We start from the raw sequence: 107823 nt of genomic DNA, 5'->3' as shown, positions 1-107823 counted from the left end.
GCTTGCTGATTCAGGAGCTCCTAAGCTGAACAGCAACACCACAAACAGCACACATCACACATATTAATAGAGGATTTGAGGAGTCGGTTCAGGGCCATAAAACGTAAAAGCAAGAGAGATTTTGATACCAAACTGAACATTTTTTGAATTAATTGGCCGGTACGAATGGGGGTATCAAGCAAGATCGATACAGAGATTTTGCTGAAGTTTATATTTTCATCTAGAACACAAATGAAACCAATGTATCACCACGTTTGTTAAAAAATAGTGAAGATGAATAAAGCATACCTGGAATGTCTGGAACACAATTTGTGTCATATTTGTACTTTTATACATTATGCGCGTGTATACTGTATGTGAAGAAATATTTATCGATTCAAATACAGCCTGACACAGTTTCAGTAAATTCCATTTTACAAAGTACATAAGAAACGTAACAGGAACACAGCTGCAGCTCATCACAGTAGTACCTTTGATGTAATTGAATTATTACTCTTCCTTTATAAACATTCTAAATTTCAGCATATTTTTCTTCAGCAGAATACAAATACAGTGTAGGTTCATGCTCACACACACTCAATATGTGCATGTATAAAAGCAACAATAGGTCTATAAGCCTCACATCCCACGTACAATCTGCTGCTTATTTCAGTGTTTCAGGTGTGTTTGTTTTGCGTATTAGCTAATAACGCTCCATATCTGAAGAGTCAGGAGGGGAAGGAATCATGTAGTCCCCAAGGAACTGAGGCAGAGCGATTGGAGGTCTGGAAAGCTCATCATTATGCTGTTCCTGTCTCTTTAAATCCAGGCAGGCGGGGGTGAGTGCTGTGGAACAGTCCTCATTTAATAAGCAGGTTTTATAAACACCAGAAAGAAGAGACCCCAGATAGGGAAGAAAGCAGGAGGAAGAAAGACAGACAAGAGCCTAAATTGTTCTCTTGTCAGGACCTCTGGATCTGTGACAGCTTTGGCAGTAGGCTTGGGCATTAGATAACAAGGAAAAGGGAGAGAGAGAGAGAAGAAAATCAGATCAGTTGTTTGGTGTTGAGGTGTGTGTATGCGTGAGCGTGTGTGTGTGTGTGTGCGAGCGCGCGTGTGTGTGGAGAGAGAGAGACACTGCATTGCTGTCTCCAGCGTAGGCATTAGAGCCCTACTGGAGTCTCCCTCTCTCTCCGTTTCTTTCTCTCTCTCTCTCAATTGCTTTTTCACGGCTGAAGCCTTAGCCACAGTGCGCTAGGGCGTTCCGATGGACACTGCAGCAGATACCTGGACCACCAGATGGATTTTTTTAATGGATTCTGATCCTCCGATCGGCTTGTTGCTGCCTGGGATTCGAGCAATCTAGGTGGAGCCTGCTGCCTCTCCTGGCTTGGGAGAGAGAGAGGAAAGGGGGGTTGGAGGGGGAAAGAGTTCTGATTGTCGATGAACTGTAAGGCGCATGGCTTGTGGTATGTTGCTCAGTCCTAGCCACTCTCGGAAGAGACCCAGAAAGGAATAATATCAGAAATGGTCTGAGGCTCTTGTTTTTGCGGAGGGATCCTTCTGCTTCGGCCATCTGTTTTGGCTTGGACATTGTTTTCAATTTTACTTTTTTTTCTACCTTGGGGTGGGGGGGGGTGTTGTTGTTTTTTTTTTTCCTTTTGAGTTCTTTTCTTTTCCATTTCCTTTTTTTTTTGAGGGGGGGATTTGCAAGACCTATTTCATGCATGTCCAGTGGGGGCAGGTTCAACTTTGATGATGGGGGGTCATACTGCGGAGGGTGGGAGGATGGCAAAGCGCACGGCCACGGGATCTGCACGGGCCCCAAGGGACAGGGGGAGTACTCGGGGTCGTGGAGCCACGGGTTCGAGGTGGTGGGTGTCTACACCTGGCCCAGTGGCAACACTTACCAAGGGACTTGGGCACAGGGCAAAAGGCACGGCATCGGGGTGGAGAGCAAAGGCAAATGGGTATATAAAGGCGAATGGACTCATGGATTTAAGGGACGTTACGGGATCCGGGAGAGCACGGGCAGCAACGCCAAGTATGAGGGCACCTGGAGCAACGGCCTGCAGGATGGCTATGGCACGGAGACCTACTCCGACGGAGGTAAGCCAAGCTGCATGACTTCCTGTGTGTGCCGGGGCCAGACTCGTGTCAGGCAGGCAGGGGCTGTTGTCTGAATGCTGACTAGGCGGCCGGGGGCTTCTTCTAAAGAGCCTGCTAAGTTCATTGATGAATTACTTTTTTGGAGCGTCGAGAGGCGAGCTCCTGTTTGCGTGGGGAAGTTTTGGGTTTGTCCTTTGCCCCAGCCTGTGCCTCGCCCCCCTGTCTTGCCCTCCTGTTTCCCCTCTATCCACAAGCACAGCCAGCCCCTTCTCTCTCTCCTGCTGCAGCCTGGAGAAGACGGGAGGCCTGAAATAAGGCCATCTGGGCTGCAACTACAATTCCAGGTCACCTGCAGTGCCTTATGCAAACTGGGTAAATAACAGTTGGATTGAAAAAGAAAGAATCCCAATCGCAGCAGCCTTCCTGTAAGGAATAGTAATTGGAATGAGATAGGGCAGATCCGTCACGTCCAGACTTGAAAATCATGCCAAAATGATCCCTTTTCACTCTTCTGAGCCCTGTTGGCTTCTGACCAGACCTTAAATGACACCCGTGTAAGATGGGGAGTGGAGTGGGACAAAGGAAAGCAAGAATTCACCTCGTGCCTGAGGGGCGATGTCCCCGATTTCCTCAATTAAGGCCGCGATCACTCCGCGAGCATGGGGACCCCTGAGACAACAACCTACCGAGTCAGGTTCCGCAACAGCAATGCGTAGGCCAGGCTGACGAGTGGATAAAAGAGAGGTGGGAGCTCCGCAAAGACTGCCGGTGTGGTGGAAGTGGGGGAAAAAAGACAAATTCTAGCAGCTTGTGTCCGGGGATCAGACCTTCCTGCCTTTGGCCTGAACACACGTGCTTGCCGAATTGATACTGCGATGGGTTTTCAGTGTCAGGGAGGCAGAAAAGGTGGGTAGGTCTGTTTGGTTTTTTTGGGGGGATGAGCCCTGTTTTGTGCTAAAACTGGGGTCTGTTGGAGTAGTAGGAGGGGGGCAACAGACCGCTGCTCAGGCCTCAGGCTAAGTGCCCTCCCTGCTGGATGATGGCTCAGATGCCCCAGTCAGAAAGTGCTAGCAGCTTCCACATCTCAGCAGTTGTCAAACTGCACATGTCCATCCAGCGTGTGCTGGATTATTAGAATGGAAAAATGCTGCAAACGGCAGATGTCTTACTGGTCGTATTTGCAGACTTGAGATGCATTCCCAAGCAGGTGCGTATGATCGGGGAATCTCACTTCAGCAAGCAGGCGGATATATAGGCCAGTAGCGTTTTTAATTCAACTCCCAGCCTTTGCTGGAAGCTGATCGGCAGTATTACTGTCATGGGAGGAGCAAGAGAGATAACAGCAGCAGAGAGGTAGTTTTCATATAAAAAAAAGCTACCGTTCTTTTTCTGGTGTGTTGTACTGTGTTTTTGTACAGTAGTTCTAATATGCAAGTTATAATCTGTTGTGATTGATGTAATTTGTGTGGTTATCAGCCACACATGTATACAGTTTATATTTGTGTGCATATGCTTAAAATTATGTGAGACTGTGTGAAACAAGATATTTTATGAATGGAGCATTTAGTATATAGATTACTATATTTATTACAGTAATAATACAAAGCAGTGGACAACTTATGTGATTTTGAAGCCAGTTAGTATATCAACTGTGTATTATAGATTACATTCTCTGGAGACATGATCACTTGGAATTCTTAACATTTATTGTTGCTTCAAAGTTTCTATAGTTTACTGTTTAAGCAAAAAGAATATTTCAGTTATTTGGTTATGTCAGTAAAATTGCTTGATTACTGCCAGATTTAAATGAGATGGATTGCCTCTTGCACTGCAGCACAGCAGTAGCAACTTTGTACAGTAAGTTACCTTGGAAACAGATGCAGATACATCTATTGGGTCAGCAGGTCAATCAGACTCAGTGCTCCACGCTGTGATTGGCTCCCTGATTTGTCTAGTTTCAGTGTTGACTTAGTTTGGCGCAGATCTGTAGTACTTCGTCAGGAGAACTCAAGAGATGAAGCATCACTGCGCTGTCACCACAAGGCCAAACACTTTCTTTTCACTTCAAAGACGGAGATATGGAATGGCTGGCCTCCACAGATGAAATAAGACACAACATCAGTGCAAAGCACAGACATTTTCATTGTTTTGCAAAACGATCCCTTTAACGAAGGACAGTATATAAAGTCAGGCGAATGTTTGAAAATAAAATACCATATACTTTATTTTCAAATATATAATATATTTGTATTTGTATACAATGTGTACAAATGTATTGCACCCCTTCTGACTTCACACCTCTTGATTGGCCTCTCTTTCTGTCCCCTGCTCCCGCCTCTCACTCCTCCTCCCTCTCAACCTTTGTTCTCCCGCTACTTTACCTTTGCCTACTGCCCTGTCTCTCTCACACCTGAAGAAGGCTCCACGGCCGAAACGTTGTGTTCTCTTTCTTCTTTTTTTCAGCATGGAATAAACCTATTACTTGTTCCTTATCATATATATTGTATACTGTATAGTCTACAAAGAGAGACACTGACTACCGCTCTACAAGAATAACCTCATCCCTAACAAAGACTGAACAACACCCTTTTTTTCCCAACATTCACATAATTAAACATGGAAATGAGGAATTAAAACCTTTCAGATATGTACATGAAAAAAATGTACCTGCAATTCAGAGCTCTGTTGTTAAGCACTGTGCACAGCAGAGAGACTGAACATATTCTATGCATTTATATATCCAACGCTTTGTTGGCTTTTTAAATTGCTTCCCAACATTGTCCAGAAGATGTACATGCTGTGTCAAACATAAGCACCTCACTCTTTTTCACAAAGTAGCCTCTTCCAGCTCACCAGTTCTCATTTAGAATTTATAGTTTGTTTTTACATCCTGCACCAAAACCCCACACTTGTCTACATTAAACCTCACCTGCCTGGTATTTGCCTAGTCTTGAATTTTATTGAATCTTTTTGAATTGCATTTAACTGCTTCTATAGAGTTTTCCTAATTAAATATCGCCTGCAAATTTGACAAGTTTAATAACGCGCCAGAATAGATAATTGATCTAAATTAGCACGTGCAGTGGTCTTATTACAGATCCCTGTGTTACTCCATGAATTACATTGCCCCAGTCTACATACAGTATTCAACCCTTATCTGTACCCACTGCAGGTGTAATATAGTGCCTTGTTGGAAGTCTATCGGCTAGGGACTTGCATGGGTGAGCATAATCATATGTCCCTTTGTTGAAAAGGACACCAGTTACAAACCTTTTGAAGCAAATTTACACCCCAACATTTGGCCTAATAAATCACAGTCACACATGTACCCTCTTCAAAACCAGTAATACCAAAGTACAGTGATATTCACAGTCGCATGTCATTTCTGGATGATATTTCATTATCCGGAAGTGGGGATTACATAGAATTACAGAAAGACTGTCAAACAATTGAATCAAACAAAAGGTTTTCAAATTCCGAAGGAAGAGGGAAAACACCCACTGGCTCTGCAAATGTTTTCCTTGCAAAGCATTCTAAAGTGAATATAAAGGAGGTAGCAACAATTACCAGAAAACACAGTGTGCACTGGCTCAACAGTTAAAGCCCAGCTGTAGGACCTGTGGTGACGCAGCAGTTTCTGACTCAACACTCCTAGCTGCTGTTATGGCATGGAGAGTGTGTGTGTGCTTTTCACTACCGCACAGGTGATGTGAACCTAGCTAATTCATAGCACCATGGGGCGATTAAACATCCATAGCATGTCAACAGAGAGCAGGAAGAGAAGGAGTTGGAGGGCGATGAGCCTGAAGTGGACTATCTGTCCAGTTAGGGGGTGCTGTAGCACTCTGACAGAAATATCTGCTTTATGGGAAAATACAGAGCTAGGTTTCAAATGACTTTTGCAGCTCATTTAACATGCATTAAGGTTATTTTCTATGATATTCAATGATTTTTTTAAATGAAGTATAAAGGCTTTCACTCCACCTCCCCAGTAAATCACAGAGGCGGTACAAAGTCTCCAGTACTATAGGAACCTTGTTACCTTAAGGGCAGGTTCAGTACCTCTGCTTGTGAGTCAGCTGTGCACAAAGCAACCTTATCCCCGAAGCTAACCGTTTTATTCTGCCCTGCGGAGGGTGGAATACAGAATTCAGTTTTCAATGCAAAAGCACTGAAAAGCACTGACAAGCATTACAAAGTTTGTTGGCAAGCAGCTTTTTGCTTTAAGAGCATTCTGCAAGGCACAGAAATATGAAGACATAAAGTATAGTGCAAAGTAAAATGCACTCTCACTATTTGCCTATGTATATTTCTCCTTCCTGTGGTACAGCATGGTTACTGTGCAGCTCTTGGAGTAAAGGAGAGTATTCCTGAATCTGCTTGCACTGGTTTTCCTTTCTTTGTGCTCTGGTCCTGGTGTCTGTGGGAATGGAGAGTTGAGCTTTGAGCTTAAAGTAGTTGGTCTGGTTATGAGCATGACCATCTAACCCACTGGTGACCCAGGGCTCTGTGCCGTTCTGAAATGCTTTTATTTACAGAAGACCTTCAAGAGATCTGAGCAGGGAGACACAGTCATCCTCTCAGAGATCAATTCTGAAGCACGTGCCATTTCTATGAGCTTTTAGAATCTTTTACTTTTATATTCAGAAACAGCATGAACAGACTGGTTGTTACCATACATTTGGTGCTACTGTAGAAAAAAAACATTCTGAATCAGCTGTCAAGCATTCCTTAGCCTAATAAAAGACATGTCCTTCCAGTGTTACATGACAAACACACTGCCTGTTTTATTAGAATAAAAGGATTATGTTTAAATCAATTATCCAGGCCAATACATCAACTTTCAATCTGGTGGATCTCAAGCGGCTCTACCATCTACCATGAAAAGTGTGCAACATTGTGACCAGTTATTACCAGAATTAACTTAAATTCATTTCCAATATATCAAGAGAGCAGCGAGGAAACAATTACACAAACAAGACTTTCCTGACCATACACATTTCCTTTTCAATTGTGACTCTGGTATACTTTTAGAATTGTGTATGGTTGCTGATCCAGTTTACTTGAAGAGATCAAATGGCATCATTTACAGTAATTTAACAGATATTGTTAAATATGTATATATTTTAATAAGTCCTTCTTACCGTCAGTGCAGTTTCACAGGTATCCAACCTGTCCATCATAGAAGCTAGCCTGACATACAGCGAGGAGTGCAATCGGATGATTCAGATGGGTAGAAACATCAGAGAGAGCTTGGATGTGGAATGATGTTGCTTCAGTCAATATACGAACATTTTTCCAGGAGTCTGGTTTGTCACTGTGGGGAAACAGTCTGACCACTTCATTTACAATGGTGAAGACAGTGTGCCAACAGGGAAAATAAGAGCCTGAGCCCTGCAAGTATCAGATAATAGTGATTACTTTTCCCTGTTGTTATGGATGGCTTTTAGCTGGCCTCAGAATACATAATAATCAGGTACTGGTTGCCTGCATTGAGCATCCTTAATGCATTGTGACGTTTGAGAAAAGCTTCATTCATGGGCAACAGTAAATTAAACATACTGAACAAGAGGCTAAGAGAATGTTTTGGGAAATCTCATTTACTCTGACTGGTTATACAGTATACTGTATAACAGACAAGAAGTGTCTAGGTTAGTGCTTTTATCCCTTCACAATGCACTACATCAGAGCAATAATGCTTTACCATTCACTGGACATCCTGTGCTCTGCAGAGAGTCTAGTTTTTGTCCTGGAGAGCTCAACTTTTTATAATTGTATACTGTAAGTGCATTTTATTAGGAACTAGAAGCTTTTTTCTGGACCTGTTGTGATGTGTCTAACGTTTGTGGTGGTTTTGATGTAACCTACATTTTCGACATGCTCCCAACATCGGAATTAACAAGAAACTGCAAAGCTGTCTGGATTAATGAAGAAAGTAAAGTCATTGAGAGCTGGAACTGGAATCAAAACCAGAACATCCTGTAGCTCTTCAGGACCAGGTTCAGCCTCCTTGCTCTGAGCTACTTTCCTCTTATGCTGTTGAGCGATTTTTCTCCATGAACAAAAGAAAGAAAAGAAATCTATTCTGTGGTGCAAGTGCTGAGTTGGTGAAAAAGGGTATTAATAACTCATGGAGGAAACCATCCAAAGGCACTTTTTTGGACACAGCAGAGATGCACAGGAGTCCCAGAGAGCCATGAGTATAAAGTGAACCCACTGAAGCTTTGCTCTAAACTGACCACAGAAGAAAAGGCTGAGTATGTGGAGAAGCTAGAGGTATTGAATTAAGAAGACAGAACACATATGTGCTTGTGTTCTTGTGGAGCTATAAGAACACAAGAACAAAACAAGGGCTGCAAACAGGATTAGGTCATCTAGCCCATCTTGCTCATTTAGAAATGTAATAGGTAATTGAATATGAAATTGGATCTAATTTCAATTGCTTCTGAGAGAAAAAACACTGAGAGTTTAGGACTTTCAGGAGAGTTTCAGATTTCTTTGAAAAAATAAATTCCCATTTATTTTCCAATTGAGACTCCTGGTCTGACTGAGAGTGAAGTAGTCTTCCTGGTCCTAAACATTCTATGAATAACATCCCTAGTTTCCTAAAGGACAATAAAAAACACTTTTATTAGTGATTTATTATTTTTAAGCCATTTTAATCCTTGTAATATCTAAGTGTTGGTTATTGCTAAAATTATTCAATGTTGATGGTGCTCATTCTATAACATGGGAGCTCCTTCTATAAAACCCTACTGGAAATATTCATTTAGCACATTTGCATCTTTTTATTTTTCATCTCTCCGTGTTACCTTACATACCATTTACATGAACTTTTCTTTTACTGTTACAGCGTGAAAAGTTGTATTTTCCGTCTCTCCCTGGAGATCTGTCTTTCAGTTGCTCCTGTAGCTCAATGTACTGGACTCTTTGTCAGGCGTTGCTGCGAAGCGGCTGGCTTGGACCCCATGAGGGGCGGTAGCAGGTCCATCCCCAGAAGGGTTCCGTTAGGTACAAATGTCCGAAAAACGATAAGCGAAGCCGTAGCCGAGGGGTGGAGTGAGAGGTTCAAGAGCCAAAGAGTCGATCCGAAGAAGAGCGTCTTTCCGAAAAGGCAGGACGCAGGTTGAGCTCGGGAGAGGGACCCTCAACAGCAAGTGGAGACTGAGTGGAGTGAGGGGGTATAAATAGGGAAGATCGCGTGGAATGCTAATTGATTAATTAGTGCGTGACTAATACGGTGAGAGGTGCTTGTGGGTATGCAGTGATGTCTAAGTGCTCACGTGCGGTTCGTGACACTGTTCTTCGGTTGTTAAGTCTTTTTAAACAACCTGAGTGCTCTCTTAACTTTCAATCATGTCTTCATTTCAGCATTATTTAGGCCATATATTGCAGATCTGAATGTATGTGTATTACAGACAAGTTTCGTTTGAACCTTAATCATTACAGTATGTGTTTCACCCTTTTTACAGTATAGTGACTCTTTATCCATCTGTACCCAGTTTACTGCTTGTAAGTACTGACTCATCCCTTAATAGTCTGCTTTCGTAATACAGTGAACAATAATTTTAGACATTCAGATTCTTTTCGATAACTCCATAATAATGTCCAGATTGCCTTCATCACCTGATATGAGATTTTTCCAAAGTAGCGTCCCTTCAGTGTGGTATTGTAAAATGAACTGGTTTGGAAGGTTTCTAAATTTCTTTAAATATTCCTTAGTTTGGATATAGTCTTCGAATGCTTCAGATGATGTATGAATTAGACCAAACTGCAATTTTCATACTGTATACGTTGTGAACAGGTCTAACTTAAGGACTGAACTTCAGCACCATGGACAGCTCTGCATGTGCTTTTGCAGTCTGTAGCAGGAAGAAAAATGTAATACTCTCCCTAACTGAGCTACACACATTGTGGTTTTTGTTTCTGAGCTTTAGAGAGTTTTTCTGGAGGGAATGCAGGTAACAGAAATGAATTAGCCTATATTGCAGTGCAGTTCACCATTCAGCTCTTGGCAGTTCTTTCTTCCAGCTTGCTATTAAGATCCTTTTTTCTAAATGCAAACAACTTTTCTGCACATTAGACTTGCTTGAGGGCAAAGACACTGAAAGAAGCTCTATTCCTAGAAGCAAAGGCCTCAAGGTTCACTGGGGCAATTCCTTTTCATGGTCCATTTTCTGCAATGCTCAGAGCTGTCGTTCTGTAGCACATAATGTAATAACAGCAGGACTCAACTGGGCGGCAAGGGCTCACAAATAAGTCATTTAACCACAATAGTGTGCTAAAAAAGACTGTTTTGTGTTTTTAAGAGTAACCCATTTGTTTATTAGATTTTAAATAACCTCGGAATGATTTTGTTTTTAGAACTACAGTAGCGTTTCTATGGGTTTTGTTGAGGAACGTGATCTCAAGTGAAAAACATGTTCTTCCGCACAATACTGAGCCGGGTGCCAGTTTCATGACAGGCTGTGGCAAAGTGATGATCAGGAGAGAAGTGAAGCTGCAGCCTGGCTGCGTGGTCTGTGGGATTACTGCGCAGCTGAGCCCGAGGAAGTGACTCATGAAAAGGATTAAGGTGTTTTGTGGGCTCCTCGGTGTCCTCATCCAGGCTCTAGCATAGTCCAGCAAGAGGTGAGGATGCCGTTACTCCATTTGAGGTGGCACAGTGTCACGAGCTCTGTAAGTTGGCAGGGGATCGGTACATGTACACAAGGAGACTAAAGGTGCAAAACAGTGAATGGTTCTCTTTGTGCCGACACAGGAAAATTAAGCTTAGCTCTACCCAGGTTCTAACTAGGCTTCTTCAAAGTTCTTAAACGGGGCATCAGTATCAAAACGATAGTCCCAGATTCTTTAGTATTTTATTAATCCTTTCTTTTTTGTTCCACTTATTGACTCCTTTTCACTATTGCTCTCCTACAGTGCCCGGAGGCAGGCAGCAGATGTAGAAAACCCCTTCTGCAGCCTTTGTTTCCTGTTTATTTGTCATCACTTGATCAATCCCTGTTCCTTGACTGGTCAGGTGACTGTCAGCAATAGGTCATCCCCCAAAGGCTTCTGGGGAATGTATTAGGAACAAGACCCTCCATCTTGCCCTGCTATTGCTCTGTCACAACATAATGTAGAAAAGTGTAGAATTCAAGTTAAGGTAAGCTAAAAAATACTGTACATTAAAACTATAATATGTAAAAGTATGACCTCATTTAGAATACAGTGTACAGCTCTAGTCACCATGATGTAGAAGAACATTGCTACTATGGAATCATTTGGAAGGACAATGAGGTTAATTTCTGATTTTAAAGGAGTGTCAGACAGGCTGAACCAACCAAACCTCTTTAATCTTGGACAGAGAGAGGAGCCTGTGAAAAGACTTGATAAAAATGTGAAAGATATTGATAAAGTCGACCTCGAGTACTACTCCAAGACCACTCATCAACCTAAGAGCTGAGGACATGAGTGTAAATTAAAAAGGAGAGCATTTGAAAAAACTAAGATGGGGGGAAATGGTTTCCTGTCTTTTGTAATCTTTCTCGTGTAAAGAAGGTGATGGTATAGCATTGGGCATGTTTATACTATATTTATCTCTTATGCAGCTGTAACTTATTGATTGCTTGGGGTAATTGTTAATTTAATGAATGAGAAAACTGTAAATCTATAAGAGATATATCCCTGCTGTATAGACAGACATTCTGCATTACAGTATACTTTTAGTCTATGTCATCATTTTCAATAGATTATACTGTAAATGCTAGATACTCAGAAGGTGCCTGAATATATAAAATAACTCAATGCTCAGGTCATTTGGGTCAATAAACATTTAGCAGCTAAACAAGCAGGAGCTGCAGCTACTAAGTTAAGGTCTTACAAGCTATTATAATAAGTCGAGACCTTGTGGGATAAGTGGGTGTCAGGATTTTCTGTAATTCTTTTCAGTCCTTAGTCTTTGCCCCCTATTGACAAATATTTCTGCAGATAGACTTATTTCCTGTGATTCGAATTCCATTGTACAAAAAATAAAATCACAAATAAAACATTGCACAGTGAGGCTGCCAATGCAGGCCGACGTGCGAGAGGAATCAGCTGTCAAGCTCCATGAACAGCCGGGTGTATATTCAAGGTCTTGCAGAGTTTAGTTAGATAGAGTCTGAGCATGTGCAGTACGAGCAGACTGAGCTGCTGTGTGTGAGTGACGTGCACGTACTGTACATGTTTTCAAATTAAATAGCATGTGTGAAGACAACTGAACGGATTATCAAGGTGTGGACTTGCCTGGAGCTGCAGTATCATGCTGGCTGTTCTGTCACGGCTGCTGTCTGACTTCAGAAACACCCTTGATAACGTCCACCTCTCTGATGAGACTTCTCAGCTAGAGGCACATCTGTCACATAAAGATCTGGAGGGAAAGGACATTTCTCATGCAGGAAAGAGCTGAACTCCTAAAAATAAGTGCAACCTACAGGTTTTAAAATTTCCGTAAGGTGAAAAATGACTGTCACCTTAGATTGTGGTAACAACACACTGGGGTATACTGTACAACAATATATTTTCACAAGCCTGCTTTCTCTTGGGCATATAGAAGTCTTCAGTGCACTGAATGGCAAAAATACAAAGAGTCTTAACCCCAGTCTAGCTCTTGCAACCTCCTTTCAAAAGACTAAAAATAAAAACACTGATAGCCAGACGCCCAGCACGGTCATGTTGGAATCAAGGGAGATCTGTCAGAATTTCGCCAGGAAACTCTAAAGGTGTCTTTCTGGACTTCCTGGATCTAGAATATTAAGCATCACCATCTCTCACGTTTTTTGTGACAATTCCACTCTAAGACTACAGAAATATATAGCCAAAAAAATCAGTGTAAAACACAATCAAATATAATAATTCAAAACTTCACACAGTATCTGCCAGTCTGATATTAATACCTGCAACATGATTAAGGAAATGGAGATCTGGAAAAATGCTCTTTTTACACTGATGCAATATCGTCAAGCAATACATTTGTGTAATGTAATTTCTGCTTCCTCTCTGAAGACCCCTGGCGCAAATGGCATGTTTCAATTAGTTTACCCTCACATCTGTTGAGCTTATTAACTTGTGCAGAGGAAACTGCAAAGGCTGATAAATAAATTACCTGCTCAAGTGCATTATAGAATCTGTTTTCCCTGTCTGGTGAAAGATTGTGACTGCAGGCTAAATTGCTAAGGAAAAGAATTCATTGTTCACTGAAAGCTGAAAAACAGGTGGAGCTGGAGGAGAGCCCTCTACCTTGCTAATAATATTCCTACTGATTGAATATTCTTATTTCAGCCTGTATTATATCACTCCACTGCTCTCGAGCTGCATGAATAATAACCTTATTTTGTCTTTTTTAAAAAGGCTGTCAAAAGGGATGGATTACAGTGCCTAGCCATGCTGCAACTATTGATTATTGGGATCTTTTAGAGCTCCAGCTAGATGGCAGCCTCAGATCAATATGATCCCCAGCTATCAAATGAGCAGGCTTGTCTAAGTAGAATCCATTTATTTGCAACATTCCTTCAGTTCCTCAGACGAGAAGGAAAACAGCGGTCCTCTTCTGCAGCAGGAATTGGCAATTCACGAACCGCCCCAGACTAAGTCACTTTGGAAATAAAGCATCAGCTCAATGACTTATCACTAAACTACATACAGAGGTAAATGTAAGCTTTAATGAGTTAAATCGCTCCAGTTCTGAAATTTGTACAATAACTACATAGAAGCTGCATAGGAAAGGCATGATGCTTAAAAGTTCTGTAGGAGCAGATGCAACGAAGGAATCCCTGAATTCCACTGCATTTTCCCTAGCAAACAGACATGCTTTACAACATGTTCTTTCATCTTCCGCTGCTGGTGTCTCTGTGCTGCCCATTCATAACTCCGTGCTGTGGAAGAACTGGGACTCTTTACTGCCGATACTAATAGATCCCAGAGCACGAGAGTAAAAGCATGTCTACACGCCTCCACAAGGCCACTCAGCCGAGTTAAACCATAATGACATGATGGGATTACAGTATAATTCGGCCCCTGGCATCGCAGATACACTTTCAATATGGAAGTCAATTACTCACAGCCCACGTGAGGCCAACATCATCTATCCACAGAGGGGCTGTCAGGCCCGGTTGGGCTCCTACGTCAGAGCGCTAGATTTCACACGAAAGAGCTTCACGGCGTGTTTGCAGCGACATGGCCCGATTCCAAACCTGCGAGCGCACAAGCGAGCTGGAAGGACAGCAGCCAGGCGCCCCAGACTTCTCAGGCTCCGTCACCAGCAGAAGCGTCGTTATTCTCTCGGTGCAGGTCTGCTCTGCGCTGGTGTTGTTTCTCCCAGAACGCCAGTTCGTTCTTCACCTTGACTTGCGTTCCACTGCGTCTGCCATGAGAATGAGAGCACCCCATAATCAGTGTAATGATGAGGCACGAGAGGGCGAAACAGAAACTCCTGAGTTTTTTTGGAGGATGAGAGAGACTGCTGCAGTGGCCTGAGCTGTGGTTAAATGGGATTTTACACTGACAAGTGCAGAGACAAAAAGTCAAAATATGTAGAATTGAAATATACCAGAAAAAGCACTGTGTACTCTGACAGCCGTATGGAGACAATTAACTCTCTGCCTAAAAAACTGCCCTTTTACAATATGCATATCTTCTTCAATTGTGTTTAAGAATTTATTTAGCTGATGGATGCAAAGTATAGCTAAGATGTCATTAAGATATATAAGGAATAATATGACAGCTCATCAAGATCTGGTAATGTAGTGCTTAGATAATGTGCGCTTCTGCTTAATAAGAATAGTTTTTACAACTGCTTACATCTTCTCTACATCGCCTACAGAAACCTTTAAGTATCATCTTGCAAAACCTGAAGTGGATCAATGTGATGTTCAACAGTAGTTTCGTAGTCTTACATCCTCCCTTTTCTATACACTGTTTTTCAATGTTTAATCACAGGATCAGAGGGATCAATTTTCTCTCCAGCAGAAGTAAAGTAGCAGAAAGTACAATAAACTTCACTTGTATCTAAGAGGAAAGACTACTTGTGTAACTTTCATTACGTTTCTCATATTGTGTGTGTATTGTACATGCTCAATTAGACAGCTTTTTGTGTACATTTTGGCTTGATTAGAAGAAAAGCCTGGCACAAAGTCACATGACACTGTTCAGGCATGGCTATTGCTGTTTGTGTAGCAGTTCATTCCCACAACTCTTACATGTTGTTTTAATAGGTATGTTAACTTCCTGAACAATTGTAGTTTTTCTCAATGGAAAAATCACAATATCTCTGAGTGTGTCATTTTGATCTACTTCCCTGTCACTAGTTTAGAAATATTCTGCATGCATAAGAATGAGTCAATACTAAATCTAAATTTAGTAAAGGCTCACTAGGAGCTGGTAGTTGCTTGTGTAATTTTAACTAATAGATTTGAAACATTCTGTTAAAGTTGCTTAGAAAAATTGCACAGCTAACATGCCAATGAATGGAGTGTTATTATGTATATAGGCCCTTCTTCTTCTACATTTGCCTAGTATTGCTCATTGGGCTGCTTACAGTAAAAAGAAAAATCCAAGAATCCCATCAAATCATTTCTCGCATGGCCCAATTGAGTGGGTCTTAGTAAGATAACTAGAGAGCTTGTTCAAGAACTCCACAAATCCTGTTTCCACACTGAATCACATTTCCACATCTGTGCCAGGGTCCTTTATATCAGAAAGCATGGAACTGCAAGTACTGAGCCCTGGTCATGTTGCCTGGAGGCTGATGTGATCACAGTTGCCCCAGCAGAAGTCCACAGCTGGCAAAGGGCCATCAGGCAAGGGTGGGAATTAGGAAGCTTGCAATGAGTCAAAAGATGAAGAGGTGGGCAAGGCAGAACTCCATCATGCAGCAAACACACTTCTGACCCGACTAGAGATAGGCTCCTCCAACCTCTCCTATTGATGTTGCTGACGCAACGCCCACAGCTCATCTGTAGATGTAGCTGAATCTCTTGCCGTGTGGATGGACAGTGTAGATGTGCACACACATTGATCCTCCCAAGATTTCAATAGCATTCACATAAAAACATGGAATTGTCACGTCTTTCCATGTTTCTCTGATAGTTGCATGACCATCTACATCAGGCCCTGCAACACACCAGACCTGGAAACACTGGATATGTTTGTGTCCGGAGTTTTGCTATTGTTGTATTAAAGTGCCAAGGCAACTTGTTTTCATAAGGTGAAACTGTATTAAAAAAAAAGATTTTATATCAAGACAAAGGTCTGACAAGCATTAGTGAAGTTACAAATAAGAAGAGGCTAATAGGCCTGTCCTGCTCATTTGGTTGTGCACAGCTTATTGATCCCAGGATTTCATCCAGACATTTCTCAAGGGATGCAATTGAATCCACTTCTTGCATAAAGAAGTGCTTTCTGTTTCCAGGCCTAAACTCATTCTGTCTCAGGGTTCATTTGCATCCCCTGGTCTTTGGTCACTATGAGTCCTGAAGTACTCCTACCCAGTCAATAGGCAAAGCTAGAGATCAGTTAACCAGAAAGAGCCTAGACAAACCAAGAAGAAAATCCAAAAAGCAAAATCCAAGAGACAAGATCAAGAGGGAAAAGTTAAGTCCAAAAACCAAGAAATCCAACAAGAAAATAACACACACCAAAAAGCACTAAAGGAAGCTTTTCAGTAGTAAGCAAGGGCTGGTGTGTGAGGGAGCTTTAAATAGTGGAGGGAGAGGAACGTGGTTGGATAATTGGTTCAGGAGTGAGAATCTGTGGAATCTGGTACTTGTGAGAATGTGATCGGTTCAGTTAGCAATGAGAGCGTGAAACAGTGGGTTTGGGAATGTAATGCCGGACGTGACAATTTGGCTTTTTGAGACCCATTGACACTTTAAATACTTGTTCTCTCCTCTATTCAAGATTGAAGATTTCCATTTACCATGCTATGTAACCCATTCCTTTACAGCCTGGGAATTTACCTTGTTGCCTCCTTTAAATTGATCCCACAGTAGATACATTGTTTAATGCAACATAACATGTTTACATTCCTGTTAACAAATTATCATTGAAAACCCAGACATGTGTTTCAATTCATTGCCCCTTACTTGAGCATACCAAGAAATAATTTTCCCTTCACATATATAATTGTGACATTAACATCTTGATCTACAGGTCTTCATCAGTGAACTTCTCTCTAGACTTTCCCTTAGATGTAGTCAAACTTTACGCCAATCAAACATGAGGAGCTGTCTGCCTGTGTCTGTTTTCTGTGTGCTCAATTAGTATGGTTGTGTCTCAATGATTCACCTTTTTCTTCCAGACCTATCCCACAGACATCTTAATTGACCATAATTTAGTTAATTAAATGACTGAGGGTCTTTTAAAAAGAGAACATAACAAGGAATCTACAGGTGAAGTTGCCTTACTGAGACCCACCGCTGCTGGTTGTTGAGAACTAGTTTATAGCCCCCTGTGTGCAGCTGAGCACTGAAGAGGGAGACTTCTCAGTTGAAGCTGAGGTACTCTTTAGAGTTCACAGTATTTGGAATGCAAAGCATTACCTTGCTCCATGTTTCTCTGCTTTGCCTTTAAATATTACAAGCAACGGTGTTGTAAACATGGAATTTGAACTAGATATTTAATTGAAAAGCTCTCTAGGGGACCATTAATTTGGAATTTTAGAATTAGCCAACTGGGATTATGGAGTCGGATTCTAAACTCTCCAAAACTCTCTATTTCAATTGAAGAGCTTGTTGGCTTTTTAGAGCACACCGGTTCTGTATAGTTTCAATGTGGCCTGTATATAAAATCAAATCTTCCTGGCTGAAAAATCTGAAAGGCAAAAGATTTGCTTATTGATGACTTTGCTCTTCCCCTCCTGCAGTTATTTCAAAACAGTGAATGGAAAACGGCACAAAACATCACATATTAACATTCGCATGTGGCTAGAAATGGCTTCCATGGAGGAGAAGAGGATTGGTAGGGAATTTTATACGACAGACAACATGTACAGTATAACAGATGAGTGGTTCTGTATTGGTACATACAGAATATAAAAGTGGTAAAAGTGACCATGATTTTTCACAATGTTGAAACAACTGTTGAAACGCTAAATACTGAATGAATGAGATTACGTTTCTACATTTTTGGTGTGTTTTACTCCTCTTGCACCTGACTTTACATCTGTAAGCAGCTGTCATTAACACATCTGTATTATCTTAGTTATGCCTAATGGGGGTGAAGAGAGTTATTTCTGCTACATAACTTCATCTGGAGATTTTCCCCATTGTATAGCACCTGTCTGTTAAAATGTAATAATTGTCTCTTCAAAGCTTTAGCATCATCTTTTAGAATCAGGCGCAATTACTTTGTTCATACCAGCAGGGTTTCTGTGCATCAATAATTGAAAGCTTATGAAGAGCAAATAAGAACGCATGAAAGGTTACAAACGAGAGGAGGCCATTCAGTCTGTCTTGCTCATTTGATTGCTAGTTCATTCCTCCTAAAGCAGTGGAAGAGTGCAAGGCATTGGGTATGCCCCAGACATGCTGTACTGTCTGAAGCTACTTGAGAAGACTGGTGTATGTATACTGCGCCTGGCAGTGGCTTTGAGCAAAAGGAAGGGACCCACCATTTCAGAATGATGACATTGCCACCAACTGAAAAGCTTAAATAGCTACTAGAGAAAGTCTGAGATTTCCATATAAACGTTTGGACAGTTTTGGAAGGATTCGAGGGAGTTATCTCCAAGCAGGCAGGAATAACATTGCTGATTTGCTTATTAAGCTGCAGTAAGCACCTATGGGACAGCCACCCAACAGGAGCTGCCTCTCAGAGCAGGAGAATGGGGGAGAAATGACATGTTCTAAGCTGGGAGTGTGGCTGAGGGACAGCGATCAAATCTAGGCTGTGGGCAGTGCATGTGTCACACTGACCAGGCTGTCCGAACTCCAGTGGCACCTTCATCCTTACATTTGCTATGTACAAAGTGTCCACTCAACAGAACATCAGCTTGATGCGCAATCTGCCCATCAATGTTGGCCAAAAGGAAAAGAAGGACCTTACAGTCCTAGATGATCCTCTGGTCTTTGTTCTGTGGGTGAGCATAAAGGAGACCAATGTGCTGAATTTGTCAGTCCCTTTCATGACTTGCACCAGAATGGAAGGAGGTGGCAAGTACCTTCAGCTTTTCTCCTCCTGTGACTGGGTGGCGATTGTGGTATTCACATATTCCCGATTGTGCTCAGTCCAGAAAACAGGAGACACTTTCGTACATGAATATTGTGAGGGTCTTGCAAGCTACGTTCCCTGGGCTGTTAGTAGAGCCCAATCAGGAATGCATTGTAAGAGTATCAGTCCTCTTGGCTTACTCAGGCTTGAATAGACAATCCCTTTCCACCAGGGAGTGAAGATCTCTTCCAAATGATACAAGCACGTCAGTGATGGGGTTCAGGCAATTGGCACAAGCTGACAGGAGTGTTAGAAAAGGCAGTCCGGGCTTGTGCTCTACCTCTGGGCTGCGTGTTCGCCTGTTGACCTGTCTTCTTCTCGTCCCCAGGAACCTACCAGGGCCAGTGGGTGGGCGGTATGCGCCACGGCTACGGCGTGCGGCAGAGCGTCCCCTACGGGATGGCGGCGGTCATCCGCTCGCCGCTGCGCACCTCCATAAACTCCTTGCGCAGCGAGCACAGCAACGGCACGGCGCTGCACCCTGACGGCGCCGGGGCCTCGGCGGCCGGCAGCCCCGCGGTGTCCCGGGGCGGCTTCGTCCTCAGCATGCACAGCGACGCCGAGCTGCTCAAGGGCAAGAAGAAGGGCCTGTTCCGCCGCTCGTTGCTCAGCGGCCTGAAGCTGCGGAAGTCGGAGTCCAAGAGCTCCCTGGCCAGCCAGCGCAGCAAGCAGAGCTCCTTCCGCAGCGAGGCGGGCATGAGCACGGTCAGCTCCGCCGCCAGCGACATCAACTCCACCATCAGCCTGGGCGAGGGCGAGGCCGACCTGTCGGTGATTGAGGACGACGTGGACGCCACCACCACCGAGACCTACGTGGGCGAGTGGAAGAACGACAAGCGGGCCGGCTTCGGGGTGAGCCGGCGCTCCGACGGGCTGCACTACGAGGGCGAGTGGGTCGGGAACAAGCGGCACGGCTACGGCTGCACCACCTTCCCGGACGGCACCAAGGAGGAGGGGAAGTACAAGCAGAACGTCCTGGTCAGCGGCAAGCGCAAGAACCTCATCCCCCTGCGGGCCAGCAAGATCCGGGAGAAGGTGGACCGGGCCGTGGAGGCGGCCGAGAGAGCCTGCGACATCGCCAAGCAGAAGGCCGAGATCGCTCTGTCCAGGTAAGGCGGCCCGGGGCGGCCAGTCACGGGCGTGTCAAGACCCGTGTGAGCTGAGCCTGAGCTCACCAGGGTTGTGAACACGGCCTCGGAAGGAAGGAAGGAAGGAAGGGAGGGCAACTTCCAACTCTGCTTTAGATAGTAGCTTCAAGCTTCTGCCAACACCTTTAGATAATCTTGGTTTTGCTGGCAAAACCTTCGGCCCTGTTTCACTTCCAGTCAGCTGTCAATCAGAAGGGCATGTGGCTAATCAACAGAGTGGGATGTAATAGAAACAGTGTCAATGGTTTCTCCAAAAAGATGATATCTCATGTGAAAGAATCGAAAAGTCTTTATTTTGATAGTGATACAGCTTCTTTGTTTCGAACAATACATTTTATGAAAAACCTTCTTTGCACAGCAGAACCTAAATGCCAATTATAGGAAACTCATTGCCTGAAAAGAAACTCCGACTTGTGCAGGGTATCACAAACTTCCTGAGAAAGGACCTTTTTAAGAAACAGAACCTGTCTCTGGCATGTCGGACTGAGTGTCACCATGGTTATAGGTTGTTTACCCCGATGTGCAAATGTCTGTGTGATGACATCCTAAACTGGGCTCAGTGGGCTCATTCAGATCTGGGTGATGGTGTCACATAAATGCAGAAGCTCTTGGCCCAATTTATTGTGACAGTGGGAAATTATAGAGAAACGTTTGGCTGTAATTGTTAGTAGGTATTCTTCCTTACTTATTCCTGTTAATTGAGAACTAAGTAACCCACAGCACTGTCTCTGTTGTTCGCACATACACAGCAATCCATCAGGACCAAGTCAAATATTACCCTACAGGTGCTGCCTCAGTGACTTTACTGTTCAGTTGTGTAAGCAATCTCCACCACCTCAGAAATTTAACAGCTGGTACAGTGAAGTCAGATATTTCCGTCTGAGCTCAGAAACAACTTCTCAAAATGCTACATTGCAGCAGAACAGAGAGAAAGTGAAGTGAGGAGTTTAGAGACAAAAGATTCTAAGAGAGGGGACAAAGAGCTCATATTTGGCCCAAAAATAGGGCACAATTAATGACTTTTTGGTGAGACAACATTTACTCCTTCAGCAGAAATACCAAGTGTTTGTGATTATCATAGGTTGCATACTACAGCATACAGTATGTTATGCTTACATGATGTGAAATGTATACATATCATGAAGTAGGGATTTCCTGTTCTTAAGAAGAATGGTCAGTGGATGTAGTTGTGGGTCCCACTGTAATGTGTGCAGCTGTGTATTTAATTTTTGTAGACTGCCACTAATGTAGATTTGCACAGCTTTACCATGACCAGAATTACAGGGGATTGATGTGAATGAACATTTTCAATAAAAAATGGATTTGTTAATTAATTACACTGACCACATTTCCAAACTGGAATCATATTTTAAAAAACTGCTTTTTGGTATGTTTCCATGTCCATGGTGTTCTGAAAATTGATTTTTTTTCTTTTTCTGTAAAACTACTATGGTTAAATAATCACAGAATCCGGACAGTTAGAGCAAATGACTTGTAATCTGAAGTTTTAAGCATTGCATGTACTGTATATGAGCATTATATTCAATCGATATTATTTAATTTTACACAAGACTAATGAGCCTCGGATATCAAGACCAACCTGGGACAAATGAATATCAAAACTGTAAAATCCTGACTGATCTCCTCACAGTATGAGGCTGCAGCACAGCTTGGTGTGTGTGACATTCCAAGGCTTGTCACAGATGAGCCCTTGGGGAGATCTGGCTAGCTCCGCTACTTTCAACTCACATGTCCTCAGACATGACCTTAGCAAATCCACACTTCTCCAGCTCGTTTTTTAAAACTCTGAATTTGAAATTCTTTGTAAGATGACTTTAAACCAAATGAAAGAGTCCAGTGAAAGGCCTGCACAACAACATGTTAAACAGGCTCGAGGAGTCTGAGGAGATGACCACATCCGATTGTAATTAAGATGTGGTCATCGCTGTGCTCTGACACCAGCTGCAGTGTCACAAAAGGAAAGGCTGGAGAACTTTAAAATGGTGTCCAAATGATTTGATGCATGGGGCTCCTTGTCTTGCCAGTTTGCTGCAGAAAGCTGAGAGATTGCCACCTGCAAATACAGAACTGGTCTGGATGAATTAAGATGAGGGATGAGATCGCATAGGAGCTCTCTCTGCCTTGTGGTTGCAGCTTCTGGCTGACATTTTCAAGAGAGGATAATCAATAAGTGTATTTTTCTGAGCAGAGAACAAAAACGCAAAGGGGCTCAGTTACACTTTGAAGCAGACTAAAATCACACTTTGGGCTACAGTGGTCCCTCTAGGTCAGGGAGCCCTTCTTGATACAGTTCTGGCATGAAGGTTTGATGGGCCAAAGGGTTGACGGGTTAAAAATGGAGCCAGGTTCACAGTGAAGATGAGCAAACAAGGCTGGGATTTTTAGACACCTCTGAGGAAATCCATTGCAAGGAAACAGGGCCACATTCTGCGACACAAAAGTGCTGAGCTGTTATAAAACCCAGCTTGCAAATTTGTTTGGGGGACCTGTTTCTTTAAGTGAATCCAGCATTTTAAAAGAACTTATCCATGTTCTTTTCTGGGTGTCCACTGAAATGGGAAGCAGATTGTTACTACCCTGTTCATTTTGTGGTGCGAATGGTGATAACAAAATGCATGGCTCCTCGTGGAGGCTAATTAGGTCTGAGAATATGAACAGCTGACAAAGGGCAGCAGTCTCTATAGCTCGCCAGCCACAGTGCTCCGAGGCAGACAGAGGGAGATTAATAACAGAGTCGAGGTAAAAAATTGGCAGCTGCTAGATAAGCCTGATGTGGGATCCTCTTATTAAAGCAGTGCACACTATTCTACAGACAATATTGCACCAAGAAGGAGAGTGACCAGCTTTCTTAGAAAGCCAATTGAGACATAATTGAAAATAATTTCTACGATGGGGTTTCCTTGCTTATTTCATTTGGGGTGTGAGAGGAGTGACAGGATGCTACAGTGGGAAAGCATTTTTTTTTTTTTAAATCCCCAAGAGTAAGGACATTAGGAGTAGGAAGGTTGTGCTGTGGAACCAGCAGAGGTTAACGCCAGGTTGAGAATTCAAAAGAAAGATGAAAAAAGCAGAACAAACATTATTTCGGCTATGGAGCCCCAACAGGAGTGTGATAGACAGGGAGGCTCCACAGCGAAAACAACTTTTTGTCTATTTTTTTTAACTCCTTGCATGAAAAAATATAATTGTCTCCAAACATGTGTAAGTACGAATCTGATTAACACTTTCTTATGATTTTGCAGGCTTTATCTCGTTTCTGTGTGTGGCTCCCTCTGTCATGTGTATTGTGCTGAGCAGGCTTTGCTCGTAAGGATGAAGGAGACTGGAAACAGCAGCTCTGTACAGGGTCAATAGCTATAGCTAATGTTAAGTTTCCTGCTGTTTCCTGCTCTGCATTACTCCCTTTTCCTGTGCCTTGTTTTGGAAAGAGACAGATGGGACACAGGAAAAAAAAAAAGGAATTAACATTTCTCCTAACAAAGCAAAATGACAGCAAAGTCAGTTTGATCCTTAGAGGCTGAATGAGCTAATGAAGCCGTCGCTCATTCCTGCTCGTCTATGAATCTGAGACATTTGGCAGAGAATTCTCTCTGACAACCTGCCTGGGCAGTTTGTTCCCAGCCCCCAGGACTCTCCGTGTAAAGACATGCCTGAAATTCACCTGTCCTCTGTTTCTCATTGTGGCCCCAGGGCCTCCTTTCATTACCGCTGAGCTCGAAGTACTTCCCTGACATGTCGTTTAACACCATTGGAGGTTGGATTGACAAAGCCTGAATGGCATCCTTTCACAATCCACTCTTCATATTCCTGTTGTGATTAATGTTGGCTGCTAATGTTAACAAGAAAAACAGACTCTTCGGGTGGTGAGCATTAGGAAAACCGGTAGCAGGGAAGCTTATGTGGTGTTGCAGTCTTCCTCTGTGCAAATTCCTCACAGGTTACTTGCAGCTACAGGTTACACACAATTACTCGTGTAACTGCGTGAACCGTTTCTACAGAAATCATAACTGAGATCCGCTGTTTCGCCATATTTTCTTGGGGTGCTGTTGGCATGGGGTAAGCACGTGCATGTTCTTCCCGTGTTTGCCTGGGTTTCAGAGTCATGCTGGCAGGATAACTGGCTGCAGTAACAGCTGGCCCTGTTGTGTGTGTGTGTGTGCTGAATGAGAGTGGTTCTCTCTGTGTGTGTGCCCTGTGATGGACTGGTGTCCTATCCAGGGTGTAGCCTTTTCAGTAATTTGGTAATGGTGTACGCAATACAATCTTCGTTTAACAGCTGCTCTGCAGAATTAAGAATCACATACCACGCTGATATGAGAGGGAAACCTAATATATTTAAGGCAGTCTGTTTAACCACACATCTCGGTTATTCTCTTTCCTTCCTCCTGTTACTGGAAGTGAAAATGAAAGTCTGACCTTTTGTCATGTCAGACTCCTCTGGGTTCGAGGTCAAATCTGTGCAGGCAGCCAGGCTGTGGCAGCATTGTTTTTCTATTACTGCACATTACATGTACACGCAAAAGAGCACGCACATACCTGCTGTGAATCGAGGAGAATAATGCGACAGTCCCAGATTTCATTTTCCATACGTGGATGGGAAAATTTGAGAAACTGTTTTTTTATATCGTTTGAGTGGGTGAGGAACTCCTTTTCATCATTTGTACTGGATGTTTCGTGATTTTTGACTGGTTGGCAAGAGCCTGGGAGGAGAGCCAGAGTGGTTTAACACCGGACTCTATTCCCATCCAGTGAATCAGAGAGAGAGCTGGAGAGCAGCGGGAAAGTTAGCTGAATAAGCAAAAGCCATAAGGCAATTATTAATAAGGAAATTAATGGTGTTCTTGTATCTGATTGATTGCTGGGTTTTAACAAGAGGAAGAAGATGATAGATGGAAAAACAAAAAACAGAACTGAAGGCTTTGTTTTCTTTTTGTACTTAATGAGGAAAGGATTTACAGGTAGATCATCTACAAAATAAAATAATGTATTACTTTCATCTTTCATTTTATAATTATATTTTGTTTTTTATATAATTAAGTATTTACTTTATGCCAGCACAGATAGGAGGTTACATATGGAAATACACTCAGCAAAAACACACAACCAACAACCAACAAGCCACACAAAAATTTACAGAACATAATCAGGTCTCAATGGGGTTACAACTCCAATCCAGGCTTGCCAGTATTTGATAAACCTCTGTGTCTGTAACCTAAGAGAAAAGGTGATCTTTTCCTTCATAACACTGTTCTTTTGTTCCATTGCATTGGGTTTTTTACTAAACCATTTCCTTGTCACTGTTTTCTTATTGGCAGCTAAAAAAAATCCTAGTATATCTGCCCTTTACTTCCATGTAATTAAAAGTATACATAACGAAGAATTCAAATGGTATGTCTGAGTTTACCATGCCATAGAACTGAAGGGTTTAAGCTACATAAAATGCTTCGGTTTCAGTTTCTTGCATGAAAAGCACATGATGAAAACTGAGCACCTCAACACCTGAGTAATAGACATTACTGCAGCAAAAGGAAAAAGTTCTGAAAGCGTGTGCCATTGCGTTTATGTTGAAGAAACCTATCTGCCTACAACACAGCTGACACCACAAACTTTAATTTTAGAAACAACAGTTAGGAATATTGCTACATCATTTTCTCAATAAAAACAGTTGGAAATGTTCATCTTGGAAGCCTACTTCTGAAATTATGTCCAGGACCTCACTTCTTCTGTCATATTTAATTGTTTGATGTATAGTACCTGGAAAACAAATAATTGACACACATTCTTCCTAGAAAGAGGTAGTTAAGATACTGTGGTGAAATAATTCATTTGAGATGCAGAGTACCATTACTTTTGTCAGTAACTGTGAAAGTAGGTTTAATATAAGGTTGAATGTCACTTTGAGTGTGTTTTTCATTCTGATTGCGATTACTCATCCATATATTATTCACCAACAGCAATGTGGCAATCCGAATGAAGTTGGAAGTTGTTACAGGAGAAAGTAAAGGCAGACTGACTGTAGAGATGTAAAATGCACTGGGTCCGTGTGATACATTGGAGAGGCGAGCGAGGAGCTCTTATTAAAGTCCCAGTGTGGCTTCTAGCAAAAAGCTCTATTAAATGCACACGGTTAGGATTTTTCAAGATGCTTGGCACCGATGAAATTCACTGTTTATATACTATAGCTGCCATTCTTTCTTTTGCAACCATCTCCGTCATCCTGCTATAGTTTCAATCATGTCTCTGAATGACTTGTGCCAGCCCTTGTCCTCTACTCTGCACTTTAGAAACATGCTTTGAGTAACTTCTTCTCAGACGTGGTATATACTTGCACGGTGCTTCACTGGGCTGGATTGCACAAACTAATTCTCAAAGTCAAAGCCACAAACAGCTATCAAACCACACACTCTACTACATAAGAACAATTTGCAATACGCATTGATTGTGCAATACAATAAAAAAAAATCAAAGAAGAACACAGAAGCCAGGCATATAAATAATTATTTGCATAGGGAAAGCATCTCAGAGTGATTTCAAGAATGCTAATGTGCTGCACAGTATAACAAGGGCAAGCTCTTTTGGTGGTGCTGATTCATAAGTAGGTCCTACCGTTGCGGTATTTTGGGCTGCACACAGCATTATCCTATTGCTTTAATTGCCTCTCCTGGAAGTGGAGGAGGCATATGACACTGCAGGGTTTGAAACAGCTAAGCTCATTACAAACCAGAGCAAGTGCTGTAGGTCATCTTTAACCAGAACGCACACGGGAGGTAAATGTGTCAAAGCCATCATCTTCTCCACTGTGAAGGTGGCAGTGGTGCTGAGGGCTTCCTCCTAGCTACTGCACCCTATCCACTGTGCCTAACCCACATCTCTGCCCTCTCAAGCCTGTAAGGCTTAACGTGCCATAAACATGCATCCTTAGACGTTGGCTGACCTGCTTGTGGACTCTGACCTGTATTCAGGAAAGCACTCCCGTCAAGAACACTCAACAACATTTGCCTCTCTCATAAGGTTTGGTCATTCCCGGTATCATCATAAATTTCCACTTTTCCCATTGAGAATTTCTCTTTCCAGTAACATCAGTTAAAGGAAATTAAATCTGGATGTCCTGATGTCCTTTTCTTCCTTGCAAAAAATGCCCATGACTCCCTTAGGGGAATCAGCACTTTGCCTTCATTGAGGTAACATGATTATTGTGCATCTTGTTTTTTTTTTTTGCATTATAGTTACTTCCTGCCTTGTTCTCAGGTTAAAAAGGAGACAATATGTCTCCGTTAGCTTCCTAGTAATGTGGCAGGTTAAAGGATTAGGTTAAATTGATTTCAGAATAATAGAAGAAGCGTTGTTGGGGCAGTTAGCGTTATTACATCACAACTCTAAGGTCCTGGGTGTGATTCCAGACTGTGCCTTCCGTGTTCTCTCCTTGTTTGTGTGAATTTTCTCCAGATACACCAGTTGCCTCCCACCTTCCCAGAATCTGAGGTTAATTGATGTCACAAAATTAATCTCTGTGTGCCCAGTGATAGACTGGCACCCTTTCCAGGGTGTAGTCTTGCTTTGTGTCCTATGCTTCTGGGGATGGGCTCCAGGCTTCCATCAGGCTTACCAGGAATACAAGATAAGAGATTGATCAAATAATCATGAAAAGCTCTCAGCTTACATGCTACTAATATGAAAGACGTTCGTGGGCTGTCATTGTCCATGTTTCTAAAATGTTATCCCACTGCTGTCGATATAGAAATGGTGGCTCTGGAACAGACAGGCACAGTGACGAGGAAAGATACAAGTGCGCTCTGCAGCTCAGTGGTCACGCTAGACCTTCACAGTGATACCTCTCTTGTTTAAAACATACTGTAGCAAGCTCACTGGCACAGATCTGCAGAGTCACTGTTGTGTGACGAGCTGAGGATATTGTGACCGATCGAAGTCACCCAACCCTGCCAGCCAATGACAGAACCCAGGCTCAAACCAGAAAGGCCTCAGCCCCTGTTCTAGGTCAGGACCTGTGCCCTTGTTTTAACCTTGGTTTTCTTCATTCATTGCCCCCATGATGATAACGGACTATAACTACTAGAACCAAAGTATTTGTTTATATTATCTACTTACCATTTTGCTCAAAGGGATTATACCTGGGGAGACACTATGACCCAGTGGTTAGCACTGCTGCCTTGCAGCACTGGGGCCCTGGGTTCAATTCCAGACCTGGGGTGCTGTCTGTGTGGAGTTTGTATGGTCTCCCCGTGTTCATGTAGATTTCCTCCAGGTGTCCTGGTTCCCTCCTAAACTCCAAAAACATGTTGGTAGGTTAATCAGCTTCTGGGATAATGGGCCCTGTTGTGAGTATGAGCGTATACGTCTGCCCTGCGATGGACAGGGGTCTTGTCCAGGGTGTATCCCATCTTGCTTCTGTTGCTTGCTGGCTCCTGTCTTTATCCTGTATTGGATAAAGGGATTAGAAAATGGATGGATGGATTATAACTGTGTTGTGTGGCCTGGATCCCCATCATGCAAACACCTCCCTTCACTTTTCCTTCCCTCCAGTGCTGTCCTGACTTGTCCCAGCTCCATGGGGCTTCACACAGCCTTCATTAACCATGCAGCATGTTCAGCCAACCAGTGGCCACCTATCGTGTCATCTTCCCATATGACACGGTCTTACTCACATTGTCTTCATTTGTTGCCATTCTCTTTTATCTTTAGCAAAACAAATGGATTAAATAGGTCTCAGTGTGAGCCCATTTCCTTCACATTGTCTAATGCTTTTTTTTTTTAACGTTCAACCTGGATGGAGGTCCAGATGCAGGACCTGTTCCCAGCTTGTGGATTGAGATTTGACTGCAAAATGTAAAGACGTCAAAACAAATTTATTTTATGTGAAATTTTGAAAGGTGTACTTAACTTCATCCATTCATTCAAAAAAGTAAAAGAGAAGAAGGCTCTCAGTGTAATTTGCTCTGGTATTTGTTCACCCCCTGTTTTTTTCCTTGTGTTCTCGAAGGGTTAAAGTGGAAAGGTTATGGCATATTATTGAACCATGGGGAGGTTGTTGTTTTCCGATACAATTTTCTACTCTAACCTTAATTAGAGTGCACAGTTTGATGTGAGCTGTCCGAGGTTTTTTCTCTTTTAATTAAAGGTGACATTTAGAAAAGGGGGAAGGAGGAGGATGTGATGATAGAGGTTATCTGGCTATCCCATCGAGCATCTAATTAATTACGTCTGTGATGCTCACAGCATCATCTTCCTTGCTTTCAACAGAGGCTTTTCTTTGCTTGGCTAGAGCCGTGACTACGACAAAGACTAGTCCAGTCCTCCCACCTGGATGGAAAGGGTTTTGTCCAGAGCAGCCTCTCCACTGGAGGGGCTCACTGCTCTAGAGTCTAGGTGTCCTGGGTTCAAATCTGAGTCCTGACCTTAGCCGGATGTGGGGGGTCAAGCTGGGATTCGGCAGCTAAGGCTCTCTCGGCTTCTGAAAAAAGAGTGACTTCTCGGCCTCCCGCTGTGAGGGATGCACCCCTCTTCAGATCGGGGACCTCCTACAGTATATGTCACTAACAAGCCTGTGATGTGTCAGAACTCAACTCGTTCGGGCTGCGTTCATTTCCATGTTCTCCCCAGTATCAGATTAAGTAAATATATACTGTAATACAATCTGTGATAGGCAATCTTCCATTTATAACCAATGAGAAAATAAAGAAATGCAATAACGCAGTTGATCAGAAGGATTCGGGATTAAGAGCCCTGCAATCTGCTCTAATGATACTGTGCTGCTTCCTCTTGTTGTTTCCAGTTTTACTCATGGGCTGCGGTATTTCCTATCGGAGATTTTCAGTGTGATGTTGCAGCAAGATTTCACTTCGGGTGGGTTGCACTTGTCTTTTGCCTTAGATTCCAGATCCAGCTCTGAATTAGTTTTAACGGATGGTGGCTTAACTGGTGACACTGAATGTTTTTCGCTGCAAAGCTGGAGATTTAAAAGATTAAGGTGATTCAAAGTGTAGGAGCTGTAAGGTTCCTGGACCGAATACATTTCTTGTTAAACCAGTTGGGAGAAATGAGACTTGGACCTTCTCCTGGAGCACAGCTTGAAATCTCTTATCTGTGACATTTGTGCACAAAGTAAAACATGTCCTGGTATTTTACTGCACTGTCACAGGATTAAACTCATCCACTGGAACCCCACTCCCATTACAAAGTAAATTTGATTTCCCCCATCTCGCTTCTATCGTTTTTGGCTTCACATAGAACTCTGGGGTGTACTTCTGAATGACTTATAACTACTGTACTCAAATGTCTTGTGAGCTACAAGTCAAGCAGTGATGCAATTGAGAGACGTTTTTTTTATGCTTCTTCAAATGATGCTGAAGACCAATCTCAATATATATCTGTATCTATTGTGTCAGATGGCACAATGCTGATTTTTTATGTTCTGCATCTACTAAAGTGTGCCAACTACAGAACAGGAAAATATAATAATTCATTAATAATTGCTTTCACTTACAGTATATAGCACTTTTCTGGACACTCCACTCAAAGCTATTTACAGGTAATGGGGACTCCTCTCCACCACCACCAGTGTGTCCCCCCACCTGGATGATGTGACGGCAGCCATAGTGCACCAGTACTCTCCCCACACACCAGCTATCGGAGGAGAGCAGAGTAAAGAAGCCAGTTCTTAGATGGGGATCATTAGGAGGCCATGATTGCTAAAGGCCAGGGGGAAATCTCTACAGGACATTGGAGTTAAACCTTTACCATTTTCCAGAAACACTTTTAATGACCACAGAGAGTCAGGACTTCGGTTTCACGTCTCATACGAAGGATGGCACCTTTTTTTACTGTATAGTGTCCCTTTCACTATACTGGGGCATTAGGACCCACATAGACCACAGGGTCCCCTGCAGGCCCCTCTTCCAACAGTAACCTTAGTTTTTCCCAGGAGGTCTCCCATCCAGGTACTGGCCAGGATCTCACCTGCGGAGCTTCAGTGGGTTGCCGTTTGTGAGTTGCAGAGTGATATGGCTGCTGGCACAGGAGTAAAGCAATACAGACTATTGCGATTCTTAACTTGGGCTGGGACTGTGGAATTGAAAGCAGGGTATTGGCTTTAACAACATGTCTGGGCAGCTTGTTTTAGCAATCACATAGCTGAAATGGTGATGATCTTTGGCATCCGGCCATGAGTACAAGGATCTCGGAAAAATCCCCACTAGGTGGAATCAGCCAAGGAGCTGCTGCCAGGGCAATAACTGGGATGTAAGGGACGAATTCCCAGGAAACAGGGAAGGAGGATGTTACAATTCAGCTATAGGGCTGAGTGCTGCTGACATGGCATGTGAGGGCCAAAGTCTTCTTTCTCCAAAATGAGAAAGTTTTGTTGCAAATGAGTAAGATGGTGTGAATGGTATCCTCACTTCTAACTGTACTAATGTTCTTGTGACTATATTATGAGTTTGAGAAAACGTTTCCTTTTCTATAGCTAACATGCCTGAATAAAATGCACACCTAGAAAGCATAGGATTGAAAAGGAATGTAAAACCAACTGTGAAGATTGATGACAGCCCAGAGCTCTTCTGGTTACTTCAACAAGCCTTCTGCTTTGGAAAAACCTAGTTGGCTTTGGATTGGATAGGAGCAATTTCATCTTCTTTCCTCAATTCTATCTTACCAGAAGGAATTCGATTCGTGAATCATTTTGGAAACACCTTTCAAAATAATATAAATTACAAATGCCGTGTTATTCATATTAAACATCTGTAAACCAATGTTGCATTGTTCTGTGAATAAAACTCCACATCAGTAGAGTAGCATTGTTTCAATGCAATAAACGAAAAATTAAACAAGTCTAGAGAAAGCCATAGTATTTCAAAACGTTTATGCAACATTTATTTACACCACTGTTCACTCCAGTAGCTGAAGGCCAACTTGCCAGATAGTGTAGTCTGTCCTCTCTCCACACCAGATACCTCTACCTCACCACCCAAGACTGGATTGACAACATCCACATCAGCAGTTCTCAGGAATCCAGGCAAAAGATGGAATTATGCAAGGACCATTATCCCAGTCACTTAATAAGACATTTACAGCCCATTTTAAAACATAAGAATGGTTACAAAGGAGTGGAGCCCATCTACTCCATTAGGCAGGTAAAAGCAAATCAATCCAAGGATCTCACCCAGCTGTTTCTTGAAAGAAGGCAGGGTATTGGCTTCAACAACATGTCTGGGCAGCTTGTTTCAGCTCCCACAAGCTTCTCATTTTTGCCATCATTTTTTGTGAATAAGCCAAATTAAAACACTCCCAAGTCCCACACAAAATTTCCCTTCACCACACAAGTGGCTTCCTTTAATGGGCTTCCTTTAATGGTGGGGCTTACACTGCTGCGGTGGGCCCCTCCTGCTAGGCGTGGGATCACAGGTGAGATCAGGTGGTCTTAGACAGAGATAGAGACCTTGGTACTGGTGCCGTAGAGTGAGACTCTTCCCATCCGCTCAGGTGTTGAATACTGCTGCAGTTCCTAGAATCAGACAGATGGGAAACGGCCCTATTAGTGTAAGACTCACAGAGGAGGAAGATGCAGATTAAAGGCAAACAGAGTATCTGCAGTGGAGCACACAGGGGGAGGAATGAGCCTGCTTTATCAATTACTACTCGATACGATGAGCAGGGGCCTCATGACACAGAACAGGCGCTCCTGGAATCAGACAATTAGCACTGCCCCCTCCCCCAGAGAGCAAAGCCAGAGAGGGGGGGAGCCCAGGCTGATGTCATGGAATAATTAGTGATCACATTTTGCTCGTCAATTAAATTTTGTTCTTCAAAATCCAGCCCGTGTTATAAATAGAGATAAAAAATCACTATAGCTCAGCACTGGCGATTGCGGGGTCACAGCGACAATTGATTCTCTTCCCAGGCAGGGACAGGGTACAAGCAGTGGTACAGTACGTAATGAATCTCAGCAGCTTTTTAATCAGACTGCACACCGCCCTGATTAGGTCAGTGAGAAAAGAGACAGGCTGATGCAGAAGTGTGGCTGAGCTTTGCTCTTTAACTGCACACCATGACAGTTTAAAAACACAAGTTTTTTGTGTGTCAAATATTAAAACAAAGCAATGGTATGCAACAGGAATTCCAATAGAAGCTCTGTTTCCTAGCAGTCTAATTTCTGGGAGTTTTCCCAGGATTTCTTTCACTGGTCAGTGTTGCACAGCTTAGGACGAACACTCTCCGTCCTGACAATCTCAAGACTGCTCTACCCTAAGACCTCTCTCCCTGGCCGACTCCAAACCACTCTGCTCTGTACAGCCTCAGATCTCTCTCCCTGATCAACTCACTATTTTTATTTTAAAAAAGAAGATGGTACTGTGCACGTGTGCTCATTAGATTTTAATTAGAAACCAGTAAAGACGTCTGTGTATGTTTAGCTTCACAGGAATGTGTTCAGGTTAAATAGCGTTGAAGAAAGCCTGTCACATTTGCTCATCCCGTTGTGCAATCCTTCAAGTCTTCCTTTCGTTTATCAGCAAGCCAGCAAGAGCCCCAGAGAAAATCTGTGCTCTGCACAGCCCCCTGCTCACTGGCCTCCATCACAGCAACCGGAGTCTGTCTGCTGTTTGAGGCAGTGATGGCCAATCCCTCCTCTCTTCCCAGTCTGTGATGGAAGGGACACAGAGAGAAAAGCAGACCACACTCAAAGCCCCAGGTCTGTAGAGCTTGCTCCCATCTCTAATTGCCTCTTCAAAAAGATTGTGACATTAATATGAATGGTGTTTTAAACACAGATAATGTGAGGTTATTCAAGTGAGGAGATCAAAAGAACTGCCTGAGGCCAGGAACACTTCCCAGAGAGGACAATCTCCTGTGTGGCTGTAGCCAAGGGTAGCCAAGGGTTTTTGGGAGGATACTAGCGTGTTAGCCTGATATGTGGGGTGGTTCATTGTGTCCTTGATCCCGGGAACAGGGATTATAAATTAATCAGAGCACAATGTTACAATCTTACAAATATACTGTATACATTTGTAGGATATCCCCTATTTTCATTTTATAGATTTTTCTCCATTGCCATTAACAGAGCGTGCTTTGAGTTGTTTTATCATCATTGGGAACAATGTGTACCTACATGCAGCGGAGCACTGACGTTCCAACAAGACTGAGATATTGTGTGGTCATAACAGCGTTACAGAAAGTCCTGGCAACAATCTGGATGCCTGTAGTGGGGCTGTTAATAGATAGGCGGGCAGGTAAGAAGCCAAGAATAGTTAGATGTTTCTTCTAAGAGCCACAAAGAAATGACACAATAATCTTTGATATTCATCTTGAAAATGAATTTCATATTCTTGAATACCTTTCTAATGAGCACAACAACACAATCATATGGAGAAAAGCACAACCCCTGAGTTGAGAGATTCATCTAAAGTGCTCTCCTGAGTATGTACCGATCTGAACTTGTTTTGTGACTTAATCTGGAAACATGAAGAAGAAACTAACCCTGATTTCACACTCACAAAAAATAGAGAGCCAACTGTGCAATGAGCCAGGTTTAAAACTGCTCTTAGGCTTTTTTAATACTTGTAGTGTCATGTTTTATGCATTTGCCCCACAGTCTAATTTGACAAGTCTTCATTTGCACTGTGATGACTACCTCACTGCCGATGCTGTTTCTGACCTAAATTAACTTGCTTGTTCTCCATCAATATCCAATCTTGCTGCGCCTGTACCTTCATTAAGGGAAGGCGCTGAACAAATGCCTTCACTCCACTATAAATTCTAACCTTTGCCACATCCTGATCTTTTTCTCCCAAAGGCCCACTGTAGAAAATAGAACCCAATTCACTTGGACAAAATACGTGGAATTAATCTGCCTCAATTCCAGGTTTCAGCAGCCCTATCACAGCAGCTTGTGCTTCTGAAATTGATCTGGCAAATTGGTCTCCACAAGTTGTGTCATCTGGACTACCGGGACAAGAGAAGGGCACCCTGGAACTTTCTGTCATTCGAAAATATAAGGAAATGACCACATCCTGATTTTCCAGGAGGAACATTTTTCAAATGAAAAACTCACTGAAAAAAATTAAAAAGAAACAGACCTTCCAGGATGCAGTCGACTTGGGCTTGCCAGGTTGGAGCGGCCCGAAGTCAGTCGGGGTAGCACAGTCTGGAGTCAGACATGGCAGAGCTGTCCTGAGCTGTCCAGGCTAGAAGGGTTTGGAGTCTTGTGGTGTCCAGACTAGAGCTGTTTGCAATAGGCCAAGGAGAGCGGTCTAGCTCCAATGCTGTGCAAAGCTGAGCAGTGAAAGAAATCCTGGTTAAAACCCCAAGTTAATAATCTCATGAAATTTACCCATTTCATATCCGGTAGCTCTATCCCAGTATAATCTGATGCAACACCTTTCCTCACCAAGGTAGAATTCCAGACAGATGGACACCTCATTTCCCCCATCCTCAATGATCTTTTCAGCCTGTTGCAGTTCAAACTGGGGCCGTGTTCCACAGCAGCACACAGCTGTTAGGTCACCCAGCACGTTTGCAAGATGTGTGCATTCACTCGAATGCCAAGAATGTTGGGTACTTTCAGTTATGAGCCTCCCCTCTTTCCCTTTCTTTACTTGGCTTTTCTGTAGATACTGTACTAATTTAAACAGATAATTTCACAGTGTGAGATGCCTTCCTGTCAGTCAGATCTGTGGAAGAAACGTCCGCTTTGATCTCTCTTTTCCTTTCACTGAATACCTGACGAGGTCTCCCACTGTGCTGTGGTAAAACGGTCATTCTGACATGCCCAAATGGCTTTTAACCTGTGTTTCAGCATCTTAGTTTCCTGTTAAAGGTTGCATTCGGGAGCAGTATGGCCACAGTAATAGCCTTAGTATGGTACTATGTGTTTTACAGGATTTGTTTAAATTTGTTTCAGTGAAACGGTGCCATATTTTAGGAACCTTACTGAAGGAGAAACACTATTGAAAACAACACATTATAGTTCATGCCCTGTGAGGTTTTGTTTTCTTTACATCACAAACTGCCCTTTGAATTGTCTGGCATGCATTGTACTGCTATAACAACATGTCTCTTATCGGTGCGCACATGTGGCTCTAAATGATCTGTTAATAACCCTTTCATTCAGATGTATAGAAATAACAGCCTGTCTCTGATGTTTTAAAACCCTGCAACATGGTAGTACTACTGCTTCTACTGCTATTGCTAATTCCACTACTGCTATTCTACTGATAAATCCCAGAACCAGACTGAGCAGAGTGATGAGCAGTAATTAACTGGGTATGAAAGACACCTAGATGAAGGGGCCCAGTGTATCTGGGTGAGGGTTATTGCTGTTTGCTTATTAAATTATTAAACTAGCGGCCAAGGGGAGAACAATTACCAAGGCAATGCAGAAATGAATGGAAGCTGATTTTCTTGTGGTTGCCAGGACAACAGGAGGGAGGAGGGGCTGTTCCAGCATCCTCCCACTGGAGACTGTACAGGAAGCCAAGCTTGTGAGCTCCATGGGCTGCCCAGCCTACAGGCTTCAAGCCAGGCACGTTTGGCTCTCTGGCCTCCACAGCATAACCTCTTCAAGGCTTGTCGGGTTGTGTTATAAAAAGGCACGTTTCATCTTTGATTTTTTAAAGCCGTATTCGGGCTCTTTAAATGCCAGCTGCAGATATTCTCTCCTTTATTTGTTAAGCAAAACTATGACCGGTCTAGCTTAGAATATTAGGAATAAGCAACCCAGAATGTTTACAATGGGTCTTCACAAATCATCAAATTAGCGCTCCAATATTCTGAGGTCCCAGAATTTGCGACCATTCTTGTCTTTGAAGGATGGAAGTCTGAAGTCTGCGCTTCATGTCAAACAGCGGTTTTCTGCTGTTGATGCTGTAATTGCATGACAGATTGAAGTCCCTGTCATCGAGGTCAGATAATGGGAATGTGATAGTGCAATGAATGATAATAAGACTGTGATAAAAAATGCTATTGATTGCATAAGAATTCAGACCCATGAACTCTATTTAGTGTGAATCCCTTAGGCACCAATGACAGCCACAGGCCTTTTTGTGTGAGTCTCCATCAGCTTTGCACAATAGCTTGGTGCAATTTTTGCCCATTCATCTTCCATATTTGCTTAAGCTCTCTCCTGTTGCTTGGGGTTGCTTTGCGGACAGTACTTTATCCCTCAGGTGTTTTTAGAAGCTCCTAGGTCTTCATGGTTGAATCTTTGCTTGAAATTCACTACCCGACTGAGAGACTGTGTCTGCTGGGTTTTGTTCCAACTGGGCCCTTAACCACCAGTGCTCATTGGTGCTTACAACCAATCTGTTTGCTGGTGTAGATTGTTTTGCACCCTGTCCTTGGTTTAAAAATGCCCCAATTAAAGTCCCTATTTCAAATATGTTCAGCATGTAAAACTTGCATTTGCAGTCTCTTCTCAACCATATTTCTGACTAAATAGCTTTTAATAGGTGATCAATTGATGATGAACAGAGGCCCACAGTGAGTCAGTGTTTTTCCTTCTGTTCAAGTCCAAATGGTTGTCCATCTGTTTTCTAAGTGCTTTATCCAGACGTTGCAGGCACAGGGCAGGATATACCCTGGACTGGATGCCAGTCCATCACAGGACACACACCGACACAAACACTGACATTGCACACACTCTTTTCCCAGAAGCTAATGAATCTACCAGTATGTCTTTGGACAGTGGGTGAAAACCTGGGCACCTGGAGGAAACCCACTCAAACAGGGGAATAACAGACCGAAAGCACACAGGGTCAGCCACTGAACCCAGAACCCCAGCACTGCAAGGCACTGCACCACCATGCTGCCCCCAAATGATTATATTTCAGCAGGTACACCTGCACGAGGACAGCCCTGAAACCTAGCACGGGGTTCAATCCAATTACAAAAAAAACTGAAAGCAACTTAAAATAGGCCTCTAAAATCAGAATTATTCAAAAGAGCTCAAGCATCAGGATTACTGTACTAGATAACTATTGTACTGGAGAAATTTTAATTCAGCCCCTTGATTGCAGAACAATAGCCTAAACAAGCAAGCAGATTACTGCCAGCAGTCAGCACAAGTGACTAAGGGCCCAGTTGGAACAAAACCCAGCAGACTAAGGATCCCCCAGGACCACAACTGAGAGCCCCTGAGATAAAAGAAAGCATGTGAAATATCAGGATTTGGACTAGTAAAAATGAGAGCACTTTCCAAAGACATCAGCCATTTGCTTCCACCATCTGCACCTTGCCTGTATGGTGTTTCTGTCTGCTCTGTTTTGGGCCTGGTGTTCTGATGCGTTATTCCCTTGTCATAGCATTTATATTTAATTTTATGATGAAATACAAATTCTATATAATAAGGGTGCTGGGTGAGTAGAGAGAGACACTTTGGCAAAATGATTATTGAAATGGAAAGATCATCCTCTCTACTGGTATTCTGCTCTTACTTCAAGCACCACGGACAGTGCGTAAAGCCTACCAATTTTTTTTTCGTGTGTCGGTGAGGTAACAAAAGCGAATGAAGCAGGGAGAAAAATCAATATCAATCCATTGAGATGCAATACTGCACCAAGACAGAAACAGCAAGACGGAAGGAGAGAGAGAGAAGTAGTGAAACGTCGCATCTAGATGCAGGAGTTTAAAACCCACAGGGCCTGTGGTGTATCTGTTGCTGCTGAACTGAGACACTGTGTCTAATAAAGCATCTACTCAGGGCAAGACAGGGGAATTACGAACGTGGACTCTAACACACGTACACAGCAGGGTGTTTACTGCAGGAACCGGAGGCTGCCTGCCTGAACACAGACACTCCTGAGCTGAAGAAGGCCTCATGGGGCCGGGCCAGAGAAGAGTGGGCAGGACAGTGGGGGCTGCTACAGCTCTCAGCTCCTTCCCATCTGTCAGTGGTTTTCCGCTGTCATTTTTTAAACGGCAACAAGCACGCTTCCCGAAACTGTAGCCCTCATGATGCCTTGAGGGGAAAAAAAATTGCAGAGAGCTCCATGCGTTTTGCCCTTATGTGGAGCATATCACATAACTGCAGACCGAGGTCTCTCTTCCGGATTGTGCCAGTTGTGTGCAATCAGGAACATGAGTGGATTTTTCCCTTCCCCCCTGGGTGTTTCTGGCTCTTTTGCAAATGGGCCTGAGCAGGCTAATAAGGAGGTTTGAGCTTGGCAACGTTTATTAATAATTCAGTTTGAATCTACCTCCCTCTTGTGCTCTGGTGGACTGAAAGTGCTGCAGTTATAATAGGCTTGCAGTACCAGCCTCTGAAATTTATCAATAGCCATCAAGCTCATTGTGCTATTCTGCCCAGTGAACAGCACGCCAGACAGAAAGAGGAAGGGAAAGGGGAGAAGTAGTCTCAGCCCAAAGCATAGTCCTTCACCCACTGAGTACCTCGAATTTGCAAAGCACCAAGCTGATTGATGACGGTGTGAAATCCTGGGTGGGACTGGCTGCAGTTTGTGAAGGAATCTTTGAATCGGCAGACTGTCCTGTGTTCAGTTCATGTACTGTGGCTTGCTCTCTCCAGCTGTGCAAACACACTTTAAAACTAGCGTTGTGACACTTGACTGTCACAGGAGCTAGCCTCCATTTTATTTACTGGAAATTCGGCATGATGAGAACTGACCACATGGCTGGGTTCAGGCCAACAAATGAATCCCAGGAAACACCCTTGGTCTGCTTGATTGTGAGGTAGGATTGGATGTGATTCAAATAAATTAAAACTAATGGCAAAACGTTCAGTGTTATCTTTACTAAACAGTAGAGCTAATACTTATCAGTGCTAGATAAAAGGTTTGAATAATAACAAGTCGATAAACCCTTATGAGAGTTTACTATTCTGAATTTATCACAGTATTTACACAAATTTACCATGGTTTCCTATGACTTCACAATGCTGTATTGTGCTGACCAGGAGTAAGAGACTGCATGACCATGCTTCAGTGTTGACACATCATTTTCTGTCTTCTAGATACTGTGTAGAGGCATTTAACATTTTAGTATAACTTGATTTGTACTGTAAATAGTAGTTCAGGTGGGGAGCTGCATCAGCATGCGTAGGCTGCAAAGGAACAAGTAGTAGGTTTATTCCACGTTGAAAAGAGAAGAAAGAAAACACAACGTTTCGGCCATGGAGCCTTCTTCAGGTGTGAGCCTGAAGAAGGCTCCACAGCGGAAATGTTGTGTTTTCTTTTCTTTTCAGCATGGAATAAACCTATTACTTGTTCCTATTGTAAATAGTAGACCTGTAAGACTTGTTTAAGTATTACTGTTTGTACTTTGTACAGTATGATGATAGAATTTCAAAAAGATATTGCTTCTGTGAAATTGGTCCACACTCTAGCCCTTAAGGGAATGTCCTACTCTGACAGGGTAAAATATCTTCTCATTGATGAAGTTGGTTCACTCAGAATCAACAGTGAAACACAAACCAGAGCACAAGAGTGGAAAATACAGAGAAATATTTATAACTGAGAACAGGAAGCCTTAATGCACAAAGGTTTGTAGAAATCTGGAATGAACTAGCCAGTCTGACACCATGTCTTTTTTCCAAGAACTGGATGGATAAGTTCTTTGAATTGGTCAATTAACAAGCTCGATGGGGCATATGGCTCTTGTGAAAACCATTTTCTCACTCTGTGTTCTACAGCAGTAAAGCACTGAGAAGGCAAAGTAATACCACATTTACAGTGCATAGGCATCACACTAAATTCACAGTGGTGAACGTTTGATAAGGGAGAGTTCTTTTCTTAGATAAAATGAATATGATATATTAAGGGATATATGAATATACTTCAGCATGCTTTCACGTTAAAAAGCACACTCGTCTAAAGACTCTTCTGCTGTTTGTGTTAAGTCAAAATAGCCACAGAGATCCCTTTCACCCTTATTAGAATTTATGAACACGGCATAGCCAATTTTGACAAGCTCTGCTCCTCTAGCACTGAGAAAGGGTCAGAGATAATTATCACAGTACTGTATGTCTGTGTATTCCACACTGTTGTATTAGGGATAAGTGTCTATCAGCAGTGCGTATTTCACACTGCTATATTAGGAAGGTGTCTGTGTATTCCACACTGCTATATTAGGAAAGAGTGTATCTACACTATACCACACTACTATACAATATTTGGAGAGTGTGTGTGTATTCCACACACAGCTTGTCCTATCAGTGTTATCAGTTGCTATATTTTGAGTGTATTTTCTCACTGCAGTATTAGATGTGTGTGTGTGTATCCCATACTCCCTTGTTAAGAGTGTGTGTGTATGTATTCCAGTCTGTTGGTGTTTGTGTACTGTATATTCTACTCTGCTGTGTTAGGGGTGTGTGTGTGGATACTCCACGCTGCTGTGTTAGGGGTGTGTGTGGATACTCCACGCTGCTGTGTTAGGGGTGTGTGTGGATACTCCACGCTGCTGTGTTAGGGGTGTGTGTGGATACTCCACGCTGCTGTGTTAGGGGTGTGTGTGGATACTCCACGCTGCTGTGTTAGGGGTGTGTGTGGATACTCCACGCTGCTGTGTTAGGGGTGTGTGTGGATACTCCACGCTGCTGTTAGGAGTGTGTGTGGATACTTCACGCTGCTTTGTTAGGAGTGTGTGTGTGGATACTTCACGCTGCTTTGTTAGGAGTGTGTGTGTGGATACTTCACGCTGCTTTGTTAGGAGTGTGTGTGTGGATACTCCACGCTGCTGTGTTAGGGGTGTGTGTGGATACTCCACGCTGCTCCACGCTGTGTTAGGGGTGTGAAGAGCTGAGCGATGACCCTGCTCCTCTCCCTGTGTCTTGCAGGACAGCTCATGCCCGCGTCAAGGCAGAGGCCGCGGTGAGTGCTGCCCAGAAGGCCCAGGAGGAGGCTCGCCTGGCCAGGATCACTGCCAAAGAGTTTTCCCCATCCTTCCAGCACCGCGGAAACGGTCAGTCACTCCCAGACAGGGGGCTACACACCCGCGCAGCACCACCACCCCAGTGCAAGATTAAGAAAAATAATCATCTCACATGCCACTTCCATCTCTTTCCAGAATCAGCTGTGCTCCTCTTCTTAGTCATGGTGCGAAACAATATTTTAGAGAGTTGTACAGCTGTGAGTGATGACGAATGTCTCAAGGGACCATGTGATCCGAGGCACAGAAAAGGCAGAGCAACATAATTTTCACATTCAGTCAACTGGAAAGGTCAGGAGCTTACAAGAATCGCCCTGGTCAGATATTTGTTTGCCATGTCACACTAATGATCTAAAATATCACAACGCATTTAGGTCTCCCATTATATTGCTTTCTGTTTTCTTTCTGGCGGATGGCGCACTCGGTGAACCATTGCTGATCATAAAAGATAATCCATAAGGTATGCGGACGTAATATGCAACCAGCACTCCTAACAATCACTCCAATCCAGGCCAAATCACTCACAATTGCAAAGAGGCCAGCTGGCGAGAGGCTGGACCGGAGGAGGGGATTCTTCATTGATAGTAGAAGTTATGCCACACAGGATTGACAAACATGCTACTCCAGAATAGTGCACAGTACGGAACATGACGTTAAGTTTAGATATGTTATAGTAAAGCATTATGTGTTGGCTGCCCACTATAAAACAGGGCCCAGGAAAACGAGCAAATATCAGTGATATCACACAATAAAGCTGTACATTTAAGTCGACTAAATGTATTGCCATGTATCAACACTGCCAGTGCACAAGCTTCTTGACCTGAATATGTTTAAGTGAAATCTCTGCAAATATGTCAGGTGGATATACAGTATAGCATATATTTTCTGAACAGCAGGACTTCCTGACTGTCAGGTTTCCCACAAAGTGGTTCTTTTCATACAAACAGATTTGTGCCGGCTGACGCTTACTGTAGAAGATGTCTTGTCCCAGACACTTTGATTTGTGATTACCACTGACAGCCTATCACAATAGCCTAGATTAATAGGTTTCTGAATAGACAACCGTGAAAGTATGTATAACTGGTGGAAAAGACTTTTGTTTTTGGAACAATGAGCAGCCCTAGTTTTTATTTGACCTTTTACCATTCCGCTCCTGTTAGAAACCAGGATGTGTGTTACCAGGATTTGCCAGCTGTACCCAGGTTCTGCTAGGGTGCTGTCAGATCCCCAGTCCGCACTCACATTGCAGTAAGGCCCTGTGGTGTTGAGCTCACAGTGTCCTGACAAGGGGCTGTGAGGGTGGGTTTGTGACTGCAGTGGTTCACTGGTCGTGATCTCCTCATGCACCACAGGGTCATGGTTATCCGAATGGTAACCTAACTCCATTAACACCTGGAAAGCCCAAAATGAGAGGGCAGAAAAACAGCACAATAATTGACTATTAAAAATCATTTAGCTTGTTTGCTGCCGTGTATAATCAGTATCAATATGGAATATTTTTCTTTTCCCAAATGAAATATGAATTTCTATATAAGCTCATTTCAGTGTTCTCAACTTACAGTTGCATTACAGAGTGTCCAGAGGCCAGTACTGTGGTAACAAAAGGTGTGTAGCAGTGACACCTTCCTGTGAAAGTGTCTCAGGTGGACTGGAGATGTGAAGAGACAGCTTTTGATTGTGTTGGCCCTTTAAACTGAGTAGTTGGAGGTCTTAGGAGAGCTTAGCATTTTTAGCGACACAAACTGCTTAAATGCTGCCCACATTCTCCACCAACACATAGGCATTAGTCAGACACTGTCTTTTAGAATATTATTCACCGTGTTGTGTAGTACGAAACAGTGGCACCAGCACAGCAATGGAGTGGGGGAGTGCTGACCTGGACTGAGAATGTTATATCTGAGGATCCCAGATATGGAGATATGGAGAAAAAGCCATTAGTATCAAGAGAAATGACATTTACTACAATTTACCTTAGTTTTGTTTACAACCAAATAACTAGTAGTTGTGTTTCATTAATGCCACACACCAGCAAACTAACAGAACTATTTTATAGTTTCATCCCGTTTAATTTGCACAGCTTAGTTTGTATCGTGACTTAAATGAAGGGTCTTTCACTTGACATGAGGCTTGGCTGAAACCATGAATCCAGCACCATTTTATAATTTCCTAAAGTTAAACAGAAAAGTCAACACTGCCTGCGACATTATTTTACCACAGAAATAGGGATTTTGTATTGCCGTATATGTGGATATTTGTGATACTCTTTTATACTTCCACGGACTTGTACTGTTTTGGTGCTCAATAAGTCTGAATAAAAACCTGAATTCAAGTCAGATCCTTGGATTTAACCACAGGTCAAAGACCAGACAAATGGGTAAATAATAAGTCATGGGTATAAAAAAAAACTCTCTCTTAGTTTTAAGGAGATTGCTGAAAGTTTTGCGTGCCACCACATGAAAATGATAGGTGTGCCTTTTCAACAGCATTTTCAAAATTGTCATCCGCACCATTCACATTCACAGTAGGCTGTTCTCTGCAGCCTGTCTCTAAAAGACCTACAAAGAACGTATGATCAAAAATGCAAATGCATCTTGAGGGACTGGTCTCATGAGGGATAATATTTTCTTTGCCATCCACAAAGCCAAAAATAGCTACCTGCCTGCGCGCCAGCCTTTAAAACCATATTTACCTCCCTTCACCCCAGAAATATTTGATTTTTCAGCGTCTGTGAGGAGGCAAGCTTGTGGTTTGACTGTTTGGAGATCAAGAATGAAAGCCAGAACTGGGCTTCCTCTCCTTCCAGATCACCCTGTTACACTTTATTAACAAGGTGATGCTTTGTCTGAACCACAAGGGAAACAGAGCTAAAGGAAGACGGCAAACTCCAAAGTTAAAAATCAGGTCGTGCGACACTCAGGGAATGGACTCACAGCCTTGGTATGGACAACGGGAAGGGGACACTCTCACCATTCTTGTAAGATCCATCCATTTTATTACTTCCACAACATTGTTATTTTCTTTGTGGGTTGATGTTGGTCCCTCAGCCTGGACCTGCTGTCTGGATTGTGAACTAAGGAGCCTGGGACACATGGTTGGAGACTGAGACTGAGAGAATCTGGGTCCAGGAGAGAACTGGGGGAGTTATTAGTCCTCTGGGTGTAATTACCACTAGGTGGAGCTGTGATGCTGACATCTGGCTTATGTAATAAATACAGCTGTTGAGTATAAATTCCCCCCCTTAACCTTCTGAAACCATCCAAGTCCAAGTGCTTCAGCATTTGAAAAGGCTCCCTTAAAACCTTTTATTTTATTTGGTGCTCAGAAAGTGATCAGGTCTTAAAACATAATCTACTGTATTTCTTACAAACTTTATTTTGAAGCATTTATTACTTAAATTAAAATGTTTGTGTTACCTTATTTTTTCAGAAGCCTTTTGCTTGCCCCACAGTGGAAACACTGATGTGCATGAAAGCCAAAATAATGTGAAAATCGTAAACTGTCACAATTTGGTGTTCAATCATGTATCTGTCATTAAGCAGTCACTTTTAAAATGGGTAACAGCTAAAGGGGTTTGTTGCACCAAGTGCCCTGTGCATCCTACTGTACCTAATCAGCTACAAAGCACAGACTCATTATGAACAGGTGAGCTGTTGTAAAGACATTCAGGCCTCACTACTGCAGTTTAAGAGCAGGACTGAAAACCAGTTTGAATGCTGCAATATCTTACCTTTGGTATCAGTAGCATGAAAAAACACCAAGCAGCCAGGCATTCGGATTTTCTTGTGAAGAGCTGTGATCATGAACGCTGATCTTTCTGAAGAGGACAAAATACAAGCTGGACAAGAATTACCACTCTCTGGCAGCCCCAATTGTGACAGTACGTTTGAGACTGTGGAGGGAAGAGCTGAGAGTTTTGCCATCTGTTTTGTAATTAAGACAAAGGCAGACAGCTATTCATCTCAAGCTTGTTGGAGCTATTCAAGCTTGTGTCTTGCTTGCACTTGAAGAAAAAAGGCACGAAAATGGGTGAAAAAAAATCCAGTTTCCAATCAAACTTTAGCACTAGATCCTTCCCGAAACTGTACGTGGTAATTAATCGGCCTAATATCATTCAAGGAATGGAACAATATCCGCAACAAGGTCCCCAAGAGCCTAATTAAATTCCTGATTTGGCCTACATGCATGAAAGTTTTTTTTCCATAACAGGTTTGCCATTGAAAAGAGGTTTCTCTCACTGATTTCTCAGTCACACAGTCATGCTGCGTGGGAGAAAGACAATCCCAAAGATGGTAACCGCAGGGAATAGACCAAGCAAGGGATCAATTACCTAATCTGTCTAGTGTGCCAAAATCGTCACTTGACCAATGATCCACACTGCTGAAATGCAGATAATTACCTGTCTCAGCATTTAAATGAAATCTGGGGAATGCCAGTTTGCAATAATTAGGGGAGATGACACAATGTTGGGATTAGTACCTTTAGTACCTGTTTGGTACCGACATACTACAGTATATCTGCTCCTAGTATGAGGAAAGCAAAAATCCAGTCACAGTGGTGTCTCACTTTGTGAGCTGCTGGACTTGTACTTGCTGAACTTAGATGAGATGCAATACTCCCCTTCTCCTGTGCTCAAATCGGAAACCTCTTCATACAAGCAAAAGAAATTCTGTAGAAATGTGATCCTTGTCTGCTTTAGTTTGCCTTGCAAAGCTCATCCTGCTGCACAGAGCAGCCAGATGTGCACAGGAACAACATTCAGAAACTGCAAGGGTTCTTCAGTACATGACGGCACATGAGAATTGCATAATGTGACCTCAGGATTTGCCAGTTGGCTATGAGAATCGCAATATAGTTAAAAGAGAGCACTTTGTTATTTTGTAGCTTTCTGGTCCTCCAATTACTGGTTTATGAAAAAAGTACAAAAGCTTTGTCATCCCTGCTAAAAAACTCAACAGGGAAATTCTTTAATTAGGATAGGATTTGCATTTCATATCATTGCTATAAATAGTCATCATTATCATTTCAGAATGCTTGTTTTCAAAGATAATATACAATATAGAACCTTCACTGTATCTGTTGCAATCCTGAAATACTAATTTTCTGCAAGCTCCTTGTTGATCACAAAACTAATGATAAACTGTGGGCTGATGTGCGATATATAAAGTTCATCCAAAAATAATTTTGCTGAGGACATATCAGTGACAAATTCAAGCCAACATTTCAACTGCATTCCATTCTGAAAGCCAACAACACGTTGGAATGTGCACAAATATATTAGACACCCCAACATTTTAAAAACAATTTTATATTTGCACAATAAGAAAGTGTACAGTTCCCTAAGGTAGGCTTTGTTTCATGGGTCTGGAACAATTACCCATGGAGTGTCTATCTTGTTAGCCTTGTAAATGATCCCCAAATGGATAATTATATATGACTTGAATTAGTTTAAGGTGAAGATTGAATTTAAGGGAAGAAAAAATGTGCAAAAAGTGTAGTTCTTCCTGACAATGAGCAGTTCACCTGAAGTTTGTCCTGATTTTGAGATAAGCAAATTGCAGCCGTACAGGGTCACCCTTCTGACTTATTGATCGCTCTCTTACTGCTTTAAACCTCTGAAGTCTCCGTGAGAAGACAAGGGAGTAACGATTCTGTTTCTTTCACCCCGCCCAAGAGGCAGTGGCACAGTGTGAGAATGTCTTGGGAATCTGCAAGCGAAGGCCAGGACGGGCAGAGGGCAGGTTAGCTGGGGACGTGGCCTCAGTCTCATGTTCTCCTCTCCCCCCCCCCTCCAGGAGTGGAGTGCCAAAGGCCAAAGCATCAGAACTCCAGCGAGAACGACATCGAGGTCATCTCCACTGGGACCCCCGACAGCCCCGAGCTGTACATGAAGGGCACCACCCCTCCGGATCTCACGCCCGACCTGAGCCCCGTGCCCAGCCGCCCCTCCACGCCCCCCCCCAGCCCCCACAAGCCCACCCACCGCACCAAGAATGCCCGCTTCCTGCGCCAGTCTGCCGTCGACGACGACCGGGGCACCGGGGAGATCCAGGTGCTGCTGGAAGGGCGGGGCGGGGGCGGAGGGGAGTACCTGCGGCCCAACAGCTGGATTGAGGACAAGCGGCCAGCGGAGGGCGGCGGCGGCAGCCGGGGTGGCAGCCGGGGCAGCAGCCGGTCCAACACGCCCTCCACGCAGGAGGACACAAGGGCTCGCGGCAGCAACGGCCACAAGCACGCCTCCTCGAACCACAAGCCCCGGGAGCGGTGGGCGGACTGCCCCACCACGGTCTCGTGGACTACCCACCGCTCGCTCAGCGAGAGCCTGGCCAACTCGCGCCTCCTGGAGCAGGACGAGGAGAAGCTGAGCAACTACGAGATGGAGATGAAGCCCCTCAAACGGATGGATTCCTATATGCAAGAGACGCACCCCCAAAAACACTACGGCAGCCGCGGCTCGCCCAGCCCTGCCGAGGACTATCACGCGGAGGCCCGTCCGCACGGGCACGGGCTCCAGAGACTGAGGCCTAAGTCCCAGGCCAAGGAGAACTTCCGCCTCGCCTGCACCGCCGAGCCTGCCGTCCAGAAACTGGACAGCCTGGGGATGGGGGAGAAGCTAGACTCCCGGCCCCTGTGGCGAGACTTGACCCTTTCTCCCCCACAGAAATCTCTACCCATTGCACTAGAGCACGACGAGGAGAATTTGACCGAACTCAAATCGAACTCGGTAAGTGAGCGCGTGGGGCGGGGGGGGGGGGCGGACTGTGAGGAGAAAGGGGGGTCTTGGTGTTCACAGCACTGCAGGGCTCTGGCTCTGGACACAACTCAATTCAGTCAACGCTGACTACAAGCAAAGGTAAAGGTAGTCTCTTATCTCCTGTATCACTCGTTGTTATCTGCATATCAGGCATTATCTCGAATGGAGAGTTGGAGAGGCTTGGGAGCTCAGTTAATAAAAACTGCATCTTTTAGTGTTTGCAGGAATACAACGCTGCACAAATACAACAGACCATAAGTGCCTAAACTATACTCAAGGATAAGAGCCTCCACAATGAGAATCTTCTGCATTGATGAGTACAATTAGCACTCAGTATGTCTTACAGGGGCGTGGCACACAAAGGCCATGTAATTCTCACTTCTCATGTTTCCACGTTTTTAGTTTTTGCCAGTTCATCCTTTTCCGCAGCCCAGATCTATAATCAGCTGTTAAGGGACCTCATGATACAACTACTGCTGTGTGTGCCGGTCGCAGTCTCTCCCACTGGTGATGCCTGGACGGCACGACTCACACAGCCCTCCATTTGAGTGCTTTACAGGCTGGGCTACTCAAGAACCCCTTTCCTGCCTGTATACTAGGTCTAATCAATCTCCAGTTATAAAACAATGCGCTCTTCTGGGATGGAGCAAATGGCTTTGCTCACAATAAATGGGAGGTGGCAAAATAAAAAAAAAACCCTATTAAACCACTGTTACTAAAGTGCTAGTCCAAGGCATGGTGTTGATGGATGGCTCTATCAACAGCAGGTCGATACTGAGGCTCCAGAGGCTGTGCACAGGATGAGAGGCACAGCTGAGCCCATCCTCTGGAATGGCCCCTGGGGATGTGACATCAGAAATGTGCTGGAGATGCAGCACATTGTACATCAGATGAGAACCCCAAGACAGTCTGCCCCTTGTGTCTCCCAGCACAGCTGGGCAGTATCTGGAAAATGGGAGTCCATGGGATCAGTGGACGCAAAAGTGCACACTTTCTGAAACATAGGTGCGTACACAGACATGTGGCTCACTCTGTAGGTACTTAATGTCACAATCTAATGGCTGAATTAAATAAAGGAAACATTTACTAAGGTGTTTTTAAGAAAGCGCTATAGTTAAAGATTTCCATTTTCTTTCAATTCAATATATTTCAGTCAAGAGTATTCAAGTACCTGATTATAAATATGTAGGTGAATGAATTCAGGCTTCTGGAATTGAGCCTTAGAATCAGGCTCTCAAGGGAGGCCAGAAACGACCAAATAATATGATGAAATGAGATCCAGTGTCTGGCGAAGTGATTATCACTGAAACATTCCTCATTGATATACTGTACAGGATACCACTGGCATAGAAGGAGCCCCTCACCTGCTCTTCACATGCTCTGAATGCATTTTTCATCAGGGGAAGGGTATGAAAGACATCTAAACAACATTTTCTCGCCCCAGTTTTCAGATGGACACTGCCATTGTGCTTGTGTGCTTGTAGCACACGTTGTACTGATACAGCAAACCAAACAACTCAAACCAATCATTTGAGCAAATTTTTATTACACATTTTCCAAAACCACCTTATGCTGGAATTTTAAACAAACAGACACTACTTTTTTTGAGTCTTGGTAGAATTGGTGATCCTTGAATAATAAACTAAACAGAGGCCACTCCTAAAATGGCTCAGTCCATCCAGACTCCCTCTGGGATTTGGAGGCCTGGAATCTGAAGCTGGGCTATACAATTATCAGCCTCGCCATCACCCTGCTCCTGGGCGGCACCTCGAATCTGGAACCGTGCTGCTAGAGCTCAGAGGGTAGTTGGGTTGCTGTGAAACCCAACTACCTACGGTGGGTGTTCACAATGCATCCTTTGTCCCCCCCTGAAGCATGTGCCACCTGTGGGCAGTTTGGTCACAGAGAACGAACGTACAAGAGTACAAGAGATTACAAGTAAGAGGAAGTGACGCATCTTGTTCCTTTTGCTTTAGTTTATAAACCCTGCTCCGTCTAGAAAAAAGGTGGATAGCCCAGCTCTGCACATTTTAGCGGATACATGTGCCATAACTCCATCCCTGCTGTGCTGGGACAAGACGAGGAATGAGTGCATAAAAAACAGAAGGGTGCCCACGATCGACAGCAAAAGCTCACTCAGCACAGTCCATCCTGAATGGATATCTGCAGCGGGGTGTCGGTCTGCCTCTGATGGCAGCCTACCTAGTAAGAGTTAAGTGTTTAGCCTGGAAGTGCAGCGCCTAACAAACCCACTTGCGCCCACACGATCCCGAACACGGCCTACACTCACGAGTGTGCCCACTCGTGCACGCGCTCTTCGGCTCTCCTCAGCGTGAGGACCTTCAGGAAGCCTGTTAGTCCCGAGAGCGTTTGTTACAAGAAGAAGAGACGGGGTTTTGGAGAGTGACGCCACACAGGGTCTCGCCATTGAGCCAATGAGGCCTTGTTGCAAAAATGCCTAAAGACCTTTGGTTTAAAAGGTCAAGAACTTTCGTAAAAGAACGTGAAAACAGGAACAGTGTCCTTACTCACGTTAGTACTTACAGTCTGCGCATAAGTCTGGCCTGCTGGCATGCTGCAGCTTTAGTCAAATGAGACGAAATCTGTGAGAGGAAGATCAAAAAGAGATAACACTGCACTTCTGCACAAACATCAATACACAGGAGCCGCAGCTGATTGGAATTTGTAGCTTTCTGATCACCTTTCTGAGAAATCTCCCGACTGCACGTCCGAAACAGATTTTTCATCACCAAACAGCACATCGCAGGGTAGGGCGTCACATTCTGTGTCCTCCTGTCTTGAAATGTCTAAAAAACGAACTGTGGTAATAGGTAGTTTTAGAAGAACGTCTGGCAATAGAATGAGTATCCCATATTCATTTGCAGAAAAACAAATTAGGGCCCAATGAGATAATGTAGGTAAAATAAAAAAAGGGATTTGGTTTTGAATTTTTAAAATTAGATGCCAGAAAAAACTTTCTAAAATACCGTAACCGTCAACTACATTTTTGGGCAGAAGAATTCTATTATTTACTATCTATTCAGGACAGCTTATACAGTATGTCTCTGCCTTGATTGGGGTTGCTGTTAAATGGGATCCCCAGACCCCACTGTCTTATAGAAGAAGCCACATTTCTAGCATTATTGTACTGTACTTAGAGAGTATTTTTAAAATAAACTAGATCATTATACATGGTTATAATGTTTTATGAATAAGTAAAATACTCCATATTAGTCTGTCGTTAAGCTTTGGAAAGGTCTTTACATACCCTATATCAAAACACAGTCAATGTATTAAATGCTCCTCTACATTAAGTCCACTTTTGCCGGTAAGCAGTGTGAAGTTTGTAATACATGATCTTTCAGGCAGCCCTGCAGACAGAGCACAAATATCAGATCACCTTGCTGCTCTTCCTGGGATACCTGGGAACCTATTTTCCAGAAACGTGGTCGGAGATTCTGCGCACCTTTTGTACCCAGACTCTAATTTCTTCATCCTGTCATATCTGACTCCCCACTCCAACAACAAGTTTCATTACTTTCAAAGAACCTTTTTTTAATTCACATTTTATGATGGCATTTTGCATAAAACAGCTTCCGGGATGGATTCAGGGATAATCATTTCAAATCTAATGCCTGTCCCTTTTCTAATAAAGGAATCTGTGCTCCTAGCGTTATACATAGAGTAGAAAATGCAGAAACTTAGATGAATAAAAATAGCCTGTAATGAATTGATTTATACTCTGGCTTCTGCATATGGAATTTTAATGTTATGAACTTCCCTTACTGGTAGTGAGGTAGTAGGTAGTAGGCTCTACAGCCAACCTCCCTACTGTAAGATATTAATTCTCTAATGCAGATTCTATGCATTTCAAATAATAGAATCATTTTATTTCCTCTTGTCTTTTTCATTATAGTAGTAAATTGGTACAAGATAAATACCTACTCATTTTCTTAAAGCAAAGCGGTGGGGCAAAGATATTAGTCCTAGTAGATTAAAATCCAAACACAGATCTTGTGTAATAAAGAGCATTATTTATTTGCTGAATTCTAACTGAGCTGGCTGGAGAGCTTTTACAAAGAGGAAAAAAACATTTTGCAGGAGTAAGAAAATAAACAGGAGAAAAACAGCAGTGCAACCCACCTTGTTCATCTGGTTTCTGATATCAAGCCTGAAAATAAGGGATAAAACATCCTTTCATACACAATGTCCTGTAATAAATCCAGTTTTCCATTACCAAGCCAGAGAGTTCATTCCAGGGGTTTACTTGTCCAACATATCTAAACATGGCTTACTGAGTACGGCTGCAGAAACTATTTCAGAAAAAGACAAACCAGTCCTGTTCTACTACTGCAAAACATCAGCTCCACTCGACACTATCAGAGGTGCTTAAAGAAGTCAGTAGTCATTTCTGGAGTGCAGACAAAACATATGACTGAGGCCCTACTACCTGGGGTTACAACCATGTTAAGAGAGGCTACTTTGCTTGATTGTAGCTTTATGATTGAATATGCTTCAAAGATCTCACAGAGTTCAGCTCACTGAATGTGTTCTGACCTGTAAACACATCATCCATTGCACTGGGATTGCAATGGGATTCTCAAATAAATGTCATTCAGTTTGGCAATTCACTTTCACTTTTAATGCAAATGTTTCTGAAATGGGGCTCCTGAGTCTCATCACAAGTTCTCTAGCACACTTTGTGCTCTATCCAGGCTAAACCCTAGAGTTCAGCTACGATACATTACTACAGACCAGGACTCTGTTTCTTGCCAACTGTGACAGGAATTTACAAGGATTTCTTAGCATGGGTTTCCTCTGTTTGTCCAGGAACAGCCACCACAGGGACTCATGAAATTCAATCCAGATTCCAGCAATCAGGCCTGGGCTCTCCTGCAAAGCACCATGGAGATCACAGTGGGAATAAAACAGCAAATGCCTCTGATATGTGTCCTACTTCTCCCTGATGAGGAATGGGACGGAGAGATCTGAATTATTGAAAACGGAAGCTAAGGTTTTCTTGAAAAAACACTTTGGTAATGATGTCTGGTCAAATACAGCACATGCCGCTCTTCCAAATTAGCTCCACAAAAACGTATCTGAAACAGAAGAAAGGGGTTTCGTTTTGACATTTCCATCAGTGCTGGAAAAATGAAAAGCGGCCGATCCCTCCTGGACACAATGTGATTTTGCGGCATGAACGATGCCCCTGGGGGACTCATTTTCTGAACATTCTTCTCAGGACAAGTCTGTGGAGGTCAGGTCACAGGAGCTGAGCTTAATACCCCATATAAAACCAAGAGGTTCTGAGAGGTGAAAAGCAGCAATATTTCTTTTTAAAGAGTTCTCATTAAAAGGAAGTGAGCACTATTAAAAGCACTAGAAAAACAAGCTCCCCAGATACCCATGCTTCATCCCATTACAAGAGAATTAGGTCTTGAGAACAGCTCCTTAGTGGGGATCCAGCTGGGCTCATCACCTCCATAAACAAGGGAAGGAGGTTGTACAATATGAGTCTGACAGTAAGCAGTCACTCATCCAGGGGTCTCTCTGTCTGTCACCCCCAACATACTCATTACATACAAAGATAAGCAACATGTTTGGAGGCAACACATCAAAACAGGGGCTGTAGAGGCATTCTCCCTCAGTCCGCACCGCACATCACTATGATTCCAGCTCCACTGTTAGTGGACAATTAGTCATTGTGTTCAATCGATAACAATTTGGTTTCTTGCCCTGAACCTCACTGGGTCTGGCTCACCTGTTTGCACCAGCTGTGTGGAATAAAAACACTCCTGACGCATGGTTAGACAGATTCCCTTGCGCTGGGTCCTTGGCAGTTGCGTGTTACAAGGTGTGGCTGGAGAAAGGGGCCCAGAGCCCGTGGGGTGCGAGGGAGGCCAGCAGCAGGAGGATGATGGGAAGGCAGGCAGCAGGGAACTGTGGGACAGCCCGACAGAGTGGTCCTCCTGGGTGAGAAACATCCCTTCATCAAACAGCAAGGGAACCGTCTTTTCGCGTTTCTCCCCAGCAATCAAGAGGCAAACCGTGACAACTTAACAGGAGCAAACAGATTTCCTGTCAGAAGGAGCTCAGCTGTGAAAAGAGTTTCACAACTTCTCGGGCTTGAAGAGTAATTTAACTAGCATCTTTCTCTGTCCAGCTGTTCTGCAATTTCCATGCAGCCCGACCCAATGACTGCTACTGTCCAGCTAGTGCAGTATCCACGCAGCATGTTCAAACAGCATTTACTGTCCAGTTACTGCAGCATCCATAAATAAACCTAGGTGATTATGAACCATTACTAAAAAATAGTAGGGATTCATAGTCCACCAACTCAATTTCAGAAATAACTAGAATGTTTATTTGAATGTTGTTATTGTTATTATTATTATTATTATTATAATTATAATGTTGATATAAACTGAAGAAAACGACCCACAGTATGTTTTGTTTAACAATTACACAGTGTTTAAATACCAAGGCCATAGCAGAAGCTATTATCTCCCACCCCCAGCATCTTCACCGCTCCTGAGTTGAGCCGTTGTAGCTCTTGCACAGCCTCTAATGAGAGCGCCTTAGTAACAGGCCACGCTCGCCAGATTAGCCGAGCCGCTCGCTCGCAATCCTGTCCTGGCATTGGCTAGCGCTGCTCTGTTGCTAGGGAACAGTTTATGCCTCTCCAGCAGAAGCTGTCTGCCGAGGCAAGAGCGCCCCGTGTGAACGGAACTATCGGAGGCTCAGGCTGCGAATGCAGCAGTGCGGGAGGGTTAAAGCACAGATCCCCGCGTTAGACGAAGTTTGGGCAGGTCTCACCACTTATCGAATATCCTGCGCATGTCAGGTGCTTGGCAGTGGTCCAGTTGCGAAGATGTACCGTGTTTTGAACTTCTTATCTCATGAATAAATTTTGGTAATAGAAGCAGCAATATGCATAAAATCAGATCTGAAATATATACGCCCTTTATTCTCGATGGCTGTGATTTGTTAGGTGGGGTTTATCACATTTCCATGGAACACAATACATTAGAGCTGGGAATTGTTCATTTTCAGCAACAATGCATACAGACATGCCTCCATGTCCTTAACTGAACTGTTAAGCGATGCAGTCTGAGGTACAGCATAGAAATGAAATGCAGAGACTTGTTTTCCTGTATTTAAAAGCAGGCCGCCTGCTGTGTGTCTCAACCCTCATCTTGATTGACTGGGGCTTTTAAAATATTCTCCTCGTCCTGAAGTTTAAATATACATTTGTTCCAAACACCACTCATGGAGGTAGCTTCCAGCCCCTGTGTCAGCAGTCTCTCTAGTGAAATACTGTTTTTTTTCGGTATTGTTGTGAAGGTGCCAAATCATAAATTTTCCTTAAATCTTACATTTAGGGCATTGTTGGGCTGCAATGGACTTTGTTGGGTTTTCTTTTGTTACTTTTACCCCATGAGTCCAGCTGAGATATTCTAAAGATATAGTGAGATATACTGTGCTACCAAAAGCCTTGCCTGTGAAATAGAAACTAAAACAACACACAAGGGGAATGTCTGAAAACAATTCTGTGCTCCCACACACACATGTTGCAAAACAATTAGGGTCCAGTTCAGGCACACACTGGCCTGATACCTGTGCAATGCTGTACAGTACAAGGAAGCTGATTTGACAAATGGCTTAAAAACATGGTTTCTGCCACCACACAAGGACAGGCAGTTGTGCATGGACTGCTGTAAAACTCAGATTCCATTAGTTTCCATCCCAGGTATGCAGTGGCCAATGTTATGTGTGACAGAAGGCCACCTAGTGTTAACCAGGGGTGTGCAGGCCCTCTCTAGTTCTGCGCAGCTCTCTGTAAAGAGGCAGGTAGGTATAAAGGGCCTACATCAAGAGGCACTGTTTACACAGCCTGACAACCCCCACACTGAGACTGTGTGGGAGGGCGAGTGGGAGGAAGGCAGGATTCCCAATTAATGCTGCTCTCTTCCTTTCTCTCTTCTTTTTGCAGGGCTCAAGCTCTATCCTGGTTGTTATGGTGATCTTGCTGAACATTGGAGTCGCCATTTTGTTTATTCACTTTTTTATTTAATGTAATGCCTATAAATTATGATTATTCTTATCTATATTATTAACGGCCCCTGTTTTGACAAAAAAGTGAAAATTCAAATAAAAAAAAAGTGACAGAAGGAGACGAACTAGCAAACTCCAACTCAACAGAACCTGGGAATGAGATCTGATTTCTACTCTGTTTCCTTTTTTTCCTTCGCTCCTCGCCCAGTTCTCAACGTGATAAGCCGTTTAACAGTTGTTTTTCCAATTCCTGTTTTTTAGCCTTTTTATTTTGTTGGTTTGTTTGTTTCTGGCTTTAGTTTTTTTTTTTGTTCCTGAAAGTAACAACGGGAAAAAAAAACCTGGCTTGTACAACAGTATAGCGTTCTGTGGGCATGGCAACGCAACGAAACTCCATCCCTCTTCCACGTGCTGCGACCCAGAGCAGGAGCGTCGTGGGCCACATCCAGAGAGAGGACAGTACAGTGAGGAGCTGGTCTCTGTCCCCTCAGTGTGAGCTTGGAAGAAGCAGCAAGCACCCCCTTCTTTCAGGAGCCACTCCTATAGGTTTTTCTGTCATGGCAGTCATGTTTTGAGTCAGATACCAAACAAACCAGGGCTAAACGCAATGTATGCAATTAGATGACAGAACCAGGGTTACCCTTCTGCCATGAAAGGGCTTAATGATGATCTGCTGTGACGTGTGGATTGTGAAGCGTTTTCTCAACATAACTTCCGATTCAGGTTCTAGCTAGATATTTTTAATTTGGGGGTGGGGGGGGCACGATGGAGAAGAATTTTCCGACATTAAAATGAGCCACTTCAGACCAATGTCATGTCATTGACCTGCCTTATTGTGCTTTCTATTGACAGGAAACAGTGCTGCATGTTCCTATGCTTTGAACACAATATGCAGGAGGGCTAGTTTCCACTCTCCTTTCGGTCATCTGTTAAGGAAACAAGAAAAGACACCTTTCTTCACCTCACAATGAGAAAACGGCTCACTAACTCCACATCACAAAACGAGGGAAAGCAAAGTCACAGTGGACGAGACACACCACAAATCAGAGAAACAGAAGTGGAAAGTAGGAGCTGACACAAACCGAAAATCACACTTCCCAGAGGAGAGACTGTTAACATTTTAAACAACTGCTTTCAAATTCACAGATTTAAAAGAAAAGTTCATTTTTAGCTTTTTGCAAGACGTCTGAAAAGCCATTTGCCTTGTTTTTTTTAAAAAGTAACAAAAGTAACAAAATATATTGCATGCTCACGTATGTTTTAGTTTTGTATAAAGACAAAAAATATATATCTAAAAAAAAAAATAACTCTTCTAGTTTTGAAAGCAGTTCAGGTTGCAAAGCTGTTTAAGTTCATCCCAAAAGGTTAACCTTTAGATTCGGGCTTAGTCTAGGTGCTGTTATTGGTCATCAGCTACAAGGATTTCTCCCTTTCTGAGGTATTCACACAGCCTGTCTCTTCCACACAAACTGTTACTCCCTTGAACGCAAATGAACTTGTCTCTGCTTTCCATTAACTCCCAATTTTTATTTGTCAATTTTTAAACTGGCTTATGAACAAGACTGTCAATGACACTTTTATAGCATGTGTGTAAGGATCTTTTTCATAGCTGACCTAGCCTGTCTGCCTATGCTCTGTACCTAAGCTGTCTCTACTCTGTTTCTCTATCGAAAGAACCACAGCCTGGTAAGCACACAAGGAGACGTGCTGTGCTGTGACAGTGTCACGGAAATGCTGGACGAGTTCCTTTTCATGAGCACAGGCTCACCAGGCGAGAGTTTCTTTGAGTCATTTTGAAGACTGTAGGGCTTGAGTGCTCAAAATTATGAATGAATCTACCTATTTGCTATTTGGCTTACATCTCCCCTGTGTTCCAATGGCATGCCAGTGCATGCAGGTTTTGTTTTGTCGTTTTTTGCCAATCAAACCTGATTTATGTGTAAAAAAAAATTTAATCTGAACTTCTGTTATATGGACATTCCAGCTTTGCCTTTTAAAAGCAACCAATCTGGTGTAGAAAATGGCCTGGAGGGCAATATGTTTGCTTGACTTTTCATTTTTTTAGATCCATTCACTTTAAGAAATGTCAGAAATCTTTCTTTCTCTCTTTATCTTTTTTTAATCAATAAATCTGTGAACCATTTCACTTTCCATGTTTATTGCCTAGAATTTTCCTGTGGTTGCACACAGATTGTGAACACGGGGAGATTGAATACTCCTGACTGTCTGTTTGGAGGGTTTTCTCCAGCTCATTTGGGGGGGGGGGTGAGGGGGGTGGTGTTGTATGCAGTGGAGAAGGCACGTTTCTCATCTCGAACTGCTTTTCCAGCATGGAGGACAGGTGCTTCAGTCTGTGCACAGGAGGGGGGAGAGACTGCATCTTAGCCTTGCCAGTCAGGGCAGGCTGCTGCCATGACAACGCAGTTCAGGATTCTGTGCTACCATGCAGGGGGCGGGGCCAGACGGTGGGCTGCCCCCCACCCCCACCCCCAGGAACTGTGATGCTCAATGAGCACGTTCAGAGGAAGGGAACCAGCCTGGCTCTCCTGAGCCCCACAGCCCAGAGCGGTGCTTTTTCACTCAGGCAGCTAAAGGCATGACTTGACATCAGCGAGGCTCTGAAAGGTTCCTTTTAGGCCACTAAAAATACTACACAATCCCCACCCCAAAAAAATAAACACCTGCACACAGTTGGAGATTTCAGTCTTCACTGAGGCTAAACCCTTGTCCAGTCGTATTTCCTTTGAAAAGAAATGAGTTAAAAAAAAATCTAAAAAAATCCAAGAATGCCTTCTACCTGCGCATTCATAAAAGCAAGCAAAACAGATATCACACTGGGAGGGGCATTTTAAGCAGGCTTCCCTGGTATAAATCAGAACATTGAGGCAGTTCATTTCTCCCCTACTGATAGCCAGAGTGAGTCACAGCACGGGCACAGTTGTGTGAACTGTGTCATCACGTCGAAGGTGTGAATCAGACATTTTAGTCTAAAATAAGCAGCAGCAGTCTAGAGCACTAGAACAACCCGATTCAGTTTGGGGACTTTTTTTTATTTCCTCTCTGCGAACTGTAAATCCTTGTTTTTGAACCCAACAGCCTCCTAATGAACCTCGAGTTTTGGAGAAGAGACTCCGGGGGTCTGTGGGGCTGGAAGTCTTGATGAACACAGAAGCAGTGGCCGGCAGTCCCCTGAGTCAATCCTGCATTACAGTACAGTAGCAAAGGACACGTCCACTAGCGCATTCACACTGTCCACAGTTTTATTTCAGGGCACAACATATTCTCCCAAGTTCAAAGCGTACTCACTGCTGTTGACTCTCCCTCTGGGCCTCGTGCTTCACTGTAGGACTCCATGTTCTGACCTGGTTTCTTGCCAGATCACCACAACCACGCAGTCTCACTACACTTGTCCAGTGCTCCAGAGCTCTATCAGTCCAGCAACAATGTATTCGGACCTCAACCCACTTAGAACAAAAGCCCCCTTGAGAGACAATCCTTTTCTTCCCACCATTTGAGTGTACTCAGTCCAGGTCTAACACAGTAAGACAGTGGCTCTATTCTAATGAGGTTATAACTGAAAGAAAATTCTGATTCAGTACAGATTGCCTTGCCTATATATATCACATTAGTTTACACACCTGCTGTACCAATACATATAATGACGACCCCAAAGCATTTTATTAATGCATCTTTGAATAAATAAAAATGAGAAAATTCCACTGTTTTCATGTTTCCATGGGCCCGACAGAACAGAATAGGCAGATTAAATAGTATGACGTGTCTTCTGTCATCAGCTCTGGTGAGGCGATAGACAAGACACAACCAGCAAAAATGCCAAATGTTAGCTGCAGTTGATGTACAGATGGGCAAAGCGAGACTACAACAGGATCAAACTGAAAGCCACTCAGGCCTATAGGACTTTATAAGAAACGACGCCCACCACAATTTGAGTAAAGAAGTGCCTCCTGTTCCCTGTTTTAAATTCACTACTTCATAGCTTACACTTCTTTCCCTGATTCATGTTTCACTTTTGGGTCTGAAGAAAACCATTGGACTCACTATGTCAGTGCTTTTGAGGATTCATCTCCTGATACTGTCACTTTCTACACATCCAGAATATCCATGTGTCCGTGTAATGGGTCAGGCTTTCCTCTGCTTCCTGTGTAAAGTTGTATAGCCAAGTTACATGCTCATGGGAAACTACAACATCTGTGATCCAATTCTCTGTACTAGAGCCTAGGTCTCAATTTTGTCAGCCTCGAGGAAGCCTAGCTCATGCATGTCCGCCACTCTGTTCACAGCATGGTTCCACTAACAGAAACCTACTGCCGACAAGCTCTGCAGGCTGCGTGGAACTCAGACAGCAGCTCTGAAAGTTAACCAAACTCACCTGACCAGTAGTCAGGTGGTTTTTACCGAGTTTACAAAGCTGGGTGAGACCACCTGATTATTTGCTTTTCTCTTTGAGAAAAGTCCTAGAAATAAGTAAGACGTGCTCAAAACTGGCCTGACCTAGCAGGCTGGGAAAGAAAATAGACTACTGACCACCAATTCATCCTCGGAAATCTAATTTAGATTGGCATATGCGCAACACACACCTTGACCACGCCGTATACAATAAGGGAAAAGAGAGCACCCAGCTCTGCTCTGAGTGAGACTGGGATGAAGAGAAAAATGAGAAAAAGTGGTATCATTTGTGTAGGATGTAAGTATACATTGGCTTCCTGTATCTGAAAGGTATTTGTCAGTTTGTTAAAACATCTCATCAAGCAGCATTTAAGATACTCTAATGCATTTTTTAAATTAATAGACAGCATACCTTTTGTAGTAATTTTTGTTATTCAGTTGTGATTTTGTCATCAGAATCTCCTCCAAATATCCATTAATATGTCGCACACTTTTCCTTTTGTTTCGGAGATTTTGTTTTCTATATTGAACACCAGGGACTAGGAGGCCTCCTGTGAAAGTGTGGTGTGTAACTGTGTGCGTCAGCTCCCATCAATAAAGCCTTTACCGTGTACAGGAAAAAGCGATCAGATTCCTGCTGGAATAAAGGCCACAGCAACCTAGACCTGTTGCTGGGAAAGTGGGAGCTGTTCAATAGCTGGAAATTATCTGTCAGCTGAAGCCACTGCATGCCCAAAGGCTCCCATGTGACAGAGCAGACCCACAAGGGCAGAGGAGGGCTCAGTATTGAGGCGAACTTTGCATTCACACAGGTGGGGCTGACCAGCTGTTACGTCCATTATCGACAAACACAGCCAGCTGTCTCTGTCTTCTTTTTTCATTTTACACAATCCCGTCTCACAGCGCACCACCTCCTGGTGAGTCATTTTCCCAAAAGGGTACAGAAACAGCACAGCAGAGAAGCTAAAAGTAACAGAGAATTCAGGGTGGAATAAGCTTTCAAAGTAACCCGAACCAGTAAATCTAGTGAAAGGAACCACGCGGAATACTGGAAGCTGTCCTTAATAGTTTACATCCCATTTTGAGGGTTGTGCTTTGGTTTAATAGGGAGTTTATGGACCTTATATTTTATGATAAATCACTTCACGTGCACAGACCATGCCTGGAAGTGCTTGGTTACAGTACATTTACAAGGTAGGGTTCACTTCTGTCTTAAATGTAAATACAGTGAATCAGTAAGTGATGTGTGTTCTCTTGCAAATAACCTGCAAAAAAAGGAAATCAGGACACTGTGTGCCAAACAAGGCAACAAATAATTCTGAGACCATTTTTTATGTGACCATTATAGGGTCACACTCTGAACATTTTTTTTTGCACGTGTTGAATCTCTGAGGATTACGGCATTAGAAACCCACAGCCCAGACTCTCAAAACACCTTTCCCAGTCCTTTTAATTAGTGCACTGCTACGATTTGACCACGATGGCTGAAAATGGCACTATCTCTTTTAAGTGTGTCTTGCAGAAGAGAAGGACACACGAGGAGCTTTATGAAATAATAAGGAATCACAAGCAGGGAGAGGCAGTCTAGCACCAGGCTGGCTGTGGACAAGCCTAAAGGTCACCAAATGTATTTTGTTTTGGTTTTGATCACATCTAATTTTATTCATGATATGATATTGTAGGTTGCCCTTATGAAGGAGTCATAAATAAGTGATGCCTTCTAAGTCTACAAATGTCTCCTAGCTGCATTTTACCCAATTGTACTGTAGTTCTGAGACAGGAGGATGTGCATCTTTAAAAACCACAAGTACTACCCAGATATCTGTAAATACTGAACAATAGTAGAGTATGGAAATAGACCTATTATGACTATTTAAATATTTATGACTAAATATTTATTATGACTATTTAAATATTTCAACTGTTCTGTAACCTTTTTAGCTTCAATACAAGAAGAGACTGTCTTGAACCACACATCTGGACTGAGTGAGACAGTTCCTCGGACCTGGAAACACATTTACAAGCCAGGACTGGAGTGAAATGTCAAGAACTGATCTGTCCTGTTCTGCTCACCTTGTCTACCTGAATATCAACTGGGCCCAGAAGTATCCATCAAGGTTATCAATAATGGAAACAAACATCTCTACAAATCGCCCACAGTCCCTCTGGAGGTCTGTACAAAGTGAAGGCTTATTCCAAAGCTTGTTTATTTAAGTCAAGGTCTGGTCTTCCTAAATAAGAAAACTCATAAAGTTCATATTAACTAGACTGGAACTACAAAACGCTTCCTTAAAAACATCACAAGAGTTTTGTTTGTATAAATTATAAGAAGCCTTAGGACTTTGTAGAAAGAGACAGTCAAAACTATATTTGATATGAGTATCCTTTGTAACCAAACTTCCACACTCTGAAGACATTCTGAAAACCCAAGAGAGAACATCACTCACCACAGGAACAGATCTACATCCTTTTCTTGTTGCAGTCTTAAAGGTCATCCTTAACATTCACTGGAAACCTATCCATTCTCTAACCTTTTCATCCAGTTCAGATCACAGGGGAGCGAGATACAACCTGGACAGGATGTCTGTGCATCGCAGGACACACACAGACACCAACACAACCATGTGCACACTCACACCAGTGTCGACCTACCAGCATGTCTTTTTTTACTGTGGGAGAAAACTGGAACACCAAAAGAAAACCTGCACGAACATCGGGAGGACATACAAACTCCAAGCTGATCCGGAACTGAATGCAGGGCCCCAGCGCTCTGAGGCAGTGGTATTAACCACTGCGCTAGCATGCCACACCACAGTAAGGCATACTGGGAAAATTACTGCATAATGGAACACATCACATATAGCGCTGTTCCTCAGACTACTATAACAAATGCAGCCCTTGTGAAACCTGCTGTAAGAGAGTTATGAGTCTGCACAGTCTGTTCCAACATGCCTTGATTCCATTTTTGGCATGGAGACGAAAAAAAAACTGTCAATACTGTTCCACTGATGTCTGGTAAAAAATGGGAATGTTAATATTTGACTTTTCAGGACTTTTTTTTTTTTTGCTTTAGATTTGTACTTCAAAAATAAGGTTCAAATGGCACCTCTGCTTTGAACACTACTTTTTTCTGAGACATAACTTGAAAAAGTAAAGAAGTGTGTAGAAACTCTTTGTTTTGTTTTAATTTTTTAATTCTCCCTTTGTTTAAAGAAAGGCATCTCATTGGACTGAAAAAAAGAAGTGAGACACTATAAAATGCATTTCCCCTCCCCTTGTAAGTGATATAAAACTCCTTCATATGTCCACTTCTCTCTCATTTAAATACTACGGCTGCAGGCAAACTGATTTTTTTCTAAGTCACAGATATGTACACAGATTGTACTGAAAGGGTTTAAAACATTGAAGGTAGGATTGCGCATACTTCCTGAGCACAGCTGTAACGAGCTGAGATATCACAGAGTGCAGAAAAGTCAAAGTGCCTTGAGGTGTCATTTCCTGCAGTCGACAAAGGTTATGCAAGAAGAAGATGTCACTTCCTCTCAACAGACAACAAAGCACTCAAGGGGAGATGTCTGACAATGGAATCTCAACTTTTTACTGTTAAAAAGACAGCTGTCAGGATCTATATAAGCTATATTTTATATACTGCACTTACTGTATTTTTCTCAGAATCCTGCTACCTGCTCTTTAACATGGTTTTGTTTGATGAATCTAGGCTGGCCTTCACACATTGCACTCCACATTATTCAAGCACAGCTGCTTCAAACATCCGCCTCGAAGCTGGTGACTTTTCCCCTCCTGTCTCTGCACAGCACAGATGGGCCCATGCTTCCTGAAAGTATCTTGGTCGGTATACTTGAGCTGATTTTCTTTAGTCCATAATGCAAGGTTGTGCAAGCAAACCAGAGAAAGCAGTCTGCAGTACTTTTAAAGTCCATAGGAGGATCATTTTTGATGTTAAGCTTTCTCTCCGGCACAAAAATGACCCACAACTAAGAGACGTGTGGAGCCATCAAGTCAATGTGATTTGAGGTCCTCCATGCGTCTCCGGTACATCACACAACACAACATCATAGACGTTTCATAATGAGAAGAGCAGGCAGTTTGACTGCTTGTCAGTAGGCGTTTCATTGAGGGGCTTTTGTCTGTTCTGTTCTAAGGGATCAATCATCAGGCAAAAGCTTTGCGTGGTTACCCAGCTCCAATTCACTCACCCACCTCCAGCTACAAAACGCTCCTGCTTTCTCTCCTAAATCTGTCTCTGTGGCACTTACACATCCATCGTCTGATCCAGTTCTCTTTAGCAAAATGGAGCAAAGGAAGGATTTACCTACACCCTTTATCAGGACAGCTCATCAAAAAGAGACTGCTATCGAACAATCATATTTTTGCTTGTTCACCTGGCTAAATGCATGTGAAGCACAGATTACATTACCAAACCAGGTGGTGACACAGTGGGATAGCATCATGCCTGCCTCCCAGCTCCAGGGTCCTGGGTTTCATTCTGGCTTTGGGTGTCTGTTTCGATTGAGTCTGCATGGTCTCTCCTAGCCCATGCGGATTTTCTCAGAGTGCTGTCAACTGACATCCCAAGCCAGAGATCCTGTGCCTCTCGGACAGGACCCAGCCGGCTGCACCACAAGCCTGAGAACTGTAGGAGTGGGACGTTGAAAAACAGAAGAGAAAGAGTACACATTGTACGAAATAGTCCGTATAGTAGGCCAGACATGGGCCATGCTTTCTACAGCACAGATTCTACTGCAGCTGGTCTCCACGTTTCCCCTGCATTCATCATTCCATTTCACCAGACATTTTTCATGGGATTGAGATCAGGATTTTTCTACACTGCTCCTTGTTGGTTGATGTACAAGTGTGCAAAAGAACACATTACATTCTCACCCTGACAAAACCAACAGGCCTCGTCCAAAACATGAGAAATGCACTCTATCATAATGTCATCACCACACTGAACAATGCAATATACTGTAGGTCACAGAACAGAGAAGGCTCTGTGATTCTTTGTTATATGGTTGCGGGGCGAGCTGGTGATGGTGTCCAGTCCTGTTCAAATCATCATCTCGTCCTGCAGGGGGTCATGTGTTGGAGAGGACTCTGAGGGGACCCATTTTTGAGATTGGCAACATGGCTTTACAAAGATATGGCAGAGCATACGGTTATCATGAAAGGACATTTTCCATTCTGACCTGCACCTTTCTAACCCGTTCAGACCATTCAGGTCCTAATGTCTTCCTTTCAGATTGAAATTGGGCTTTTTCAGGCCTTTCTTTCAACAAATTCCACTTCCACCACTTGAAGAGAACGTGGGCTCTTCTAAACTACAGCTGCACATCCTCCAAAGCCGCAACTTTTCACCAGCCTGTTCCAGCCTTCAGATCAATTCCCTCAGATTACAATCCCATACGGATGCAAGATGATTAAGTGTACGAGGCCTATGGGATACCACAGGATTACAGATGGAGGAAAAATGTGTATGTATCCCTCGGTAATCCTATAATAAAATAGCTGCTAATCCAATAACGTTTGTCTGGAGAAAATCCTGCCGCATTTGGCATAATATTTTGTTGTGTGCAGACTTGTGAGATCTACAACAGTGAAGCATGGAATCCTAAGCCAATCTACGCTACAGCAAAGGATTACTGTAATAAAATTACAATACCACTGCCGCGTAGCCTCATCACTGACCAGGATAAGAGGATTACCCTTCCAAACCTTTCAGTGAGTGGCAGAGGAAAGAGCACCAGCCCAAGACTGATCATCCACTTCCACTGGGACATGCACTCTTGAAGGCACTGGCATTCAACAAATGGTAAAAATAAGTGCTTGAATTTCTATGGCACTTCTCAATCGCTTTATGCACAGGGATAGCACCTTGCACACACTTCATCCATCACAAAAATGCAGCCCCGCCTGGATTTCACGCAGCTGCACTGTGCACTCTGCACCAGCAGCTTCACTAAAAAGGAGATCAGGTAAAGGTGAACTAAATGAAGGAGAAACTTTGGGAAGGTCAGATTGTACAGTGGAATTTAGCCAGGACACTGAGATCAGCGCCCCTACTCCATTAAACAGTGCCAAGTAATTTTTAATTACCAAACAGATGAGAATGTGGTTTAGCATTTCATCAGGAGGACATGGCTTCTGTCCTTCCCCTGTCGGCATACTGGGACATTGGTTTGGACATTCTGGTCCAGAGACAAGAGATCCACCTACATTAATGGTCCACCAACACCACATTCCAGTACTAACCGGGAATCTCTTTTGTGCCTCAGTATATTAAATTTATGGAGCTGCTTCATCAATACTACAACCTTCCACCCCCCTACCACAGAGCAGTCTGCACAGCAGGGACCTCACAAACACCGTATTGGAAAGACGGGGCCAAACCGAACGCCATCATCTCAGGCCACACAACTGCCCCAGGTCCTGACAAAGCTCGCCAGGTGATGAGAGCAACAGGGCACACCTATTTTTCTCAACCTCCCTGGCTGGTGTAGGATGCTCCCTTGTGACACTGAGCAACAAGCTGAAATTTGAGCAGAATGACATCCAGCAATCAGTCGAGGGAGTGACATTTTCATTTACAATCTTTCCAAAAGGAACGACAGCAGCCTAGCAAAATCACACTCTGCAGTCTGCAGGCATTGTTCTCACAAGTAGAAGCAGTGGGAGGAAAGCGAGAGAAATGGGAAACGATCAAGCCAGTGGCCCGCAGTGAAGAGGAGCTGTGCATCTTTTAAACCTGTAATTGTTTCATAACAGGAAGGATACTTTCCAACAGATTCAGGAAAAACATTTTTACCAGTATACATAACGGATGCAGTATCCCTGGTCTACATTATAACATCAGCCAAAGAAAAGTCAGTTCAATATAACTGCCCGGTTTGTCATAGGAGGGGCCTGCATTTTCCATCTCCTTCCTCACATGTTTTATTCCCTACACTTATCTGTGATGACAACCGATTTATGGGCTACAGGAAGGAAAATATCTATTACTGGTACTTCAGTTAGAAAATCAGCACCGCTTAGGGAGTTTTCTGCCTTTAAAGACAAACTCGGAGCACTAAGAGACAAACACATATTGTGACTCAAGGCAAAGACTAGGCAACAGAAAGGATACTTGTATGGTCTCTCTTTTTTAGGGACTAATTTCTGGAAAATAAGTCTAGAGCCCAACAGCCCAGAGCAAAGTTTCCCTTGAGGATATAATAAATGCATTTGTCTTACATAACAGAGCACAAGCTCTAAGATAAGAGTCCACAATTTAAAATAACATACATTATCAGATCTTCCCTGAAGAAGATCTATGTTCAATATGGTGATAAATGTACTTTATTGCTCTTTAGACTACAGATTGAAATCACCAAGACACTGGCAATCAGGGAGGCATGAGAACTAAGCTAGTGTCCCATTACTCTAGGATTTCCCATGCTGCCCCTCTTCGTGGGTTGGCCAAAAAACAGTTAGCAATGATGTTTGGCAGTTTAGGTAAGGGCTAAGATTATTCTCAAACCTGAGCTAAAGTTCCTAGCGCTAACATTTAATGTGCAATGTTTACACAGAAGCTGTTCTTTTCAAAATTCTAATGCGCCAGTTACAGAAATGAGATGTGTCTCATTCTGCTTCATTGCTCCTGATACAAATAAATGCCATTAATTTAGGATCTCACCTTCTCTGCTTTGTTGTTTTAAGTTTCATTTTCAAGCCTCAAACTGCAAACTTTTAATACAAACAACTTTTTTTTTACATGCAATTACCATACAATTATACAGTTTAAAAGACTAGTTCAGACAGGGCCCATAACAAAGGTATAGACTCCAAAATTTCCTTGAATTTGTCTTGACCACCTTCAAAACAAAATAAAGTAGCATGACTTATATTGCAGATATCCATGCGATGAAATCTAAGTATCTCCTGTGTAAAATGTTGCATACTTCGGCAAAATATTAAAAGATTATTAAATATTTAGTGATGTCTCATGGACAAGTAGGGGACAGGATCTTAAGCAGCATTGATACCAAGAGTCTGGCTCTAAAAACTCTGCAGATCTCATGTCTGCTCCTGAGCAGGCACAAGAAGAGATGCCTGATGCTACTTGCAAAAGCAAGACTGGGCACTAGACAGCAGTTATTAGTGCTGAACCGTGTGTTCTGGCTGCATTCTCATGCAGACCTTCATACTGGCCCAGGTGCTCCCAGGATCCCATTCTGCACTTCTGGGATTTCTGGACGCTACAACTTTGCATGGAAACCGAAGAGCATGAAGGAACATTGCTGACGTATTGCTGCTCACGGTGGCTTGTGCGCCAAAGACGTCAGCACCACATCCATTAAAAATAGACCGTTGAGTTATTTATAATTTCAGTCTTTTTATAAAATGTTTAAGTTAAAAAATAGTGCAGAAATAATGGGATCTCTGTGGCATCGGAGTAACCTCATTCTTCTTCCCGGCGATCATCAATTATTCATTATTTCAGTTATGTAAAATCTCACTGCAGATGAAAAAAGGTCACTCTAGGACATAAATTAAAATGTAGAAAGAGTGATACCTTCCTTCTTCCACAGATTTAAAACTGCACTCTTATTAACGAGCTTGGGAGCCACAACAATCCAGAGACTGCAATGCATTCAACACAACCACGCGTTCTAACACAGGTAGTTACACTTTGTGCTTTCCCTGCTATAGCGAGCCTATTCGTATCCTGTGCTCACTGCAGAATTACAAGTACGGTCTGACTTCCTTGTCTAGGAACACCGAATGCTGTTCATTAAAAAAAAATCATAAAAAAATTCCAAAGTAGAATGTGTTCCTGTTTTTATGTGGGCGTTAGACACTTTTTTTTCTTTCTGTGAGCCCGCCATCAGTTCGCCTGCATCTCTTCCCTCTCTTCAGAAAACAATATAAAGGCAACAAAAAGAAAAAACTTTTCACTGACTGACCAGACGGATAACTGAGAGGGGCAGAGAGCCATCACTGAGAATTCCCTTGTGTAAATAAAATTTGTTCAGTTTTTAATCCTGATTTTTGCACTTTTCCAAATAACTGAACCCATTTAGAATGAAAAGAAACTGACAGGACAAGTGACATTGTCACATGACTATACTTGGTTTGCAATGACCTCTCTCTCCCCGAGACGCTAAACTAATCTAGTCTTTCAATCCATTAACACAAGCCAAGAATTCCCTTTTGAAGAGTCTCAAATGTTTTCACTCGTGTAACACATTACATCTGATTTTTCTCAATAAGCACAAACCTCCAAACATCAGATTCAAAATACTCAAGCATGAACTACGGCAGCTTATCAGAAGCTGGAACTTCTAGTAGATTCCCAGCCTACAGTATATACTATTCCCTGTACACAGGAACATACTAAAGCATCAGGATCCTTCGCCTGAAACAACATCATTCACTTCATCATTTAGTTTAACAAAACAGTATTTATTATAGTGCGTTTATTATCAATGGCCTTTTCCCCCCAGGAGGGCCGAAGCGATTCACCCTGGCTATCAGGAAGACAGATTCAGGTTCGAGAAGGACGCAGCAGTGCCTATTGTATATAGGGAGTGGATCATGACTTGGAGCTGTGCTATGTTCAAGGTTTAGCAAAGTTCACTCGTCCAAACACAGTCAACATGGGTGAAGGCTTTACATCATCAGGACAGAAAACCATGTTTCCCCAACACCGTTTTTCTCTTCCTTGTGAGAAGACATAAATGGCAACTTTAAAGGAATTGGCTTAAATGATATTAAAATATTTTGAAGGGAAGCATCAGCCACCAACCGGAGGAAACTGCACTTCCTGTTGAGTCATTTCAGACAAATGGCCTTGAATTTTTCAAAACAGAACAGGTTTTACTGTACTAATATTGGGATATGGATTCCATTTATTCGTATTCACTTTGTGTCCGAAACCTGAGCCTCCATCTTCAGAGGAAGAGATCTTGTGGGTTCCTCCTGAAGAGGACCAGCGTTTGAGCATCCCTGAGCTGCCTGATAAAAGCCGCTTGTCTTCAGAGATGGCTCAGCCTGTGCCTACTTGTCCCCAGGGCCCGCAGGCCCCCGATTAAAGCTGACACGGATTTCAGACCCGCTCCTCGTAAAACACCTTTGCCATGGCCTGTGCCACCTTCACCACTTTCTTGTCCTTGGCATCAGGGCCCATGTTCTCCCGGGCAAGTTTCACCCAGTACTGCTCCGTCCGGCGCTGATAGTCGGGACACAACTCTCCTTCCTCAACAGGAGGGTGCTCCTCAGCTGTAAAACATAACAACCTGGGTGAGCCCGCTGCCTGGCACAGGCCACAGCGGTGCAAAATCATAGCCGCATCACGACATGAAATTAGTACCTAAGGAACTCGACGCTTATGTCTTTGATTTTTAATGAGGTTGATGAGAAAGACAATGCCCTACTGAAAATGATGAAAAGGACAACACTCACATAGCCCAGCCTACACAGCTGCAGTGCAAAAGGCACTGCTGTGCCAGGGTGGCCACACAGCAGGGTATGGCTGGAAAAGCACATGTGATGCTTGTTAGCAAGCAGCAAGGAGAGACTGCACATCCCATGTGAACACAAAGTATTTCTGCTACAAGAGATGAGCACCAATGCACCCACTGTCCGCTCTCATTACCTTCATCATCATCATCATCCTCTTCTTCTGAGTCCTCTTCGTCCTCCTCTTCCTCATTCCCTCCGGCCGCCCCCTCAGCCTCCTCATCCTCATCTGACTCCGACTCCTCCAGCCACTCCTGGGTCTCTGAGGAAGAGCCAGTCAGCCAGTCAGCACATGCACTGCTAACCTTGCTTGCAAAGTCTTCCAGTTCTACACTATGGCCTTTAGCCTCACTAATGGAGAGTGACCTGGGCTCAAGCACTAATTCAAGCAGACGAGATACATAAGACATACCACAGTATCTATACTATACTATGTTTTCAGATTTCATGTACAGCGTAGACAAGAAAATGCTGACTAATATTTCTGGTGGTGGAACACATATTTCCATGTATTGCAGGTGATTCAGTTCATTTGATTACCCTTAAATAAAGTGAATAAACTAATTTAAAAGAGTATAAATAAACCCTCCGTTCATGCATGCGTTTCTAAAGATATGGAAGGTGGCAACACTGGCACTTTTCTGTCTGTACTGGTTTCTGATGAGTTATTTTCTGTTGTCAAGTGGTATGAAGCCTGCTTGTGAAGCAGGTTGTTTGTGCATTCAGACCTCGGCCAGAAAAATCATTTGCAGGGATGAGGCCATTTTGATTCACGCCATGCAGAGAGACTGAGTGCACTTACTGGGGTCCATCTCCACAAGAACCTTCCACTTGTCCATCTTGTGGAGGTCAATGGCGTAGAGGTCGCTGAGTGTGAACTGCCGGTCGCCCACTTCAAACATCCCGCCATACAGATACAGAACCCCGTGCTTCACGGTGGTCATGGCGTTGGAGCGGGGACAAGGCTCCACCACAGCGGCCGATGTGCCCTCCTCTTCCTCCTCCTCCTCCTCCTCGCTCTCTGAGGACAGGGGCCCTTCTCCCGGCACGGAGATCACCTGCTTGATGGTCATCAGCGTGCCGTCCTCGGCCACGACCTCTTTCACCACCTCCACCGGCCCCCGGGGAGCCTGGCCGCCCTCCCCCTGCCTCTCGCTGGGCTCGGCCCCATCGCCCTCGGCTGTCTTCCCCCTTCGCCGCTTCTTCTTCTCTGACCGGCGCCCCTGTCAGAGACGAGGACAAACGTACATGGCATCTGGATCTAAGAAAAAACAGACCTCTTCGAACAGAGACGCATGCACTGGAAATCCACGAGTATGAAATGCGTTGAGATAATTTTCCAACAGCTTAAACAGGGATAGATAGGGGAGTTTATCTGCCATAAGTACATGTACAAAGGGATTCTTATTCATGCCGTCCTCTCGAGACACGCACAGTACAGCAGACAACACCTCACAATGTAGACTGTACATTACAAAACACTAGATAATAAATTGTGACAGCACGGACAGGCAGCAAACAAACAGAACAATAAATATGTGGTAGCCAAGTCAAAAGTGTAGAGTGCAGATGGTGCGTTGAATTCTGTGGCGTTGCACAATTAGCTGCTTAGGATGAGAATTGCTTTTTCATGGTTATAGGTGTCTGCCTGTCATGCTTGTGTCACCCTAGAGAGGGTAAGGTAGGTAGGGGGGTCCTTTTAATGGCTGTGCTGCAGATCGTGAAGAAAGCTACTGCTGGGAGTGAGCCTTGTCAGAAGACCTCCAGCTGATTTCACCTAGTCCAGTTCACTGGCTTTAGATAGTTTATGTTCTAATGTTTGTTCTCCTGTTATTTTAACACAGGCTGAGCTATAGCAAATTTCATGTGAAAAGGCCCAGTATTCCCGCTGTGAAAGAGAAGCTTTGCACTGCCACCTGGCTGAAATGACATTATACATCTCCAGTGGCCTTAACAAACAGGTGCTTAAAAAACATAACAGGTTGTTTCTACACAGCTTAGGTCGAAACAAATACTTTTAAAAAATCTACTGTAGAACAGGACTATTCCTTTTTTTACGGAAGCAAAAAAATATGCGCGATAAAATTTCCCGGCACTGGATTGTTTGGGGGCGGCACAGTGGCGCAGTGGTGAGCATTGCTGTCTCACAGCCCTGGGGCCCTGAGAGTTTGTATGTTCTCCCTGTGTTTGTGTGGGTTTCCTCCGACTGCTCCGGTATCCTCCCACAACCCAGAGTCATACTGAAAGGTTAATTGGCTTCTGGGAAAAGTGGCCCTGGTGTGAGTGTGCGTTGGGGTCTGTGTGTGCCCTCTGAAGTTTCTCGCCTCGCTGCTTGCCGGGATAGGCTCTGGCACCAGCGTGACCCAGTACTGGATGAAGCAATTAGAAAATGGATGGATGGACTATCGCTGGAATGGAGGACTCCCAGGAGGCCAGAATCCCCCCAGTGGCTGTGCAGTCAGGGCAAGTGGAGCAGGAAGCTCACTAGAGGAGCCTTAGGAGTGACATGGTGCAGCAGGGATCCCAGTGAGCCTGCAGTGCTGTCCTTGAGAGCCACCCAAAAGTAGAGTATGAAAAAGGGAAAAGAACTAAGAGATACCTTGAGCTGACCGACAAACCAGCGGCTCTTGTTCATGTCGTACAAGTACATGTCGTTGAAGAAATCTCCTTCCAAGGTCTCGTCTTCTTCCTCGTCGCACACACCTCCAAACAGCACCACGCGGCCCCCAGGCCCCACGGCCAGAGAAAATCCGGAGCGAGGGGTGGGCTTCACTCCTGAGGGGCTCACTCTGCTCCACACCCACTTTTCTGAGGATGGAGACAGGACATCTTTACCACACCCATGCAGCACACAGCACAGAGCCTCTTACACAACGAGAACAAGAGCGTCATCATTCTACCACTTTTTTACAAATAGAAGCGCTAAAGTATTCTCCATCTTTGCTTTATAATGAGACTTTTCTCTTTGGCTACTCAGAAATAAAACAACAGGCATTTCATCGGAAGTGTTTTTCTTCAAATGTTCTTTTAAACCCGTTAATGTTCCAGCACACCTGAGCCCCCGCGCTGGTTGGAATTCGCTACAACTGTCCTCCTGCTGAAACTTCCAGCAGGTACACAGAAAGGACTAGGAAACCTGCAAATCAAATCAGCTTACAAAACAAAAACACCCTGAAAGAAGAAACTGTCACAGCACTTGTGAGAAAAAGAAGTAATAACAGAAGAGATCTAAGAAAATAACTATTGCAAAGCTAACTTATAAACACCACCCTGCTTCCACCCTGAAAATGCTCTTCTTTACATTCTCAAAGAAGTAAACAGCTTTACTGATGCTCCTAACAAATGGAATGCTCCATGAAATTCAGGCATATGCGATATGGTGCTTATAAAGTGCACTCAAGTTCAGATCCGCAGAAAACTAAAGGAGCCAGCTGCGTCTCTGCAAGACTATTTTCTTAAAGGATCCAGAACCTATTAATCCCAAGGAGGGTGCTACTTTGGAATCAAAGCCTGTCTGAGCTGAGCAGAATCGGTGTTTGATGAGGGCCATTACAGCACTGCAGTATCACAGAGCATTATTAATGTGTGGAGGGCTGTGTGTCACGCTCCTCTGCAATAAATCATACATCTGGTGCTTTTGGGCACCTCGTGGCACACAGAGAACAAATGACTAGGGCAATAAGAATGAGATGAAATCTTGAGGACAGCTGGCATAATTTACGGAGAATGGGCAAATTACATCACAGGGGGAAAAGCGGTTGAGAGTATGATGGCCGTATCCATACAAGAGCCCGAGAGCACAGGGCCAGCAGTGTCAGCTGTATCAAGGCCACACTGGTTTCTCCTGCTTCTCTGCAATGAGCATTAGCTGATGCTCAGACCATCACTGCTGACAGGAAAGCGAAAAGGACAGATATCAACTAACACACGAGAACTGAGAGGCCTATGTACAGGACAGACAGATTATCATTTAATTAATTCTCTGAGCTGATGTTCTAGTTGTTTGGCTCAGAAAATTAAAAAGGGAATAAAAAAAGTCATTCACTAAGCAGGGACCCTAAACACACCGCTGTATTTGCAGGTTGTGGGAAAGACGTGACAGGTGGTGGACCAGTAACCCTCAACCTTTTCACACTCCGTTAATTGATTAACAAAAAAACAACAACACAGGGCTCTGGCTGAAAACAAATTCAAAAACTGTAACATGCGTGTGACAGAGGCACACGCAGCAAGGTGGCTCTCTTGGAAACCCAGCTTGAGATTCAGCTCGAGTTTCAAATAAATGACATAATGATAACTCAAAGTAACAGACTCTGGGGCTCAGTGAAAGGTCCAATCACATTCTATAAAGACAAGAGACAGCTAGAAGATCCCTAAAATAAGTCCTGTTCCTTGTTTCAAATCTGCGTGAGGGACCTGGTCCACAAAACCAGGCCTGACACCTGCTGGCCTGACGGGCTCAAACCACGACGTACAAAGGTTTCAATCCCACAGGGAGACTCCAGGAATGTAAAACAGAAAGAGGCAGTCTTTCTGAGGGCTCTGGTCCGCTGTAAAAAAAACGTAATTTTACACATTTCCTATAAAAATCAGCTTTAGGTCCAAATTTAATAAATGGCCATATCAGGGTGGGACATCGTGATTTATATATCATGGTTTTCAAATAAGATAAAAAGTAATACTATTAGCAGTACTTCCATTAGCTTTAGACTGAATGTGTACTTGCTGTATTTTCTATTCTTGTGTTCGAGTTAATTCTTCTTACAGGGCCGCTGTAAGCCAGACCTCTCACTTGTTCGTAATCCCAATGAAAAGCAGATGCAGGGTGTTGCTTTAACATTATCATTTCACTCTTAAAGATTTAGCTGATGCTGCTTAATTTGATGTGTTCAAAACAGGAATTGAAAAATCTGTAAGCTATTGCCTTATTTTCTATTAGTTCTTCTTTTTATCATTTGTTTTACCTTTATTGTGATGTTTATAAAGAAAGTATTTTCTGATGTTCCCTGCAACTTGGCATTTTTTTCACTTATCAGACTTATCATTTTTGTTATTCGGGTTTTTACCCTGCAAAAGACAACTGATTGTATACAATATTTTATTCACAAACATCTAAAATGGTTTCTCAAGCTACATATCTTTGCATGTGAAAGAAGGAAAACAAACATTGTCAGATGCATTCCATCATACTCATTAAACTTCCAAGCTGTTTCCGAGTGTGTGTGGTTTCTGGAAAACTCAGAGAAGGGGAAATGAGATCAACAAGGCTGAAATATGGAGGGACCCTTCAGGAATATCAGGAACATCATAAAACTCTGCTTTCAGAGAGCAGGAAATGGGACAGGACTCGCAAAGTGAGAGCTGATGACCTTTTCCCCTGAAAACACGTACCTTGGCCCTCCTTTTTCAGCAGGAACATGTCTGTATGAATTGTGCCCTTGTCCACATCCTTTTTGGCTTTCTGCAAAAGAAAAGAGAATATATTATTTAGTAAGTCTAATTCCATCTCATCTTTGCTAAACCCTATTCTGCCATTCAAATAAAAGCATGTCTTTAAATCTGTTTTAGGCTAATCCAGTTCTATGAATTGCTGTACAAAATAACTTAATTTCTATTACTGCACTTAATCATCCAGAGGTTTGCATCAGAAAAGTTTTACAGAAACAAAAGTCTTCGTGAAAAAGACTTAATTTTTTTTTTGGTATGAGGCTATGAAGCAATTTACCTGGGATGACTGGATAAAACTCTTCAATCAATAAGCTATTACAGACCAAACTAAGGGGACTGGCCAAACGGTTTCTTATTTGCAATCCCCCAAGGATACCTCCACTTCACTACACCTCCACAGTAGAGCACAGTAGATCTCCACAGGGTAGGCATGAGACCTTTAAACATTACATAGCGGCCTCAGGGAGTAAAACCTATCTCAACCTTCCTGCGCTCAATGCTCAACAGCTGATGGGCTCTCTCGGAGACATGCCGAGGATCCTGCTAACCAGATCGTTGTTTGTTACAGGACCCAGAAAAGCCGGTTTCACTTCATCGCTGTAAGCTGCACATTTTTGCTGCTGCAAATATGCTTTTTTATTCTGCGACAGCACTCTCTTAGGCTCAAGTGCCACAGGAGCAATCGATATCAAAAGCTCAAAAGCTAACTAAAGCCCAAAAGCGGTAATGTGTGGGTTGAGCAGAACCAGGATCCCAGAAGTTGCAGCTGGCTCCTGTCCAATTCCTTCTCCAGCATGTTTGTGGTGTCATAGCACAGTTGTTCCTGCAGATGGTGCTTTGATTCTGCCTGCCTCCTGTGCTCCTCATGTATATAAATAATTCACCTGCTATATCATTGGAGGACTTGAGTCACCCCCCACCCCTGCCACACAATCACCACTGAGCTCCTCGCTATCACCTGCCTAGGCCTCCAGTTGCCTAGCAACGGCTGTCTTCTCGTCGACTGAGTCGCCATGGCCGCAGTCTCGGCTCGGCGCGCAGCAGAAGGCTTTATGGGTAAATTTATTGCACGGGGCCCTGGTAGCATCAGAACCCATGAAACCTGTAATGCATCTCCCTCGTTAAGTCGTTGAGCGCCAGTATCAGCAATAGATTACTGCCTAAACTGTTGACTGGCAAGCAAGGAATATTAATAGTGATCAGATAGGACTCAAATACAGCAGAACCAGACATGAAACTTTATTTTGCACTTAGTGACGTGCAGCAGGATTTGCACAGCGGAGAAACGCATTAAGCATTAGGACAGGTGTTTCTGGGTGCATCATTAACACCTCGTAAAATCCCCAGATCCACTCCGGACGGGCACTACAGCAGGATACCAGTCAGATGTGTCTGAACAAAAACAGACCTGCAGCAATCAGCACACCTGGACTATGAAGACTGGCTCTCAAAAAAAAAGAGATGCAATCACATGCATTGGAGTGCTGAGAATGCAAATACAGACAACTGTCTGCAGACACACCAAAGGCACAATTGGTTGGGAAGGAAACACCAGAGTCCAATTCAACCAGTTCTTGGTTGGCTGAGGCTTGGTGGGAAACAGGACACTTATATGTCTTTTGTCTCACAGCACAGCAGTTTTACAATTTTCTGAAGACATGTCGTTGCACGGGGTTTGTTCTTTGGGAGAACTGAAATCTGGTAGTTGGTTCGAGTGGCAAAATCTAACCAGGCTTATGGTTTCTCTCTGCATTCATGACTGTGCCATTCGTTCTAATTTTTACAGTTTTGAATCATGAATGAGGTCAAATAAAATTCTGTCAACTGAGCCATGTCTGCATTACATCTTTAAAGGAGCTGTAATTCACTCGCCTGGTTGTTTAATATGTCTTCGTTTGGATAATCAGTGTTTGTAACCTGGCAGATTTTGAAATGTGTGATATACATACAGTACAACACAGTGCCTATCAATGTTCCAGCTCACAACCTGAACCACACTGTGCAATCCACAAGAATGTAAAAGAAACTTTTCAGTAAGTGACTGTGGAGTACAGTACATCATCTGATGCTGAAAAAGCAATTACAGCAGTCTTTAATGTGACTAGCACTTCAGGATCACACAATGACTTATATCCCACAGTTTCAGAGATACCCTGACACTCTGGGACATTGCTCTTCACTCTCTTCTTCCGATATGCGTGTTTCTAGGCAGACGGGCTGCTACCTGAAGGGGTTTCCTTGGTGGTTAGGTTAGTGAGCTGGGAGTCTCACTGCCCCTTTTCAATGCTGAGTCACAGTGCTGAACACAGAGCAGTCCCAGCTGGCAATACTCACTCAATTCACAGGCACGGCACTCGAGGCAGAGCCAGCGTGGGATCCGCTGTGACAGAGACAGTACCAGCAGAGAAACAGCTACTGACCGGTATCTGCAGGTCAGCATTCATGCTGTCTTCACCGTACTAGGGCAGGTGATTCCTGGCTCCAGACGGATAGATAAGGCCAAATCAGCCCCTGCAGCCCCTTATCACAGTTAGCCACACAAACACAGATGCATGATCCATTTACCCAATCCGCAACACCAGAAAAATCCATGTTATTCTTTACTTAGTCCAAAACCATGTCTGTCTCTGCAAACACAAAAATCCTTTTTTTAAGACAGACTGCATGCCTTGAAGACCAGTGTTGCACTCAGAGCAGGAACGGCCTTTACGCACAGGCTGAGCTCCCCAGTGCAAACATCCTTGACTATGACCTAGTTTCCCCAAGCAGAGGAACTCTTCACCTAAAGCCACTGGGGTGCAGAGGCCCTGAGCCAGCCAGGGTGTCCTCTACTGATCACAACATCGTCTCCGGTCAGCACACCTGAGGGCTGCACCTGCAATACACTCGACACCTCTCTGTTGACATTACTGGGGGTGCCAGTATTACACCTGATCACCAGGGACATGTTCCAGAGGGAGACAGAGCTGGGACTTAGGAATGTAGATGTACCAGTAACGGTCTGGAGTGACAGCTTTGATGCTCAGTGCCTGCGGTCCAGGCTGCATGTCAGGCTAACAAGGTCCTCGGACCCCATGTTTCCAAAAAAATGTATTTCCACACCGAGCTGGCAGAATGACAGCATGCCATGAAGTCCCCACAAAAACAGCACGGCCGTCTGGATGACAGGACTGATGCACAACGTGCCCATAACCAAGGTAGCAACTGACATCTTGAAATCCAGCACCTAGCTTTTCTTTGGTGATGGTTTTCGGTGTAGCACACAGTATAAAACCAAAAAGACACAGAGAAACCCGACTGCGAGACGTTCCAATCAAGCAACTTGTTAGCTGAATTAAGGATTCTATTAAGTAAAGAGCAGGGTTGGAAATAAGGCTGGGATCCCCAAAGTAATTTTTACTAAACGTATATTACAACTGCATAGGCACAGCTGTACTCTCCTGGCTTCGGACACATTCATTACAACAGTAAAGCAGACACCCCAAGAACAACTCACCACTTTGGAATAGCCCCCGTAGATGACGACCCCACCATCAGGCGTGGTGGCCATCTGGCAGCCTGAGCGCGGGCCGGGCCCAGCGCCCGATGGGGCAAGACGGCTCCAGGAGAAGGTGTCCAGGTTGAAGGTGTGGACATCGTTGTAATAAATATAATCCCTTCACGGAAGAAGAGCAGAGGTTGGGCACGGGCCTCCTTCACAAACCGAGCGCCTTATCCTCTTACATATATACGATGTGTAACTGGGGGTTCCGCCCTTGCCACTCCTGCCCTGCCAGTTCGTCCCTCACTGCCTGGGCGCCAACCCGGGTCCCCAGCATCACGCCACAGGGGACTTCAGGCCTTCAGCTCGGGCGGCTGAGATACCCGTTATACGCTGGGGTGTATTCATTACATATACTGTACGAATGTATCCATATTCACATAACAGTGACACAAATCCAACTGAAGCAGAACAGTTAGAACTCGTTAATGCTAAACAAATAACTGATAAGGAGCTTATACCTTTCGATCCATTCTGACAGTTAAGAAGGCAGTTTCCAGGATTTTGCCACTCTTCCATGTTCTCCAGAAGGCCGGGTTAAGTCTGCCCATTTGCTCTCCCAATACTGCTGTTGTTCCCTCACCCACAAACAAGTCATGTGCTACTTACTACCACAATTAATATGTTCTGAACTCTATTTATAAAGAACATTCTTCAAAGCTGAATTTACTGCACTTGTTTGAAACATAGCCAAATGCACCAAGCATACCACATTATAAAATCCAAAAGAAATGTTTTAATGGCCTTTAGGGAATATTAATTAATTATTCTGAAAGACAGGCCAGACATTTTACAGCTTCATAGTGTTGTTCCCTCGTTAGGAAACAAACAGGTGTGACTATAGTGTGGCACAGCTACTGTAGGTCTCCACAGGCCAAAGTATTTTATTTCTGAAATCTGATATCACTTCTTAACACACTGTTAATGCACCGATTCCTTTTAAACATACCAAGGTGATACCAAACACATCACTGAGAAAAGGCCTTTGTGCAGGGTGTGCAGAAGGTATACAATCATCTTAGCAACTCGTGTTCAAAGAGGTGTCATACCCAGATCCCAGCTAACCATTGCTTCAGAAAAATACCAATGAGTTACCCCAGTGTGGAACGGAACAAGGGGCTGTTGCACGGGCAGTGAGGAATGCTGGAAAGGAAGGGTTAAAGGTCTACGGTATGCTGATGGAGGAGTGTCTTAATTTAGAGACAGTTATCAGCATATGGTCTTGAACTCTACAGTAGGGAGTTCTTGTGAACTGGTCAGACTGAAAGTGACTGAAGCCCCCAGCCCCGGTCATGCTGGGATTGAGGGCAGCCCCAGCCCCAGTCACGCTGGGAGTGACTGAAGCCCCCAGCCCCAGTCACACTGGGAGTGACAGAAGCCCCAGCCCCAGTCACGCTGGGAGTGTGGGACCCCGCTCACCTGGCGCTCTCGTGGAAACCGCCGAATACAACCAGCTGCCTCTTACACAGCACCATCCGGTGGCCACTGCGTCCCGACGGCGCGCCTGCCGCTCTGCCAAAACAGGAGGTCAATAGGTCAGGCTCATGGGATCATGGGACCAGTCGGGAGCTACAGGACATGATGATCAGGTCACCCAGAAGATGGACATCAAGACAAAGAAGGTGAATTGCAATCATTTATACTTTGTTTTTCATCCCAAAGAATCTGTAACTACACTCAATCAATAAGGTGATCGGTCATTTAATAGGGTGATCAATACTGAAAATGAAAGACAGCCACAGCATTTCGGACTGATTATACAAATACCATAGAATTAAATTAAAAGAATAACATTCATCAGGTCAGAAGGGGAAAAAGATTATGGTTTATCAGACATATCTTATGCTTTGAGTTAAAAAGGAACTGTTGCTAGATTTCATCACCAGATAACCTGACAAACTACAGGTGCAATGCATTAATGCACAAGCTTGCCCCCGTCAATCTTCTCCAGCCATTCCCTGAACACTTACCCGAATTACTGCATAACTGTTTTGTGCCTCTCTAACAGTGTCCTCCTATATGGTTAATAAAAGAATACTACAGAAATAGTACAAGTTACTTTTCTTATTTATTCTGAACAGCAAGAGGCAGCTGGACTACTGGTGACAGGAAAAGCCCAGCATGGCATGGTGTGTCTATACTGGTGTTGGATATTCACCCAAACGGAGGTCCTTGACTTCAGGGTAAGAAAGAACATCAATTTAACAAAGTGGCATGTCAACAAAGTTGTAGTGGAATCCACTGGGGAGCGTTGCTGAATTTGCTGCACTAGTGGATTTTCCAATTAAATGTTGTTTTGTTGTTTCAGAATGAGTGTGCAGGGACATTAAGCCAGGCCACCACACTGCATTGTTTCTAATGCAAATTTCAGATGTGTCAGTGTCTCCCTGTATATGTGTCACCTACAAATCCAAGGTCACTACAAATAGACGCCACAGTACACACCCAGGCTCTGCCCGGCCTGCCAGGGTGCTCATTGGCTGACGTCACCTGGGGTCCCCTGAGCGGAAGTGCACACTTGACCAAGGGACTGAATTACAAAATAACCACCAGAGATTTTAAAACGATAGCTCCTAAGGAATAAATGATGATACAGGGGTATCATTTACTCATGGTATTACCTATTGGTCAGATTATTTTATTTAATAATTTTCATGATGTAAAGTGCAAAATATTGATCTTAAAAACAGGAATACATGGTGCCATTCCTCTGGCAGCATCTGAGCTGCATGGACTTTTGACCCAAGAGTCATAGACTCGGCCATCAAAAAGCTAATCCAGTCCACAGCATAAACAAAATAAAACATTTTAAAAAATCATCAAAACAGCCCCGTCACCTACATTAAATTAAAAAGCTGCATCTGCAGCATAGCTGCCTGTCACACATGCTAAGACTGCAGACAAAAAACTAAATAAGCTCTGTAAGGCTATGCACCTCCATCCCTGAGGGCACTGAGGTTCATAAGAAACATGTAAAGCATGGAAATCACTGCACTTTGCAGGTTTTAAGCAACAGAATGGTAAAAAATATAAAGAAAACATGCAAACCATTTTGATCATCAAGAAAAAGCCTTGCAAAAAGTAAAACATACAAAGTCTATAAAGAAATTCACCACTACTGTTTAATTTGAATCATTTCTGGAGCTTATGCATGAAACAGGGCGGTGTGTTAATTTTGCTACATTTGCAGAGATACTGCCTTTTTCTCACCTTAAAAGAACACTCAGATTTTTCATGGCCAGAATTAAACCACCTAACATTCAATGGTGGGAGGCTGGTCAGAAAAAAAGGCAAGCAATTCTATTGTCTCAGAAGTAGGTGGAAATATCTCCTTACAGAAATGGTATCCTCTTATGCTGGTTTTGTGATACTTAATTGTTTGAACGGCAAAGAGCTCAGAGGCAAATATTTAAAGACACTTTGGAAAAGATCACCCAGCTGTCTCATCCGGATAAGAATCCTATCGGCTATGACTAATGCAGGGACTGAAATTGACACCTTAAAAAGGATAAAGCCGAGTAAGATTTTCTTTCCCTTCCAAACTAGTTGGATTTATCCCAGTCGGAGCACTCACACTCCCGGTGCGGATCAGAAGGGATCAAGAACAGTGGTGCAATCAGATCAATGCTCTTCTCATACAACAGAAGATGGTAATAAAGAAAAAAAAAGTCCTTTTTCTTTGTTTCCATCCCAGTATCAATCAGCGAGCGCAAGCGATGTGTTTTAACCAGTGATCACTGCGCAACAATCAGAGCCACCTGTGACTCCCAGCCACCCCCAGCCCCCTGCCAACACAGGCCAGCTCCACTCCAGTTGGACAGCTGCCTCCGAAGCCAACTGGCAGGCTCGTCCAGGCAGACGCCCACGCGCCTTCTGGAGCTTTAAATCTCCCTGCACCGCCTGCAAGGGAGGAAACTCCTGCGGATCCTTTTTTTCAAGGAACAGTTAAGGATAAAGAAACTGTTTGCACCAGCGGCACTTGCCTGATACCCACATTCCGGCTAGCTCAGTCGGTAGAGCATGAGACTCTTAATCTCATGGTCGTGGGTTCGAGCCCCACGTTGGGCGGTATTATTTGTGGGCGGAGCGGTGGCTCTGTGGCGAAGGATCTGCGCCTGTGACTGGAAGGTTGCCGGTTCAAATCCCGCGGACGGCAGAGGAATCCTACTCCGTTGGGCCCCTGAGCAAGGATCTTAACCCTAACTGCTCCAGGGGCGCCGTACAATGGCAGACCCTGCGCTCTGACCCCAAGCTTCTCCCTGTCTGTGTGTCTGTGTCTCCGTGGAGAAAAGCTGGGGTATGCGAAAAGACGAATTCCTAATGCAAGAAATTGTATAGGGCAAATAAAGAAACATTATACATTATACATTATTATACATTCTGGGCACGGCCAGCGGGGAGGCCACCTGAGGAATGCAGAGAAAAAAACAACAGCCTACAAAAGAAGAAGCTGTATGTGGTCATGTTTAATCAAGTTCCTTTGTTTTGCCGTCACCCATTTTAGAAACTGGAGCTGGTAACAGGTACAGAGCATAGAAACAGTGGAGAGTGAGTCTGAGTAGAGGAAGTCAGTTAAAACAAATGCAATACTTGGAGAAACAAAGAGTCAGTGTGAGCAGTATGAGAAATTCCTGGTCACACTCCTTCTTGCTGGGTCTACAGGTGCAATTATTTACTTCCTGTAGCATCTCAAACCATGTACTAGCATGCAAAGACTTCCATCAGTCTCGATCAGGTCTCGTGGTGACTATATAATTATGTCCAATAACCATGATAACAACTTGTTCACAATGTGCTGATAACTAAAACCGATTACCAGAACACCCAGAGGACTTAAACTAACAACCCAAATCCAGAGAAATGCAATGAGCCTGGAATAAGGCAGGATCCTCAAACTATGACAAAAATGACAAGCGTTTTCCAAAAAATGAGAGCAAGGATGTCAGTAATTAATTAATGTAATTTAGTAATTAAGTAATTAAGTAATTAATGAGAGCAAGGATGTCACTAATCCCACTTTCAAGGCAAGAACAGCCAAGCAGGAGCTGCCCACAGAGAAAACCGATTCACGCGGGGCGTCAAGCCCCACACACCTGCCTGACTTACTTGATCTGCTCCCAGGTGTGCGTCGCCAGGTGCAGGACCCACAGGTCTTTGTAATGGTAAAACTGCTCTCCGTCTGGTGACGCGAACTCCCCCCCGAACACCCAGAGCTGTCCGCCCGCCTGAGGAACCACCACCGCCTGCAGGGGCAGGAGAAACACAGCCAGGCCGTCAGGCACGGACCAGGAACACGGACCCCCTGAGAGGTTTGACTGATGGACTGCACTGACGGCAGACCCAAATCAAACAAGTCATAAAACTTCCAAAAAATTAATTGACACCAAACACAAGGTACATTTCCAAAGGCCTATTTTGCCTGCAAAAATGTTTCTTTTTAAATATGTGGTGTAACCTGAATAAATCAATCGAATGTGCATAATAAAAGATAACACATTATTGAAGTTTGACAGCTTAAAGCAGGCTGGTGCACTTCATCCCAGTTAGGTTACTCATCAGTGTAGTCTGGCCCCTAGGCAGACATTATAACACTGATGCGGAGCCCATTTATCATAACCGCTATTATCATTAAAATTATTCAAACTGCCTGTGCCACATCACAATCTACCGCATATGAAAGCATTTATACACAGGAGTCTACAAAGGTATTTCAGAGGCAGAGAATATTTTTTTAAAACAGTGTGACTGTGATTTACTTTTAAATTCCAGGAGATCTCCAAGCAAACCCTCGATATCAGCAGTTAAGCAGTTCCTGAAAACAGAGGATCTCTCTAAAATCACGCAGCGCTCAACACAACATTGTACAGGAGTCCAAACCTGTAGCCCCACACAAAAGATCTGTTTTATTATTAAATTGCTATGAGTATGATCCCTCCCCCCGACTAATTGGAAAACCACAGAAACAGAAACAGCGCCATCTGCTGGACAAGAGTGAGAATTCCTTCAGCTCTGGCCCCAAGCCAGCTGTAGTGGGATTTAGTCTGTAGCGTGAACTGGCACAGCAGCACACAGCCTGCTAGGTGTTATTATAAACTAATTCAGCTGATCTACATTCTAGGCACCCTAGAAGGTATTGACAATGTTCTCATTTTTCTAAAAGACCAGTCTCATTTGTTAAGTCCTGGAAAAACACCTGACTAAAAACAGTCCAACAACAAGCTTGTGGGATGTTTAATTGGACAAAAAAGTCACTTTATGCAGAAACCCCCCTTCCTGGGCCCTAAGCTGTCCTGAAAAATAACGTTATAGTTGTTTTTTTTTTTTGCTTTGTAGACACATGGTCGTCTCACAGAAACCCGTAAGATGCTCTGTGACGAAGTGCAGTGTGGCATAGGGTACGACAGCTGACATGACTGACTGATCGAGACTCGGGGACCCTCCCCATCTGAAAATAAAGGGGTGGGGTTACCTGGTGGGCGCATCTCCGCGGCGGTGGATTGGGGACGTCGGTTCTCACCCACGAGTTCTTCTTAATGTTGTAGAAGTAGAGCTCGTTGTACAGGAAGGTCTGAGCGAGGAAACAGGAAGAGAGCCGTGTTATCAAAAAGGTTCCCGCCAGGCTCCATCTCCCCTCCGGGCAGACGGGCTGAAGGCACCTGCAGCTCCTGCGCACTGCAAGACTGCCTGGCAAAGAGGGCCAGGCTGAGGGGCTGCAGTATGACAGTGCAAGGGAACGCGTGCAGGACTATTCCACACTGAGAAGAAATTCTGTGAGGAGAACTGACAGGCTGACAAACACACCTGCAATATCTTTCAAAATAATGCATCATAAATGCAACACCACAATGTCTTTAATAAAGCTGAAAGTGGGATTAATCATATAGAAATTAGTCATCTTGAACCTACTAGATGGCCACTAGAGCAATAAAGTAGGGTAAACAACATGAGCTCATCTTGCCTGCTATTCTCTACCGAATGGCTCTCGACTCAATCTGAATGTGAAATTAGCCTTTCCTCTCCATGCTGCTCTGCTGCTTGTCACTGCTACATCTTCTGTCCCCTCAGCAGAATGAGGTTCACACGTTGAACACAAGAAAAGCGGAAACAAGACAGATGTTTTACTTTCTGGCCGTTGAAGTACTCCCCACCAAAGAGGATCAGCTCATCCTTCTCGGGGTGAGCAGAGAGGGTCGCGTTTAATCTGCGGGGAAACACAAAGCACAGCTTCAGGGTGTTAGGGTTAAAAGACAAAGACTCATACAGATATAGCACAACTGTCACACAATAGAGGAAAGCAAATTTCGGTATGACCAAGCACTAACAGTAGGCTATTCATCTTTCATCTCAGTAGGGGTTGATTATGCTACTGGGTTTGGGTTAGCATTTGGAAAACCATAAGGCTGAGAGAAAAACTTTTGTTATAGTTGTGCGCAAAATGCTTAAAATAAGACAGCGAGATGCCCAGTTTGAATTTATACTAAAGATCTGGTATGAACCTATTTTGGGCTGTATTTCCTGTTAGACATAGTTCTCTTCGCTCCCAGAAATTACAATGATTTTCTTTAACTCTGGTCTCCTTCCATACAGTTTTTTGCCTTATGTCATACTCTGGTATGTTTCAGAGGTCTGCTGGCCTCATTCTTGGCTGGCTTGCATTTCATTTGGATTTTAGCTTAATAACTGAAATTGTAAATTAACTTGCTTCATTTAAAAAAAGCTGTTATGGCCCATATCTAGGCTTCTGTCACTGCGTGTATGTTTGGAATATAAAGCACTCTCTTGTAACTGATGTGTGTGTGACACGGGCTTCAGGGTTCATGCGTCTCCACGGCGACTCGAGTCTTGATCTGGATTTGAAAAAAAAGAGACTTATAATACAACTCCGGAGGTGAAAAGACACCATCGCTACCATACCGGGGCGAGGGAGGGGGGCAGGGTGTCTCCACAACCTGGGTCTTCCTGGCGTCCAAAGACTGGAACTCGGCAATGAGAGCCTCCAGATCCTCCTGGAGAGACAGGAAAGCACCGGTGAGAAAGGGACACGTTTTCACTGAGAGTCCCAGGGAGAGAACTCTCCTCTGGTTCATGCTGTTCCTGTGACAGGAAATCGGTCCACGTGGCTCCTTACCACCTCTTATTCATTAGCCGGCCAGAGGTGATTCTGAATAGGTAATGGGACACTCGAGTCTTAGGGGCTTTCACTAATAACTGACAAGGACCAGAGCTGGAATGAAACCCAGAGGACTGCAGTAGTCCATTCTGTCTCCAGACACTCTTCTGAAGGCTCTCTCTTACAAGCAGCTATAGTTACACATGAGCTCTACAGCCCATGGTTCTGCCAGTTCCTCCAAACTACATTGCACACCCTTGCTTTATAACCGTGATGATGGCACTCAAGATGTCAGGAGTATTGGAATAATATTTCGGACTCTTTGAGCCGTTTCCGAATCATGCAATTCAGGGGTGTGTGTGTGTGTTATCAGCATTTACCAACAACATGAGACCCCGGCGAATGGCTCTTTAAAACGCTTCCAGATGAGTAAACTGATTTCACTGAATCAGTTTCACATCATTGAACGCTCTATAAAGAGAAAGATTCTGTATCCTGTTAGGGGGAGTGGTGAACCCCTACTAAAAGCACTTTCAGTTCAAAAGTAGCTTCAAACAATTTCAGTGTAGGATAAGGCAGCACAGCAACAATTATTGCACACATGATGCATTCGTCAAATGCATGATGCAGTCAAACCAGATTTCGGTCAAAAGGTAAAATTGTCAACTTAATCTTTCTTGGCCCCAATGAATTCTTCAGGTCTACCTATTTACGTTATTGTACAAGACGGGAATTTGTTTTGTAGTCATTAAAAGACATAACACATTACACAATACGATTCACTTGCCGTAAGATAGCCTTTTCTAATATTACTGTGCAATTATAAGAACCTTAGTATTTTAACACAGCACATAAAATTAATAACTTGTTGTTTTTTTTCCGAGTCATTCTGGGTCTTAAGAGAAAATACCGGCGAAGTCTTGAAATATATTGGTGCTCGTGTTGTCGCATTGTGCAGAAGTAGAGTGACATCTGTGCAAGTCTGCAAACTCGGAGCTCAGAAATAAAACACAAAGCGGTTACATCACCTTTTAATAATTGGCTTGGGGTTTGTAATGTTAAACACTTCTCTCTCCCAGTAATAACAACTATCGATCCTAGAGAGATGAGAAGTAATTGAAGTAGACAACCACAGTAACTAATGCCAGCTAACCTCTTCCCTCTTTGACTTCTTGGAGACCTTTTTCTCCATTTTGGCCAACGTCTTCTCCGCTCCCTTCACCTTCTTCTCTTTCTTGCTTTTTTTGCCCATATTCTCTACCCTAGATATTACTGTAACTTAGCGTGCTGCTCCCTCTCTCACTCACATGGAACTCTCCTGCACCGCCACACTTCCGCCCAGCTCGGAACTTTTCCCTCAACAATACAGCGGCCCTGAAAACAAAGAGCGGCTCCTCTGGCCCGCTTCCGTGTGCAACAGCGCCATCTGCTGACTGGGAGGAATCGACTCTACCTCAAAAAGTTGATCAGGGCACAAGAGCTGCTAGACCCGCAGGAAAGCTTCTGTTCCACCAGGGGCGTAGGCCCACCCTGATTGATCCTAGGTCTACCCAATCAGTCCAAAGTAATTTAAGATTTCAACCCTTGTTTACGTTACGTGTTTTGCTTTTTAATGTTACGTGTTTGGATTTTTTTCATCGTATGTGATTTGCTATTGGATCGCTCTATCTTCTGTGACCAATAAGAAAAGTATGTAAATACAGTGGGGCGGTGCATGCGTAGCCGTAGCCTAATTGCCTATCGTTGTCCTCAGACACTCTTAGAGCTGTCTAGCGCTGGGGTTTTGGTTTATTACCCGACATGGCAAAACAAATATATATAATATATACATATAGCATATATCTACGTTTTTCAAAAAGCCGCCTGTAGATGCCCAGACCAGTCCCGAAACAAATACGACACACGAGACGCTACAGGCATCTCTTGTTTTAAGGAGAACAGCCTGGCTTCCCGAATACAAGTGTTTCTGGACCGCAAGCGCCAGTGCACGCTTTTGCTTGTAGCAGCTCGATACATGCTCGACCTGTAGAAGTTAGACACGAAGAGGTTCTCCTGTAAACAAATTACAAGTTTTGGAATGCGTGAATAACATTAAGATAATATTGACGGATAGTGCGCGTGTGCATTTTACAGATAACTATTCAGATCGCCTCTAAATGCCCTGCAGTTTAAGTGAACGACGTTTACAGAGCTAAAATACATCCAAAGTATGTAATACAGAATATTCTTGCAATTAAAGGTACGGTAAACCGGTTAGCGCTGTAATGCGACAATAACAATTCAGTGTTAAAAGTCTTGTGGGAAGTCACGAATTTCCAAATTAGGTGTCTTTTGGCTTGAAAATAGAATACTGATTTCGTGGGTTTCATACAAGTTTAAAAGCATCATGAAGGATCAAACAAGATAATCAGAATTTAATATTTTAATACCTTCGCTGTTTTTATTCTGATGGCGCCTCGCTCGATATTACCCTTGGGGCGATGCATTTACTCCAACCTCTGAAACCCATACGTGCGTGCACGTTCTTCTGGGATGTTATGCTCAAGTCAGTTTTCCTTTACTTTCCCTACCGTGACACATAACTGTGGGATACCATCGCGACAAGACCTCCGCAGCCTGTCATGATAGGGATCCCATGTATATCGCGGCAGTGTATATCACGACTCACGACTGCTTCCATGCCACCCCGGCACCGCTGTCGCAACAAAGGTCTCATATCAGGACATGGTATACCCAAATAGGACGCGTCGGGATATATGGACTTTGTGTCGCGAAATGGGGTGAGAATATCCTGTCAGGTATGTCCTATCACAATATATGAACTCCATGTCGCAACATGGGGGCTGGACATTTTGTCGGGGTATGTCATATCGCGATTTATGGGCTTTATGTCGCGACATGGGGGGTGGGCGTTTTGGCTGGGCATGTCACATCGCGATATAGGACCTATCATGTCGCGACATGGGGTGGGGCATTTTTGCCGGGCGGGTGTCATATCGCGATATGCGGGCTTCATGTCGCGACATGGGCGCGGGGGAGGGTGTCATATCGCGATATGCGGGCTTCATGTCGCGACATGGGCGCAGGGGTGGGTGTCATATCGCGATATGCGGGCTTCATGTCGCGACATGGGGGCGGGGGTGTTTTTTGGGGGTATGTTATATCGCGATATATGGACTTAATGTCGCAACAGTGATACGTCAATCACAATGGGTATCGCGATGTGATCGTGATGCGCAGACTCCTATCGTGACATGCTATCGGAGTCGTGAACGCGCTGTGGATGCTATGACATTCTTTGTCTGCTATTCAGTTTTGACCTCAGTGCGACATCTCTTAGATTGATCAGTAATTGGAAACCAATGGATGTGTAACTGTATATCCAGCGTGCTCATACAGCACACACGGTTAACCGGGGCTACAGTATTTGGACCAGGAAGATCATCCATCACCTGTGTATCTACAGTACATGTTCTCGGAACTTCCGCTGTGGCGCTTTAACCAATCAGAGTGTCGATTCTCACTCTTCACCCAATCGCGACCCGAGCTGTTCGGGGGTTTAGCCAATCACAGGTCTGAGAGCTGTTCAAGCCAGCAGCGCCAGGTGGATCGGATTGAATACCGTCAATGAGAATCTACTTTTAAAATGCTTTACTTATTTGCAAAATAATCGTCTTATTTTTTTAACGTCTTTATTAATTCACAATGTCTCGTACTCTTCGAAATAAAAACATGTTTTATTTGCAATATAACTGTCTCCGCTGCTTTCTGTAATGAATACATGGTATTTGAACAATTTTAATCGTATATTTAAGGTAGGGGAAACACCTTCTGCTTTGTACTTCAAAAAATGAATAGAAATGTAAAGTCTATGATCATTATATTATAATGTTAGTGCTTTCAATTTTGTTTTTTATTGTTAAATTATATCGATCTTGAAACTAATACCTAAAAATGTGAATATGGGCTCTCGTGATGTACTAGCGGTAATTTGGAAACTGGTGTCGTCTCTTCACCAATGAAATGGTTAAAAATTAAAAGAAAGCACCTAACCCAATGAACTAACATAGTAACTCCTTCCTAAATGTAAGTGTTTATTCGTATAAAGGCTGCAAAGTTTGGGGTCAACTGATCAAAAGATCACAACTGAAAGATCTGGTGGTCGTAACTTTGCTGTTTTGAACGTCACAGGGTGACGTCACAGCCAGGGAAAGAAGACGCTATATGGAAATATATTGAACTATCCACCCCCACCCGACCAGAGAGACTCGGAAAACAAATTGCCCCCATTGTTTTCATCACAATCAGGAGTTAGATAGATAGATAATACTTTATTAATCCCGTAGGGAAATACCGGGATTAAATAAATACTCGGTTCAAGTACCGAGTTTGTTGGTACCTGTAAACTTCCTTGTAGATAGTTGCGTGATTACCCGCTCCTAACAGCGACACAAACCGGCACAAACGCAGCACTAACGATTGCGGTGAGTTTCGTCGTTTGTGCTGATCGACGGGCGGGTGGGCAACTTCATGGAGCAGGGCAAGCAATCATGTCTGGGTCCTTACATTGCAGACTGCAGAAGACTTCACTTGAGGATCTAACACAGGCACCCACACCTGTGTCTTCAAAGGGCAGGTGTGCTCTCACGCTGTATTCTACAATGACTGGCCGGAAAGATAATAGGACTGTGAGCTCATCGCATTAGACCCCTGTTTTGTTAATCCGGATTTTGAATCTTGCGTTTTGGGTTGTGTTCATTGTGTTTTGCAATAAAATATTAACTTCAGAGTAATTCGTAACACTACTATACAATCTAAAAGCAGTAATACGAAATACTTAGAACTGTTACAAGCAACAAGTGAAAATGAGCTCTTGCAGCTTTTCTTTAGCTAACGACAAAGTCCTCATATGAGAGACCTTTGCAAACTAGCTGTCATTTGAACGGGAATTTGCCGACTCTCTAGACAGTGACGAGATTATCGCCATATTCAATTCCAAGCCCCGACACCTGCGTCTGGTCTAGAAGGCCAAAACCTCACAACAGAGCTAGACACTGATTGTTTTTTGTGCGTGTCTGCTGGGGCACAACAGCGTTCGGTAGCCTAGGTAATTAATGCTTAACGTGTGTGTGTGTGCGTGTGTGAGAGAGAGAGCCACTCATTTTTGCACAGCCCCACCCAAAAATCAATTCCTGGCCACGCCCCTGTGTTCCATCCTAAGAAACGTGAAGAACGAGCGCGTCTTCAACTGTTTTTCAGTATACCATGTACCTTGGTGATTTACTGTATAAATAACAAGTAATAACAAATACTATTACTTTAAATTAAACTTTGTTTAAAGCAATCTGTTAGTCCTGACAGATCTGCGTTATGCAGTACTGAAGGGAGCTCTTTAGCTTTATTGCTGTGTAAGGTGGAATTAATTTTGTTAATGATGAGAAATAAATACATGTATATTATTCTCATTTAGTTCTTTAACATAATGCCTACCATGTTCAAAACTTGTATTGATGCAGACTGGTGATAACATCAGGAAGAAATGTCTTGTTTTCACTGCCCCAGGAGGATATCCAATAGAGAAGCAGACAGGTCTCAGCACTTACACTGCGCACAGCCTGGCTGTTTAAACACCCCATTAATTCCTACCTCATCAGCAGCCCTGATGGATTACAGCAGAGTCTCTGAACTGCAGTCACCAGTTATATAACTTCATTACTGTCTGGTACTGAACCCCTTCTGTGCTGTGAGAAATGTGCCCCATTTTCTGTCCTGAAAGCACCTAAACATAACTTGTATCACTAGGTTCTTGTGGCCTGAACTGGAGTATTGTTTTGCTCATTTTGAACTGCTAGACTATTTCATACCCTTCGATTTGCCTCAATGCTCCATTGCACTCAACCCTGCTGCCTGACCCCAGTGCTGGAGACTTCCTCTGAAGTGACCCTTTGCTTTTTCCACTCTGGACAGCAACAGGTCTAAGGCCACAGGTGGAAGACTGTGACTGGTCTTGTCATGCCAGTTGCCAGTCACAGGATTATAATAATAATAATAATAATAATAATTGCTTACACTTATATAGCGCTTTTCTGGACACTCCACTCAAAGCGCTTTACAGGTAATGGGGATCCCCTCCACCACCACCAATGTGCAGCATCCACCTGGATTGTGGCTATATCACAAATTGACATTTAGAATTAAGAAAGTAACACATGAGCTGGTGTTAAAATTCTACAATACACTAGTAAGACCTTGTTTAGAATATTTTGTTTAACACGGAACACCATGTTACCGCTGCTCAAGAATCAGTGAAAAGTCACCTTAAAGAAATATCACACACAGTACAAAGCAGTTAAAGGAGCTGAATCTCTTTAGTCTCGAACAGAGGAGGATCTGTGAAGCAGAGGTGAGGAAAGCAATTGGGAATGAAGCGCTGCTGGAAATTCGGCAAGGCCGTGTGAACATCTCCGAGGCCCATTTCGGTATGCTGAGTTAACGGGGTCCCAGGCAGGCGTGAGGACTCCAGAGAGGGCCCCAGCTGGTGCTGGCTTGTCCTACTAAGCAACCCTGCAGCCAGAGACAATGTCAACTCCCCGCCGTGCTGAACGTCCTCATACCCGTGCTCAGCACACCACCCCCTCAGCAAGAGCACATCAAGAACACTGTGGAGCATCGCAGTAAATAATGTTATCTGTAATAAACTGTAGCACACTTCGGCCACTTCTGTCATAATATTATAGTGAATAATCGATAGTACAGCCCACGGCCCAACCATGACTATTAGGCTAGATTTGTCCCATGCTACCTTTGGCAGTATGAATTATCATTATCACCATTATGATCTACTCAGCAAAGATCCCAAGTTTTTTGCTACTCTGGAGCCTTTGTTGACTCCTATTCCTGTACATATTGGAATTGTTAACACTTGAAAAGAACAACTACTCTCTCACATACAGAGACCTCATGAACGGTATTCACAATCCTGATAAATTGACCACCAAATATTTTACATTCTCATCAACCATAGTAGGACAGTCACCCAGAGCCGCAAAGTCCCTAGTATGTACCTTCTCAAAATAGAAACTTCATTTTCTAATATACATACATTTTCATGGTTGGAGACGTTTCACTCTACCCACACAGTAGCGATCTCTTCCCTAACAGCCAACAGTGTGAGGCACTGCAGAAACAAACAACACCAGCCCCAGTTCCCACTGAACCCTTAACCAATGTTTACACACATTTTCAAAAACTAGCTTTGAATTGCCATCCACACATGAATAGTCTTCACATTACTGTTTTCATTCCCAACCCTAGCAATGGGGCTCCACACTCTGGATGCTCACACTGGGTTTTCTCCGTGTTTTTAGCCATATGGGCAGCACTGCCCTGATGGCACTTGACTGTTTAACTATAATAAGAGTTAATCCTCTAGCTGGCTTGTTTAATTAGGCATCAACAGCCAACCCCTGCAGAGTTCCTAAGCACAGCACCTCCACTTCCCATTTCACCTGAAGGGCAGAGCCCGAGGAAGCTCGGTGACCTCTGAACAGAGAAGGGTTTCGGGAATCCAATTACCCTTTTCCAGAAAGCTGTGCAAAGAGCTCGGAGGGGAGAGGGCACCGTGCATTTCACAGAACCCTGTTCAGAAGTGGTCCTGTGTCCACCTCCTTTGGATCAGCTGGACGTGTGTGACCCAGGTGACCCAAGTGACCTAGCAGAAGGGGACAAAGCTGACCGGCTGAGGGGCTGGCACTCCACACCTGCTTTTAGATAGAAGTCAGGGCAGAGAAAGTGGCCCTGTTCCCATTACAAGCATGGAAGCAGCAAACGTACCATACACATACTGTACATACTTTACATACAGCACATAATGTCTTTGTCAGGTGACTGAGGAATTTACCACAGACCCGCGTTAGGGTCCGTGTGCCTTAGTCATACATCACTGCTCAGGCTTGTGTCCAGCAGCTGGCGATATAAAACCGAACTACATGCAGAATGTGACCCATTCTTCAAGGGTTATATTTTAGGGGGGCTGAAAAGCTCTGCATTTGAATCATGTCATTTTCACTAGGCCTAAATTTATTCTGCTGTATTACTCTCGTGTACAGTACATATTCCTTGGCCATTACTACCTGTCTTTCAGAGACAGGAGAAGATCTTTAAGCCACCCTTAATAACCCCAATCACAAGGTCTTGCATGCATATAATGTCTTTCATCCAAAAGGATCACCAAGCAATTCCCCTGAACTACACCCCACACAAGTGACACTCAACAGCCATTCTGCACCAGAAAGCCAGACAACACAGTGGACCAGGCAAAGGTTAAAAAGCAAGAAGCATTTGATTTAGAATAATGGAAAACACCACCTCACAGCAGACAACCTTCTTATCCCTGCTCTCCCTCTGTTCATGAGCATCACAGCAAGATGTCAGTAGTTTTTCATAAAATACTGCAAACATGTCACTCAGGTGCAAAGTAACAGTCAGCCCTCTGGAGTCAGAGTGTGATTTCTGTGAAACAGGACCCACATTTATAGAGGAAAGTTCAAACACTCAAAGGGTCACCCGGAGGCCAGCGGTCTTTTTGCTGGCGGAAAAAAAGTGTTTTTTGTGACAAAACTTCCTAGAATCATAAGGTGGGACCAGAGGATTAAACAAGGGGAAACATTTTTAAATTCTGCAAAACAGGACACAGACTAGGTCATCAGATAGTTTTTAGTACATGTCATGTTGTTATATTCTTGTTGCCTCTGCAAACCTCTGGAGTTGTATTTGGCACAGTGGCTATTCCTGCAAAACTCAGAAACTACAAAACTGCAGAAAAGAGAGTGTTTCAGAAAACAGACAAGCAGCAATCATTGTGGAAAGGAAGGAACCACACATCGCAAAAGGCTCTGAAGCCTACAGTACATCTCATGCTGAGGTGTATCCGTATACCGTTTCTTTAAAAATCAGATAGGGGAAACTTCCACGATCTACATGCCTGTTTTGGAGTTTAGAGTTGACAATTTTTTATTTGCACACCTCTCCTGGTTTGTAAATACCAATTGTCTGCAACTCATTTTTGCAGCTGAAAATGACAGATTGACAATGGAGTTTCCAGTGGGACTCTCCCACCTATCCTCACCACTGTGCTCTGCGCTGGAAGAATACAGTCCAAGTAGGATCATGGCAAATGGCAAGCGTCTCTCCCATGGTTAATCCTTGGATTTCTTCCAAATGACTTGGATTGTTCCCTTTCACTTTGGCACCACTCTGACACAGTTAACTCCTATTTGTAGGAGACGGCAGCAGGCTGGTTCTCTTGAAAAACAAGAAACATGTTTTGCTCAATTCAGATAAACACCATTATTCCTGTGTTGTAAGCAGCCAGGAGGGAAGAGACTGATAGACGATGGATGTGCTGACCTTTGTAAAACTGCCAGACCATGTTTTGCCAAGTACAAGCTAGCATAACAAGGCAGGATGAGGGGTTAAGAAGATCTTCCTATTTGTAAGATGTGGTGGATACCTCCCCAGTTCAAGCTGTACAAACTAGTCCAGAAGCTGTGACTTCTGTTAATATAGTGAATACCCCCAAAAGTCCAATTTTATTCCAGTTAAATATGACGATGTGGAACAGACCGGCTCTACACAAAACTATGAAACTGCACATCTTTGTGGAAGTGTGACCTAGGGTCCAGACGACATACAGTACATAAGAACAGAGGAGCAGAGACCAATCCATTTGATTGCGCCTTTTGGTAGAAATGTGGATGTTCAGGGTGACTGTCCTAAACCAACCTAAACCTAAACCCTTCCATGGTGTAGACTGATTGGTTGATTGATCCACCAATCAGATTCTGCATTTGAAAGACAAACACGTACCCACTTATTCAGAAAGGACTGCACAAAACATGCTATACCAGTAGAAAGCAGAGACTAACAAAGCCTTTATGTAGACTGACTTTCCAAGTGAAAACTAAATGACTGTCTTTCATATAAAACAGGAATGGCAACATTCCTCTAACACCCCTTAGGGAGTCTATATCTTTAAAAACTACTACAGCTCTAGTACCAAGATTTTTTTCTCTTCAAAAGAGTAATGATTTTAAAACTAATTTTACACAGGGAAGGCTGAACAGTACGTTGCAGTTCCTATGCATATTCATATTCAAAAACAGGTAGAGGTATCTAGATATATCATTTACTCGGCATTTGGACATGTTTTCCTAGTACAGACCCAACCTACATCCCGAGAACAATGTATTTTACAAAAATCAATAATTAAATACTTATACAAAAATTTATATTAACATATCAACACAGGGTAGCATGCAGTTTTGTAAATTGGTTTTTACCTTACTGTGATTTTCTAACATTGGTCTTGTTATATCTATTTGAGCTTTAAAACGGGCTTGGTAAAAGAGCAAATGCTCCATTTTCGTGAAGACCTTCCTGCGTCAGAGCTTTGCTCCGGGACTGTGGGCTCTCAGGAGAGCAGGGACTGATGGAAGTGCTGACCTTTGCAAACAGCCCTGCCTTGATTTACACACTGGAGCCAACCTGGAAACACGCAGGCCACGTTCTTTGAAAGACGTGGGGGCGAATTTCACTCTCGGAAAATCTGGGTAAAATTGTACCTGGAGGTGAAAGAGGGCACCACAGTTCTCCTGGAGTCCCTGTGTGAAACCTGAAAAGGCCATGATTTTTAAGAACTTTATTTTCTTTTTGTATTTATAAATACAGAGAATCACGAAATAGAAAGCTTTACATTAATATATATACTGTATATACTTCAAACAGTATATATAAACACATCTCATTAAGTTTAGACAAGGTAACAGTTACATAACAAGAATTTATAACATCAGCCCTATACAATTTCTTGCATTAGGAATTTGTCTTTTCGCATACCCCAGCTTGCTCTCCATGAGACACACAGACAGGGAGAGAGGAGCCTGGGGTCAGAGCACAGGGTCAGCCATTGTACAGCGCCCCTGGAGCAGTTGGGGTTAAGGGCCTTGCTCGGGGGCCTAACGGAGTAGGATTCCTCTGCCAGCTGCAGGATTTGAACCAGCAACCTTCCAGCCACAGGCTCAGATCCTTAGTCACAGTGCCACCCCTCCCTCTTGTGCAGGTGCACTTTTTCCAAGTCATTTTTCATCACTTCCAAAACTGGACAAATCCCGTTGTTTACTTTTACATGGTAATCTTTATCACAGATTCTCGAGGTACAGCCCTACAATATGCCCTCTGTTTTCCACAGATTATCTGCTTCCTCCTTCTCTTCTCTCCACAGATCTCTGAGAGAACTAGCACCTGCCTTCCAAACCAGCTTGCCTGATGTAATCTTTGATCTGTCAGCTGACGTTATTGCAGCATTTATATCTAATCAGACAAGCACAATCGCTCTCAGAAGAGCACAGGAAATTAAGGTGATAAACATCTGTTATCTTTCCTTCCTGAATGAAAGCCATGCCACACTTCTCTTTATCAGATCCGAGTTTTCCCTCAAACACAAGGGGGCAGCACAGAGACGGTTTCTGGTAATACAAAGCCCAGAAGCAATTTTCTTTTCACTGAACAGACACGCATACACAATTTGCTTTTATTAGATTAAAATTATTGTTGTGACCGCGGGACTCCATGAGATCTTGTATTAAAAAAAAGTTTGCTGGGATCAATAGCAATTAATAGCAATAGCAATAGCAATTAGCAACCAAACAAAAAGTCTGAGTGGTCTCTTTTCATTTGTAACTTGTCTTAGGTTCATCAGATCAAACGGGCCATTTTCTCTATCTCACCACCAGCCACAGTTATCTACAGAAGTGCACTGCTGCTGCCACCAATGGAAAAAATATCCACACCCTTATCTCGTAATTACAAGAAACGTTTCTCATAATTACGAGAAAATTGTCACTGGCAACCGACTCGCACAGCACGTGATGTCGGCCGTGACCATCATTGCTTTGATCTCTAATCCCACAAAACTGGTCCTCATGCTTGTAATGATTCTGTTCATATTTGCTAAAAATTGCAAGATTTCATTACGAATAAACCCCAGTCGAAATCTGTACAAATTCTGCAGCGCTGGACACAATCATTTAACCGAAAGTGCCAGCTAAGTTCACCGTAGCTGATACATGCGTCCAGTGCACAACGTAAAAGGTTGTACATGCTGTACACTGAGGTAAGCATTGCTATCTCGTAATTACGAGATAAGGGGGTGCGAGTTAGTTTTTTCCCTTAGCGGCAGCAATCCGCTTCCGTAGTTATCGTAGTTATCAGTGCCAAATAAAAAAATAAATTTAATGATGAATAACTTCAAAATTAAATTATTATTTCCATAACAACTAGTCGCCCGGAGTTTGGTTTGGTGGACTCACACAATTGAAAGGCATACAACTCGAATACATGACATACTGCACAAGCCAGTAATAAACAGCATCCACTTGACTCATCTTCACAGACCATCCTGAACACACACCAGCCATAAAATCCATAACAGTGCAACCTGATAGAATAACAATGAGCTATGCAAGAAGTTCCAAATTAAAGTGCAGAGTTGAAGTGTCTCACAGTCGGGTAGGTGCTGTTTGGCAACCCAGTAATTCTTGCCTTGATAGGCCTAAGCTGCTTACCAGAGGGGAGGAAGGTGAAGAGAGGTTGGGCAGGGTGGAAGGAGACTGTGGCATTGCCATTCTCTTAGTAATAAAGCAGTATCACTGTACAGCAGGAGAAATGATTAACCATATGGCTGCGTACCCATGTTGTGCTTCTCAGTGTAAGGCAGGGGCAGCCCCACCTGGATCTGCAGCTGCTGAGAGTGACCATGCACTTGACCCTCCCAGCTGGACGAGCTGGCAGGACTCCAGGGTCCAAGCATTGCAGTTTTACAAGACCCTTAGGCCCAAGACAAGAGCACTGAGCACATGACTGACCCCTGATCCGCCACTAAGGTCAAAGAGGAGCTTGTGATCAGCTTGTACGTTTATCCCAACATCGTTTAAAAGAAAAGGACTTTTTAAAAGGTCAGCAGGGGGGTAGCAGATAAGATGACTCCAGCAGACACTCCACTCGGGAGTCATCTGAATGTGTTTCGGAGCATGTGACATGACTCTGACGTGATACACATCTTCCCTGAGGTCAGAGATGGAAAGGGAACCAGTAACAACTCACTGGCTGGGACTGACTGCTTTGTCTTCAGTTCATTCATCCCTATTCCCACACAGTGCCCAGAAGCCTGAAACTGCAGTAAAGTTTCTTGTTAAATATGCTTTGTTTGTCTGCATGTTGAGGCAGAAACATGTGGGAGAGATGATACACAAGACTCCACTGTGAGTTTTAGATTATATTCTTCTCCGGCCCCTTCGAACTGGTTGAAACATGCAAAGGGTTAAACAGGTAGCTTCTTTTTACACAATTGCACAGTGGTGCAAAAAACACCATTGCAGAAGGTGTAATGTGGCACACTAAAATTCAATATCTGAAACAATCTGACCATGGGAAACACATTGCAATGGCCAACAACAGTTGTAGAACAACAGAAGATGTAAGCAATCATCTGGTATGGACTTTTATTACCGATAGGAATGTGTTTCCTATGGTACAGTAAACTATTGCACCAAAATCACAGTTTTCACACACAGATGAATAGGTCATTTGACTGTAGACAAACCTGTTAAACTAGATGTGGTGGTTCACAACCATTAAATCACTCAGGGTCAGGCCTGCCCACACTTTCCAGCGGCTGGGAACATTCCTGCAGGGAGGATCAAGTAGGTGCACGGAGAGTGTGCCGTTCGTGCTGTGAAAGTCACTTCTGTGACTACGTCTGCTGCATTAAAGCTCTTCCTCCTCACAACTGCTCCCCCTGCCAGTTCAAGGGTTTACATTCCAGCTCATCTTTAAGAAACTAAATGCATTTTCCACCACACCACATTAATTCACTCCATTTCCCTAAATGAATTGTTCAGTACTAATATAACATTTGTTAAAACGTTCTGTTGCAGCTCTTCACTGTTTCCTGAAAACAGGAATGAACGAGAAAAAATCCTGGCTTAGCTGAGACTAACAAGGTAAGTTATTAAAGAACCTGCAGCTACAGTGAACGTGTTTGGAAGAAGCGTGTTATAAAGTGGATTCAGTTGAGAGAAAGCCGGATCTGGCAGCCTGTCCTGGGGAAACAGTGCAGTCCCTGAGGAAGACAGTCATGAAGGATGGTATTTAAACTGCAGCTGAAAAACTATCCCCCATTCCCACACGGACTGTAACTGAGCAAAACATACTGGTAACAGAGACGAACTGCAACACTCTCATTGACCTTTTCTCATTGCCAATATGATATTGTTTTCTTTTATACAGTAGGTATTGTGCAGGGTTGCCACCAGTTAATATAACAGAGGTGCAGCACAGTCAAATCTGTTTTACAGCATCTGTTTTATTTGAAACATCAGCTTAGGGCTGTGCAGGCACAAGGCCTTTACTTACAGTACCAGGCAATATATTATTATATCCCTTTATTTATCAGGCAAGTCGATCGAGATGAAACTCTTATTTACAATATGGACTTGGCAGAGTCTGAAACACACTTGTACAGCAGGGAATTTACTGGAGCAGTTCAGATGAAACACCTGGCTCAGAGGTACAACAGCACTGCCCCACCTGAGATTAGGGCACACAAACATCCAGTCTGGAGTCCAGAACTCCAGACTTCACAACAGGAAACTTACAGTATATTTAAGGTCTCAGGCCCACTCCAGCTGCTGCTCTGCGGGATGAACTAGCAGTGACAGGGCAGCCATCCTCTGTTCCACCCACCTGTCTCTCAGTGCTGGTTGCCATGGACACCAACTGACCGGAGACACAGACCACCTGGAGCCAATTACATTCTCGCTTCAGGAGATACAGGGATATTTAAGGACTTTTCAGACTCTGCACAGGGCTCCGGTATACTGTAACAATCCTCTGGTCGGTGGGACTAGCATTGGACCAGGAGTGGCAATGTGAACCCACTTGCTGGGCAACAGGCAGATGAGACCCAGGAAAAGTCCAGGCAGCCTACTGAAAGAGGCCTCAGCACAGCGCCCAAGACAGGCAGGGGCAAAGAGCCGCCGAGGGGTTCAAAGCGGAGATCGCAGACGGGCAGAGATGCAGCCGCGCAGCCCGGCCACCAAGCAGCAATCACAGAGCTGCAGGGGTCGTAGCACCGGAGAGATAGGTGTTAATGAAGCAAGACAGAAAGATCAAGAGCTGTGGTCGGGGGAACAAGTAAGAGTCAAGCCAGGAGAAATACAAAACACGTGAATCTTCAAAACACGAAGGGAACAAGCTTGAGAACTCTGAAGCTCAGACTTCGAATCCTGTATCAGAGCCCTGAGCTAGACACGTGAGATGGTAATTGCCTCCAGGTGATTCAGGTCTTCTGTCAGTTGGAGCCCATGGCAACCGCCCCTGAGTGACAGGTGGGTGGGGCAGAGGCCTGCTGCCACACCAGTACTAGATCACCCTGTAACCTGACATCAGGCATGTGAGCCTGTCATTTAGATCTCTACGTCTTCTTTGGACATGACCTCTCCAAACGTGAGAAAAGAGACGAGTCACACCGATGCACTTTCCCCAGATTGTATTCATACAAGACAAATGTTTCATTAACAAAATGAAAATAAGATCAATGCATAGTTGTGAAGCCTGAAGGAAAACCATGACTTACTGCCTCAGTGACTCATTTTTTCCTTGCATAACACTTAAAACTGACACCTGATGTCAGCAGGCTTATGGTATCTGACTTATTATTTGAGAATAAAAGAAGCTGTCTGTTTGCCTTCACCTGAAACTGATGCAACATTGATGCAAGAACTGACCTTAAATATTCTCCCCTCCCTGTAGCACATTGCTGACTTCTGATACCAGGAACTACCAGATCCTCTTTAACCAGAGGATTTGCAGTAAAAAGAGTGAGCTGAGTATACAGTATCTGTTCACACACCCCTGATAAAATCACTTCAGAGGTTACTGTGCCAGGAAAGGTTGAATGGATTAGAAACTCGTTTTTTTGTGCTGAAGGAGAAGCAAAAGTCCTACCCAGCTTTTACCAGTCCTCTGGAATTTGATTTATTACTGAAGTAAGACTTATTTATAAAGGAAAAGAAGCAAACATAATGCAGCAATTCGTCTCTAAAAGATGTATTCAAAATACGCCTGTTTGAAGATACCATCCTGGGTCTGAATTGTTGAAAGAGTTTGAATTTAAAATCTTCTTTTTTTAATTGCAATTACTTTGTAAATCACCACAGAGTTAGAGATTACATTGGTTACTGGGTATGGCCTGCTTACATTAGCCAGCCAGGTCCCTGTTTGTTTCTCAGTTTGCCTTTACGCAGGGAAAACCAACATTTACTCACCAAACAGTGAGCCATCATCAGAGTGCAACAGAGTTTCCACCTGCACTTACTTCAATTGCACCAGGTGTTCAGGTCTTCACAGGGATTATGTCCACAAACAATAAGCTGCTGGCACACAGGAAATTGACTCTAATAGCAGAGAAAGGTCTGATCCCTGCATGGCTATTATTGTAAGTGCCAGGCTGTCTGTGTACGTGTGGGTTTTTTCACAGAGCATTTGAATAAGTGCTGTTTCTCCTTCATGATTCCTCAGCTATTTCTGTTTTTTGGGAGCTAAAAATAACTATTTAAAAAACAATGGGTCAAAAACAAACTTAAATTTTCTTCAAATTATCATGTGTATGCCCTGTTTACTAGTGGATACTTGCAGAAAATTTTGACAGTTGAATAACTTACTATTTTAGACTGAAAATTGAGACAAGATTTTGAGGTTTTTTTGGGGGGCTAGCCTAATTGAAGTCTTAAAAGGTATCCTCAAACTATCCTGCCATCCTGTGGAAAGCATCCCGAACTGTGGGCCAAGTCGTTACAGATTCCCACAGGTATTGAAGATGTAGGGCAGGATGGGCAATTCCACTCCTAATCTATCCCTCTGGTTTTTTTAGGACACCTGATCTCAGGTACTTAAAGTGAGCTAACCAATGTGGTCAACTCATCTGGGCTTTATGTAGTTAATCAGTTGCTAGCTAACACTTACAGCACCTGTGAGCCACACCTGGAGCAATCTGACCAGCTAAGAGTACAACTCCTTCTCTCACCTATGAACTCTCAAACAGTTATAAAATTCTACAGATTTGCAGATGACTGGAGGTTCCAGTGCTGTTTCACAAATAAAAGTGCTATGGAGGGACAGGGGTGATCTAAACAGCTGCCTGACAAACAACACGGAAACATGAACGGAAAGTGTTTCGCTCAGGCAGCAGCAATGTCCCTTTCAGAGATCTAATGTGTGGCCAAGAAGCAGATGAGGCAACATGCGTGAGTGAAAAACCTACAGGCATCCCTTTGCACAGAGAGTTGTGTGGGTCAGGAACAGCCAGGCCAGCCACACTGCAGGAACTGACTAAGTGGAAATGTTGAAGAAATCACTAAGTGCATAACCAAGCGTCTAGAAACAAATGGTAGGATCTCCACTTTTCCACTTGTCTTGAGTACAGTTCCTTTGGGGTTTTTTTGTGGACTGAGTGTAGCCCAATATTCCTAGAAACCCTGCAGGACTCCACTTTCTTTTGAGAGCGGCATGTCATCCCTCTAGCATGATTTCGGAGCAGAGCCGAGCCTCAGGAGCAGTGTGTGCAATCAGCTCTCTGCTCATGTGACCTGCTTAGCGAAGTCTGGATAATGCTAATCATGTGCACAGTAGGTTATTAGCTCATTGTGAAATGTAGCACTTGGCTAGGGTGACTTCTCATTTAACAGCTGTACTTTTTCAAGATACAAATCTACCCCAAAAAATACCACTTGAAAGCCATCAACAGCATGTAGTAAATAAAATGGCAGCATTTTCAGGAGGAATGCCAACTGAAGAGGAATGATATCAGAAACGCTCTTTTCAGCAACACATGCCAGTCCATGGTTTATTCGGAACAACTGCATTTATACACCAGAACTTTCTGAGCTCGTCTGTGAACCAGTTACATACAGGTGGTTCTCCGCCATGGTGCTGGAGGAATGCAGTCAACTTGTTTTCATTCCAGGAGAGCTCTCAATCTCCAGTATTAAAGACTTGATTGACCTGCTTACCAATTCTTTCCTTCTGGCTACATTTCAAGCAATCCAACTGAATGAGGGCAACTTACAAATTACAAAATGTCACTGAGCCTTCAAATGAGTGAAAGCGAATTTACAAATATGTCTCAAATAGAAAACTGAAAATAATTAGCTTGTGATTAAGAATTTGGCAGGAGCAACATCCAGCAGGGAGAGCTCCCCTAGGACCAGGGCTAGGAAGAACTGGTCTATACCAGTATAAAACCTAATAAACCAAATGCAATGAGCTGCAAGCTGAACTGTGCTGCAGAAAACAGCATGGGAAGTCAGAGGAAGCAGAACACGGGCTTACAGTGCCATTCACAGAACCTGACCAAAGCAGACCAAGCAGAAGCATGAACTGTAGAGCCTGCAGTGGGAGAGAGGTCAAGGGTGCATGTGATCAGATCGGTGGTAGTGGGTGGTATTGAGCTGAGCTGCTCCCGTGGAAGAAAAAGATATCTGGATATCAGCTGAAGCCAAGACAC

At 43.6% G+C, this 107823-nt stretch overlaps 2 protein-coding genes across 3 annotated transcripts; one reads left to right on the top strand and one right to left on the bottom strand.

Annotated features, from left to right (window-relative positions):
* Nucleotides 1-839: 839 nt before the first annotated feature.
* On the top strand, nt 840-59323 carry jph3b (junctophilin 3b). The gene is made up of 5 exons (XM_006641189.3): nt 840-2088; nt 19646-20426; nt 42283-42407; nt 48167-49095; nt 57119-59323. Exons 1-5 carry the CDS (start codon nt 1707-1709, stop codon nt 57197-57199), a joined length of 2298 nt encoding a protein of 765 aa, XP_006641252.2. The 5' UTR covers nt 840-1706; the 3' UTR covers nt 57200-59323.
* Nucleotides 59324-71025: 11702 nt separating this feature from the next.
* klhdc4 (kelch domain containing 4) lies at nt 71026-90557 on the bottom strand. 2 transcript variants are annotated; one of them, XM_006641318.3, is made up of 12 exons: nt 90355-90557; nt 89006-89097; nt 88214-88292; nt 87561-87659; nt 86198-86334; nt 82511-82603; nt 81047-81206; nt 77494-77563; nt 74702-74910; nt 72905-73325; nt 72239-72364; nt 71026-71862 (listed from the first exon to the last, which is right to left on the bottom strand). In XM_006641318.3, exons 1-12 carry the CDS (start codon nt 90451-90453, stop codon nt 71690-71692), a joined length of 1758 nt encoding a protein of 585 aa, XP_006641381.2. In that variant the 5' UTR covers nt 90454-90557; the 3' UTR covers nt 71026-71689. The 2 variants fall into 2 exon arrangements, with proteins under 2 accessions (XP_006641381.2, XP_069037461.1); XM_069181360.1 differs by having other exon boundaries at nt 90509-90528.
* Between the last annotated feature and the right edge of the window lie 17266 nt (nt 90558-107823).

This window comes from Lepisosteus oculatus, chromosome 20 (genome assembly GCF_040954835.1).
Source record: "Lepisosteus oculatus isolate fLepOcu1 chromosome 20, fLepOcu1.hap2, whole genome shotgun sequence".
Classification (NCBI taxonomy): Eukaryota; Metazoa; Chordata; class Actinopteri; order Semionotiformes; family Lepisosteidae; genus Lepisosteus; species Lepisosteus oculatus.
This window is presented reverse-complemented; position numbering and strand designations above follow the sequence as displayed.

Bases quoted from the DNA above. Each gene is read 5' to 3' on its own strand.
- klhdc4 (XM_006641318.3), bottom strand. From the start codon at position 90,453: ATGGGCAAAAAAAGCAAGAAAGAGAAGAAGGTGAAGGGAGCGGAGAAG. The intron at 88,293-89,005 runs GTATGGTAGCGA...GTTTCCCCGCAG, and splicing joins TGCCCCCCTCCCTCGCCCCG to ATTAAACGCGACCCTCTCTG. The intron at 71,863-72,238 runs GTAATGAGAGCG...TATGTTTTACAG, and splicing joins GGATGATGATGATGATGAAG to CTGAGGAGCACCCTCCTGTT.
- jph3b (XM_006641189.3), top strand. From the start codon at position 1,707: ATGTCCAGTGGGGGCAGGTTCAACTTTGATGATGGGGGGTCATACTGC. The intron at 42,408-48,166 runs GTCAGTCACTCC...CCCCCCCTCCAG, and splicing joins CTTCCAGCACCGCGGAAACG to GAGTGGAGTGCCAAAGGCCA. The intron at 49,096-57,118 runs GTAAGTGAGCGC...TTCTTTTTGCAG, and splicing joins CCGAACTCAAATCGAACTCG to GGCTCAAGCTCTATCCTGGT.